Consider the following 141613-nt stretch of genomic DNA (forward strand, 5'->3'; position numbering starts at 1 on the left):
TGCTCGCGCCAAATGATAGAAGCCGAGGTCTCAGTGCAGCCTGCGACCCTCTCAGCGGTTCTCAACCTTCTGGCCCTTTAAATACAGTTCCTCATGTTCTGACCCCCAACCATTAAAATTATTTTTGTTGCTACTTCATAACTGTAATGTTGCTGCTGTGATGAATCCTAATGTAAATATCTGCTCTGCAGGATGGTCTTAGGCGAGCCCTGTGAAAGGGTCCTTCGGCCGCCAAAGGGGTCGCGACCCACAGGTTGAGAACCGCCGCGAGACAAACATGGGATGCCAGCAACCCCGTCTCAGACGCCTCGCTTGTGCGTCAAAACTTCAGCACCTGGGTCTGCACTTCCGTTTCCAGTGAAAATGGAACTTTTCCTGCATAGGGGTGTGCATAAGTGCATACGATAAGTCACATGCGTATATGAGACGTGTATCTGTGCACTTTTGAAAGACAGACATTCCTCCAAACTCCAAGGCCCCCCTGCCAAACCCGGCCTCTCACCTCATGGCGGCTTCAGAGTCCGCCCACGAAGGCCGGGTCGGACCCGTGGGTGCCGTCGGTGCGCGCGGCAGGGCAGCAACGGGGAGCCTTTTCCCCACGTCCCTTCCGCCGGCGACCAGGACCCGACGGCCAGGCGGCGAGCAGCACCCCGGCGCGCGCGAACCCCGAGGTGCGCACCGGCCGGGCGCCGCGGCCACTCCGGCACCAGGTGGCGCCGCGCGTCCCCACAGCCCGCGGCGTCCGTGCGCTGCGCCCTGGGCGCGCCGCGCCGCGCTGCGCTCTGATTGGCTGGGCACCTGCCCGCGCCCCGCCCCCCGCCAGGGACCTAAGTGCGGCTGCTCGCCAGCTCGGGGCGCAGTCTGCGGGCCTCCCGGGCGGCGGCGGCGGCGGGGCGGGAGCGGCGCATCGGAGGGGACAAGACCGGGACAGGAGGGGACAGGCCGGCCGGCTGGCAGCGCCCCGCACACCCGCAACGATGCTGTCCTGGCAGCTGCACACGGGCCCCGAGAAGGCCGAGCTGCAGGAGCTCAACGCCCGGCTCTACGACTACGTGTGCCGGGTGCGCGAGCTGGAGCGCGAGAACCTGCTCCTGGAAGAGGAGCTGCGCAGCCGGCACGGGCTGCAGGGCCCGGACGCCGAGGGCCAGGCCCGCTGGGCGGAGGAGGCGCGCGGCTTGCGGCAGCAGCTGGACGAGCTGAGCTGGGCCACGGCGCTGGCCGAGGGCGAGCGCGATGCCCTGCGGCGCGAGCTGCGGGAGGTGCAGCTGCTGGCGGAGGAGACGCGCGCCGCCCGCCGCAGCCTGGACGCCGAGCTGGGGGCGCAGCGGCGGGAGCTGCAGGAGGCCCTGGGCGCGCGCGCGGCCCTCGAGGCGCTGCTGGGCCGGCTGCAGGCCGAGCGCCGCGGCCTGGACGCGGCCCACGAGCGGGACCTGCGGGAACTGCGCGCGCTGGCGGCCGGCCTGACCCTGAGCTACAGCGCCCGCGCCCTCCGGCCCGCCGCGCCCCCGCCGCCGCGCCTGCGGGAGGTGCACGACAGCTACTCGCTGCTGGTGGCCGAGTCGTGGCGGGAGACGGTGCAGGTGTACGAGGACCAAGTGCGCGAGCTGGAGGCGGCCCTGAGGCGCGGCCAGGAGAGCCGGCACCAGGCCGAGGAGGAGAGCCGGCTGTGCGCGCAGGAGGCCGAAGCCTTGCAGCGCCAGGCGCTGGAGCTGGAGCAGCTGCGCGCGCTGTTGGAAGAGGAGCTGCTGCGGATGCGCGAGGCCTACGAGCTGCAGGCCCAGGAGCGGCAGGTCCGTTCACAGGGACCAGTCCCATCCCGGCCCAGGAGCGCCCTGCAGGGGATGGGGGAGCGGCGGGTCTCCCCGGACCCACGGCGCCTTCACTGGGCGTCACCCTGGGTGGTGTTGGCCCCGAGGTTGCCTGAGCTGCCTGGGGCCAGGACACTGAAGGGGGGCTCCTTGCTCTGCCTCAGGACCTCAGGGTCCCAACATCTCTCCAGCCCCGGAAAATGGACCCCTGGCCCATGGACTCAGTGGGCGAGTGCCAAATGCCAGGTTCTGGTGGCTAGCTCTGTCCCTGTCATCTTTTAAAAAAATATATTTTTAAATTGATTTCAGAGAGGAAGGGAGAGGGAAAGAGAGATAGAAACATCCCTGATGAGAGAGAATCGTGGATCAGCTGCCTCCTGAACACCCCCTACTGGGGATCGAGCCCACAACCTGGGCATGTGCCCTTGACTGGAATCGAACTTGGGACCCTTCGGTCCGCAGGCCAATGCTCTATCCACTGAGCCAAACAGGCCAGGGCCAGAGATGTGGGGTGCGTGTTTTTTTCACAGTCCGAGCTGAAGCCAGGTCTCTGGGGAGTGTAAAAGCCGCGGAAACGCGGCCCGGTGGCAGGCTGTTATAACAAGTGCCGAGTAAGGTAAACAGTTGCTATTTCAGAGGAGCGCAGGCTCAAACCTCGGATACTGCCCGGGTTGACACCTGCTGTGATTTATTGTCTGTACGCCCTGCCCAGTCTCGGACAGAATTGGAAATAATCCCAAATCTTCCTATCAGTAGTTCCCAGGAGGACGGCTTAAAATAACACGCCCATAAACTCAGAAGTATTTTTTTAAGGGAACAGTTTGTGTAGCTCCGAGTTAAAAGATTCGCGATCGGATGATATCGCGGTGCAAGAGTGAGTGGGTTTGGAAGATGCTGCCTGGAGGCGTGTTGTGTGGGCTGAATCCTCACCATTCCTTTGCTGTCGCGGCCCCCTCGGCTCATCTCGGACCTGGAAGCTCTAGGGGTGGAAAGAACCCCCATCCCCCTAATTAAGTTTTTTAAAAATTGATTGAAGAGAGAGGGAGATAGACAGAAAGAAATAACACTGCTGAGAAACATCATGGATCGGCTGCCTCCTGCACGCCCCCTAATGGGGTTCGAGCCCGCAACCTGGGCATGTGCCCTGACCGGGTATCGAACTGGTTCGTAGGCCCACAGGTTCACGCTCAACCACTGAGCCCTGCCAGCCAGGCCCAAGTCTGAAGCTTTAGTCCATCAGTGGGATGGGTTACAATTTCCCTGGAGAATGTTGAGAGCCAATGAGTCTTTTTTTAAAAATATATTTTTATTGATTTCAGAGAGGAAGGGAGAGGGAGAGAGAGAGAGAGAAACATCATCAATGATGAGAGAGCATCATGGATCAGCGGCCACGCCCCACAGTGGGATCAAGCCCGCAACCTGGGCATGTGCCCTTGACTGGAATCGAACCTGGGACCCTTCAGTCCGCAGGCTGACGCTCTATCCACTGAGCCAAACCGGCTCGGGCGCCAATGAGTCTTAGGTCCCTGCTTCCAAAAGTCAAACTTCCCTTTGGCAGTTTCCGGAAAAGTTGACTCGCATGAAAATGTGGTTGGGACAATACTTCCTTTCACTCCAACACAGTTTGATTTTCCTCTGTGTTTTGGGGGGCGAAGGGGGGGTGCAGAACTCTTCCGTGCCTTCTGGGAAGAGAGATTCTTTGCCCGTACCCCTTCCGCATGGCTAGGAGACCTTAACCAGCTTAGGAGGTTTGTGGTTGGAGAATTGAGTGCATCTGGTTTTATTTTTTCTAAGCAGCTTGACAATACATGAACGTCTTTGAAAAGAATAAACTACAACAGAGTCTCAGGTTGGACTATTTAGGTTGAATTTTGTAGAGCAGAAGGAAGTAAAGTGTTTATGTTCTATACGCTAACCTTGTGGCTGAGTCTGGAGTCATCAGTGGGGTGCTGTGCAGCTGGCATTGTTCTAGAGGCAGGGACACACAAGCACATGGAGAGAGATGGACAGATGGGATTGACAAGCAGAAGGGCTGTAAGAGTCATGTGAGCACGTGCCCTGTTATTGATGTCCTACAAGTACAGTCAAAAAAGATTTCGCCCGGCCAGCATGGCTCGGTGGTTGAGCACCGACCTATGAAACAGGAGGTCACAGTTCGATTCCCGGTCAGGGCACATGTCGGGGTTGTGGGCTTGATCCCCAGTAGGGGGCATGCAGGAGGCAGCCGATCTATGATTCTCTCTCATCATTGATGTTTCTATCTCTGTCTCCCTTCCTCTCTGAAATCAATAAAAATATTTAAAAAATTTTAAAAATTCCTTCATTTTATAAAAGGGACACATACCTCAGTTGCAGGCTCAATCTCCAGCCGGGTTGGAGACAATCAATTGGTGTGTCTCTTTAACATCAATGTCTCTCTCTCTCTCTCCCCCCTCCTCCCTTCCATTCTCTCTAAAAAAAAAAAAAAAAAAAAATGGAAAAATATCCTCAGGTGAGGATTAAAAAACACACAAAACTTCCATATGTAATAAAAAAACACACAACTGCTATGTGGAACAAATGCACCACTTGAAACCATCCTTGCGATGACTGCCCCTTTAACCTGGACGGTTTTCATCTCTCTGTGTCCTGGACTATTGGTACCGCCAGTTGGACCCAGCACAGCTCCGGGCCTTGATCTAAACACCCTCTGATCTTTCTAGAGTGCGATTGACCGCCTGGAGGATGAGAAGGCTGCCCTCACCTTGGCCATGGCCGACCACCTGCGGGACTATCAGGAGCTGGTGCAGGTGAAGACGAGCCTCAGCCTGGAGGTGGCAACCTATCGGTAAGGATGGGCTCCAGGCAGCTCCGGGCTGTGGTCCTGGTAATGGAGGAGAGGCTGTTGTCTTAGCAACGGTGGAGGAGCTGTTTCCTGGCAACTGAGGAGGGGCCGTTGTCCTGGCAACATAGGAGGGGATGTTTCCCAGCCATCCCCATGGAACTCCAGGCCCAGCTCTCAGGCTCTCCTGAGTCATGCATCCATCTCTGGCCAGGGGACAAAGTGCCTCATGAGTCACATGGATGGAGGCTGGGGTGGGAGGTGCCCCAAACCTGGCACCACTCTAGAGCCGATGCCGGGCCGGCCCGGAAACCCACCGCTGAGCCAGTGTTAGGTAACACCGGATGCCAGGCCGGTCTCTTCCTGGCAGGAATCTTCCTGTTTCCTCTCCGGGTTGCAATAAGGAGACTCTGATTTGATGCTTTGTATGTGGGATTGTTTTTCTTTTTACATATATTTTTATGGATTTCGGAGAGGAAGGGAGAGGGAGAGAGAGATAGGAACATCAATGATGAGAGAGAATCATGGATTGGCTGCCTCCTGCACACCCCCTACTAGGGATGGAGCCCGCCAGCCGGGCATGTGCCCTGACCGGGAATCGAACCGTGACCTCCTGGCTCATAGCTCGACGCTCAACCACTGAGCCATGGCTGGCCGGGCTTGTCCCGACTCCTTAATGAGGCCGGAGACGTGGTTTTCTCACATGCGTCCACTTATTTTTCTGCTGAGGAGGCTGCCGACCTGGGGAGCCACATGAAACGGCCACAAATAGGCGGTGAGTCAGGAGGTTGGCATCTCACAGTTACCAAGGCCTGGAGGCCGGTTTCCTCGCCTCAAAATAACCAGAGAAGCTCTACCCACTTCTTAAAGCCATACGAGTCTCTTCCTTAAATATCGTCCTTTGATTCCAGCCTGCGTGGCTCCGTGGTTGAGTGTCGACCTATGAACCAGGAGGTCACGGTTCCATTCCTGGTCAGGGCACATGCCCGGGTTGCGGGCTCCATCCCCAGGAGGGGGTGTGCAGGAGGCAGCCGGTCCATGATTCTCTCTTACCATTGATGTTTCTATCTCTCCCTCTCCCTCTCCCTTCCTCTCTCTGGAATCAACAAAAATATATTTTAAAAAAATGGTCCTTGGAGAGGTTTTGAGGAAATCGTGGGTTTCTGGCCTCTATGCTAGTGGGTTTGTGGATGCTTCTGCCCTTCGTCTGGTGGAGGGCAGGGCTCGGTGTGTGTTGTGAAGGGTGTGTGTTAATTAAGGCACCAATCATATGGCCAGTGCCTGCCTGTCCGTGCCTGGGAAGGCCCCAGATGGGTGCCCAGGTGCAGAAGGTGACACCTGCCCGTGCCAGCCATCGAGAGGGGGATGCAGATGTGGGCCTGAGCCCGTCCCCAGGAGGGGAACCCTGTGGGGGCGTTTTGGGGAAAAGCTCCAGAAGATGGTGAATAGGCTTTCGTCAGTGTGGTCTGGAGCGGGCTGTCTGCAGGATTTGTTCTTTCTTTTTAAAAAATATCTTTATTGATTTTAGAGAGGAAGGGAGAGGGAGAGAGAGAGAGAGAGAGAGAAACATCCATCCATGATGAGAGAGAATCATGGATCGGCTGCCTCCTGCACGCCCCCTACTGGGGATCGAGCCGGCAAGCCAAGCATGTGCCCTGACTAGGAACCAAACCATGACCTCCTGGTTCATAGGTCGATGCCCAACCCTTGAGCCACTGTGGCCAGGTGAGAGATTTTTTTTTAAATATGTTTTTATTGATTTTAAAGAGAGAGGGAGAGGTAGAAACATCAGTGAGAGAGAAACACTGATCATCAATCAGCTGCCTCCTGCACGCCCCCTTCTGGGGCCTGAGCCCACAACCCGGGCAGGTGCCCTGACCGGGAATAGAACAGATGACCTCTTGGTGTGTGGGACGATGCTCAATCCACTGAGCCACACTGGCAGCCGGGCCTGAGCGATCTTCTTTCCCCTGAACATCTCTCCACATACACCTGTCATGGACGTATCCGCTGACCTGTGCTCCCCAACACTTTCTGTCCTGACTTGGGCCGCTCCAGCGACAAGCCCTGTGGTACCTGAGGCTTCCCACCGGGTCTGAACCAGCACGTGGCCTTCTCACCAAGCCCCACCCTGGCCCCTTCGCTGTCGGTGGCATCCTCGGGCACCCACCCTCAGAGTCGCCCTTTTACCCAGAACATTCCTCCGATCCGGCACAGGCCTCAGAATTTTCTCTGCTTCGGAAGCTATTTGTGTTTCTGGGACGTGAGGCGCCTGGTCAGGAGGATGTGGGATTAATGGGCTGGTGTCCTGCTTCCTGGCTATTTTCCCGAGTGGAAGGGCTGGGCTCCGGGCCCTGCCCCTCGTCTGTTTTCTGGCATCTGCACACGTGTATGTGTCCGGCCCTGCGTCCATGGCAAACCTGTCCACACACACCTTGCGTAGAATCCATCTCGCCATCATCTTTGCTGTTTTCATGAGAAAGGGCTCCCCGCCCAGCAGCCGACATGGCTCAGTGGTTGAGCATCGACCTAGGAACCAGGACATCACAGTTCGATTCCTGGTCAGGGCACATGCCCGGGTTGGGGGCTCGATCCCCAGTGCAGGGCCTGCAGGAGGCAGCTGATCCATGATTGTCTCTCATCATTGATGTTTCTCTCTCTCTCCCTCTCCCTTCCTCTCTGACATCAATAAAAATATATTAAGAAAAAAAAAGAAGGGGTTCCCCTTGGCTGGCTCCCCCCCCTTCTGCCCACGGGGTTCCTGTATCCGTGGGAATCACCAGCCTTGGAATCAGTGGGCATGGAACTTGGTTCCCGTTTGCCTGAGGCGCCAGACCCCTGCCCGGCCCTGGCGTCCCACCTCTGTTTCTGTGCCCGGCTCTCAGCAGTAATCAGCAGCGTTTCCAAGTGGCCCCTGCTGCTGCCTGCCCGTTTCCATCCACAGCTTGTTACTTCTTGGCAGGGAAGTTAGCGACGTCCCGCGTTGCTCCGGCAATGCGACAATTGTTGTGCCCGCAGCAGCCGGCCTCCTAGGGTCTCCTCGCGCAAGGGACATCCCGGGCCGACCCAGCCCCAGCCCCAGCACGCCCGGTCCGCGGGCCCAAAGCTGACCTGGCCACTGTGTCCTCGGGGCTCCCCGTTGTCGGCGGGAATCACAACCCGATGAAGACGCGGCAGTTTCTTAGACTTTTGGAGCTCGACGTGGCCAAAGAAATCACCTGATCGAATGCTTTTGTTGTCGTTGTTTTGTGTATTTGTTTGTTTTAGAGAGAGTGGAAGGGAGGGGGAACAACAGAGAGAGAGAAACATCGATGTGAGAGAGAGAGAGAGACATCGATTGATTGCCTCCCGCACGCGTCCCAAACGGGACCAGGGTTTGAGCCTGCAACTGGAGCACATGCCCTTGACCAGAATCGAACCCAGGACCCTTCATTTCCCAGGCTGATGCTCTAACCACTGAGCAAACCAGCCAAGGCTAGACCCTCATTTTGTTCATTCGGTCGGATGAATGCTCTACCCCCCGGGTCCGCGTTCAGACACGAGTCCTCAAGCTCAGAGCCTGTGACGTTGTGGTCATCGACCCAGGACTCCACAGTGCGGCCCTCAGAGCCCATCTTGTGCTCTGTTTCCTAATGAGTTGTTATTATTATTATTATTACTTCCACAGAGCCTTATTGGAAGGAGAAAGTAATCCAGAGATACGGATCCTGGCTGAGCGCATGGAACACCTGCCGCGAGGTAAAGACCAGAAAAGCTAATTCTTTTTTTTTTTTTTTTGAAATATATTTTATTGATTTTTTACAGAGAGGAAGGGAGAGAGATAGAGAGTTAGAAACATCGATGAGAGAAACATCGATCAGCTGCCTCCTGCACATCTCCTACTGGGGATATGCCCACAACCCAGGTACATGCCCTTGGCCGGAATCGAACCTGGGACCTTTCAGTCTGCAGGCCGACGCACTATCCACTGAGTCAAACCGGTTTCGGCTGGAAAAGCTAATTCTTGAACTTCAAGGTGCTTCCCATCTGGACAGCTTCCGCCCGAGGATAAACAGCAAAGCCACGTTCACCTGGAGGCATTGGGGTTTAGATGTGATTTTGTCGCATGACCGTTGTTCACCCCTCTCTTACGTACAGAATAGATTTTATCCAACGGGCCACCATTCTCAGGGGCGGGGCATCTTTTTTCCTGCCAAGGGTCATTTGCATATTTATGACATCACTCTCAGGCCATACAGAATGACCCACTTAGAAACCAGCCTGCTCTGTTTGGTCCAACAGTTCGTTAACTCAGAGCCAGGCCAAGTGACTTCCAGGGCCTTATACAGCCCCTGGGCCGGACAGTTTATAAGCTGATAATTTTGTAGGGCCTGTGAATGATGTGATAAGTATCCAGATGGCCCTTGACAGAAAAAAGGTTCCCCGCCCGTGACTTAGAAAGAAGCGGGGGGTGGGGTGGAGAGCAAATGGGCCAGGACAGACTCCGAGGAGGACCCCGGTTAGGTCCGGGGCTCCCTAATCTTTTACTGGCTCTGATTTTCAATCCTGGGAAGAGCTCAGGACGAGGGCCTTCGGATGTCTGCTACCTTGTTTCAGGCACTCATTGTTCTCCAAGCTTCTTCAAGGGTCCAGAGACAGTATTCGTAAACTAACACGTATTGTAGCAATTGTGTATCCTGGCCAAAGGAAGGAAGGATTAGACTAAAGCGTGTTGTTTCGGAACTCTGTGCCCAGGAGGATGGGTGCCCTTGAAGCTGTTCCCCGAATAAGTGTTCGGATGCGTTCCCAGACAGCGGGTCGGTCACGCCTGTGAGCGGCTGTATGCTCCTGTGGCCACAGCGCGTCAGATAATGCGGGGCCCCTGACCACAAGGTGATGGGTCTAAAACTAGCCCGGGATCTTGCAGATCTCTCGATGAGCCTGCATTAGACAACCAGGCAGTTCCCTCATTTTCTGGGATATGTCAGTGGAGAACCAGTATATTGACCCCAAAAGAGGAATCTTTGTAGAAATTGTCCTGTCTTGATCTCCCTCCTGTATAAGAGGCCTCTGGCCTTTGCTGCCATGGAGACGAATGGGGAGAGAAGGCAGGATGGGGTGTGGGTAGCACCAGGGTGGGAGGGGGTGCTCTCAGGGTGGATGGTGAGAAAGAGAGAATGAGAGAGAGAGAGAGATACAGATACATCAATGTGAGAGACCCATCGATGGGTTGCCTCCTACATGTGCCCCAACTTGGGGGGATGATCAAACCTGCAACTGAGGTATGGGCCCTTGACCGGGAATCGAACCCAAGACCCTTCAGTGTGCAGGCTAACACTCTATATCAGCGGTTCTCAACCTGTGGGTCATGACCCCTTTGGCGGTCGAACGACCCTTTCACAGGGGTCACCTAAGACCATCCTGCCTATCAGATATTTACATGACGATTCATCACAGTAGCAACATGACAGTGATGAAGTAGCCACGAAAATAATGTTATGGTTGGGTCACAACATGAGGAACTGTATTTAAAGGGCCAGAAGGTTGAGAACCACTGCTCTATAACCACTGAGAACAGCAGCCAGGGCTACAGTGCCATGTTTTATAGTAAATTTGGAGATTTGAAACCATCTTATTGATGACGACCGTTCCGTGGTAATAGTGTGTGTTTATTGGATGGGATAGACCTGGGGGGGGGGGTGCTTTTATGATAGAAAGAGGTACCCATGATGCTCGTTTTAATGAACCGTTCGCTTCCTACAGAGCTCAGAACCACGGCCTACCAGCACACGCACGCGGCGTTACAGAGGGAAATGAGGGAAAACGAGAGAAACCTGTTTCTGAGGCACAAGCCGCCCCCCGGGAGTGTCCGTCGCAGCTGGACCCGGCCCGCGCCCCGCACAGCCACGGGGCCCGCCGCCAGGGGACGCCTCTCGGGCCCGGGATCTCCTGTCCTGCCCGCCGCCCGGCGGGAGACCGCCTACGAGAAAACCGCCAACGGTCAGGCCCGTTTCAGGACTCTCTCTCCCATGTCCGGGCTTTCGAGGAAAGCCGAGGTGCCCGCGCAGACATTCCCTGGGAGGCCGAGAACCGAGGGTCCCAAGGCGCGTCTGGCCAGAGAGGCCAGCCCCGCCCGCGAGGCCCACCGCGACCGCAGCGACCGAGTGGCGGTGGGTGCCGCCGAGAGCGCCTGGTCCGGGGAGAGGATCGTCGTTTTGGGAAAGAAAACGGAAGCTCCGGCCGCGAGGGAGCGGGAGAGAAGCCGGCCGGTGACCATCCACGTGAAGCGAGAAGAGAAGATGTTTGACTCGAAGGAGAAGGCCTCGGAGGAGAGGAACCTGCGATGGGAGGAGCTGACCAAGCTGGATAAAGAAGCGAGGAAGAGGGAGAGCGAGCTCATGAGGGACAAGGCGAAAGGGAGGGAGCCCCCCCAAGAGACCGGTGTGCGGGCGAGAGAGATACCGATCCGCCTGGAAGTGTCCCGGGACAGCCGGGCAGAGGAGGGGGCCGCCCGAGGCGCCCGGACGCCCCCACAAAAGGATGCAGGTGGTGGTCCGGGGGGAGGGATGGACACGAGGAGAGAGACGAGGTTCGGGCTGGACGCCAGGGAGGCCGCGGGCTCGCCGAGCGGCGACGCCGCGACGGAAACCATCGCGGAGAGCATCGTGTCCAGCGTGCTGAAGCGGTTCACCCAGTCGCCCGAGACCGAGGCCTTTCCGGACACGAAGGTCACGTACGTGGGCCGGAGGGAGCTGCCCGGGGACAAGGGAACCAAGACGGAGATCGTGGTGGAGTCGAGACGGACGGAGGAGATGGACGTGCGGGACGGAGCCGGCCTGGACTCCCTTCTGGGCCAGGGCGGGAAGGCCGAGGTGGAGCTGAAGGCCAAGTCCACGGAGCGGATGATCGGGGACCTCATCAGTCTCGGTCTGAAGGGGAGGGAGGGCAGGGCCAAGGTGGTCAACGTGGAGATCGTGGAAGAGCCCGTGAGCTACATGGCGGGCGGGAGGACGGAGGAGTTTTCCACCCCCTTCCGAGTGGAGGAGGCGGACGACGCGTCCCCGGGGTTCGGGGAGGAGAAGGAGGTCGCGTTCTCAGCGGCCCGACGTCAGGAATCCACGCTGCCCCCGGGGAACGCCACACGGGTGGAAGAAGTGACGGAGGCAGGTGACTTGGAGGAGGAGCAGAGGTACTTCGTGTCCACCCCGGAGGAGGCCCCCGAGGGGCGTGACTTCGGGCAGGACGGGGACGAGGGCTCGGTGTACGGGCAGATCCACATCGAAGAGGAGTCCACCATCCGGTACTCCTGGCAGGACGAGATCGTGCCGGCGTCCCGGAGGACGGTCTCCCGGGGAGAGACGGCGGGGAAGTCCCCGGGGGCCCCGGCGTCGTCTCCGGAGGCGGAGGTGGGCTCCCCGCACTGGATCGAGGAGACGACCAGCGGCGAGTTTCGCGCCGAAGCCACGGTCATCGACAAGGAGATTAAAATCCCGCACCAGTTCCACACGTCCATCAAAAGAGACTTCAGGGAGCCCAGGCACCAGCTGGTGGAGGTGATGGAGCAGTTGGAGGAGAGCCTCCCGGAGCGGGTGAGGGAGGAGCTGTCTGCCCTCACCACCCAGGACCAGGGCGGGCTGGGCGGCCGCCTCTCGGTGGACGTGAGGAAAGTCCAGCCCTCAGGCGGCGGGGCCATGACCCTGGTGGCCGAAGTCAACCTCTCCCAGACCGTGGACACCGACCAGCTAGACCTGGAGGAGCTGAGCAGAGACGACGCGGGTGAGATAGAGCGAGCCGTGGAGGCCGTGGTGCGAGGCAGCCTGGCCCAGCGACGCAGCCCGGGACCCGGGAGCCCAGACGGGGACGCTGGAGCGTCGCCACCGGCGACCGGCTTGGGCTTCAAGCGCTGGGCCACCCAGGAGCTGTACAGCGCCTCCGCCGAGGACGATGACGCCGGCTGGGCCTCTCGCAGCTCGGAGACGGTCACCGCCATGCAGGGGCCGGTGTCGGCCACCGTGGAGGTCATCAGCCCGCGGGGCTTTGCCCGCTCGCATGTGCTGGAGGACGTCAGCTCGTCTGTGAGACACATTAAGATCGGCCCCTCTGGAGTTTGGAGGACCGAGCAGGTCCCCCCCGAAGGACCGGCTGCAGGACAGGTGAGTGGGGAAGGTGGCTGGGGCCGGGCAGCCAGTTCCGAGGGAGCCCGCTGTTTTTTGAGGCGCTTTCCAGTAGGTCCCGGTCCAAGTCGAGTGTCCAAAGAAATCGTCTCCCAAGTGCCTGACCCTGCCTGACAGCAGGCAGGGGGTGCAGAAGAACTTGGCCTCCACTCTCCACTCCCCCCCCCGCCCCCCCCCCCCCCCCCAGAACTCGACACAGGTCAGGGAGCCACCGGGCATGTGGCTCCAAACAGTTTCATGCTCAAAGGGAAGGGAGTTTACAAGGCCCTGTTTCTGGGGCAGGGGAGGTTGGTGATGATTATTATTACTTTTTTAAAAAAAATATTTTATTGATTTTCCACAGAGAAGAAGGGAGAGGGATAGAGAGCTAGAAACATCGCTGAGAGAGATTGATCAGCTGCCTCCTGCACGCCCCCCCACTGGGGATGTGCCCACAACCAAGGTACATGCCCTTGACCAGAATCGAACCTGGGACCCTTCAGTCCGCAGGCCAACGCTCTATCCACTGAGCCAAACCGGTTCGGCTATTATTACTTTTTAAAAATATATTTTTACCAATTTCAGAGAGGAAGGGAGAGGGAGGGAGAGAGAGAAACATCCATAATGAGAGAGAACCATGGATCGGCTGCTTCCTGCACTCCCCCCACTGAGAATCGAGCCCGCAACCCGGGCATGCGCCCTGACCGGGAATCGAACCGCGACCTCCTGGTTCACAGGTCGACGCTCACCCACTGAGCCACCGCCGGCTGGGCACGAGCAGACCCTTTAGGCACCGAAGTCTTGCAGAAACCCAAACCTCTGAGCATGCTGCCTTCTGTGGGCCCATTTCCAAAACATGGGCCCTGGCTGGCTCTGTGGGCTTCCCGGAGCGGCTAGGCGAGCCCGCAGGCAGCAGGACGCCAAGGCAGGCGGTTCCGGGGCCCAAAGGAACTGTGTTTACCTTTCAGATGGACGCGAGTCCCACGGAGGCGGCCCCCCGCCGGGCCCGAGAGGCCACGGTCCTCTTCGCCACAGGGACGGAAGGGGATGCTCACAGCAGTACCTGGAGGGAGGCCGGCCGTGAGGAGGACCAGGCCGCCCGCGTGGCCTCCCGGGAGCAGGCTGTGTTCGACAGGACGGTGCAGCTGCAGAGGATGGTGGACCAGAGGTCGGTGGTCTCGGACGAGAAGAAAGTGGCCGTCCTCTATCTAGACAGCCAGGGGGACGAGGATGACGGACACTGGTTTTGATGAAGTCTTTGTGTTCGAGGGTATTTGGTTTCGTAATGTACCAACCTGCAGAGGCCTTGGCTCATTGTCAGCGGGTATGTGTGTGTGTGTGTGTGTGTGTGTGTGTGAAGTTCCCACTCTTTACTAAACCCTCCCCCATCTTTTTAATTTCTCCAAAGAGGGCGCCAGGTAATGTCAACTTCCTTTGCAGCCTGGAAAGGTGTCGAATGAATGAATGTGTGTGTTAAAAGGCGCTGGAGTTTTATCTGAGTTGGGGCTTTTCAAAAATACCGTTGATCTTTGTGGTCTTAAAAGTTTTTTTTTGTTTTGTTTTTTAAATAACATTTTTATTGATTTCAGAGAGGGAGTGGGAGAGAAACATCCATGATGGGAGAGAATCATGGATCGGCTGCCTCCTGCACGCCCCCTACTGGGGATCGAGCCCGCAACGTGGGCGTTGAACACGTTCTGGTTCATAGGTTGACACTCAACCACTGAGCCACGCTGGCTGGGCTTAAAAGTTCCTTTTTTTTTTTTTTTTTTTTCCCCCTGGGAGTTTTCGCTCCTGGGGACGGTTTGCACCAATTTGCACCTGGTCACAGACATGCCTCGCACCTGTTTGCAACTCTACCTTTAGGTAAGCTGCCGCACCGGCAACCAGATAAAAGTTACATATTACAGAGGACATTTTCTTTGCATGTGCTACTAATAGTCAACTAACCTTATAAGGGGAAAAAAAAAAGAAAACAATGCACTTTTCTCTTTCTGAAGTCTTTTCAGAAAGAAATCATAGGAGATAAGCAGATGGCTCACTTGAAATCTACATGATTTCACCTTTAGGAAAAAGTGACACGTCATAGAGTTAAACCCACTGTAAGACTTGAATGAATAGCTTTCTCTGTACAGAAGTTTAGAAAATAGAGCATCTTATTTATGGAGACGGTAGCTCCAGGCTATTGCGGCATTTCAGTTTTTAAAAATATATTTTTATTGATTTCAGAGTGGGAGAGAGAGAGAGAGAGAGAGAAACATCGATGGGAGAGAATCATTGTTTGATGGGAGAGAATCATGGATCGGCTGCCTCCTGCACGCCCCCTACTGGGGATGGAGCTCACAATCCAGGCATGAGTCCTGTCTGGGAATCGAACTGTGACCTCCAGGTTCACAGGTCGCCGCTCAACCACTGAGCTGTGCAGGCCGGGCTGAAAGCTTCGATCTTTAAAGGTGTAACGTCACGTTAAAACTAGTATCTCACACACCCCAGCATATTGTAATCCAAGCTGGTTTCTTTCCCACGATGTATCCTAGACTACGCCTTTTCTAACAGTATCATAGAGCTGCCCGTTGTGCACAGAGGAGCAGTGAGCCAGATGGCATCACCCTCAGGTAGGTCATGGCCTCAGGGGTGAGGGTGGCATTGAAAGTTCTCCCCTCTGGGTTTCACACGACGGCCCTCAGGCCCCCGAGACCGCATCTCCCCGGCTTCAAGGAACGTTTAGGGAGAGTTGGTCTTCGTCACCGATAACTGGAGGAGAAATAAGTGAGCATAGCTTTGGGGTGAGGATGCGGTCTTTTCCTATTTACTGTTGTTTCGCCTTAATGGTATTCATGGACTGCTTCTCACCTTCCGGCGGGCTGCTTCGATGTTGTTTGTTTACAATGTGTATTGAGGATGGCCTCGTCTAAAAGGCTTCCCTTGCTAACCTCCCTGCGAAGGGAAATGTCACAAAACGTGTAAAAATAAAAATCTAAGAAAACAACAAAAACCCTGGCATTGCCACTCGAGAGAATGTCTCCATGGCGGGTGGGGGTGGGGTGAGGTGTTCGTGTTTCCTTTTTACACGCTAATGAAAACATGTGTTCACATGTGTGCTTTTCATGATGGCCTGGATCCACTGGGGAACCCATGTGAAAAGCTCGTTCTTGAATTCATCCAGGACTTGACACGGTTAGCACAGAGCGAGAACGCGTGGCGGACGGAGCGCAGGCCGGCCCCGTGGCTGGTGTTCACATAGGACTGGACGGTGTGTGGTGAGAACCTCACCGTCACCGCCAGGGAGCCTGGTGGTGGTAGATGGGACATTCTCGCCCCTTCTTCCCATGCGGCCTTCATTCCACAGGCCTGTCTGGGGGGAGCAGGGGAGGAGAGGGGTAGGGGGGGTATGAGAGGGTTGTGTGGTCGCTGTCACCCGCCTGAGGAGGACAAGGGACCCTGCCTCCCTCCGCCCTGTCACTCGGATCTTTTTGGTTGGTTTCCCATGGATTCCGGAGGTGGCCTCTCTCACAGATGAAACCAGTGGTTTGGGGCGAGGGCAGCCTTGTGATCCTGGCACCAGCCTGCAGCCTGGGGAAGAGGGGCGGTCGGGGGGAGGAAGCACCGCCCACACACTGACTCCAGCACCTTCAAGCCTCCTTTTATCAGCCTTTTATTCTCCATCCCTATTACCTTCCCGTCAGAGGGGGCTTTTCCCAGAATTGAACTCCAAACCGGACTCCCGACCTGGGCGGAGGGCTGTGTACGCGCAGTGAGATGTCGACATTTCCCCACGTGGGGAGCCTTGACCTTTTCGAGAGGAGCTCTCGGGCCACAGTCGTGCCGGTGGGTAAAGGCATTTGTTGGCACGAAGAACCACTTAGGAGGTAAAACGGAAACTGCTTATGGGAGCACCAGAGGCCAGGAAAGGCCACGCACCATCACAGGGGCCCGGAGGCGTGTGAGGGGGCGCCCTGCCCACCTGAGGGCTCGCGAGGTGCCTGCTGATGCCACCTCCCGGTTGGGGAGGCGTGTCGCCAGCGCCCGGGCCTGCCCGAGCTGTCCTGGGGTGCGGTGGGTCTCAGTCCGCTACGTGGGGCCTGGCCCTCCTGGGCGCCGCGTGCTGGGCCACGCCGGTGCAGAAGGTCGGTCTGGCCCTCGGGGCCGACCTCAGCTTCACGGTGGCCATCTCTGGGGCCCTGCGAGCAAGCGGAGGGTGGTGAGTGGGGTGCCCCTCGGACCCCCCCCCCCCCCCCCGTGCTGTGGGACAGCCCAGCAGCTGCCCGGTTCCATTTCATGGAGGAGCCTCGGGAGGGGATGCGGGTGGGAGGAGAACCGTGGCTCAGGGACCTAGAAGGCAAGGTGTTTTCTGGAGCTTTCTCATGCCTGCGACCCTTCCCTCGAGCTGAGAGTCAACCTGAGGGAGCCGAGCAGGAGCAGGAAGGTTGGGCTGGAGGCCTCAGTGCAGGCGTGGGGACCTTCTCTCTGCCCGGGGCCACCTGGATGTTTATAGCATCCTTCGTGGGCCGTACAAATGATCCACTTGGACGTGAGCCTGCCATATTGGGTCCAGCATTTAATTAACTCACCCCTAATGCCTTGGCAGGGCCAGACCAAAGGATTTCCTGGGCCTTATATGGCCTGCGGGCCGGACGTTCCCCACCCCTGCCTTAGTGGCTCATCTTCCCTGGGGTAAGGGCCTGGAGCGCAGAGCAGCGCCCCCTGCTGGCTGTGTCCGCATCGGGAGCTCCCATGAGTGCGGATTTGGCGGCCGGTCCAGGGGCCCTCTGGGAACACAGGATCTTCGAGGTGGAGAGCCGCCACAGCAGAATTGGGGCCTCCTAAGAAGGATGTGGGGGGCCCGGCTGGCTTTGCTCAGGGTTGAGCGTCAACCTGTGAACCGGGAGGTCACAGTTCGACCCCGGTCAGGGCACAGGCCCGGGTTGTGGACTTGATCCCCCGTGTGGGGCCGTGCAGGAGGCAGCCAATCAATGATTCTCTCTCATCATTGATGTTTCTTTCTTTCTCTCTTCCTTCCTCTCTGAAATAAAAAACACATTAAAAAATAAAATACCAGAATTTCAATCTTAAAGAAAAGAAAGATCTGGGTGAAGTCAGAGGGCTCTCGGGCTCCCATTGCGACGGGCACCCCAAGAGCGCAGGGGAGCCCCGGCAGGTTCCAGCGGAAGGCATTTTACAGCTGGGCTTCCGAGGAGCTGGTCTTGCCTGGTGTCTGAGTAACAGGAAGTCGGTACAGCTCTCCACGCACAGACAGTCCCCCAGAACCCCAGACCCGGCTTCCTGGGGGGTTCCGGACAACCGAGGAGTGAGGTGCCCAGGGGAACAGCGAGGGAACACCAACTCACTTGGACAGGACGTCCAGGGCCTGCTGGGTGGCCAGCGTCCGCCTGTCCTGCGGTCCATACAGGAGGGTCTGAATCTGGAGACACTGCAGAACACCAAGCAGTCATCGTGAGGGTATGAAATGTCACGGGGAGCATGCAGCAGGAGGACAAGGCTCCCAAGAATGGGAGAAAGAATGCTTCAGTCACAGACCCCTGTCTGACCTTCACTACGAATGCTAGGGGCAGTCTGACCTTCACCATGAATGCTAGGGACAGTCTGACCTTCACCGAGTGCTAGGGACAGTCTGACCTTCACCGAGTGCTAGGGACAGTCTGACCTTCACCGTGAATGCTAGGGACAGTCTGACCTTCACCGTGAATGCTAGCGACAGTCTGACCTTCACCGTGAATGCTAGGGACAGTCTGACCTTCACTGAATGCTAGGGGCAGTCTGACCTTCACTGAATGCTAGGGGCAGTCTGACCTTCACTATGAATGCTAGGGACAGTCTGACCTTCACCGTGAATGCTAGGGGCAGTCTGACCTTCACTGAATGCTAGGGACAGTCTGACCTTCACTGAATGCTAGGGACAGTCTGACCTTCACTGAATGCTAGGGGCAGTCTGACCTTCACTGAATGCTAGGGACAGTCTGACCTTCACTGTGAATGCTAGGGGCAGTCTGACCTTCACTGAATGCTAGGGACAGTCTGACCTTCACCGTGAATGCTAGGGACAGTCTGACCTTCACCGTGAATGCTAGGGACAGTCTGACCTTCACCATGAATGCTAGGGGCAGTCTGGCCTTCACTGAATGCTAGGGACAGTCTGACCTTCACTGTGAATGCTAGGGACAGTCTGACCTTCAACTTGGATGTTCCGAGGGATCTTGGAAACAAGTGTACAGCTCTAGCACTGTTTTACAGAACCCTCTGTGACAACCTGTATGCAAAAATATGTTTAAAAAGTAATATTTTTAAAAATAAAGGCAAGAGAATTGGTATTCAGGAGAGGATGGTGTGCAGTTTCTATTTTTAAATGACCCTTGCTACAGCCCAGACACGTTAAAAAAAAAAAAAAAAGTTCTGTGCCCTGCCCAGTGTGGCTCAGCTGGTTGGGCATCATCCTGTGCACCCAGAAGTGGCAGGTTCGATTCCCAGGTCAGGACACGTACCCGGGTGGTGGGCTGGATCCCCAGTAGGGGTGAGGGGGTGTGCAGGAGGCAGCCGATCCATGTTACACTCTCTCACGGCGATGATTCTCTCTTCTCCCTTCCTCTCTCTCTCAAAATCAAACTATTGTTTCATTTTCCATGGGCTCTCTGTAATCGTTACTACACAGCAATTTCCTAGGGAGTCATTGATTGAGGAGTTAAAGATTCAGCTTTATTCTGCTTATGATCCTGCCACTTGACTGCTTGTACCTGGCCAGGGAAAACTCAGGGGGAAGATAAAGATTCAATTTGTGCCCCCAAACGGGCCAAGTAATGTTGAAGAAGAAGGAGGTGGAAGAAACTGCTTTACCGTCACCATCTTTATAAAACGACTAGAGGCCCGATGCACGAAGTTCATGCAAGAGTAGGCCTTCCTTCCCCCGGCTGCCAGCACTAGCTTCCCTCGAAGCCCCGGCTTTGTACGGAAGGTCATCCAGAAGGACGTCCAGTCTAATTAGCATAGTACGCTTTCATTTTTATAGGTAGATAGTAACGAAGGCAGTGCAGTTCTCATCCAGGGGCAGAAAGGGAGACCAACGGGACATGGCAGAGAGCCCAACACATGACAGATGACAGGAGAGAAGTGACCCTGAGGGGTCGGCGAGGGAGAGCTGGACTCGTCAATGAATGGAACCGAAGGAAATGGACCCCTGCCCCACGCCCAGCCCAGCAGTGAATCCCGGGCTGACTGAGGAGCTAAATACGAAACGTAAAACGTGGAACGTTTAGGTGAAAATACTGGAGACGACCTTTATGCAGAAGTAGTTCTTGGACAAGATCTGGACGAACCCAAAGATTTGATTTATAAAATTTACATTAAAACTCAAAATACCTGTGCACCGAAATTCAGCTTAAGCCAAGGATACAGACTGGGGAAACATTGCACAAAGCAGAGAAAGGATTAGCATTCAGAATAGATCAAGAACTCCCACCAGGCGATGAGAGAAATGAACACAACCTCCGTACGGAAAAGTGAGCACAAGATGTAAGAGGATGATTCAAAGACCTGGAAAACCAGGACAGCGGACAAGCATGCCCAGCCTCACCAATAACCAGACACCCAACCTAAAACTTCTCTGAGGTTGCCCTTCACCTGCCAGATTGCAAAACGAATCGTCTGATCACGGGAAACCTAGGTCTGTCAAAGAACACGCATGAGCAAGCACGCTTTCAGATAGAGTGACAGAGCCATTTGGCGATTCGGCCAATGGATGAGCAACCTGTAACATGCGCATGGACTGTACATGCGTGATATCATGCACATTTCTGGTGTGTGTGTGTCCGTGTAGATGAATCTCAGGGTTATAGGCAGAAAAGCGCAAATTGCAGGTGAATGCAAATTATAGATAATATAGGCACATTTTATATATATTTTATGTGAAGCTTAAAAAAAACACGTAAAAGAAAACCACAGTAAAATACAGTGTGGGGATGATGTCAAATGCGGGGGAGCAGTCATCCGGTATGGGGCGGGCAGGGCAGAAGTGGGCACTTCCTGGGGGTCATGTTTTATGTCTTCTATCAGGCAGTGAGCTCAGGCGCCCACCCCCCAGGAGAAGGCAGCTGATGGTATCCTACCAGTTGTCCCTCTACCCTTGACCTTGGGCGCTCATTGTTTTCCCTGTGGGCACTGCGTTAGGAGGGAGAGTGGATCGTGGTTGGATAAAACGGCCCTTTCCAAGAATCAGCCCAGAGAGAGGTGAGCCCCGGCTCCCTCCCATCTCCTCGACGCCAATCCGGACTCCTGTCTTCCTGGAATGAATCGATTTCTTTTTTAAAAAGGGCTACTTATCCTCACGAAGCAGATTTGCTCAAAGTTCTAGCTGACGGGAGAGAGGTGCTCAGGGATGCCAGCCGGGAGAGAGAGGAACACCCCGGCCCCGGGTCATCCCTGTGTGATGACAGCGCCCACGGAGGCCGCCGTACCAGGTGCCAAGACGGGAAACACGGTCCATCCGGGAACGGAAATGGTTTTCCTTCTAAAGCGACATAACCCCTTCCTGGCTTTTCCCGGAAGGTGTTTTCCGAAGCTGGGCAACTGAGTCCGAAGCTGAGTAGCCACGTGACTCTAAGAACCGGAAGTTGGATTTTTCGATGTTCTGCTGCTCTTAGCGAAATGTGCTTTAAAGCACTGGGCGCGAAGGATGCACTTGGATTCTTCTGATAAAGAAAGACCTTGACACTGACATTGACTCGGAGACAAAGCCAGCAGGTGTTAACGGGACCGACTGGGAGCCAGGCGCTGCGATCAGCTCACTGAGCGAAATAAAAGACGCCCCAGACGCCTGCGGGAGAACAGCTCCCGCCCCGGGAGGCTTTCTGGGAGGTTTCCTGGGCTTTCTCCATTCCTCCAGGGAAGCCCCTGCTGGAAACCAGCCGCGAGGGGGCGTTCCTCACTTTTCTGTAAGTGGACAAAACCCTGACCTGAGTATCCAGATGAATCTTTAAAAAATAAATTAATTTTTTTAAAAAAAGAACATGGGCTGTGAAAGAATAAAATGAGGGGAGGTCGGTGGTGGTAGAGGTACCTGGGCCGGTGAGGCCTCACATTCAAATGGAGACCCACAGGATGGGAGGGGGGTCAGCCAGGTGAGGAGCACCTGGTGGGAGGTGATGGCGGGGGTGGGGTCTCAGGCAGGTGCCTTTCTCTCTCTCTCTCTCTTCCTCTCTCACATGCACACCCCACCCCCCTGCAGCTCCCTTACCTGGAGGAGCACTAATTCTGAGCTGTGCACAGGAGGAAGGAAGGTCCCCGTGAGGGGAAAACAGGTGAGGCGGGAACGAGGAGGGATGTGGAGATGAGCGAGAAGGGGGGGGTGGGGGGCACAGGCGCTGCCACTCACTCCACTGCTCTCCCCGAGCCTGGCCGCACCCTCACTCCTCACCTCTGCGTTGCCAAGTGCCGTGAGCTCTCTATCCTTATCGACACCCCTCGACTCCCCCACGACTCTGCTCCATCCCCTGGCCACTGTCATGGAGCAAGCTACCATCATCTTCCTCCAGGACAACTGCAACACAAACGTTCAGAGGACAGACAGATGCGCCATGGGGGCACGGCAGGATCCCTCTCCAGCCGGCCGGGCGGTAGGAACCATTGTAAACTTCTGGGCCAGCCCGGCCGGTGTGGCTCAGTGGTTGAGTGTAGGCCTAGGAACCAGGAGGTCATGGCTGATTCCCGGTCAGGGCACATCCCCGGGTTGCGGGCCCAACTCCAAGTGGGGGCATGTAGAAGGCAGCCGATCCATGATTCTCTCTCATCATTGATGTTTCTCTCTTGCTCTCCCTCTCCCTTCCTCTTTGAAATCAATAAAAATATATATAAAAAAGAAATAAAAATAAAGAGCAAACTCATGGGCCATACGAGGGAGTGGGCTGGATTTGGCCTCAGAGCCCACGGTCGGGACAGTCACCTAAAGGATCAATCTCAGCCCCTTGACCTAGGAACTCCGCCCAGAGCCTTGCGCACGTCTTCCGGGTGCTCCCCGACAGACAGTCCTCCCCAGTCACTCTCTGCTTCTTAAATGGGTTGTACCCTCCAGCCCCCCAGACTCCTCTTCACCCCATTTCCAACCTGGGGATGCTGGCCTCCCCCAGGCTACACTCTTTCAGGACTACTTATTACACACCTTCCCTAAACCTCTCCCTACTCCCCCTCCCTCCCAACCCAGTCCGGAAAAAAAAAAAAAGGAGAAATCCAAATGTAAAACTGAGATGTTACAATGGGAATGCAACTATTTAAAAAGTAAAAATTTTAAAAATTCATGAGACTATGTTGCAAATCCCTATGCAAATCAATATGTAAATGTAAACGAGATAATTACCTAGAAAAATACACCAAAATGACCCCATTAAAGATCAAAAACTTCAACAAATCAATTTTTTGTATAATAGAGAAAACTGTCAAGGAATTTCCCCCTAAAAAGACCTAAAGAGTTTTACAGGAAGTGCAAAACTTCAAGCACTCGATAGTTTTAATGCTGCATAAATTCCTTCAGGGCATAGAAAATAAAGGTAAGGAAGGAGACCTGAGGTGGGGTGGTGAGCGCACAATACAATATAGATGATGCATTAGAGAACCGCACCCCTGAAACCTACATAATCTTACTAACCAACGTCACCCCAATACATTCCATAAAAAAGTTAAAAAAAAAGAAAAGAAAGGTAAGCTTCCAAATTATTTTTATGAAGCAAATATAACATTGATACTTAAATATCACTTGTAAATATTGGTGCAAAAATTGTAAAATAAACATTAGCAGGCAGAACCAACCTCATATTAAGACTATAATTCAGTATAACCAAGCACATTTATTCCAGGAATGCAAGGTTGGTTTAATACTAGAATAAAATATACCATATGAAGTGATCTAAGTAGAGTCATCTGATTATCTCCACCAATGCTAAAAAAACATTTGATAAAATCCAACACTTATTTCTAATTAAAAACAAACACAAAAAACCATGCGATGTCTACTTCCTTAACATGATAAAAATACATAAACCTTAGTCCCAAAGCCAGCATCTACTGAATGAAGACTCACGAGAGCAGTGATGGCGAACCTATGACACGCGTGTCAGAGGTGACACGCGAACTCATTTTTTTGGTTGATTTCTCTTTGTTAAATGGCATTTAAGTATATAAAATAAATATCAAAAATATAAGTCTTTGTTTTACTATGGTTGCAAAGATCAAAAAATTTCTATATGTGACACGGCACCAGAGTTAAGTTAGGGTTTTTCAAAATGCTGACACGCCGAGCTCAAAAGGTTCGCCGTCACTGACCTAGAGGCATGTCCACTAAGATCAGGAGCAAGACAAGGGCGCCCGCTACCTCCACTACCATCCACTATTGTCCTGGAGGTAGGAACCGACGCGATGAGACAAGAGAAATCACGCAGAGCCACCAGAGCTGAAAAACAAAAAGTCAAACCATTTGCCGATGAAGTAATAGGCTATACCCTGGAAACCTGAGAGAATGCTCCAATTAACTCAGGCAGGAAAAGCATTAAGCAAGCAGCAGCACATAAAATTCACACAGAGAAACCAGTCGTCTTCACATACACAAAAGTGACCAGTCGGAAGACATAACAGTGGATACAACTCCACAGACAACAGCATTAAAGGAGATAAAATGCTTAGAAATCAACCGGGTAAGAATTGTGCAAAACCCAGGATAAAGGGGCACTTTAGAAACGGGCCTAAATGAGACAAAAGCGGACACCAACAAGTATAACGACATCCCTGCTCTGGAATAAAATGACTCCACACCATAAAGCTGTCAGCGCTCCTTAAGTTCACTTATAAGTAACACCATCCTCCAGAAAATACCACCAAACTTTGTATTTGGCGAGACAAGCTGTTCACATTAAAATTCATGTGGAAAAACAAACACACACACACAGGCTAGAAGACCTGGAAACCAGATATTCTAGAGTCAGAGAAACCACGAGTGGTGTCTAGTCCTCCCAGCTACTGAGCCCTGCTATGAGATCTCTAAATTTAAAACCAACGAGGAACCGGCATTTACACAAACAAAGCCATCAGTGGAGTAGAAGAGAAATCCAGAAACAGACTCAAGTTCATGTGGAAATGTGGTCTATGGTGAAGGTGTTATCTCAGACCACTGGGCTCTTTAATAAAATGGTGCTGGACAACTGGGTAGCCATTTAGAAAACAAAAAACGTTATATCTGTACCTCACACCGTCCACGCAAATGAACTCCAAATTCAAGAAGAAACTGGTGATGGAAAGAGACTTGACTTGGGGTGACCATACAATACAATGTACAGATGATGTATTATAGAATTGTACCCCTGAAACCTACATAATTTTATTAACCGATGTCACCCCAATACATTCAAATAAAAAAGAACTAAATATATAAGTACTATAAGAACACAAAAAAATTCCTCTATAAACTGTGTGCACAGAGAGTACAATAAAAGACAGATAAATTACACTCCATAAAAATTAAAAATGTACATAGTAAAAATAATTGATAGTTCATTAAAAGATATATATATATATATATATATATATATATATATATATATATTTGTATAAGAGGATTACTGTATCTTTTACCAAAAAAGTGTTAGTTTAGATCAACTGTGAAAGTGAAATAATCTTTCCTAAATAAACCACTTAGAAAGGTCCATTTAAAAAGAGCATGGTGGCCTGACCAGTGTGGCTCAGTGGTTGAGCCTCGACCTATGAACCAGGAGGTCACAGTTCAAGTCCCGGTCAGGGCACAGGCCCGGGTTGTAGGCTCGCTCCCCAGTGTGGGGCATGCAGGAGGCAGCTGATCCATGGTTCTCTCTCATCATGGATGTTTCTATCTCTCTCTCCCCCTCCCATTCTCTCAGAAATCAAAGTATATTTTTAAAAATATAAAAGTAAAAGGAGCATGGGGAGGGAGAGAAGACGACCCGTGGGAGGGAGGAGAGGAGGAGGGCTTCTCTCTGCCTTGGTGTCGGCTCCAGGTTTACCTTGTTCAGTTTCTTGTGGGCCCCGCCGTGGTTCCCCTGCGCCAGGTCGGCGCCGCTCAGGAGCCGGTAGGTCTCCGCCACCTCAGGACTGAGATCACCAAACGCCCCCACTTTGGCCTCCAGGGACTCTCTCAGGATCGAGGTCGCTCTCTGCGAAAGGGACACAAAGCTGTCTGGTTAAATGCGTTCCAAAGCTAACGAAGATCAGGGCCCATTAAGAAAACGAGGTAGCCCAGCTGGTGTGGCGCAGTGGTCGAGCCTGGACCTGGGAACCAGGAGATCATGGCTTGATTCCCTGTCAGGACACATGTCCCGTTGTGGGCTCGATCCCCAGTAGGGGGCGTGCAGGAGGCAGCTGATCCACGATTCTCATCATGGATGTTTCCGTCTCTCTCTCCCCCTCTTCATTCTTCTCTGAAATAAAAAATATATATATTAAAAAAGAAAGAAAATGATGTAGCTCACTGCCCGACAGTGGCCACATGGCTTTCCTCATCCACGCCTCGCACAAAGTAGACGCCTACTGGATGCTCGCAGAGCGAGGGAGTTGCGTGGCCCTGTGGGTATCAACTGGGTCGCCCGTGCAGATAACCGGCCAGCTGTGGCCCCAACTCACTCACCTCCTCTTGCCCAGCGCCTTGCAGAAAATGGCAATATTCGTCTTGAACCGAGAGAAACTTGGCTTTCCCCATCCCTTCCGCATCCTTCAGGTGAGCCAGGCTCTCTCGGAAGTACCGCTCGGCCACATCTGAAGCAAAGCACCGCGACAACAACTGTGAAAACGGCTCGCGGATTTGAATGGGAACCACAGAGATGCTTGTAGCGCGGCGAACTGTTTGAAAATCATAAGCACTCGGGTAAGAGGACCCTGCTGGGGAGGCTGCCGTCTGCCCGCTCAGCTGCCTGTTTCATCAGAAAAGATGCGGATCTCAGAAGGACACGGCCATTTACTTTCCTCGCTTTTTCCAGAAAGCTTAGCTCTCCCAGGGAGGCGGTCATGCAAGGTATCGGCAAGTTTGCAGGCGGCTCAAAGAGACTCCTCTTTCTTTTCTTTTCTGTTCATCCTCACCCGAGGATATTTTTCCACTGAATTTTATAGAGAGTGGAAGGGAAGGAGAGAGACAGAGAAACATCGATGTGAGAGAGACACATCAATTAGTTGCCTTCTGCATGTGCCCCGACCCAGGCCGGGGATCGAGCCTGCAACCGAGGTACGTGCACTTGACCGGGAATCGAACCTGGAACCCTTCAGTCCGATGACTGACGCTCTATCCACTGAGCCAATGGCGGTGGGGGTGGTGGTGGTGGTGTCTGTACATTTCTACATTTCTAGAGTATTACTCCACTTTTTAATTTTCTCTTGGTAGGAGAAAATTCTACTGCCTGGAAAGTATTCCTTCCTTCCCTTTTACTTGCAGCTGACTCATCGCAATTTAATGCTCAAACTCTGCGTTCACTTTGCCTGCGTCGATGATCGGATGACAGCGACCGGGGCATGACGTGGCATTTGTTCTGTTGGCTCTGAAGGCATTACCGACATCAACATTCCACGTCTCAACACCAGCGAGTGGAGTACGCCGGAGAGTTCTGTTTTCTGTCTAATTGGAAATGACCCGAAGAACGGAACCAAGCCCTCCCTGAAGAGCAAGGATCTTTCCCGGCTGGTGTGGCTCAGCGGTTGATTCCAAGAGGTCAGAGGTTGATTCCAAGAGGTCACCGGTTGGATTCCCAGTTGTGGGCTCGAGGCCCAGCAGGGGGCGTGCAGGAGGCAGCTGATCCATGATTCTCTCTCATCACGGATGTTTCCATCTCTCTCTCCCTTTCCCTTCCTCTTTGAAATCAATAAAGATATATTTTTAAAATATTTTAAACAAACACAACCCTCAATAAAAAAAAAACACCACCACCACCGAAACACCTCTTCTAGAATCCTCAGCAACCCGAGGCCCTGGCCTGGGCAGCGGATGAGTCACTCTCCTAAGCAGGGGAACATGACTTAGCTGTAAACCTGAGCCCTCGGGGCACAGGTCAAGGCCATCAATCTTCTCCCCTTTTCACTCCCGTAGACTGGCCAGGCTGTCTGCACGTCAGGGCGAGGGAGGAAGTGCGGCCCCGTGGTGTCCGGTCCCCTCACAGCCCCGTCAGGCTCTGTTCCGTCTGTGTGACTTCACTCAGAGAGCATGAGGAATACAGGGTCACGACTCAGCACACGGCGGGGCAGGAGGCTTTAATTAAAACCAATCCCTGTAGCCGGCAGGCGTGGATCAGTGGTTGAGAGTCAACCTGGGAACCAGGGGGTCAGGGTTTGACTCCCAATCAGGGCACATGCCCGGGATGTGAGCTCGATCCCCAAGTAGGGGACGGGCAGGAGGCAGCAGATCCATGATTCTCTCTCATCATGAATGTTTCTCTCTCTCTCCCTTCCTCTCTAAAATCAATTAAAATATATTTTAAAAATAGATTAAGCCACCAACAATTCCTGTAACTCTCTGGGCAGCTTTCACTGAAAGGGAGGCCTGTGTGTAGCGGCAACAATGGTCTTTTGTGATGGTCTTGGGAAAGACTCTGCACTCTGTGCTAAAGCATTAAGGACCCCAGGGAATTTGAAAACGGAAAGTCTTAGAGCCCAGCTTGGCATGAACCCCGAGGAGCACATCACCCAGCAAGCAGACTGAACCCATTCAGATCCTGCTAGGCGTGCCCTGAGGGCATCGCAGGGCTGGGCTGGGGCGTGGCTCAGTCCCCACCCAGTGTGGGGCGTGCCGGAGGCAGCTGATCCATGATTCTCTCTCATCATTGACGTTTCTCTCTCCCTCTCCCTTCCTCTCTGAAGTCAATAAAAATACACCTAGTGGCCAGATTACTATGACCAGCCAGATTATGATGACCACCCCATCAGTACAATGAAGTGAATTAGTTATGCAAATAATAATAACACCTGGAGAGTATTTGCTTAGGAAGTTTTCAGTATTCAGTATTTTTGGAAGTGTCAATGAAGTACTGATGGGGTGGTCAATATAATCTGGCCACTCAGTGTATATTTTAATAAAACATATGGATGCTGACATCTGCTTGGGGAGCACAGAGGCAGGCCAGGCTCGGGCTGGCTGGACATTTCGTAATGAGAGACGGGCCCTGAGGAGGACCTGAGGCAGGCCCTCTCGGAGCACAGGGCGGTCAAGAGGGTGGGGAGGCCAGGGAGGGAGGAAGGAGGAGGAGGGGAGAGAGGTGGGGTGTGGTGTCTAGCAGCAGGGGCAGCTAAGGAGGGCCATGGGAAGAGGTGAAGGACCCCTGTCAGGAGCCCATCGGAGCGGAGTGCACGAGGACGCCAGGGGCTGCCTGACTTCCGGTGTCTCTAGGGCACACGGGACGCAAGGAGCATCAGTAACCCAGACAACAGGGAGCCGGGCCCAGCCTGGAGCAGGCGGAGAAGGCAGGGAACAGGAGGAAGAGTGGAGAAAAGGGAGGCGGGTGTAGGGTGAAAAAGAGGAGACTTCATCAAGATCCAGGGCCTCGGTTCTGATACTTTCATATTTCCCGTCTACTGTGCAAAATGTGGGGAGAGGCTAGGCCACGTGGGGGCCGGGAACATATTGGTGCACAGGGAGCTATACCTCAAGAATGCACCCCAGCCCTGGCCGGTGTGGCTCAGTGGACCGAGCGCTGGCCTGTGGACCGAAGGGTCCCGGGTTCGATTCCGGTCAAGGGCACGTACCTCGGTTGCAGGCCCTCCGCTGCCCCTCCCTGGCCCGGGCTCTGGTCGGGGCACGTGCAGGAGGCAACCAATCGATGAGTTTCTCTCACATCGACGTTTCTGTCTTTCCCTCTCTCTTACACTCTCTCTAAAAAATCAATGGGAAAATATCCTCGGGTGAGGGTTTAAAAAAAACAAAAAAGAATGCACCCCACGCTCATGAGTCTGGTTCACGGAGCCAGGGACCCACCCCCGCCCCGGAGGCTCCGATGGGACAGAGCCCGTTCCGTTCGGAGGTGCCTGGCGCTGCCCGGCCCCCTGGAGCCCGGAGGCAGATGGGGCCACTTCCAAACAAGGCCGCCGTGCTCGGCCTCTGGAAGGTTTACACTGACATGAACTTGGCTTCCACCCACTTCATCCTCACATCCTTCGTGAGGAGAGTTAAGAGCCCTGACCCCCTGGCAGGCGGGGCTGGGAGAGCTGTTGATACCAAGTTTGTCGACGGCGGCCCTGGGAAGCCGGCCTGGCCCCGGTCCGGGGGCTGCTGGGGGAGGCCTGATGCAATCCGGGTCCCGCCTGACTTCTAGGCAGAGCTGTCCGCATAAGGAATGCGGGGCAGGCTCGGGGCGAAGGGATTAGCGTGATGCGCGCTGGCTGCTGGGCCAGCGACATTTTTTCATCGGAGGGCAATGCCTTGCATGGGCAATCAGCAGGCAGGCTAGGGAAGATGCCCCAAAGGAGATTTTTTCCCCCCTCATTAATTAGTCTTTTTTATTTTTGCCTTGTATTTATTGGCCTTAACTTTTTTGCTGTTGTTAAGACTTGCCCGAGGATATTTTTTTCCACTGAATTTTAGAGACAGGGCGGGAGGGAGAGAGAAACATCGATGTGAGAGCCAATAATGTTACTATCACTGTCTCATCATGGATGTTACTATCTCTCTCTCTCTCTCTCCATCTCTGAAATCGATAAACATATTTAAAAATAAAAACTGATCACCTTTGAAAGCAGAGCGGACCTCCCTGGGCGCCCAGCCCGGGTTCCCGCGGCTCTTTACCACCTACATTCGGGTGCAGACCCGCTGTATTGGAAACCAGAGCTGGGAGGAAGGCCGCACAGGGAGACACCAAGGACCTGGTGACGCTAAGATGCTTGGCTAACGCCTCGGCCGCTCCCCGAAGGGCCTGCGTCACAGCTCCGTCCACCTGCTGGCCCATCCCCAAGGCCCCGACGTGTGCAGGCCAGGCGGGCAGCAGGCAGCGCCCACCGCTCACCCCCCCACCCAGCCACGGAAGGCGGCTCTCACCGTGGTGCTCGGGCCTCCCGGAAGCCACAGCGGCGCGGGCGACACAGCGCGCGGACTCCGCTGCCTCCTCTCCGGACGGCTCTGCGCTCAGGACGATGAGATGCGCCTGTCGCCGTGGGAAGAAGGAACAGGCTGGTTTCCATGCCTGGCAGCAGTGCCAGGGGACTCACTGTTCTCATGGCGATAAGGACGCCAAGGAACATTCTAGCCCGCTGGACAATGGGATGGATGTGGAGGCAACGATGTGCTCTGGGAGAGGTGGACCTTAACAGCACTGCGTGGAGGGAGTGGGAAAGCACTGGGCACTGAGTCCCCAAGGGCTCGAGGCTGCGGCCAGAGGCCAGGGCCCATCGCTAAGCAAATTACTTCACAGGCTCTGCCCCTGGGAGAGGGGTGTGGGCAGAGGAGGTGGGAGGGCCTCCAGGAGGAAAGAGATGGATTTAAAAGGGCCACTGCGGCCCTGAAGGGTTTGGCTCAATGGTTAGAGCATCAACCCTGGGATGAAAGGGTAATGGGTTCGATTCCTGGTTAAGGGCACATATCTGGGTTGCGGGTCCCCCAGCCCCAGCAGGGGCAAGTGCAGAGGCAACCAATCAATGTCTCTCTCATGTCGGTGTTTCTCTCTCTCTCTCTCTCTCTCTCTCTCTCTCTCTCTCTCTCCCCCCACTCCTCCCCTCCTTCCATCTCTCTTTCCTCCTTCCCTCCCACGCTCTAGTAATCAATGGAAAAAATATCCTGAGGTGAGGATTTAAAAAGAAAAAAAAGGGGGGGGGCAGTGCTGTGCAGAGGAAGTGGGCCAGCCCCGACCCTCCACCTACTGGTCAGCTCAGCATGGGGTCTCCCCCCCCCACCGCCCCCGCCTTAAAAATAAAGCCGATTTTTCAATTCCTTCAGGAAAAAACACAACCCTATGATCTGGGGGACATGAAATAATAATGGATCCTTGCAAGTAAAATACAAAGTGCATTGCTTCAAGTAAAAAGATGTAAAATACATGCGCGGATGAAAGGGTAAAGTCACTTCTCACCTGCCTATCAGCAGGGGGAGTTTTACAAATGCCTATAAGTAACGTGTGTCCATTGATCCGCTACACAGGTACTTACAGATCGCCCGCTACAGGACACGCGTGGGCCAGAAAGTAGGGCGGTAGAGGAAGAAACAGACAGAAACACCAAGTCACACAAGGCACTACTGCGAGAGGGCAGGGAGCTCTCCACAAATTGCCCAAAACAGAAAGACCAAAATACCACGCGTTTCAAGGACAGAAACACTAGGCCAAACATAGGAATCACAACTGATATTTAAGCTGCACACTTTATATATATATATATATATCTATCTATCTATATATATATATATATATCTATATATATATCTATATCTATATATATATATATATATATATATCTATATCTATCTATCTATATATATATATATATATATATATATATTTTTTTTTTTTTAACATGTTTTTACCGATTTCAGAGAGGAAGGGAGAGGGAGAGAGAGAGAAACATCCATGATGAGAGAGAATCATGGACCGGCTGCCTCCTGCACGCCCCACACTGGGGACCGAGCCCACAACCCGGGCATGTGCCCTGACCGGGAATCGAACCCTGACCTCCTGGCTCTGGCTCATGGGTCAATATTCAGCCACTGAGCCACACCGGCCGGGCAGTGGGCGGTAGCTCTAGACTTGTTACGATAGGGGCTACTCCACACCAAGGTTGCTGGTCATAACTCTCATGGCTGTGTTAGGACCATCAGAATTTCATATTCTTAAATGCTAATAATATCCCTTGTTTGGCCACTACTTTTGTTATTAAAGCGTAGAAACAAATGGGAGAAAGTGGTCTTGGCAATGCCCCAATTAGTCATTTCCCTCCCATCCCCTCCCTCCCCCACCTCTCCGATCTGGCCTGAAGGGCCTACTGGAGATGCTTTTCAAATAGCAGGCGCCCCGGAAAGCCACGCCCTGTGAGTGAAGACAGCGGGAGCCACGGGGATGGCGTCAAGGGGCCTCGTGGTCAGTGTCTGGGGAGAGGAAGAAAGAGATGTGAGCCTGCCCCGCTCCACATGCCAACGGAATCATGGTTATGATTCTGCTCTGGGCTCGCTATAGGGAAGCTCTTCAGGGCCGCACACACCACAGGGGCGTGGGGGCAGTGGGGGGACCTCAGCTAAGAGTGAGACGGAGCTGGGACTCCCCGGGGCAGTAGCTGGAAGGGACGTCGCTGGGTGCCCGTGGCCGTAGAAAACCCAGTTCTCGGGGCCCCGGCCTGAGCCAGTTTCTTTTAATAGTCGGAGAGAGTCCTCCGTGGCAGCTCTCCAGCGGTCAATTTTAGCTCCTCCAAAGGGCTGGCGATAAAAGGCCCTGCCCGCCACCCCGGTGAGGGCTAGCACCAAAATAGATGTGTCGGGGGCTTGCATTTTCGTCCAGTTTTGGTTGCAAGTAGGTGTTCTCTTCACACTTAAGTAGGCTTTTAGATAGGAACGCGAACACCTGCCTGTCCCTTTAAAAACCCTAAGTCAGTGGTTCTCAAGCTTCCTAAGGCCGCGACCCTTTAATACAGTTCCTCATGTTGTGGTGACTCCCAACCATAAAATTATTTTCGTGGCTACTTCATAACTGTAATTTTGCTACTGTTATGAATCATAATGTAATATCTGATATGCAGGATGTATTTTCAGTGTTATAAATTGGACATAATTAAAGCATAGTGATTCATCACAAAAACAATATGTAATTATCTATGTGTTTTCTGATGGCCTTAGGCGACCCCTGTGAAAGGGTCGTTCGGCCCCCAAAGGGGTCGCGACCCACAGGTTGAGAACCGCTGGTCTAAGTGGTAGGAAAGAATGAATAACAACTTCAATGCCCCCTCCCTTCTGTCCCTAGCCGTACTCTCTCTTCTCCCCACGCCCAGTCTGATTCCGGATAGCTCCCTGATGCCCACTGTTCCCCGTGTATCCTCTCGGAAATACTGATGTGCGCCCACCGGCGTGGCTCGGTGGCTGAGCGCTGACCTATGAACCAGGAGGTCAGGGTCCGATTCCACCGGCGGTGGCCTCGTGGGGCTGGCTCCACTTGCATGGGTTCACTCCTGAAAGACTTTGGACTGTTGTACATTCTGCAGAAAACGAAAGGTCTTTCTCTCTGGTGCTTGTCCCCGAGAAGGAATACAGAGTGACAAACAAGACAGGAAGTAATAAGCCCCTTTTCTTTGTGTGGATCGAATAAATGGCTCTGAGGCATGAGTTCCCCCCGAGAGCTGTGGCCACACTGGGCCTTTCTGTGTCTTAGGGGACGTCCCTAGAGAAAAGGGGGGCCTTGATAAACGTCTAATGGCGGCTGCTGACACATAAAAGGAGCTTGTGCAGGGGACACGCCCACCGGCTCACAAAGTACCGTCCGTCTTGACCCTGTGAGCGGGTCTGTGAAGTGGGTGAGGGTCTTCTTCCCTTTCCTTTTCTTTTCTCGAGGGGTTAAGTGACTTCTTTAATCAGATCTTCCCATTCCAAATCCAATGCTATTTAGATTTCACCAAGGGACCTCTTGAGCAAGAATCGGCAAGTCTTAACAGAAACTCTCTAATCTTTCTGAACCTCAAGAATAAACAAGAAGAAAAGTCGCCTGTCACACTTGACAAGTATGCCCTGGCCGGTTTTCTCAGCGGTGAGAGCGTAGGCCCACAGACTGAAGGGTCCCGGGTTCAACTCCCGGTCGGGGCACATGCCCGGGTTGTGGGCTCGATCCCCAGTAGGGGGCGTGCAGGGGGCAGCCGATCCATGATTCTCTCTCATCATTGATGTTTCTCTCTCTCTCCCTCCGTCTCCCTTCCTCTCTGAGATCAATGAAAATATATTAAAAAGAAAAAGAACAGCGTTGGGCCTGGAACAGCTCTGGCGGCCAGCGTGCTGCAGCTCACCTGCAGGAAGTGGTTGATGGACGCGTCGTGGAGTCTCAGGGCCCGTTCTGCGCCCGCCAGTTCCCTCAGCACCGGCACACATTCGAGACTCTTTTCCCCTTTGCTGCTCTCCGTGTGTTCTAAAGCCTCTTGGTAGTAAGGCAGAGCTTCTTTCGATTTCCTCCAGCCCCGATACATCCTAAAACACCAAAGTGACAGTTTTTAGACTAAATGCAATGGAAAATGCTGGAAATACGGGTGGTCTGGGTGGTGAGGATTTGGCTCTCCGATCCCTGCTGTCCAGGTTCGTTTCTGAGCCAGCTATGACTTTTTAAAAAATGTATATTTTTTAATGGATTTCAGAGAGGAAGGAAGAGGGAGAGAGAGAGAAACATCAATGATGAGAGATGAGAGCGAATCATGGATCGGCTGCCTCCTGCACGCCCCCCATTGGGGATTGAGCCCGCAACCCAGGCATATGGCTTGACTGGGAATAGAACTGTGACCTCCTGATTCACAGGTCGACACTCAACCACTGAGCCACACTGGCCTGGGGGGGCCCATAGTAGTTTATCTTGAAGAGATACTCTGGCAAGACAAGAAGATCTGCATGTAAGAATGTTTATCTAAGCATTCTTTGTAATAGCGGAAAAGAACAAAGCACTTAAAGTGCACCAATAGGCAACCGTCCAAGCGGGTTCCAGGAAGTACATCCATGCACCGCGGAACGCCACTTAGCCATTAAAGTTAATGTCGATCCATACTTATCCATGCAGAAGTGCATCCACTACATTTTCTAAGCGAAAAAGCAAATTACAAAAATAACTTTGTATGCTATACAAAACCTTTACATCTAATCTATAGGTACACAAATGCATCAAGAAATATTTAGCCCTGGCGGGTGTGGCTCAGTTGGTTGGGCGTCGCCATTTCAATTCCTGGTCAGGGCACATGCCCGGGTTGTGGGCTCGATCCCCAGTGTGGGGTGTGCAGGACGCAGCTGATCCATGATTCTCGCTCATCATTGATGTTTCTCTCTCTCTCTCCCTCTTCCTTCCTCTCTGAAATCAATAAAAATATTTTTTTTAAAAAGAAGCTGAGAATATAATAATTGGGCTTTGAAAGCATCGTATTTTATTTCTGAAGAGAAAACCTGCTAGCATCTCTGGTGACAGAAAGAGGCTTTGAAACCAGGGTTGGTAACAGATCACTCAGCCAAAGAATACGGTTCCTGGGAGACAAAGATCACATAACTGAACACAGAAGTCAGCAAAGTATGGCCTTTGGGTCAAATGTACTGTTTTTATACATAAAGTTTTATTGGCACATAGCCACGCCCACTTGCTTACACACTGTCCAGGGCTGCTTTTGCATATGGCCTAGGAAGCATAAATACTGACTGCCTGGGCCTTTACAGCAGGGCTGGGTTGGAACGTCCCTATATGGCCCCTGAAATCATTAGGTCTGGCCCTAGGGGCATTAGGGGTGAGTTGATTACATGTTTGACCAAACAGAGCAGGCTCATTTTTAAGCTGATCATTTTGCATGGCCCACGGATGATGTGATAAATATCCACATGGCCCCGGGCAGAAAATAACGCCCCACCCCTACTTTACAGAAAAAGCTTGCCAACCTCTGGTCTAGAATCTGGGGCAAGTGGCATAGTTTCAAAATGACTGCAGATTTTTTCCACCGAACTGCACCTCGGGAACTCAGACAATACCACAGATATTTGAGTAAAGGGAAAAAAAATCACCTTGTTCCTCTCATGCTCATAAAGGATGAAGCATGTGCCCAGGGAGTCAGGAATCGGCCTCTCGTTTCCAAGGCTCCTTAAATGGCGTGCGTGTCCTGGGCACCGGGCTTGCTCATCTTAGTCCTGGCTCTGGTCTGAGGTCCTAGACCAGTGGTTCTCAACCTTCCTAATGCTGCGACCCTTTAATACAGTTCCTCGTGCTGTGGGGACCCCCAATTTCATTCTTACAAATTGAACATAATTAAAGCATAGTGATTCATCACAAAAACAATATGTAATTATCTATGTGTTTTCCGATGGTCTTAGGCGACCCCTGTGAAAGGGTCGTTTGACCCCCAAGGGGTCGCGACCCACAGGTTGAGAACCGCTGTCCTAGACTGAGTGGGGTGACGCTGTGATCACTTCACTGTGCTTCCCCAGAACTGGGAACCCCTCTGCTCAGAAAACATCTCTCATACTCTATTTTTGGGTTATCTTTTTTTATTGATTTCAGAGAGGAATGGAGAGGGAGAGAGAATCAATGATGAGAGAGAATCATCAATTGGCTGCCTCCTGCACGCCCCCAACTGGGGGTTGAGCCCACTACCCGGGCATGTGCCCCGACTGCGAATCGAACTGTGACCTCCTGGTTCCTAGGTCGACGCTCAAACCACTGAGCCACGTGGGTCAGGCTCTCATACCTCGGTCCCACTCTGGGAACACGCCTCAGAGATAATGTTGTGCGAGTGCCCAAAGAGACATGCGGAAGAGGGATCAGGGAAATGGCATTTCCAGGAGGGAAAGTGTGAAGGCAATTTACAAGTTTTACTCTCATGTTCATGAGAATGGATCATTAAATCCATTTCGTCTCTCCACCTCCCTTCAACTCTCTCTGAAAATCAATGGAAAAATATCCTTGGGTGAGGATTAACAAAACACACAACAACAACAATAACAACAACAAAAAGCTGTGGGAATCGGAACACAGGTTGGATTCGCTCTCCAAAGTGAGTAAGAATGACTGGGTGGAATGGTGCTGGGACAGCGGCGGACAGGTAGGAGGGACAGAGCTGCAGGCCCCAGGGAGGGATGGGAGGCTGGGAGCATGAGTCACTCTGCAGCACTCATCTGCCTGCCCGAGGAGGAAAGAGCTGGCCTGGCCGACGGGCACCATAAAAGGCGAGGCCGATGGAGGAGGTGGATGCACCTAAAAGATACCCTTTTAAGAGAAACACAAATCCCGTGAGAGCTGCCTGAGGGCTTATCCGGGCCTTCCACCTCCAGGACCTGGCCGTTGTGCTTGGGACTGTAGCTACAGAAACGCACAAACCAAAGCCTCCTTTGCTTTCTTCCTTGTTTTAGCCTCACCCCGGGATATTTTTTCCATTGATGTTTAGAGAGAGTGGAAGACTAGGGGGTTGGGGAGAGCATAGAGACACAGAGAGAAACACCGATGTGAGAGAGACACATTGATTGGCTGGCTGCCGCCCGCACGGGGATCAAACCTGCAACCATCAAGGCATGTGCCCTTGATGGGAATGGAACCCATGACCCTTTGGTGCACGGGCCAACACTCTAACCGCTGAGCTACACCGGCCGGCCAGGGCAAAGCCTCACTGCTTTCTAGAGCAGATCAGTGTGGGCAAAACAGTCACACTTCAGTCCGGAAACAAAGCCGAGGGATTGCATGAAAACCATCAGTTGAAACATGCGAGTCTCAGTAACTGGGTCAAGGTGAAGGTTCAGGATGGAAAAGGAAGTAGCGAAGTTTAAAACAACTCCCCTAAAGACAAGGTAACTAACTGTAGGGCAGCTGAGAAAGGGGACTCACAGGCATTCAGGACAGATGCGTACAGGGCCCGCCACCTGCTGGCGAGATTTGGTACCGCTAGTCTGGAGAGCACTCTGGAGAGGAGGTGCCGGATTCTGGGTGGAGGAAGGCATTTATACTCGACTTTGCAGCAAGGTTGTTCAACATGAAGCACAAGTAACATTAGTCAGATCTCAACAGATGGCGACAAACATCAGATCCGGGGCCTCTGACTTGCATACTTCCTGTCTTACAGGGCACGAGAGAATGCCTACTTCTGGGCAGGGAGCAATTTTGGGCTAGCAGCCTTTTGCAACCACTACCATCTCCTGTTACAAACATGGGATCAGACGGTATGATGAATTCTTTGGGGGTCTGGCTTCTTACACAACCACTGCTTGTGAGAGTCACTCATGACGTTAAGCATAGGAACGCTCTGATCATTTTCTTTGGATGAACATATCACCATTTGATCTATTCTACCTTCTTGCCAGAGGCAACCATCAGCTTATTTTTTAAGTATTTTTTTTTGGTTAGTGTTTCAAATTTACCTTTATTGTTGAAAATATTACAGATGTCCGCCCCTTTTTACCCCCACTGACCTCCCCATTCATCCCGGCCCCGCCCCTCCCAGGCCTTCACCACACTATTGTCTGTGTCCATGGGTTATGCATATATGCATATAAGTTCCCCGACAGTCTCTCCCCACCCACCCACCTTCCCTCTGAAATTCACCAATCTCTCTCCCTCAAGTCAATAAAAATAATAAATAAGATATGCTGCTGTTTTAACCTCCCACCCAACAGAACATATCAGACTGCATAAAACAATGACTGGCAGAACCATGGACAGCGCTAAACAGCCCAATAATTGTGCGTCAAAATTCAAGCGCGCTTACCTTCAAAACTAATACATCAAAGTCGCAAAAGATAAAACAAAAATGTGAATTTGAGTCACCCCTAAGGCAGACTTATTGCAACCTTACACACGGCAATTAAAGAACACAATTTCCCTTGTAGCTCCCTGGCAACCTTCCCGAAACTTGGCCCTGGACTAGATCCCAAAGAAAGCTTCAGTAAATTGCAGAGTCCATACCCATACCATACAAATATGTTTCTGTCCATAATACCATAAATTAGACAGGAATAGCACCCAAACACCCAGGGAAAAAAAAATCTCACGTATCTTCAAACTAAAACACAGATCACGTGAATAATCATTGGCTTAAAGGGTAATTTATACATTAAGTTATAGATGCTAAAATAAAAACTGGATCCCCAGGAGGGGGCATGTAGGAGGCAGCCGATCAATGAATCTCTCTCATCATTGATGTTTCTCTCTCTCTCACTCACTCTCCCTTCCTCTCTGAAGTCAATAAAGGCAGATTTTAAAAATAAGAAACTTCCTGTCTGGAGACAGAGTCCTCCGGCAAAGAACCGCCAGCCGTCATGCTTACGAAAAGTCCTGCCCTGGAAACCTACCGCGCGAATGACAGCTTGATCCGAGCTTGGGTTTCTATCCACTCTTCCTTCACGATCCTTCCACATCGCAGCAGCTCCTCTGAAAGCGTCTCTGCTTTCGCCAAGTTCTCTGTGGCCTCCTTAAATCTGAGCTGTGTTCAGGAAACATGACCCTTGGTTCTGGATTCCAGGACCCTAGTTCCTGGACATCCTGGACTCTCTACACTTCCCATCACCCTTCCCGGGTCACCTGTCAGCTTTGAGAATCCTATATAATAAAAGCCTAATATGCAAATTGTCCCCTCGACCAGGAGTTCGACCAGGGGCGGGGCCGGCCGGCCAACTGCGGAAAGGGAGGCCCTGGCCAGTGGTGGTGGCAGCAGGCAGCTGGGGAAAGAGAGGTCCCAGCCGGCAGCTGGCACCCAGCAACCGCTAGGGACCCTACCTGTGCATGAATTTCGTGCACTGGGCTTCTAGTTATATATAAGGAACATAAATAGTATGTCTCTTTGTAAGTAGAGGCCAAAGAATACTTTTTTTATTTTTGTTAATCCTCAAACTAGGATATTTTCCACTGATTTTTTTTTTTTTTTTTTTGAGAGAGAGTGAAAGGGATGGGGAGAGACACAGAGAGAGAGAAACATTGATGTAAGAGAAACACACTGATTGGTTGCCTCCTGCACAAGCTCCAACTGCGGCCTGGGATCGAGCCTGCAACCGAGGTACATGGCCTTGACCAGAAGCCAACCCGAGACCCTTCAGTCCGCAGGCCAACGCTCTACCCACAGAGCCACACTGAAAAGGGCCAAAAGGATACTTTTGAAGGGAGAGTAGGGCTCTCCCCAGGGTATGGAATAGCTCAACGGAACACCTGAAAACAGCTGTGTTGTCATCACAGGAAGGCACGATGGAGTTGGTGAGGATTTCTCTGGCTTTCTCTGCATGGTGTTTGGCCTGCAGGGACGTTCCTAGGGACAAAGAAGAGGAAGTCTCAATTTCTCTATCATCTCAGTGGGCAATGTGCCCCGACTGGGAATCGAACTGTGACCTCCTGGCTCCTAGGACGACGTTCAAACCACTGTGCCACGCTGGTCAGGCTCTCATACCTCAGTCCCACTCTGGGAACACATCTTAGAGGTAACATTGTGCGAGTGCCCAAAGAGACATGCGGAAGAGGGATCATGGAAATGGTGTTTCATCAGTCTCTTACGGTCAGGGAATCCAATGAGGTCTCCTTGACCTACTTACTGTCAAGGGGCGAGGTACCGGGACAGCGGGAAATACTGTCATAACTGTAGCAACCAAACAGTGTTTTATACCTAGTACAGTAGATGAAATTTCCACACACCCCACCCCTTGTAGTCAAGATAAGATCTTTTCTCCCCGAAAATGGTCTTTTTATTTATCTATTTTTCTAAGATATATTTTTATTGATTTCAGAGAGGAAGAGAGAGGCAGAGAGAGAGAGGGAAACATCACTAATGACAAGAGAGAATCAGTGATGGGCTGCCTCCTGCACACCCACACTGGGGATCGAGCCTGCCACCGGGGCATGTGCCCTGGACCGGGAATCAAACTGTGACCTCCTGGTTCATAGGTCGATGCTCAACCACTGAGCCATGCCAGCTGGGCCCAAGAACCCCACTTTGAAGACCCTAAAAAACAAAACTCCAAGGGTGCAAATCTTCCTGCTCTTTTTTTATACATTATATATAAAAAATCTTATTGACTCTTTGTGAAGGGAGATGGCTTCCCCATGTGTGCAGAGGAGAATGATCAGGGTAGTTTAATCCTTGCGGTTACATGTTAGTCCAATTTGGGGGGAAAAAGCAGAATCCAACCAACTGAGCCTCCTGGGTCTGAGCTGAGCTCACCTTTCAGCTGGAGGTAGCCTTGAGCCAGATTAACATACGCCTCTGCTAGTTTCCAATGGCAGCTGCCATAGCAGATCCTGGTCAACGCCACGCAGCGCACGAGCTCCTGGATCGCCTGCTTATACTGTAAGGAAAAGAAAACAGGCTTACTATTAAAAATTTTTTTTTAAATATATTTTTATGGATTTCAGAGAGGAAAGAAGAGGGAGAGAGAAATAGAAACATCAATCTATAATAATAAAAGCGTGATATGCTAATTAGACCAGACAGCCCAACGACCTTCCGGACGACCTTCTGATGAAGCCGGGGCTGCGAGGGCCGAGCCCCTTGCACAAATTTCGTGCATCGGGCCTCTAGTAAGAGATAATCATCAGTCGGCTGCCTCCTGCACACCCCCTCCTGGGGATCGAGCCCGCAACGGGGGCATGTGCCCTGACGGCGAATCAAACAGTGGCCCTCTGGCTCATAGGTCGACGTCCAACTACTGAGCCACACGGGCCAGGGCAGAATCTCCTTCTTTTTATGGCTGAATGATATTCCATCGTGCATGTACATACATACACATTTTCTTGGGAACGTCACCTAAGCCACTGCCCTTCTCAATGGCCCGGGCACAGGGATGGAGAAGGAAGGCTCCTCACCTCGCGCCGGCTGGAGTAGAACTTTGCTTTCTCTTCGCAGAGCTGGAGTTGCTCTCGCGGAGGCTGGAAGAGGACCGAATGAGGCAGCCTGCTGGCGAACTTCTTTCTCGGCGTGACGCTGACAGCCGCCACAATTTCGTCTAAGTACTTGGATATGTGGGTTTCCTGTGATTCTTGCATAGCTTTATAGGCATTATCCTCTGGTTTTTAAATGGGGAAAAAAAAAGAGAGAGGTGTTAGGTGATCTTTTTCATATCGACTTTTTCCCTAGAAACTGAGGGTAGGCTCCAGGAAGATTTCAACACTATATTCAGGACTTCTTTGAAAACAGGAGCATTCTCGCCCAGCCTGCGTGGCTCGGTGGTTGAGCCTCGACCTGTGAACCAGGTCACGGCTGGATTCCCGATCAGGGTCCCTGCCAGGGCTGCGGACTCCATCCCCAGGTGTGGGGCGTGCAAGAGGCAGCCAATCCATGATTCCCTCTCATCATTGATGTTCCTCTCTCTCTCCTCCCCTCTGAAAGCAATAAAAACATATTAAAAAATAAAATAAAAAAGGAAGTGGTCACGTTACCAAACAAGGTATTTAAAACATTTGTGTGTGTTTTTTTAAAGTTCCCTAACAATGCTTGGATTTTTTTTTTCTTTAACATAAAGCTCTCGTCCTTTGCTGTCTTTATTCCCTGATATAGACATTGAAGGAATATTTATGCACAGCCTATTCAGCCACGCTAGGAACCGCCTCAATATTTAAACGACTAAGCTGTCACTGTCTTTTCTAGCGATCCTTCCTCACAACAGGTGTTTCAGAGACCAGGTCACCGCCTCCTCTCTGGCAGGAACCTATCAGCGCGCACCGCCGGGCCCTGAAAACCCGGCGCCCAGGCTCACCGCTTGCTCCCTAACCTTGGCCATGGTGCCGAAACCCACCCGGCCTCCGTTTTTCACCCGTCAAAGGGGGTAGAATCATGGTACCTGTGCCATGGGATTGCTGTGAGGGTTAAAAGAGGTAAGCTACGCGCAGCTCTTAGCACGCCGCCTGGAACCCAACAAGCGCCCGGCATCAATCATTGTTGTAATCCCTCAACGTATACATTCAATGCGTGCACGGATGCCTGAATGGACGCACGAACGAGAGCGCAGAGTAGTTACCGGCGGCCTCTGAGGTTGGAGCCGGACAAATCACACCCTCACGCCGCAAAAGCAAAAAGCTACTCCTTCCTGACAGCAAGCCCGGAGCCGGAGCCGGAGCCGGAGCCGGAGCCGGAAGCGAGGGCCGGGGGTGGGCGGGGCCAGCAGGCCGGAAGCGATGCTCTCGACCAATGGCCACATGGCTTGGAAAACGAGCGTCTCGTCCCACCTATCGTGAGACCGCGAGAACAGGGGGACATTATCGCGAGATTCCGTCCTCCCGCGCCATTCCCGCTTTCCCAGCTCTCGGCAGGGAGGGCCCCGCCCCGCCCCTCACCGCCTGGCCCCGCCCCCTCCGCGGCGCCCCGCCCCGCCCGGCGCCCCACGGTTGCCGTCCCAGCTCAGCCTGCGCCCGGGAGCGCTCTCTCCGCCGGCGCCCAGGTGAGTGTGCGCCTCCGAGTCTCAGGTGACGGGAGCGGCGAGGCCCTCTGTCCCGGCCTCCGCCTCGCAGGCTGGGTCCGGCGACAGCGTCCGGGCCGCGGGGCGTGGGTCGCGGGGCGAGCGGGCCCGGCCGGGCCCTCCGCGTCCCTGGGGGCCGGGGACTGGGCCCGCAAAGCACCTGTCTGCACCTGGGGCTTGAGTCGGGGCGTCGGAGGAAAATGACCTTTGACAGATGCTTTGCATGTGCAATGTCCCGTGTTGGGGCGTCGGAGTGGCTTTTCCCAAGGAAGTAACGAAGCCAGTCTCAGGGGCTCCTGCCTTGCCTTGAAGGCACCCTGCCTCCAATGGGCGAAATATTCTTAAAATGGGAGGTTTTGTTTCTTTAAGAAAAAAGAAACAAAACAAAAACCCAGCACACGAACGTGGGGTGGTGTTTACCTGTCAAGAAAACTCGTGTGGAGGTGCAGTTGTATGCGGTGAATGCTGAGGCTGTCGTTTCCTTTTTATTTTCTTTTATTTTCTTTTTATTTGCTATACCAGTCTCTTTTTTTTAAATAAATATTTATTGTTGAAAGTATTACTTATGCCCCTTGTCGTTTACGTTGAACTGTCGGTCAGAGGTAGTGAAGGGACTTTGCGTAAAAAAAAAAATACCCAGGTAAGGGAGGTATGTGGCCGAGGAATGCACATTGGAAAACGGCATTATTATTTTTTAAATTTTTTAATTTAAGTTTTTATTTTTATATGCATTTTATTGATGTCAGAGAGGAAGGGAGAGAGAGAAACATCCACGATGAGAGAGAATCGTGGATCGGCTGCCTCCTGCACGCCCCGTACTGGGGACGGAGCCCGCAACCCGGGCATGTGCCCTTGACTGGGAATCGAACCCTGACCCCCTGGGTCATAGGTCGAAGCTCAAACTCTGAGCCTCAGCAGCCGGGCTGATGTAGCTATATTCTATATACATATTTAAATATTCTTGAAATACCTTAAGCTAGGTACAAAAATGAGGATTTGCCGTATCCGATTTTTAAAAAAAATATATTTTATTGATTTTTTACAGAGAGGAAGGGAGAGGGATAGAGAGTTGGAAACATCGATGAGAGAGAAACATGGATCAGCTGCCTCCTGCACACCCCCTACTGGGGATGGAGCCCGCAACCTACGTACATGCCCTTGACCGGAATCGAACCCGGGACCCTTCAGTCCGCAGGCTGACGCTGTATCCACTGAACCACACTGGCCCCGGCTGTATCCGATTTTTAGCTTGTTTCTTTGGTTGCCCGTTGTGAAACCAGTCTCTTGTCTTAGGGATTCCGATCTCAATTTCAAGACTCTGTGTGTTTTTTTCAATTAGGACTATTTCTACTGAGTAATAAATATTTCCTAAATAGGGGATGTATTTTTATGAAATGGTTATTAATCTTCTAAATACGCCTGACAAATTTAGTTGTTATGAGAACAAACTATGGGGATTCAATGCATGACTCTCTTTTTTAGTATCTGCAGTGGCTGCGTGTGCTTAACGGGCTTGCCTGGCAGTGCTGTCCGCGGTATTATAATCACTCGCTGGTCTTTCTCCTCCTCAGAGATGGACGGATTCTGACAGGATGTAGTGCTGCCGCGTGCCCGATGGGATCTGCTCAGCCATGGCGTCCGAGCTCGGCAAGACCATCTCGGTGGCAAGGCTGGAGAAGCACAAGAACTTGTTTTTAAACTACAGGAATCTCGACCACTTCCCGCTGGAGTTACTCAAAGGCGAAGGGCTCCAGTTCCTGGAGAGACTCTATATGAAAAGGAACTCGCTGACCACCTTGGTACAGTATTCTATTGCGTTCTTTAAAAAATAAAATAAAATAAAACCCTCTAGAACGTGTTCCTGACCAAGGTGCACTTTCCCTGTCTTAAGACCGTCAGACTGAAATGGGTGTCCTCTCTTATTATGTGAGCAGGTGCTATAAATCCACATCCAGAGGGTCCACGTGAGCTGAGAATGTGTTACTCAGGACCCCGCAGTTGTGTGGTGACAGGAGGAGCCGTGTAGGGAAGCAAAATATTCGCAAATGTTCCACTTACCAAACTGCCCCCATTCAAAACCCCTCTTTGCTTAGCCTGTGCCTGTGTCTTGGCCTGTGACTTTTTTTGTGTGCGTTAAGCTTCCTAGATGATCTTTTGGATGTTACAATATTGAATGGACCAATTAAAATGTAAAGAAGAGTCCAGCTGGTGTGGGTCAGTGGCTGAGCCTCCACCTAGGAACCAGGAGGTCACGGTTTGATTCCCCATCAGGGCACAGGCCCGGGTTGTGGGCTCCATCCCCAGTAGGGGGCGTGCAAGAGACAGCCGATCCATGATTCTCTCTCATCATTGATGTTTCTCTCTCTCTCCCTCTCCCTTCCTCTCTCTAAAATCAATAAAAATATATTTTTAAAAAAGTAAGGAAGAGAAAGACCAACAAGAATGATTTTTTAAAAAGAATGATTTGAAGATTAAAATATTAAGATGGGTGTTTGGGAAGCCTGATGTAGCCCTTTGAGTGTTTTGAAAAAACAAAAAACCTTTTTAATGATTGCACTGTGATCATTAATGATTTTGAATCCGGCTATCATCCTATTTGTCAGAAAAAGTTTTGCCCCAAAAGCAACATCTGATTCACTCTTTTTATGTTCTAGGAATAAGCACATAGTTATCATTATAACCTAAATTTTATGACATAGAAGATTTTAGAAAACTATTTGTAATTATTTTCAAGAGAATGTTCAAATCAGATTTTTCATTTTCACTATTAAGAAATTTGCTCTGCCGAAACCGGTTTGGCTCAGTGGATAGAGCGTCGGCTTGCGGACTGAAAGGTCCCAGGTTCGATTCCGGTCAAGGGCATGTACCTGGGTTGCGGGCACATCCCCAGTGGGAGATGTGCAGGAGGCAGCTGATCGATGTTTCTCTCTCATCGATGTTTCTAGCTCTCTATCTCTCTCCCGCTCTGTGAAAAATCAATAAAATATATTTTTTAAAAAAGTAAAATATTAAAAAAAGAAAGAAATTTGCTCTGTGTTTTAAATGGATTTGCTTTATATGAATTCGAGTTCTTATTCATTTTAGATCATTTATGGTGTCTTTTTTTGTGTGAATTGATCCATTCTTCATTCCTTTCTCTGTATTGGACTTTGCTAAATATCTGAACGTATATCTTATTGGCTTCATATAATGGACTGTTTTCCTCTAAAAGTTTTCTTGATCTATATAAAATACCTATAAAATTGGCTTGTGTTTGCTGTTTCTGGAAGTAAATCGATATGTATCTTTCATTTATAGCAGTTAGCGTATTGGTATGTATGTTATTTTGAGGGCATAGTTAGATTTTTAAAATAGGTTTTTTTAGTATAAATTCTATGGATCAAGATAAACTATTTTGTGTGGCATCCATAATCCAGCATCAGAGTTTAGCAACCCAAAGCATAACTACAGTTTTTTAAATTGATTTTCAGGGAGCAAGGCAGAGAGAGAGAGAGAGAGAGAGAGAGAGAGAGAGAGAGAGAGAGATTTGTTGCCTCCTGCATGCGCTCTTACTGGGACTTGAACCCGCCCACCACCCTTTGCTTTTTTAGTTATCAATTTATAGTTATCAAGTCTCTGACTTTATGTAAACCCCATGGACACGTAAGAATTAAAATGTATAACTTTCCCCTCATTCCTTGGCTCTATCGCTAACATGTGCCGGTAGGAAACAGAGAACGGTATTGGAGGACACCAGTAGGTGTCAGCCACAGCCTAGGCAAGAGACTGCTTGCTTACCAGGCTTTTGGGGCGGAGTCTAATTAGTGGAGTTTTTCCCCCCAAATCCCAGTGTTGTAATAAATTGCAATTTCCCGCGGTCACTGTGCTTATTTAAAGATAAAAGCCCAGCGTACTTACTTGTTAATAAAGACACAGCGATGCACAGATGGCAGCAGAAACTGTATTCAGTACTCAGTTGTGTAGCTTTGTGACTCAAAACAACAACAACCCGACTAGCTTGTCAAGGAAAGATTAGAATGGATGTGCAGGAGTCAGGTGGGCACCTGGAAAAAATAAGTGACCACCGGTCCTGTGAGTTAGCCAGGTAAGATGTTGCTATTACAGCAGGCAGACCTAGATGAGAGTCAGCATTGCCTGCTTTCTGGACAAGTTCTCTAATTTTTCTAGGAGTCTTTGTTGGGTGCCAATACATGGAGGTGTATATTCCTCTTCTTCGGGAAGATAACGGTGCTAATAGAAACATTTTGGGGGTTGGGGCAGACCCAGGAGACAAGACTTGTCAGGAAGGGCCTCATGGCAGACAGTGACAGCAGAACCTGAGGGACAGAATCACAGCTCTTGGCATTTGAAAGCTAAAGGTGGTTTTATCAAGAGCGGCTTCTCGGTAAATGCTTCACTGACTTCGGAACAGTGTTCACACGCAGCGCTGTTTGATCATCATGAAAGGGCGAGGATGGGTGGATGGAAACAGCTTGGGATACTGTGTTAAGTATTTGAATAGATCAGAATCCCAGTATGACATTAACAATGTCACTTCCTTTTTTGTGGTGATGGTTGCTAATCCTCACCCGAGAATATTTTTTCCATTGATTTTTTTTTTTTTTTTGAGAGAGTGGAAGGGGTGGAGGGCGGGGGAGAGAGAGGGAGAGAAACATCGATGTGAGAGAGATACATCAACGCCCACGTGCACCCTGATCAGGGCCCTCGAAAAGATACTGGTTTGTGCGTAAGCTATTTAGGAATGTTTATGCATTTTTCAAAAATAAAATTTAATTCTGAGTTTTTCATTTTCAGCCAGAAAACCTTGCTCAGAAGCTTCCAAACCTGGTGGAACTGTGAGTATGTTTATTCAAATTTTTTAAAAAAACAGGGATAAAAATAATTTTAAGTTACTTGAAATAGTAGGAAATATGATGTTCATGTATTAACTTATTAGTATCACGAGCATGGTAGACCTCTGGTTCCGCTAAGCCCAAAAGTCTTTTAAAGTATTTTAACCATTTAAATTTGTGTTTTCAATATCTCACTTCAAGGTGGTGAAGACGCTGAAAAGTTCAATTTTTCTGGTTGCAGAATCTTTGTCACAGAATCATTCCGGATAGTCCATGTAACTGGCAACATTTATTATTGTTACCACTACTCCATGTGATACTTGATATAAACAGTGAAATCTATAAAAGATTTAAAATGTATGGCAAAAGCCTCCTTACCTGCATCCTCCATGCTTTGTTTTATTTATTTTTTTAAAACATGTTTTTATTGATTTTGAGAGAGAGGGGAAGGGAGATGGGTAGAGTGATAGAAATGAGAGAGAAAATTCATCAAGTGGCTGCCTCCTGCACGCCTCCCACTGGGGATGGAGCCCACAACCCAGGCATGTGCCCCGACCAAGAATCGAACTGGTGCCCTCTTGGTTCATAGATAGATGCTCAACCACTGAGCCACGCCGGACGGGCCCACTATACCTTTCAACCAGTTTCTCCTATTGTTAACATCTCCCAATTCCATGGTACATGTGTCAGAACAAAAAAACTGACATGGGCATGTTACTGTTAAGTAAAGTCTATACTTAATTTTTATTAAACAAAACACACCCTGCCACACCATTTCCCAAAGTGGCCGTGCTAGCTTGCGCTCCCACCAGCAATGAATGAGGGTTCCTGTGTTATGAACATGATGAACACTTAGTCACATCAAAAACACCATTTCAACTTCTCTGGACTTTAAAGCTTATGATTACAAATGACTCATGATATAATAATAATTCTCACGACAATAACAATAGCATTCATTGAACTCCATTCAGAGAGCTTTGTATACGTTGATTCATTTATCTCTTACATCTCTATGTTCTAATTGGTGCTATTACCATCTGCTTCTGTAGACTGAGAAAGCGAGAGGTTAAGTCATTCTGATCACATGGCTCTAAAGGCGCAGAGCCTGCTCTCTGATCCACTCTAATAGCAATGATTCTTTTTTTTTTTTTAAATATATTTTTATTGATTTCAGAGAGGAAGGAAGGGAGAGAGAGAGAAACATCAATGATGCGGGCTGGATCCCCAGTAGGGGGTGTGTAGGAGGCAGCCCATCAGTGTTTCTCTCTCATTATTGTTATTTCTAGCTCTTTCTCCCTCCTCCTTCCTCTCTGAAATCAGTACAAATAAATTTTTAAGAAAAAATAAAATGTGAAATCATTTTATGTACACAAAACAAGGAACATGGAATCGTGTAATTATTATTTAAATTGTGTTAGACCCAGCAGGTTAATACCTACTTCAAAATTAATTTGGTCCAGCATAGAATAATCTTCTTAAGTTTATTTTCTATCTTTCTTATTCTGTGTCACACTTGAAATTAGACTTTAAAATGGAGAAGAATATTTTGAAATTCTATTTTTAAAGATTTTATGAAGATTGCATAGTGGGGTACAATAAATAAAAGGATAGGTTTGAAAATAAAGTTTTCAAAAGTCTAGTTTTCTTGTCTCAAAATCAATGCTATAAATTTATTTTAAAAATTATTACTGTATGATCTCCAGTGGTCCTTATTTTACTCTGATGTGAGTGGGCTGCTTCTGATTGTGCAAAATCTCCACCAGGGGGCGCTGCAGGCACTTCGCCTGGATTTGTCAGCCTGGAACTTTTTTTCTTTTTTATGAAAAGAATTTGATCCTTGTTTATGAAATTCGTTTTGCTGTAAAAGAAATTCTGTGCCTTGACAGTTGCGTATTTGTACAGATACTACAAATGATGAGTATGTAATCTCTCCAGAATTCTTGGTTATCAGTAAGCGTGCTTGCTGACTGGAAATATCTCTGGTTTGATTATTTTGTGCCGTTATCCTTTAGAAAGGAAAAGTTGCATTTTCTTGTACACATAAGTGCTGACTTTTCTTTACACCATAACTGTATCTCTGAAAACCTGAATAATTTAAAACGAAGTAGGAAACTAGTTTGTATTATGAGGTTGAAAAAATACCTCCAGTTTTTCTTTTGTGTATCTTTTATTTTAAAATAGCACTTAAAGCCCCAGCTGGTTTGGCTCAGTGGATAGAGCGTCAACCTGGGGACCAAAGGGTCCTGGGTTCGATTCCGGTCAAGGACTCATGCAGGAGTCAACCATTATCGATATGTTTCTCTCACACCGATATTTCTCTGTCTTCCACTCTCTCTAAAAATCAATTGAAAATTATCCTTGGGTGAGGATTAAAAAAAAAGATAAAAATCCCTGCTTATTACAGAAAATGTCAAAAATACAAAAAAAGCCCTAAAAAGAAAATAAAAATTCATATTTAAAAAAACCCAAAAATAAAATAGCAATTAAATCAATAGATAGTTTTAATATTTGCAATCCCAGCATAAAATATTTCAAAGTATTATTAGTTATCTGTGATGACAGTATATTTTGTGTTATGTACTTAGAATAGGGCGTTAAGGAAAGTTTGGTCCCTTTATATTTGATGTATTTCTAAGTGAGCATTTTACAAACGCATTCTGTAGCAGAAGTTCTGAATAACAACAGCTTTTTTTTTTTTTTGTATTTTCCCCAGGTACCTTCATTCAAATAACATAGTTGTGATTCCAGAAGGTAAGTAAGCGCACTTACAACTTTTAGTTAGGAGACACTATAGTTTATCTTTCCTTTAATAGTAGAACAGATAGTGTCTTTAAACCTATTGTGGTTGGTATATTGGTGAGTTTTAATTATAAACCATCTTTAATTTATTTGTTTCACAGATTCTTCCCCCAATTAGTAAATCCAGTTAAGAATTATGACTGAATGACATTAATAGAGTCCAAAATGGTTATAATGATTAGATAAATTATTTTAGATATATTGTTGTTGGGTAAATAACAAAATGACAAGTTCTAAATTCAGTAAATCCAGTTAAGAATTTTGGTTAGATTGAAAACATCCTTATATATTGTTTCATGAATTTATTTTTTTATTCAAGCGGTATTTTGCATTGTTTTAAAAATGTTGATTTGTGCTTTTTTTAAAGTCATATTTTATATAGAGGTAGAAGTCTTATCACCTCCATAAAATTTAGTTTCATGTATGTTTTTATTATTTAGGGAACAACTCTATTAGTACATTGTGAGATGGTGATACTAAGTATGCAAATATTTTAACTTGGAGTTCTTGCGTTAAAGATAGGGCATAACGCTTGGATCAAATTGATTTTGCCTTTCCCCTCCTTTTCTCTTTGAAGCCATTGGATCCCTTATAAAACTCCAGTGTTTGGATCTTAGCGACAATGCCTTAGAAATCGTTTGCCCAGAAATTGGTCGTCTGAGAGCTTTGCGTCATCTCCGATTAGCTAATAACCAACTGCAATTCCTACCTCCAGGTAATCGTAGTTGGGGGCACACGGTCTCTTTCTCTTACGGTCTGTTTTCATTCATGTTTCTCACTGTGTGTCTAGGCAGTGGGCTTTGCAAAGATTTGTAAGTATTTGATTGTCCATTTGTTTGACTGTGAAGCTAAGAAATGTGGGGGGAAATGTGACAGGTTTCCCGGATGCAAACATAAGAAGAAGGCATTTATGTTTTGGAGCTACACTTACCACAATTGAGCATTGGCCTTCAGATCACTGCTCTGGTGAAATATTTGTACAAAAAGCGACTTCACATCTGAAGTTCAGCTCTGAATTTCACATCAGGGAATTTAGGGGAAATTTGCACGGTGTGATCATTTTAGTATCAAAAAGGCAGATATATAGTGTTTTCTCTCATTCTCCAGTGAGATAACGGATGTACATTAATAAGATGTGATTTAATAAGAAACCATACAAGAATTTAGCAGCACCATTTAAGTTTGATCTTAGGCTTACTGGTCAGTTTTGCCTACTGAACATTCTATTAGATTGTGACATACCTTTAGACCAGGGGTGGGAAATCATTTTTCTGCCAAGCCATGTGGGTATTTATAACATCCTTCGCAGGCCATACACAATTATCAACTTAAAAATTAGCCTGCTATACTTGGTCATAATATTTCTTTATGATTTAAGGAATACTTTCTCCAAAGTTTTGCAAGTAGAGAAACTTCTTGATGAATACACAATACATGATTAGTTTTGTACTGGTCAGTAGTTGATGTACTGGCCTTCACATAGAGGTGCAATATTGCTTACAAAAATGGTACTGGTGTAGCAGTTAGTCTGTTTAAAAAATAATTTCTTAACCTCATATAATGTCTTTTCAAAACTTTCTATTCAAAATACATTACTATTACTGCATATAATTTTACTCCAAACATGCAAAGCTATAGTTAATACAAGAATTTTCAATATAATATAGGAATATGGTCTTTCCTTTAGATTTTATCGTTGGTAATTAGGCTCAGTGGTGTTTCATCACTCTACCTTTGTCAGGTTCACATATCCAGATATTTAGGAAATTAGATTCTCCTTTGTTGATTACCTCAAAAATGTATCATTAAAATGATACTTTAAATTTTCCTGTATGGGGCTTACAAAGATATATTGTAGAATCAAAATGCATGGATGGATATAACACTGTTTGTAAGCCCTTTGGATGTATGTTTAAGTAACATGAGACTAGAATTCCCTGTTAAGCCATTGTTCTTTGTATTCTATTATTCTCTTTTCCTGTAACGTAAGACGTTTTGCAGTAGAATGTGGCCATTTCCTTCCATTATATACTCTCGGAGGTTAAGGATGTGCGGCCAATAGCGTTGCCTGCTTCCTACTCACCAGTGAAGGACATAGGTTTCCTGACGCCTTTCATGTAATTTTTTATTTATATCACACCTGTTGCTTAATAGATTGGAGGCATTTATCCCTGATTTTATCTCTTAGCTTATTTCTGGTGTCTGTGTTTGTGTTTGCTTGTCTTGAGTAAAATTATATGCAGCAATAGCAATGTATTTTGAGCCACGTATAGACTTTTTTTCTTCTTTCTAGGCTATCATGAATAGCAATGGACTAGGTCTTACTATCTGATTCACTTGATATCTCTCTGTATGAGGTAGTTTCAATGTTATCATTTGAATGGGTGAGGGGCTAGGGACACCTCTGCAAATGTTTGATTATGTTTGCGCACATACTACGAAAATGTATTTTAATTATAGTTTTTAAAAATGGGAGGATGCCATGTTGTCTCCATTTGATGACAATAGACATGTGGCTGTGTGATTGATCTCCCTTCTACCTAGTCCATGCTAGTACATGTAGACTTCCTTTTAAAAAAAATTATTTTTATTTCAGAGAGGAAGGGAGAATGAGAGAGAGATAGACACATCAATGATGAGAGAGAATCATTGATTGGCTGCCTCCTGCACGCCCCACACTGGGGATGGAGCCTGCAACGCAGGCATGTGCCCTGACTGGGTATTGAACCGTGACCTCATGGTTCATAGGGCGACGCTCAACCACTGAGCCACACCGGCCGGGCCGTTTAGACTTCTTACATGTTATATTCCCTCGAAAGACTTAACATTTTACTATGTGTATTCGTTGTGGTTGAATACGCTTGGAATATAAGATCGTAGTCAGTATTTATAATTTTAGAGCATATTTGAAATATCTACTGGATATAGAGAGTTTTAAGATTAGGATCTCAGAATGCATTACAAGGGTTTCATGAGCGCCCTCAGTGGTATGCATTTTGCAGGAGAGTACACAACTTGTAATTAGTTATTGTGACATGTGCTCAGAGCCTTCATGAGGAAAGTGAAGACCCAAAGAGCATTTGGAGCCAAATACTCACATGTTGGATTAGACAGAGAGTAGTCCATTGTGAGAACTTGGTAGGGCGGCGGGGCTTGGGCTAGGACAGTGCATTGTGGGGAAATGGCCGGGAGGATCAAGGTCAGCGTAACAAGGTTTGTTTGTACCGATTTCCCTTGGCCTTGAGTCCCCGCCTCTGGAAATAAGAATGTCTCCTGATACAGGGAGTGCACCTTTTGCACGGGGCTTTCCAGACCCCAGGGGCAGAGCCAAGCCGCTCAGGGCGTCCCCGAGGGCCACCCCCAGGCCCAAAGAGCGGAGCCCTGGTCCACAGGCCCTTGCGCTCTGTTAAGGATGCGTTACCTCATTTGATTACTTAAAGGAGTAGAGGGGTCGGCTCGACTCTTCCGGGCGAGGCTCAGGCCTACGGGGGATGGAGCCTGCAACCCGGGCATGTGCCCTGACTGGGATTCAGACCATGACCTCCTGGTTGCTGCTCAGCCACTGAGCCACACCCACTGGGCATGATGATGCTTAAAAAAAAAAAAAAAAGGCAAAAGGAGAAAAGTTAGCCTTTCAGACTTGGAAATCCTCTCCTACCACTCATACCACTGCTGAAGGCCTGGGCTGTTCCTCTGTTGAAAAGATTGAAAAGCAGCTAACATCCTAACAGTAGAGATCCAGTTTGAAATCTTAAGGGATGATTATCCAAGTTCGCCTCACACACAGTGCCTTTTCTCTTTCCGTTCTGCATATAATTAATTTTCTTCACCTGATCTAGTAGAGGCGTGGTGCTCTATGGGAACTATAAAGAGAGTACTGCCCGGCCAGTGTGGCTCAGTGGTTAAGCATCAACCTATGAACCAGGAGGCCACGGTTCGATTTCTCGGTCAGGGCACATGCCTGGGTTGCATGTTTTTAAGACACAGCCTATTATTGGCAATTCAGAAATTTAATTTTATTTTTGGGTCTAAATCAACTTGCAGTATTTTAGAGGTGTTGTTTATGACATCAGAAAATTCTAGCTTCATGTCAAACTATGTAATTGTGAAGAAAAATGAACAGGTAGGATATAGGGTATGTGCTGAAATAAGTATTAGTTTAAAAGTGTCTTCAATATGTAAAAAAGTTATTTTTTTAATGTGTTATGGGAACATGCGTGGTGCTTACTTCATCTATAAATTATGGTTTAATCTGTTCAAGGTTTTAATTTAAATCAGATTGTCTATTCTGCAAGTAATTTGGAAGTTAATGACTGTTTTAGTGAATGAAAAGCTGTATGATTTGCCAAGGGTTGATGTAATAGAAGTAATTAAAGAAAATTCAGTTTGATATGGGTTGTTACCAAGTTCTCCGCCACACTCCACACATAATTGACATCACAGTTCTTTGTTTAATACTTTTTATTATCCCTTTTAAAAAATTAACATTATGTAATATACACAGTATGTAAACCCTCATGCCCTGTTATGTCATGCCTTTTAGAAACAGAACGCGGATTTCCAAGGCTGTCATTATGCCCTTCATAAAATCAAAGCCATCAGAGTTACCATAAACTCTGATGTTGGATGTTAGTGGTAGAAGGACTATCACAACCCATCAAGTTAAAATTCAGCTACCACAGTGGATAAGCAGATGGAGGCCTAGGGACCGAGTGACATTAATTTTATAGGCTTTTGCTTTATTGAACATTCACAACTCTTAAAGCTCCATGGAATTCTCAGTGTGGGAAACTGAAATATCTATCATTTGAAGAGCAGAAATTCTAAAAATTGAGGACGCCCAATTTACCTGTATTTTTTATTTGCTGGAGTATGCTATTGACGTCACATTTAAGAACTATTCACCAAATCTAGGGTCACAAAAATTTTTCAATTATTGTATGCGATGTGAAGAAAGGGTCCAGATATTTTTAGATTGGGGATATTCAGTTTTTCCAGCACAGTCTGTTGAAAGACTAGTTTTTCTTTGTTGAAAATCAGTTGACTGACCATGAACATATGGGTTTATTTCAAATGTTCTGTTCCCATTAGTCTTTATGTCTGTCCTTATGGCAATACCATATTGGCTCGATTACTGTAGCTTTATAGGCAGTTTTGAAGTGAGCTTGTGTAATTCCTTCAACTTTGTTCTTTTCCAAATTTCTTTAGAAAAAAAATCAAATTTCATTGATTTTTTTTTTTTTTACCACCAAAAATAGTTTATTTTTCTTCCTTTTGGGGCATTCCAGCTGTGTGTATATGTTTATGCATATATGGTAGCAATAAGAAGGTAAAGATGGAATGGAGGACTTTGTATCCATGGAGATCATTATACTAGCCAGTATAAGTTCTAATCACTCAACCTAGTTCTCCTTTTTAAATATGTTTTTATTCATTTCAGAGAGAGGAAGGGAGAAGGGGATAGAAATATCAGTGATGAGAGAGAATCATGGATCGGCTGCCTCCTGCACGCCCCCTACTGGGGATCCAGCCCGCAACCTGGGCATGTGCCCTGACCGGGAATCAAACCGTGACCTCCTGGTTCATAGGTCGGTGCTCAACCACTGAGCCACACCGGCCAGACTCAATCAATTTCTTGCCTTTATTTATGTAACTTAGAACTTTAAGCTTGGGTCTCTCATTCTGTTGTGCCTTCCACAACATTGTGCCTCTTGTCAGTAACACAGGGACAGTGAAGGGCCAGACCAGGAGCCAGATGACACGCTCTGCATTGTACTCGGAGGCGGGAGACTTGAAGGATGGACAGACTTGAGAAGAGGGAAGCTGTGTCTGTTTGTCCCCCCCCCCCCCCCCCCCCCCGTGTACCTGCTGCTGCTATTTACTGATGGCCAGCTCCTGGCCGGGGGCGTTGAGCAAGAAGAAGATAAAGGCTCTGGGTTTTGACTCACAGATCACCTCAATGCATTTCAGTGTCCTATAGAGATCATGCAAATATACATATTAGATGAAAGGACACCAGACAATTAGGATGCGTGCTGGAAAGGGCCTTCTCTCTGTGGCCTTTATTACTTATTTATTTACTTATTTACTTATTTATTTACTTATTTGTTGTTGTTGTTACATGGATACACTGTAGCTTGTTCTTGTCTCTGTGGCTTTTTTATAAACAAGAATTAATTTCTGTACTGCTAAAGTAGTGTGAACATCTTTTTTTTTTTTTAATCATCTTTGATAAGTCTTTCAGTGCCTGTTATGTGCTCAAACTTTGTTATTTAATTTTCTGTGATTTACATATCCTGGCATTAAATACATTTCACCCACATAAAAATATAGCTTTTGTAGCAAATATTCATTTAATTTTTTAATTCTTTCATAAAACTAAAATCAATATTACTTTGAAATGTATCAATATTTAACAAAATGTTTATAAGAATAATATTATTCAGCTATTGCTAGAACTAAAATTCTCCCAATATCTTTAAGATTCTTTAGGTTTTGATAAAGGATTGGGATACGTTCACAAATACTTCCAGGAATGTTAATTAACAACCACTGCCTTTTTAAACCTCTTGGACATGCTAACTAGGGGCAAGTAAAATTTGGAAAGTGGAAAATTCATATTTATCCTTCTATATGTTTATGTCATTTTAAAAATGACTTTGAACTTCAGCACAGTGATTTTGTTCTCTTGAAACCCTTTTAGTGTTTCTCCACTCGAGTCTCTTGGAATGTTCTACCCAGTTTCTCTAACCCAGGAGGAGGGAACCTTTTATCTGCCAAGGGCCACGTGGATATATATAACAACTTTCTCAGGCCATACAAACTGATCCACTTAAAAATTAGCCTGCTGCATTTGGTCAGATGTTTAATTAACTCACCCCTAACGCCTGGGCAGGGCCAGACGAAATGATTCCATGGACCAGACGTTCCCCACCCCTGGCTCGAAACCAGCGGTCGCCAACCTTTCGGACCTCACGGACCACCGCTTGGCGACTGCTGCTCTAACCAGTGCTCTACGTAAAGCCTGTTAGCAAATCTTAGTCAAAATGGTAATGGACAACTGCCCATTTCTTCCTCAGGAAAGAGCTGGCAGGATTTCAGTCCCAGTCACTGAGACGTTAAGTCTCACGTGGTGGTAGTTCATTTCCTTTCAACAGGATGATTCAGGCTATGTAGAAGGCTACTTTTGTGAAATGTCTTGATTTCTCCCTTTGTCTTCATTTAATTAGCTCTTAGTATTGCTTCTTATTAGGCTAAATTACTTGGGTGTTTCTAATTAAAACTTAAATCTCTTACAATGATCTTGCTTTGGAGAAGCCGTGTGGACTAATGCTGCCGAACCTTTTCTCTTCGCTCTTGGCCTTGACATTGCCGGCTCTGGTTTCCTAATTTAGTAACAGAAATACAAGTATGCACTACTGGGCAGGTTGGGCATGCTGGCACCCAACCAGAAAGCATGGGCTTCTCAAGTAAGTGGACCCGTGGGGATCTGTGGAAAACACAGATTACATTACGTGACGTTACATGAGCTTCGCACTTTACAAATCCCTAACTATTTAAAGGGACTCAGCTACCCCACGCCATCTAAATAAAAGTCAGTTTTGTTGAAACACGCATTCACACTAAATGATAGATTGTTTCCTTTTCCAAAATCACCCTTCTTTTTTGTAGCTTTAATTTTGTATTTGTGTAAACATATTTTGCCCATTGACTTTTAGAGGGAGTGGAAGGGAGGGAGAGGGAGAGAGAGAGAAACATCTATGTGAGTGGGTTACATCGATTGGTTGCCTCCTGCATGTGCCCCATCCACCCCGACCGGGCCCAGGGGTGGAACCTGAGCCACCCCGGCCAGGGCATTGTGTAAACTTGTAAAAAGCACTTTCTCTTTCAGTGAACAAATAAATGCATCAAATTTACTTCACTCTATTCAATTATCGTATGTGTGTGTAATACCATTCAAATTAGCCTGATATAACAGAGTTGATAAGATACAAATGTAATGTGCTTTTGTGTGAGGAAATGAAAGAAAGCGCTGACAGAGATAAACTTCATAAAAGAAGAACACGCCTGGTTTTATAAGGCTGCCCCTGCCCCCGCGCGGCTGGTGGCGGTTGCGTCTCCTGCACTGTGGGCATCCTTAGGGTTCGAGTCCTCCCTGTGCTCCGGGGGGGTTGGCCCCGGTTGCTTCCTTGAATGTTGGAGCGCTGGCTGCTTTCCTGTCTGCTCCCACTTGACCTTCCTGTTGGTGCTTCTTGCCTGGCATAGCCTTGGTCTTCAGGCTCATTGCCTCTGAATTTGGAGTAGAGTCTTGAGGTCCCTTCTTGGCTCCCGCAAACCTTGATGTATTTCATTGTCAAATGAGGGCCCGCTGGATTAATCTACAGATCCAAGAAGTTCAATGAATTCCAAGTAGGAGAAACACAAAGAAATCCATATCTAGACACATAATAGTCAAATTGCTGAAAGGTAAACAAAAATAGAAAAGATTCCATGAGAGCTGTAGCTGGTTTGGCTCAGGGGATGGAGCGTCGGCCTGCGGACTGAAGGGTCCCGGATTTGATCCCAGTCAGGGCACAGGCCCGGGTTGCAAACTCGATCCCCAATGGAGGGGCGTGCAGGAGGCAGCCGATCAATGATTCTCTCTCATCAGTGATCCTGATCATCGTTGAACAATGAATTCTACCACTTGGACGCTCTGAGTCACACTAGAGCAGTATGAGTCACAAAATGCAACAAAAGGGATTTAATGTAAACTCAGGAGTCAAATTATATCGACTTTAGGATTCAGATTTTTGTGTTGTATAAATGCCATCCAGAAGTTTTAGGAAGAAAGAATACTGACCATCGTGGATTTCTTGACCAAAAGTGGTCAGGTTTTAATCCTTAAAAATAGTCCGTTCTTAAGATGGTCTGCTCCTCACCTTTTGGGCAGATGTCCAGTCCTCGTCAGGCCTCCTCCCTCTTCCCTCCCTCCCTTATCTCAGGCCTCTGCCTCCCAGTGTGCTCAGTGCTCTCAAACTCCACCATCCCACGGAAACTGACTCAGAGCTCCTCTGCTACTGGCCTTCCCTTTGCGTTCCTGAGAGAGGGCACTGACCTAACAAGGTTTTGGCTGCCAAAGAGATGGGCCGAGGGGAGGTCTCTGTTGTCAGAGACTCAAAATGGTATCCACTGGTTACTAGGCAACGCAAAACATTTGGAAAGAACTAGAATACAGATATTTTGGCAGCCTCAGTAAATTTAATTTCTTAAATGCACTCTATTCATGTTGCTGTTTTTGCTAGTAATAAAAAATTTAAAACAATACCTTAACAGTTACTTTTTTACAAAATATATTTTTTAATTGATTTCAGAGAGGAAGGGAGAGGGAGCGAGAGATAGAAACATCACTGATGAGAGAGAATCATTGATCGGCTGCCTCCTGCACACCCCTCCATTGGGGATCGAGTTCGCAACCCGGGCCTGTGCCCTGACTGGGATCAAATCCGGGACCCTTCAGTCCGCAGGCCGACGCTCCATCCCCTGAGCCAAACCAGCTACGGCTCTCATAGAATCTTTTCTATTTTTGTTTACCTTTCAGCAATTTGACTATTATGTGTCTAGATATGGATTTCTTTGTGTTTCTCCTACTTGGAATTCATTGAACTTCTTGGATCTGTAGATTAATGCTTGTCATCAAATGTAGAACATTTTCAGCCATTGTCTTTTAACATATTTTTTTCTCCCACTTTCTCGTTTTCCTCTCCTTCTGGAACTCCCATTACAGATATGATGGTATCCTACAGGTCTCTGGGGCGCTGATCATTTTCTGTTGATTTTTTTTTCTATTCTCCAAACTTAATAATTCCTATTGACATGTCTTTGAGTTTACTGTTCTTTCCTCCACCATGTCAACTCTGATCCTGAGACCATCTAATGACTATTTTACTTCAATTATTGTATTTTCCACTTTAGAATTTCTCCTCGGCTCTTTTTATGGCTCTTTTTTTTTTCTTCTATTTAGATTCTCTATTGATTGAGTCATTGTCATCATAGTTTTCTTTAGTTTTTGACATAGTTTCCTTTGCTTCTTTAAACACATTTGTAACAGCTGCTTTGAAATCTCTGCCAAGTTCAACATCTGGACCCATTCAGAGTTAGTTTCTGTTGACTGCTTCTCCCCACGTCCCCCCCTCCCCCATGCACCCCTGGTTATGGGTCACACTTTGCTATCTTGTATTTTTGTTGTTGTGGAAAACTGGAAAATCTAGTTAACATATTGGGACAACTTTGGATTTTGATTTATTTTTCTGGAAGTTGTTTTATTTTTTAAATTCTTGTTCCTTTCTGTGGTTTAAATTTCAGACTCTTTCCCCCTCTGTGGTATGTAGCTGCTCAGAGTTTAGTCTTGTGTTTTTTAACCTGGCTCCGTAGGGGCAGCCCCTGTGTATAGCTGAGGAGCAGCCATTGATTTGGAAAGAAGCTCGCTCAAACACTTCCAGCCCGCGAGGCTCCTGTCTTACGCGACTTGAAACGTGTGTGGATTGTCAAGTGCCTTCAGATGGTGTCAGCTGTCGCATCTGCTCTGCTGGTGACTTTGTGCAGACTCTCGGGTCTTCCCTACACGGACACACGGTTCCTCGGTTGTGGAAGGATTTGTGGAGAGCGTATCTAGCACTTCATCTGCTCTCTCCTTTCCAGAATCGCCCAATTAAATTTATGGCTGTTCAACCACTCATTCCAGCGGGGTCTGCAATCCCAGGCTAGCAAAGCACATGCTTTCCTCTTCTTTTTCTATACCATTTGCCACTTTTAGCTAAAAAAAAAAAAAAAAAAAGCTGTGAGATTTTCCCCCAACCCCCAAGTCAAGGATGCGCTCTGACTGCAGGCTGCTGGCTGTCCTAGCCGTTCCTCAGCAGCCCTGCCTTGGTAAGCTCACATTTTTGAGATTGAGCTCGGGCCCTGGATGGGAGAGGAGCCACCCCAAGCAATAAAAGGCTGCAGACTCCCACTGTTCTTGAATGAAGCTTTAACAGGTTCCCAAGAATAGACACTTACAAATTTGTCTGCCTTTGGGTGGTTTCCAGAGTCCTGAAATAGTTGGTTCTTTACAGTTTTGTCCAGTGTTCTGCTTGTTTTTGGTGGAGAGACTTCACCCAGCTCTTCACACCGCCTTGAGCCCCACTCTTTTGAAATATTCTTAAGCCATTTATGTAATATATTTTTATTGATTTCAGAGAGGAAGGGAGAGGGGGAGAGAGAGAGAAACATCGATGAGAGAGAAACATCAATCGGCTGCCTCCTGCACACCCCCTACTGGGGTTCGAGCCCGAAACCCGGGCATGTGCCCTGACTGGGAATCGAACCCTTGACCTCTTGGTTCATAGGTCAATGCTCAACCACTGAGCAACACCAGCCGGACTCCCTATACTAATTTGAGTTTAGAAAGTGAAATGAAAGCAATCATTATAATGATATTTTATTCAGATAGTGTAAAACGGATTATTTGTATTTATTCTCTTCAAAGTAATAAAATAAAAAATAAGCTTTTATGCTGGACTGTGATGCTGTGATATTTCTTGAGGCAGCGGTTATAATAGTTTTATGCCAACAATGGCCACCTGGTGATCTCAGTCAGGTCAGAAACTCCATTGTGCTACCTCGGTGAAGAGGAAAAATAGCCTACCTGGAAGAAATCTGGGAAGCAGACAGTCACTAAAATATAACATAGAAATGAAAATCGGCGTATGTGGTCTCCATTAATCTTGCTGAATAAAGACAATAAAGGGTTTTTCTAAGTAGCAATTCGTGTATTGACACAAAGCAGTGCGACAGATGCTAAGTTTTAGAATAAATGCTTTTCCATTTCAAAGACAGGCTGTATCTAAAGAAGAGATAGAGGCCACGTCAGTCTAGCGGTGGGTTAGATTATAGTTGGCCCTCAGGGAGAGCACTTTCAAGAAACGTTTTCTTATCTTCTATAGTAGTCTCAGGGCATTTTACTAGGGTCAAATCAACCATTTGGTTAGATAACCAATAAACACCTGGTAAGTAACTTATTTTGAATGACATTGAAAGAAACTTTAGGGCATAATTTAATTGCACACAAAGCACCAGGTAAAATGTCAAAACTGTGATTTTTTTTTTTGAAGTATGTCTTTCACATTTTAAAATTTCTATTGGGAATTAGTTGCCAACTCTGACACCCAGACATAACTATTTAAGTCCTATCAGTGTCCGTTGTGTTTCTCCCATGTCGAGTGTTTCAGAGCATTTTATTTGAAAACCCCAAATAATATGTAATCGTCTTTCCTAATTAAGAGGCCTTCTTAATTGCTTGTTTGCTGTTACTTCTATTAGACAAATGCATAGTTAATAGATTTTTTTTCAGTGAGCTTTCTGGTATTGTTAATTTTATTCTTTCTTGTGATTGTTTGTTATTAAACATAACCTGCCACACATTCTTATGAATATATAGCAAGCTCCGTACGATTGGTTTTCATTTTTTTTTTATTTCACCAAGGTAGTCCTACCCATTTTCTGAAAGATCATCTACTTTCTAAGAGCTCCTTTCTCTAGGTTAGACATAACAAACATGAACATACTGTGTTCATAATTGATTCTGTGATAAAACTGCATAATTAAAAAGGCACTTATATTTAGAATTTACATTTAGAATATTGTGTAGTTTAATGAGCTGAAAAATAATTGTTTTCTGCCATGTCTTGTTGAATCTATGGATATTTCATTTAATCACTTTATGTACATGTTATTCTGGTGTTTTTATAGATGATTTCTTATTTTATTTTAAATATATATATATTTTTTATTTCAGAGAGGAACAGAGAGGGAGAGAGAGATAAACATCAATGATGAGAGAGAATCATTCATCCATCGGCTGCCTCCTGCACGCCCCCTACTGGGGGTAGAGTCCGCAACTTGGGCATGTGCCCTGACTGAATTGAACCATGACCTCCTGGTTCATAGGTCGATACTCAAGCACTGAGCCATACCAGCCGGGCTGTAGATGATTTTTGAAACATCAAACCACCAGATCTAAATATTTGAGTCAATCACCCAAGTGGCACGGCTGATGAGTGACAGGGTTATGGCTTGAATGTATTGCTACGTGTCAGTATGAGCCTTCCACCGCCAATCTAGAGCGAGCGAATGAGCATAGAGAGGGACACGCCGTTACGCAGAACGGAACCTGGCCCTGAAACATTGTCCTCTTGTCTCTGTGTGCTCTCCCCTACCTGCTGTGGTTGGCAGCTTCCATTAGAGCTGTCTTCGTGGCACCGGAAAAAGCCAGTGCTTGAAAAATACCATCCTTGTTATTGACTCTGTGGTCACTGCCCTGGCCTGGAATGGGTGGCTTCCTTCCCATTCCCATTTAAATTTCAGATGAGGTCAGTGTGCATCAGCAGAGAATGATGGTCGAGGGAGCCGACTGCTTTCTCTGTAGAAATGGCACTCCCGTGTTATTTTTATGCTTCGTGTAAGTCATTACTGCGTTGGCAACAGGGAAGTCATTTTCGGGATATTCTATAAGTAGCTGCCAAGTTGTAAGGTATTGTAGGTGTAGCATAAAAGGAAACCATACAGGCAGCCGTGAAGTTAGGGTTATTCTAGGCACACGGAGGAAATACAGTCTGCAAACGGATGTTTACTCCTTGGGGAGTGGGGTGCTGACAGGGAGACCAGCTGGGAAGAGTAAGATCCCACTAATATGCTAAAAAGAATGCATTGAAACTCTCTATCAGTAATACCACACTAATACCAAGATGACTTATCAATGAATATTTTTGAAGGTGTCAGTAATGTTAAATCTATTAAGGATAAAATTAATTATAGACAATTTTATTAAAAAGAAACATAATACTTGCCCAGCCAGTGTGGCTCAGTAGTTGAGCGTCGGCCTATGAACCAGGAGGTCATGGTTCAATTCCTGGTCAGGGCACATGCCCGGGGTTGTGGGCTCCATCCCCAGTAGGGGTTGTGCAGGAGGCAGCCAATCCATGATTCTCTCTCATCACTGATGTTTCTTTCTATCTGTCTCTTTCCCTCCCCCTGCCTCTCTGAAATCAATAAAAAACATATTTAAAAAAACAATTCTGGCAGGCTCCTTTAAAGACACCTGCCCAGGTTGGGTCATTTGCATACTAGACCTCAACCCCGTGCCTCCGCATTCATATCTATGGGAATAGCTGCAGCTACTGGTGTTATTTGGTTGAACTGTTGCGGTATTGACTCATTTTATTTGCTCAACCTAACCCATGTAACCAGGATGCGATTTATCTTAATTTTGGTTTTGGTTGTAGAGGTTGGCGATTTGAAGGAGCTGCAGACACTAGACATTTCTACCAATCGTTTGCTAGCTTTGCCCGAGAGGCTTCACCTGTGCCTTTCTCTGCAGTACCTCACCGTGGACCGAAACCGGCTGTGGTGTGTGCCGCGCCACCTCTGCCAGCTGCCCAGCCTCAATGAGCTCTCCATGGCTGGAAACCGGCTTGCATTTTTGCCGCTGGGTAAGTGAGCGCGTGGATACGAGAAAGCAAAGAGGCCAGGGAGTAAGACAGAACACCTTTGGCTCCTCGACTGGGAAGGAGGAGTTAGATTTCTTCATTCTGTTTGTCTTGAAGATTCCTCTCTCAGTCCATCTTTGCCATGAAGAAGGCAGGATTGCCCAGGGAGCAAAGTTCATTTCAGGGTTTGAGATTAAAAGAAAAAAAAAATCTGTGCAAAAAACGTGATTAGGGACAAAACATGTGACATATGAGGTGATTTACTCTGAGAAAGGATTGACATCTATAGGGTATCCCCCAAAATGCCTGCACACTTTGAATAATTGTAAAGGCAGTGTTTATCAAAATACATTTCATGTTCAAAATTGAGCCATCAGCGGTTAAAGTGTGTGTGCATTTTTGGGACACCCTGTATGCATATGTACACATATGTAGTATATTTTATATGTAGATAACCATGCAACTAACAGGGGTTATCGAGCAACATGAAAGGGTGGCCTCTAGTACAGATATATCTGTTAGATATGGCTTCTATGTGGAAACATTTGTATCGGGTGTTCTAATGATTAGCTTTGCCAGGTAAGCAGACTAGACATTTTTAAAGACTGAGCTAGAAATGTCATTCTGAACCTAGCCGGTTTGGCTCAGTGGATAGCGCATCGGCCCATGGACTGAAGGGTCCCGGGTTCAATACCAGTCAAGGGCATGTAACTTGGTTGTAGGCTTGATCCCAGGCCAGGGAGCCTGCGGGAGACAACCAGTTAATGTGTCTCTCTCACATCAATGTTTCTCTTTCTCTGTCTCCCCCCTCCCCTCCACACTCTCTCAAAATCAATGGGAAAATGTCCTCAGGTGAAAAACAAATGAACAAACACAAGAGATGTCACTCTGGCCAGTAACATTCTCCACTGCAGACTTATGTAGTTGGCCCATTCTGACATCATATACTAGTATGTAAACAAACATTGGCCATTAATGAAACAATACATTTATTTTCACTGAGAATTGAATTCTTTTAACAAAAGTGCCACTTAAAAAAATTTCAGTGTGAAGCCCGCCAGTCTGTGCTGGACAGTCAGCACGAGCCTCCTTCCCTAGGATCTTCCCTGAAGGAATTCCTGGGATTTATTGAAATCCCTGCCCTAATCCGGAAGACAGAACCAGCTCACAGTGATCGGGGCTTTTAAAGGAAGCTGGACACTTTGTTCATCACTCAGCTCTCTGGCAATGCCTCCTGACGTCTCACCTGGATGCTGGGCACAGTGCCAGTCCTCGGGCATCCACAGCACCCATGCAGCCTGCTCGGTAGTACCATTTCCTGGTTATAGGGGAGCGCCCTGCTTCTGTGGAATGATCTGTTGACGGAGGTTGTCTAACTCACAGTGAAACAGGCCACCCCACCTTTCAATTCCAGCTCTGCCGCTGAATAGCTGTGTGAGCTTGGGCTTTGAAAGGCTTTTTCGTTTGTATAAGGCTCAGTAACAGGGCAATATTAATACCTACTTCATACTGCTCTTGAGAATTAAATAAGATTCTTTTAAAACACCATCACTCGTAAATACTGCATAAGCACGCAGTCAGTATGAACTACCTTTATTGTTTCCCAAGACTGTAAGCAAGGCTTGGAGCTGTGTGTCTTCACTTTTGTGCCCCAAGAACCTAGCACAGTGTCGAGCCCATTGCTTGTAATAATGTCTTTGTTACCTGAACTGTGGGACAGAATTCGATTTAGAGATACTGACACCTGCATATTTAAACCAGCAACAAAGGCACACTTCAGTCATTCAAATTCATTAAAATCCACTTATTGTAATTTAACAGTTGTTGATTCACTCTGTATAAAGCATCTGATTAAATTACAATTCACTGTGAAATCTTACTGTGCAAAAGTTGAATAGATCGGAAAGAATATGATTATGTAAAAGATTTTGTGGAGCGTGTGAGTATTTGAAGAAGCTAGCACTTAAAAAATTCATTATTCTGAAAAAGTGGCTGAGAAGTTCTCTTTGTAAAAGGCCTCATGTAGGTAATTTATTTTTTAGCTTTTAATATGTTTTTATTGATTTCAGAGAGAGGAGAGGAGAAGGAGAGAAACATCAATGATGAGAGAATATTAATTGGCTGCCTCCTGCACACCCCACACTGGGGATGGAGCCCACAACCTGGGTGTGGGCACTGGACCGCCCGGTTCATGGGTCGACGCTCAACCATGGAGCCACACTGACTGGGCTCATGTAGGTAATTTATATTACCTTTGAAGTATTTTCCGAATAGACTATAAATTACTCTAAATTCATTACGAAGATACCCACATTTTATAGGCATTAGAAATGTAATTATGACTAATTATATATCCAATTGATCAAACTCTGATTATTGGTATAATATCGATAGAGCATTCTGAACAACCTATTTTGGTCTATTGCTTTCATGGTGCCGTCCCTCTTGGCCTGTCATTTTCTTGAAGAGAATCCATCATTCATCTTTGATAAAAGAAATGAGTTTCGCCCTGGTCAGGCCTCGGTAAACAGAGCCTGTTGGTCCTGGCCCGGGCTGCGGTGCCGTGCTTGCTTTTACACGGCAGCTCAACAGCAAGCACCCCCACACACAAGACCTTTTTGTTCCCTCGGCCGCCATGTGGGCCGCATATGCCGGAGCCTTGAAGTTCAAGGAAAAAGAGTTGGAGTCTGTGCAAGACCGCTAGCTTTTGCTAATTTGCAAGTCACAATACTTTGATCTGGGCGTCTGGAAGGAAAAAAGGAAAACACTTTAGACACTTTAAAAAGCCACATGAAGAAGTTCTTTGTGGCTTTTCGCATCTGTGCAGATGTTCACTTCCTCGCTTTATGAAGTTCACGTCCTGAGCATTTTCACGCAGGAACTAGGAAGGGTATTATTGCATGACATATTTTATTGCAAGATATTGGTCCATTAAAACTAATAGAAGGAAGAAAACACACCATCTCATTAGCTAGTGGGTCACTGGTACCTTCCAAAGGTAATTATTGCCCGGCCTGTGCGGCTCAGTGATTGACCTGTGAACCAGGAGGTCACAGTTTGATTCCCAGTCAGGACCCATGCCTGGCTTGTGGGCTCGATCCCCAGTGATTCTCTCTCATCATCGATGTTTCTCTCTCTCTCTCCCTCTTCCTTCCTCTCTGAAATCATTTCTTAAAAAAAAGATTCACAAAGTTAGTTACTGAGTGGAAATTTTCTCTTTTCAGAATAGAAGAAATAGCTCAAAGCTTTTCCCTGCAGAAAGCACTTACACGTCAGCCTCACTATGATTAGAAAGGCCACTCCGTGAGCCTGAGGCTCTGCCGGCGGACAGCTCTCCGGCTGCGCGCTCCTGAGGTTGTCACAGCGCTGCTCCACAGCCCGTGACCTTGCTGGGTGTTAGGTGTCGCTGCCTCGCCAGCAGGCCGTGCTGTGTCAGCTAACGCAGGAGCGGCCTGGCTCTCTGTAATTCCGCACTCTCTTGTGATTTTTCTCTTTATATCCAGAAGAGAGAGGTAAAAGAAACGAAGATGCATTGAGCGCCCATTAGTATGCAAGGGATCGAGTTGGCATTGTGTGCACTGTTGAACCTTCATAACGAGCCTGCGGCCTGGGTCCTATTCTCTCCATTTCACAGAGGAGGTGACAGGCACGGAGCCTGGCATTTCCCCCAGCAGCGCGAAGCAGGCAGAAGGTGGAAAGCCAGGGTTCAGACCCAGTTCTGACTCCAAAGCCCACTTCATCGCTTTTTCATCCTCTATATGAGATTGTGTTACTTGGAAAATTTAAATATTTGTATTAAAAACTCACAGCCATGTGGTATACTGGCCAACATGTAATAGACTTTAGCACCGTCGATTCCTGTTTTCTTTCAGCTTCAATAGAAAATAGTTCAGCTCTGGCCAGTGGTGTTCAGTGGTTAGAGTGTCAGGCTATGCCAGCCAGGGATGGCGAACATTTTGAGCTCGGCGTGTCAGCATTTTGAAAAACCCTAACTTAACTCTGGTGCCGTGTCACATATAGAAGTTTTTTGATATTTGAAACCATAGTAAAACAAATTTATACTTTTGATATTTATTTTATATATTTAAATGCCATTTAACAAAGAAAAATCAACCAAAAAAATGAGTTCGTGTGTCACCTCTGACACGCGTGTCATAGGTTTGCCATAGCTGGGCTATGCACTGAAGGGTCTTGGGTTTGATTCCTGATCAAGGGCACATAGCTGGGTGGCAGGTTTGCTCCCGCCCTTGATTGGGGTGGGTGGGGGAGGCAGCCAGTCATGTCTCTCACATCGATGTCTCTCTCTCTCTCTCTTTTTCCCTCCCTTCGTCCCTCCCTCTCTTCTCTCTCTAAAAATGGATGGAAAAAATATCCCTGAGTGAGGATTAACAACAGCAGGAAAAAAAAAAAAACATTAAAAAAAGAAAATAGTTCATTCCATCACGAGCCTACTGTATAAAATAACACCCCCAGCCGAAGAGGCGCAGAGAGAACTCTCTGGAACTGAAAGCCTACGATAAGATCTCAGCCAGCTTGCGTTTTAAACCATCGACTCCTCATTGTTTCCTCTACACCCAGGATAGGAACGAAGGCTCAGGGTATCGGGAGCAGCCAGTGCCAGCTTTTAGGTAGCTTTGTGCTGGGGTCTTTGCACGCAGCCTCCTCTAATTGCACGCGCTCTCCCTTTCGTGTAGCTCAGAGGAGAGAGGCGCCTCCTCTGCCACGTCCCATTTTGTGTCCTTGGCTCAAGTGGATGAATCACCATCTCCCAAGGCCGTTGCCTCCAACCCTCTTCTGTGCAGTTCAAGTCCAGAAGAGCACCAGTACCTTTTGCTGATGCCAAAGAGAATTCTCTCTCTCTCTCTTCCTCTCTCTCTCTCTCAAATGTATTTTTATTGACTTCAGAGAGGAAGGGAGAGGGAGGGAGGAAGATAGAAACATCAGTGATGAGAAAGAGACATCGATTGGTGCCTCTTGCAGGTGCCCTGACCAGGGCCGGGGATTGAGCCTGCAACCGAGGTACGTGCCCTTGACTGGAATCGAACCCGGGACCCTTGAGTCTGAAGGCCTACGCTCGGTCCACTGAGCCAGTCCAGCTAGGATGAGAATTCTCTCGTAATTGACCCTCTCCCGGAGGGCACACCTCCAAATATGTCCCTCACTAATAACCACGAGAATAATAATAACTGCCAGGTATTGGAGGAGGCTGTGTGCCAAGAATTCTGCTTGACAATTTAGAAACTCTGTTAGTAAAGCCCACTGAATTTAAGAGGCAGCATTATCCCCCCTTTGTACAGATGGGGACACTGAGGACACGCATTTTGTAAATAGAAGGAGAATTCAAACCCTGGGCGTCTGACTCCAAGACGGTGCTCCCGTGATGAGCATCCTACACGCCTCACCGCTGGTCAGCTCAAGCGGAGACTCTTTCCTTAGCCCCGTAGGGTCTCTAAAAGCCACATCTGAGCCGAGAGCGTATTTGGATTGTGTCAGAGTCGTTTCATTCAACTTTCCGTTTCATGTTGTATTGGTGCGTGGTTACAGGAGTGATGGTGCTTTGCTTTCTGGTCCAGATTTAGGTCGATCGCGAGAACTGCAGTACGTGTACGTGGATAACAACGCCCACCTGAAAGGCTTGCCGTCCTACCTGTACAACAAGGTCGTCGGGTGCAATGGGTGAGCGGACGTCCCGTTTCAGCCTGTGGCCCAGCTCTTTGCTGCCGTGGTTTCTGTTTCATTATTTGGTCTTGATCTCACTTAGGGAGAGATGAACTGTTTTGATAATCCTGCTCAATTTTATCTTTGGCCTGAATATGCTAAACCCCATACCTTTAGGAGCTAAGCATTTGGGGCAAGCAGGTTAGAGCGTTGTCATTCAAGTTCAGCCAGTCAGCTGGTGGTTCAGACAGGACACAAGTAAAAAATGAATCTCTGCATCTCATTCTAAGCTCAGGATCAGTCACAGAACGGGCGTGTCAGCAGTGACGTAAACGCTGTCCTCCTCAGCCCTCCACTGCAGTGCCCCCCTCGGATCTGGAACGGTACCACTTGGACTATTCAGAACTCAACGTCTCCAATAGCCCCTCATGCAGATGTTTCATTGAATGGGGAATGAGAGGCACTTGTTTTCAGAACCTCAATAACCTTTTCTTCTCAGTCGGGCTTTTAGAAAGACGGCTTCAGCCCTCTTGGCATGGCTCAGTGGGTTGAGCAGTGTCCCATGAACCAAGAGGTCACTGGTTGCGTTCCCAGTCAGGGCACGTGCCCGGGTTGCAGGCTCCATCCCCAGTAGGAGGTGTGCAGGAGGCAGCCGATCGATGTGTCTCACATTGATGCCTCTCTCTCTCTCTCTCTCTCTCTCTCTCTCTCTCTCTCTCTCTCTCTCTCTCTCTCCCCTCCCTCTCTCTCTAAAAAATCAATGAAAACATATTAAAAAAAAAAAGGCGGCTTTAGCTCCTCCCACAATAGTGGGACAGACCCACCTTAAAGTGCTTCCCAGAGGGGTTTGGGGTTAATATAGGACAACCCAGCTTCCAGAACCTGCTTTTGACTGGCCTCGCTTCCCTCACTTAAGCAGCCAAAGGACGCTTGGAACACCTCTGAGGCCACTTAGCACGGTTGACTCTGCTCTCGTAATCCCCAACACCCTGCCTAACCTCTCACCATCGGCAGTTCTGGCCAGAGGGGGGATGGCCATCAGCTTGTGCACAGCCGTCCCCCTGCCGGCATGGCTCCGGGGGATGGACGCCGAGCAGCGTGGCCTCCCCTGGGAGAAATCACAGGGCTGTGATCTTAGGAGAGCCCTGGGTGAGATCAGCGCCTGTGCAGGCTGATGAAATACCAGCGGAACGGTGACTGCAGGGCCCCTGCGAAGTCAGTGGAGTTGTGTAGCTCAGCGGTTTCTACAGCTGGTGTGACAGCTGTGACTCCACTCAGTCAGCCACTGATCCTGACGCGGTCCTCCAGGATCCGCACGATGGCCCACTTCTCCCGGGGGAGGGCGATGCCTCCATCACCGAGATCCAGGGCCTGATGCAGGCCAGCCCCGAGGATGAGGCCGTGTTATCGCACCAGGCCAGGCCTGCAGACGGCGCTGCGAGGGACTTAGGCTGCGCCACGATTGAGGGAGCGGCCCTTCTGCTCCCGTGTTGGATGTGGATGTTGTCGATGGCCAGAACATTCTGTTTGTTCTGAGCAGGAAGAGATGTCTTAATCCTTGACTTGGTATCTGGTGGCAGACAAAGTGAATTTTCTGGGGGCTCTAAATCTTTGAGAAACATAAATGGTAGTGCAAACTATGCAGATTTTTAGCTAGTAGCCCACATTTTATTGTTGTTATTAATAGTGTGGTAACATTTTCCTTGCATACTAGTAACAAGAAGATAAAATTATTATTAGAAGGAGAGCACCACACAATCAGCTTTCTAACATTGGTCGTTTGGGAGTGTAGGCAATCCCACTTAGAAAGGCCCAAAGGCATTCTTAGTCTGTTGGCTTAACTCAGCCTGCATTTGTCACAGGTGCAATGCTGGTGCTTCTATTCCAGAATTGCTCTTTAAAAGGTCTGGCTGGTGTGGCTCAGTAGTTAGCACCAACCTAAGAACCAGGAGGTCATGGTTCGATTCCTGGTCAAGGGCACATGCCTGGGTTGTGGGCTCGATCCCCAGTGTGGGGCATGCAGGAGGCGGCAATCAATGATTCTCATCATTGATGTTTCTAGCTCTCTCCCTCTCCCTTCCTCTCTGAAATCAATAAAATATACTAAAAAGAAAAAGAAAAGACCTTTTTCTGCCTTGCATCATTTTGTGGGTGTTATTTAGTCTCTGATGGGGTCAAGGGAGGTTGGCCATGGCCAACAGAAAGGTCCCTAACCCCTGTGATTGCCTCCCTTGCAGCCTGCAGCCTGTAGACCTGCTGCTCTTCTCTCGTCTTAGCAGAGAAGGCGTTTCATAGATGGATCCTAAAATGGATTTAATTAGCTCTTTCCATCCAGTCACGAAGAGTAGGAACTTCTGCTAAGAAAATTGTCAAAGGGAAATGAGACCTTATGCAAAACGAGGATCCGCTCACTTGCTAGTGAGCCTTGGTAGTAGTTTCAGTCAGATCCCTGTCTTTCTCATTATTGGAGACCAGGAGAGCATGAGGGGAAATCTGGTTTTGAGTTTTCTAAACCTTTATTTGTTCCTCTGTGTTATTAAATTCTTCAGGCGGTTCCATGTAGAGTCCGTCTGCAGTTGGGTTAAGAACAGCAGCTGCCAAGGCAATAACAGTATGAAGTAAATACTCACGAAGGATTGGCTTGTCTCATTGTTTTATGGCTTTGCTCAGGGTTCTCATACTACAGTGTGGCTATAAAGTTTGGGAACAAATACTCTTTTACCATGTGTTCTCCATAGCAACAGCACCAATAGAATGAGGTGAGGGGGTGGGGGGGGAGGGGGATATTAATTTATTTTAAGAAATTGGCTCTCCCTCGCTGGTTTGGCTCAGTGGATAGAGTGTCGGCCTGTGGACTGAAGGGTCCCGGGTTCGATTGCGGTCAAGGACACTTGCTCAGATTTTGGGCTCGATCCCCAGTAGGGGGAGTGCAGGAGGCAGCCGATCCATGATTCTCTCGTCATTGATATTTCTACCTCTCTTTCTCCCTCTCCATGGCTCTCTGAAATCAATAAAAATATGTTAAAAAAAAAAAAAAGATAAAAAATGAAAAAGAAATGGGCTCATCTGATTGTGAAGGCTTGGAAGTGTGAAATCTGTAGGCAGCCTGGAGCTGCAGCCCGGGGAAGAGCTGATGAGGCAGCTTGAGGCTGAAGACCCTGGAGGCAGAGCTCCCTCTTCCTCAAGGGACCACATTCCTTCTCTCTAAGGCAGGGCTCCTCAAACTACGGCCCGCGGGCCACATGCAAATACAAATACTGTATTTGTTCCCGTTTTGTTTTTTTACTTCAAAATAAGATATGCGCAGTGTGCATAGGAATTTGTTCATAGTTTTTTTTTAAACTATAGTCCGGCCCTCCAACGGTCTGAGGGACAGTGAACTGCCCCCCTGTTTAAAAAGTGTGAGGACCCCTGCCCTAAAGTCTTCAACTGATAGCATGAGGCTCCCTCACGTCACAGAGATGAATCAGCTTTAGTCAAAGTCTACTGATTTATGCCCGGCTGGCGTGGCTCAGTGGTCGGGTGTCGACCTATGAACCAGGTGGTCATGGTTCAATTCCTGGTCAGGGCACATGCCCGGGTTGCAGTCTTGATCCCCAGGAGGTAGCCGATCAATGATTCTCTCTCATCATTGATGGTCCTATCTCCTTCTCCCTTCCTCTGAAATCAATAAATAATATATATTTAAAAAAACAACAACAGACAAAGTCTACTGATTTAAGTGTTAATCTCATTTCAAGAAATACCTTCACAGCAACATCTAGACTGGTGTTTGACCAAATATCAGGGTACCGTGTGCCTAGCCAAGCTGATAGAGGAATCTACTCACACCGCTTGTTGTAGTATATCATCAAAAGAACCTTTTATTGTGTTTTTGCCTGTTTCCAGACTTAATGGCCACACGGTGTAATAACATTTTGGAGATGATCCTCCCATCTTCATTTTTCTCCATATTAGGAAAGAAACAAGAATTATAAAGGAAAACTTAGAATCATTTCCTCATCTTCACAAGTGGTTCATAAGGGTAATAGCTTGAGAACCAACAGAAATACTAACACATTGTCTCCTAAGATTTGTAAGGGTTTAGGTTTGCATGTAGGTCTCGGATTTATTTTCAGTTAGTTTTTGTATGATACAAGCTCCAGTTGAAGTTTCTTTTCTTTCTTTCTTTTTTTTTTTTTTGCATATGGGTATACCGTTGTTCCGACACCCTTTGTTTAACACCCTGTTCTTTCTCCACTGTATTGCCTTTGTACCTTTGTTGAAAATTAGTTGTCCATATAGGTGTGGGCCTATTTCTTGTTACTCTGTCTGCCCCATTCATCTCTTTGTCCGTTTTGACACCAGTAACACATTGTCTTGATTACCAGGGTTTTACAGTAAGTCTTAAAATCGGGTGGTATTTGTCCTCCAGTTTTTTGGGTTTTTTTTGAAGTGTCTGACTATTCCAGTTGCTTTGCTGTTTAGAAAAAATCTATTCTGTAGTGAATTTCATTGAACTCACAGGAGACATTCCTTTATGAAAACTAAACTATAACGTTAGCATTTAGAGTAGCCGTTCCCTTTGGAATGTGAGTTTTGCCTGTTAAAGGGTCCCCGAGTGGCCTTCTGAGCTCTCTTTCTTGAGCTGAGTGGAGAAATCGGATGGGTGAAATCAGCTGATTCTAGGTCACATGTTCTCGCCTCTGAAAAATCTCAAAATCTTCCTTCATTCCCTGGACAGGGTCAGTCACTCCGTCTTCTCTAACATCAGAATAATTGTAATCATTTCATTTTCCAAGGAAAGGGATTTCATCTTGTTAGTTTGTTCTCTTTTTTAAAAATACATTTTTATTGATTTCAGAGAGGAAAGAAGAGGGAGAGAGAAACATCAATGATGAGAGAGAATTATGGATCGGCTGCCTCCTGCACGCCCCCTACTGGGGATCGAGCCTGCAACCCAGGCATGTGTCCTGACCGGGAATCGAACCATGACCTCCTGGTTCATAGGTCGATGCTCAACCACTGAGCCGCACCAGCCGGGCTGTTTGTTTCTTTAAGTATATATATATATATATTTTAAAATATATTTTATTGATTTTTTTACAGAGAGGAAGGGAGAGGGATAGAGAGTTAGAAACATCGATGAGAGAGAAACATCGATCAGCTGCCTCCTGCACACCCCGTACTGGGGATGTGCCCGCAACCCAGGTACATGCCCTTGACCGGAATCGAACCTGGGACCCTTCAGTCCCCAGGCTGACGCTCTATCCACTGAGCCAAACCGGTTTTGGCTGTTTCTTTAAGTATATTGATTAACTGGCGGAGAGTATGTTCTCTGGGAACCTTTTCTAGTGGAAGGAATGAGCAAACGAGGGGCCTTCCTAATGAACCAGCGAGCCAAGGGCTTCTTGCCATCCCTCTGTGCGCTCCTTCCTGGCCCGTTTCCTGTGGAGGTTGGAGAGGTTGTCCCAGGTGATGTCGGGAGAACCAAGGTCTGTCCCTTCATTAGAGGAGGAACGTGTGAGGACTTTCAGGTAACCCAGCGGTCGCAGGCAGGAGGTGGAATGAGGTCAGACTCCGGAGTTTGGGTAACCCTGCAGGAACAAGGCCTTCTGTGCCTCCAGGTTATGAGTGGCTACAGGGAGGAGGGTGTGGCTTGGCTTAGTCAGTAGGTTTGGCCAAGAATATTTTCACTGCAAGTTTATGAAAGGCTCCAATAAAGGTATCTTCTACTACTAAAAATCTATTTGCTCTGCAGGGTATTTTTCCACGCCAAAAAGTTCTACTAAACCTCGGTACTAGAACCTAACAGCGCGTCCTTTTTTTCCTTTTAATTTTGAAAATTTCAATAAACATAAACGTGAAGAGGGTCATAAAATGAGGATAAATAGAGCTCACAAAACATACCGTGTGGGTCCTGGGAAGGAAAGTTCCTTCAAAGTCTGTCCTCCCTGGAAGTGACTGGACCTCGGCAATGGTTTAGCTGAGTTCCAACTGGCGAATGTAGATTTCTGCGCCAGGTTTTATTTATTTTATTTTTAATTTTTGTTATTATTTTTTAAATACATTTTTATTGATTTCAGAGAGAAAGGAAGAGAGAGAAACATCAATGATGAGAGAGAATCGTTGATGGGCTGCTTCCTGCACGCCCCATACTGGGGATCGAGCCCACAACCCGGGAATGTGCCCCAATTGGGAATCGAACCGTGACCTCCTGGTTCCTGGATTGATGCTCACCACTGAGCCACACCGGCCGGGCTGTGCCAGGTTTATGAAGGAACCCGGGAGAGCATCTGCTCACTTTGCGGGGCATCCTGGCAGTTCAGCGGCGTCTTCAGATGTTCAATGTATATTTTGACGAACACATTTTTATTGGCACGTGTCCCCCTGTCCTCGTTGCTCACCCGGCCGTGAATGCCTGTCTCTCCACAGCTGTGGGGCTCCCGTCCAAGTTTCCGAGGGGAAGCTGCTGTCCTTTTCATCCGGGCCCCTCACCGTCTTCCTCCCCGCCGAGGTGAAGGCCATCGGGACGGAGCAGGACCACATCCTGCCGCTGCAAGAGCTGGCCATGCGGAGCCTGCATCACATCTACCACCGTTTTCTCAAAGGTATGGGGTCCTCCCTTCCTGCTCCACCCCCATCCAGTGAACTGAGGAATTGTGTTTCATGCCTCCTGTTTCGGTGTTCTTTTATTTATTGTGGAAAAATACACCCAAGTAAAATTTTCCATGTAATCCAGTTTTTTAATTTTTATTTTATTTTAATATATTTTTGTTGATGTCAGAGAGGAAGGGAGAGGGAGAGAGAGAAACATCAATGATGAGAGAGAATCATGGATCTGCTGTCTCCTGCACGCCTCCACACGGGATCAAGCCTGCAACCCAGACATGTGCCCGTGAACAGAATCGAACCCGGGACCCTTCAGTCCGCAGGCCGACACTCTATCCACTGAGCCAAACAGCTAGGGGCAGTTTTTTTAAAATACAACCTTGGTTTCAGTACTTTTCATTCCCTTTACATTTTTTGTTTCCCCTTTTTTCTTATTTTCAGTAAATATGATTTAAATTGATTGATTCTAAATGCCCAGTAGATTTAGGAAGAACTTAATGAAAGTCCATTTTCATCTCCAATCCAGTCCCTTTTTTATTCTCTGTCTCTTATAGAAGTTTCCAAACCCTCTCTGGTAAAATCACGCCTTTCTGATCTTCGCTCTTAAAGAATACTCGCTCTTATTCTCTTCCTCAGTACAGGTTCTGGTTGCTCTTAAAAGAGTAGATGTGGGTTCCATCTTAGTATCAAAAATGTAAAAGCATCTTCATTTCTAAATAATGTTCCATTTTTATTCCATGCCTGACTGATAAAAGAATTTCCAACAGGCAGTACTTTTAACTAACTGAACTGACTTGGTAACAAAGAGAACTATATTTAAAAGCCTGGTACTATAAAGAACTCTGATTTTTTTTTTTATTCATGCATGATTTCCTCTTATGTTCCAGATCTGAACTTCCTGTCTCCCGTCTCGTTACCCAGAAGTCTCCTGGAGCTGCTGCACTGCCCGCTGGGGCACTGCCACCGGTGTAGCGAGCCCATGTTTACAATCGTCTACCCCAAGCTCTTTCCCTTGAGAGAGACGCCGATGGCGGGGCTGCACCAGGGGTAATCATGCCCACGTGGGCGCCAGGGTGTATACCTGGGCGCGGGTGGGTGACTAGGGAGGGGTGGATGCCTCGCATGAAGGTCTTGTGAGGTCATCAGCTATATAGGGGCATAGATTCTGCTAAATGAAACCTGCACATTTTTAGCATCACAAGAAAACAGTTTTGCTCATATACAGGACAGCTTTATTGCACATATTATTTAGAGGAGCTCATGCTTCGTAGGCATGTTTTTCTGCTATTCCCCTGTTCAAAATAGTCTTCAGGCAATAAGGAATTGCGAGAAACAGATAGTTATTATATAATGGAACCAGCCCAGCCCTTCTATTTAATGGGTGTTGCTAGCTGAAAGTGTGTGGCTGATCAGTGTGTGTGCGTGTGTGTGTGAGAGAGAGTGTTTTGAATTTCTAACCCTTCCAAATGGCATTCTCTTGCCACTCTCTGTTTCTTGGCACAATGCCTTGAATTTGCTAAAAATGTTCACTAAGTAAAAAACGCCATACTGGTAGTTTAAAAAAGAATACCAGACAATTAAAAATAGAACAGCAAATAAAAAATTCCCCCATTAGCACAACCATAGCATATAGATTTTCTAAATTTAAGATTTTCTAAGTTTGCATTTTTCAAAGTTTAAAAAAAAAAAGTGCTATAATACCTTACTTATTTATCCAGTGTGGTGTTTTAGGTTAGTAAATTTTCCAGATCACTTGTTACCTCTATTCCACGTCAAGAGGTGTTTCCTTTGTAATCATTTCTTTTTTATTTTATTTGTTACTGATTTCAGAGAGGAAGGGAAAGGGAGAGGAAGAGAGAAACATCAATGATGAGAGAGAATCATTGATCAGCTGCCTCCTGCACGCCCCCTGCTGGGGATTGAGCCTGCAACCTGGGCATGCCCCCAACTGGGGATCGAGCCTGCAACCTGACCTCTCCACTGGGAGCCCTTGGGCAAATTACTTAACTTCCCTGAGCTTCAGCTTTTCATTAGTAAAATGAGCATCATCATAATAACTGTTTAATAAGGTCTTTTTGAGGTTTAAGTGAGATGATTCATGTCAACAGCCCAGGATGGTGCCTGATATGTAATCAAGACTAAGTAAATGTTAACTATTTATTTCTGTAGCTCAGAGACTTTTTCAGAATTAAATTTATTGGGGTGACATTGGTTAATAAGATTATGTAAGTTTCAAGTGTACAGCTCTATCATATACCATCAGTATATTGCATTGTGTGCTCACCACTCAAAATCTAGTCTGAGACTTCTAAAAAATTGTGTGTATAAGCAAATATTAATATCAGCATCTTTAAATGAGTAAGATCATACTAGGAAAATCAACTAATTCATTCAACTGTAGTAAAATTCTAATGCATTGTTATTGCAGTTTTCTATAGATGGTATTTTCTTACCAAAAATATGAAAATGAAAACAATTCAGTATGGTCAGGATGCACTGTTAGCTGATAAAATCCTAAATACTTATTTTTTTAAAAAGATAGACTTTCTTTTGCCATGCTAATTAATTGGTGAAAGTAACGAAGCCCTTCAAATGAAGTCATTTTTGTGTTGTCTTTACATGAAATTGGGAAACTTATTCAGTATTTGCAATTTACTTCTGCTTATTCTAGAAATTCAGTATGAATAATCTTACATTGTTTCAGAACATAAATTTAATAGTGTTCATGTAATGAAATGTGTGTTATCAAGTACATAGGACTCAGACAATGCCCTCTGGTTGAGCAAAGCCATAGTGCCTGTGTTTACAGCAGAGATAATACGCCAAGCTATAAACATGGCTTTCTGTGGCGAGCTAATGCTGGGTCTGAAATCGAGCGTTTGTGGTTTTCATTCGGTCCACCAAGTTTTGCTCCTTCCCATGTTGCTATGGAGATTGTATTAAAAGCATTGACTTCGGTTTCCACCATAGCCTTTAAAGTACTTTTTTGGTAACTGAAAACCAAATACTTGAATCTCAGGACCTTATTGCTCAAAGTAAAATCAATATTTTTAATGTCATAAACTCTAAAAGGTCTTGGTAATCTTATTTTTTCAGTTTTCTCATATATTTAGGCCTGTTTGCATTGCTTGTCCTAAAACCATGTATTGTTTTAGCCAAAGTCTACATTAATATGGACATCTGGCATTATTGTGAAAGAACATATTGAATATTCTTCTAAAATACCACGTCCCTTACAAGTGTTAGTTCTAACCTAAATTAGTGCAGCGTGAAATAAAAAGAAATGACTGTAATTTCACATACCCAAACCTTTAAATATCTATAGCAGAGAAGAATGAGTAGTATATTGATAACTTTTGATCCTTATAGAGATAGCAGATTTTCATTCCCAAAACTTACTGTTCATTTAGTAAAATGAAAGACATCAACTTAGAGGATTCTTGATCAACATAACAACGTATATCTGGCTTTTCCCAGGCATGTATGATTCTCACAAGTTCTGTATTTCCCAATCTGAAATCAGGCTTCCGAAAGTTTTTCAAGGGTCGTGTATTAGTTTGCTAGAGATACCGCAACAAAATACCACATAATGGTGACCGAAACAACAGAAATCTGTAGTCTCACAGCTCTGAAGGCTGGAGGTCAGAAATCAAGGTGTTGGCAGGATGGGTTCCTTCTGGGGGCTGTGAGGGAAGGACCTGCACACGGAATCTTCCCATGAGAGCCAGTTAACATACATGTAACGAGCAGATACAATATGTTGTTAGAGGGTTCTCCCCTAAGTTAGCAGTCCAAGGGCTGGCGGTTTTATCTGACCAACTCCGTCTAATAAAGATTAATTTTCTTTTGGCTTGAATTCCTGTCTGAGTCAAAGATTGGCTTTTTGTGTCTAACGAGGAAGCACATTTGCAATGAAAATACCACGATTTTCGTGGGCTCCGGTATGCGCCACCAGCATTGCGATTTGTTTTGTTTATGTGTTCGTTGTTAGAACGGTGGCATTCCTGGATTCAGAAGTGAGCTGATATGCTCTTTCTCTGCCTTCCTATAAATATGCTCAGATTCTGTAGCAACAAATGCCATGTCTGATGTTCTTTGTAGGGTTTTCCAGCATCTCCCTCCTCGCTGTACAGTTGATCGCTTAGCTCCAAGGGCCTCCCCTAAAACAGCCACATCTCCAGGGCCAGGGTGTTGGCATTTTGAAGGACCACCCAACACACATCCCTCCTTAAGGCAGTAGACCTGCTGGTACACTGGTGACCGCCTAGAGCCGTGGTCGGCAAACTCATTAGTCAACAGAGCCAAATATCAATAGTACAACGATTGAAATTTCTTTTTTGAGAGCCACATTTTTTAAACTTAAACTATATAGATAGGTACATTGTTATTAACTTAATTAGGGTACTCCTAAGGCTTAGGAAGAGCCGTACTCAAGGGGCCAAAAAGCCGCATGTGGCTCGCGAGCCGCAGTTTGCCGACCACGGACCTAGAGCATGAATGTAGCAGGCACATACAGGGTGCTATTAGGTGAGTCTCCCAATAGTAAATAGCACACAGACTTGGGGTTTCTTTGTAGCACAAACACGACTCCTCCAGGTGGCCCGCCCTCCCCCCTTGAGCGTGCATCGTAAGGAGTTAATTATGATCCAAAGGGCGCCAGCCTCAGTGAGTAAAACCCACATCTCTGTAAGTTTGGATTCTTTTGCTTAGGACTTTTATTTTAAGCAGGTCCTTAAATGTTAAGTCGATACCCAAATATTTCACTTTCTTTGTGTGATTGTAAATTATCTTACAGTTTTTAATTTCAACTTCTGTGCGTTCATTGTTAGTATATGAAAATATGGTTGATTTTTTATTTTTAATTTTGATCTTACATGTTTGAAACCATGCTGAATTTGCTGGAGAGGCTAGGAGTGTTTTTGTAGATTCCTTGGCATTTTCTGTGTAGACGGTCATGTCATGCCATCTGAAATTAGGAATAGTTTTATTTCTTCCTCTTTCATCGGTTGCGCTTTTATTTTTCTTGCTTTATTGCAGTGGTTAGGTCTTCCAGTACTATGTTGACTAAGGTGGTGAACGTAGACATCGCTACAAAGCACGATATTAGCAAGTCCTTTTTGTAGATTATGTTTATGAAATTGAAAAAGGTCCCCTCTATTTCTAGTTTGCTGGGTTTTTAGCGTGAGTCGATGTTGTAGTCTTTTCCAAATGCTTTTCTCTGAGTCCGTTGATACCATACAAATTCTTCTTTCTCAACCTGTTGACACGGTGGATCACATTGGCTTTCAAATATTGAACCCGCCTTACAGCCCCGGCATAATTCCCACTTGATGTCAGATGTTTTTGATTTGCTGAAGTTTCCGTTCCCATTGAGTTCGTGTGAGGCTTTCTCCTGTGAGACGGCCTCTTTCACCCCCGGGAACGTGCTCCTTTGACCGGCGGGTTAGGAAAGGGCAGAGAACTGCGGTGTTCGATTGTCACGTGCGGAGTCTCTCCGCTGGTCTTTGTGTTACTGATTTCTAGTGTGATTCCACAACAGACAGAACATACGCTGCGATTTTTTACTTGCTTTAGACTTAAATGGCTCTTTATTCTCCAACTTCCTGGTGAAAACTCAGGTTACTGGCTTTAGAGCTTTTTTTTTTTTCCTAATAAGTGTGTTTAGTGTTAGAAATTTCCCTTTAGCACTGCCTTTGCTGGGAAAAGGACCCTCAAACTCTATTATTCAAATTCTTAAATTCCCTCTATAGCCAATCTCTGTGACTACATTTATAGGGTAAATTCTTTAATATTATGTGTTTCAGGCTCTCTGATGTGTGTGTGTGTGTGTGTGTGTGTGTGTGTGTGTTCTAGCTAAATTGATGAGGTTTTCTGTTACATGATTAAAAAAAAATTTTTTTTTATTGATTTCAGAAAGGGAGGGCGAGGGAGAAAGAGATAGAAACATCAGTGAGGAGAGAAAATCATTGATCAGCTGCCTCCTCCTCGCCCCTTCCTGGGGATGGAGCCCACAACCCGGGCATGTGCCCAGACCAGGAATTCAACCTGGTTCATAGGTCGATGCTCAACCACTGAGCCACGCCAGCTGGGCTGGGCTTCATGATTTTTATAACACATTTGAAATTCCGTCCTCCCACATTAGTAAGCAGACTTCAGACCGTAGCATGAAGAACGCTTGCTTTTCATTTGCTGTTCACGGGGGGATGTGATGTCATCTGAACGCTGCTAATAGGAGGAGCACAGACACGCCCCACCTGATGCCGGGGCTCAGTGTTAAAAGGAAATGGACATTTCTGCTGCAGGCTGTGCGGACCGTACCTAATCCTTTATTTTAACAAAGAAAGACATCGTCTGTAACGGAAAGAATCCGCACTTTCATCTCGAACTCACCGTGTCCCTCTCTCCCTTCTTTCCGCCTCCAGGAGGACCACTGTTAGCTTTGTGGCTTACTGCTGCTCCACCCAGTGTCTGCAGACTTTTGACCTACTCAGTTGATAAACACTCAAGAGCCTCAGGAGGCTTGCCAGCCCGACAGCGCAGCTGCCTGCGTGTCACACGCTGTCTGAGCGGCGGAGGGACAGGGGCGCCAGCCAGGCCACACAGGCCCTCACATCCTGGCACGTCCGGTGCGGGGGGACCGCAGAACTCTCTGGAAGTGTTGTGATCGAGCTTCGGAGCTGAAAGGCCTTCCCCCTTCCCCCACGTTGGAATATATCCTGCCCCCAAATTAAGGACCCTTTGTCTCGTGTGTTTTTCTTGGTATGCAAGTGTCTCAGACAAAAACGGTTTGGTTTGATGTGCTTCCCCAAATCTAATTGAAAGCAACCTTCAGCTCCCTGAAGAGCTGTGACTTGATAATATTGTCAAGTGAACTCTTGAACACATTCTAACTCAGTGATCCTCTTAATGTTCTCTTTCTTCCCCCCAGAGAGTAATTTCCCCCAGAGGTTATTCTCCGTGTTCATAACAAATTTCAGCGAACTCCACCGCCTCAGTGGTACGAATAGTGAGGGGTGTTGGGGGGCCCCCGAGTTGGCAGAGAAGTTAAACCCAGTGGAGATTCCGCAGGGTGCCCGTATGCACCCTTTGCAAAGTTATAACCTAGTTTATCAGTTCTGCAACATGTTAAGGGACTTTTCTGAGGGATTTTAAAAATAAAAATGTAGACTATAAATAAAAATACACTTATTTTGAAAGACTATTTACTGGAAAATAATCATTGAAATGGTTGCTTTCCTGATAAGATCTTTTTAAAATATATTTTTTATTGATTTCAGAGTGGAAGGGAGAGGGAGAGAAACAGCAATGATGAGAGAGAGGCATCAGTTGGCCACCTCCTGCCTGCCTCCTACTGGGGATGGAGCCCTCAATCCGGGCATGTGTCCTGACCGGGAATCGAACCATGACCTGGTTCATAGGTTAACGCTCAACCATTGAGGCCACACCAGTCAGGCATATATCTTTAAATATTTTAACTCTATAGTGTTTTCTCTAAGTTGGGATGGAAAGGGGGGACCAAGAAGGTTTACTTGGTAGGAAAAGTATTTTCAAAAAAATGTCAGACTTGTCTAAAATTCCGTTTCTGGAACTTTGTTCGCTGCCCTAAATCTGTCTGGCTCGGCGCTAACAGTGCTAAAAATCCTACCTAGTTACTGACAACCGTGTGATCTTTTCACAGTCACACCCCCCGCTGCCCGGAAAGCAGACTCTCCACGCAGAACGCTGAAGGCAGAGCATTATATATGTCCCAGCTGCGCTTCCACTGTTCTCACCTCCCCTTGTCCCTTTCATGACTTGGCCTGTTCCGCCTTCAAAGGCGTAGAGTATAATAGATCCTGAAGGGCGACATCAAAACATAGCACTTCTTTCATCCTGCAGAATAATTGACGTGTTAGCGGGACCTCTCCGTGCCTATAGGGTGGCAGGTGAAAAATGTGGCATGAACCCTCACGGGGTGATTCCGGCCTACGTGGTGCTGCCTGTCACTTACATGACAGTAACTGTATCGCAGCATCTTTCTCTTTCACCCTCCTGCAGTCATGTCTTAAAATGCCATGTGCTAACCTGATACTCAGGATGCTCACTGGGATGAGGATATGTGGTACTTTCATTTTTTTAAAATGTAATTTTATTAATTTCAGAGAGGAAGGGAGAAAGAAAGAGAAGCATCCATGATAAGAATCACGGATCAGCTGCCTCCTGCACACCCCACACTGGGGATGGAGCCCACAACCCGGGCATGTGCCCTGACCGGGAATCGAACTATGACCTCCTAGTTCATAGGTTGATAATCACTGAGCCACTCAGGCCGGGCAATACTTTCAGCTGGTTTGAAAGTTTACAAAGACAGAATCCAAGTGTCCTCTCTGTACCTATTATAAACCACTAGAGGCCGGATGCACAAAATTCATGCAAGGGGCTCTGCCCTTGCAGCCCCGGCTTCTCTGGAAGGTGGTCCAGAAGGACGTCCGGAAGGTCGTTCGGCTGTCCGGTCTAATTAGCATATTACGCTTTTATTATTATGGATGTGCATTGAGCACCAGCAGTGGGCAACCTTTGGGCAGACTCAACCTCGACCCTGGTGCAGCACCCAGCTTGATTGATGGAAATGCAATTTATCATTTGGCTTCCCTGGTGCTGTTTATTATATATATATAAAAAAAGTTATACTAGATTCACTGATGTCATTCTTAAACTTTTGATATTATGTGAGAGCATTGGAGACTGGAGAAAGTTTGCCTGCGTGCTATATATATATATTTGAGTTGTGTGCAGTACTTTGCAGGAAATTCTAAAGTTGTTATATCATGTCTTCTTGATTAACAGTTATGCTACGTAGAGAAATATTTCGTGCAGTCATAATAGTGCAAAAAAAAAAAAGCGAGTCACTTGGGAAATAGTCTCTTCAGGTAAGTTTATATCAATAATCTGATGTGGTTCGTGGTAAATTTATAATCCAGAATCCCCTGTTTGGCGGGGGCCTTCTTATAACAGAGTGTGAAAGGCAATCCATTTGAACTGGATTGCCCTGTCCGTGCCATTCAAGATGCCTACTTGTTATCATACCAAATTCCCGGATGACAGAACATGGTGTGGATGAAATGTTGCCTCTTCCATGAATAAAAAGATATATTTTGAGCACACGTAACATTTTTTTAAAAAATGATCAAGAAGCAAGAGAGCTCTATCTCATGGAGGATCCGCTCTGCTTAGCAGAGAAGAGCGATAAACTCCATCACCTGGCCCTCCTCTTCCGTGAAGCGAGGCGCACTATCAACATTTTTTGGTCGACATGCTCAACACTCAACGCACAGCTTTCACACACTGGCGTGTCCGCCTAGTTGAGCATACATCTCGCTTTTCTTCCACATTTTGCATTATGAATTAAAATGTCTACGTCTAAGGATAAAGGCTTCCACGCCAATGGGCTTCTGAAGCTGTTCCCTAAAATATATATATTTTTAATGTGTGTGTGTATATATATATATATATATATATATATATATATATATATATTTATAATGTTTATATATATATGTGTATATATATGTATATATATTTATAATATGTATATATATATGTGTATATATATATGTATTTTGGAATCACCGGGGTCTCTCAAAGCTGATTTTCAAAAGTATTAATAGTAAGATTAGGTTTCTGTGTCCTGGATTTAAAAAATCAGACATTTTTGTCTGTACTATGAAAATATAGTCGCTTCAGAAATCAAAATATTTGTATTCAGATGATTTATGGACATGGATCACTAATGGGGTCAACAGTAATACAACCTGATGTAATGAAATGTTAATATATAAATTTATTCCACACACTTGTAAATGCACTCTCTTTAGGAACCTTATTTTAAAATGTATTCTTACATCACTGGAGATTATATATATATATATATATATATATATAATTGATTTCAGGGAGAGGAGGAGAGAGAGAAAAACATCCTACTGGCAACCCAGGCATGTGTCCTGACCAGGAATCAAACCATGACCTCCTGGTTCATGGGTTGATGCTCAACCATTGAGCCACACTGGCCAGGCAAGGTTTGTTTCTTATAGCAATTTGGAGACTATAATAATTCAAGGTTAATTAATTTCTCCTTTTTTTGTATACTGAAAGGATTTTTCTAAAACTCAGAGTCTACATACTGAACAATGATGGCAACATTTATTGGAAGTGTGGATGTTTTCTAAAGCTCATACTGTATCCAATTTGGTTGTCTATAGCTGCTGCTATTTATAGCACAGTTGAGCTTGAACCATGTGAATGCTTAGAAATGTCGATGGTGGTAGCTTTATTCTTTTAACCAGATGCATTTGGTTAAGAAAAATAAGAGGATGTTAAGTAGGTAAAGCCAGAAAAGAAAAAAAGAATGGTGAAGTGAAAACATTAAAAATGCTCCCTTTCACACCGCAAGGAGAAAATTGGCAAAAATTGGCAGAACCAACTTTTTTCAGAACGGTGGAAATTAACCAGAGGCCCGCGGCAATCCAAGGGCTACTTGAGAAATTGCTGAATCTCCGAACAGTAAGCTTGGTGGCATTTCAACTTGCCCTGTTTCCATTCCCTCCCACCCCTTTCCAGCTCTGTTGCACCCTGCAAACAGCCCACAATCGAGGTAGAAGCCACAGGGTAGAAGCCACTGGAGGGGTGAATGGGGTTGGAGCTTTCTCAAATTCTGATTCCCAGAGAATCATCATTATTTGACTTGACTGGTGGCACCCTGGAAGACCTCACTTGCAAGTCTGTCTTTATTTTGCCTGATCAGAGTTTGTCAGATGTGAAAAGCCTTTTTCATAGGGACATTGATTGAAGAAGGAAAAATCAGAGGCAGTTGTGGCTGCCCGAAGCAGTGAATAAACATCGCAGCAAACAATAGGCTAACCAAAAACTTGAAAGGAAATGCTGAGGAATGAGATATTTGTAGGGGCTTGGTACAGCCCTGACATCCCTGGGATTTGCATGTGCAGGCATATGCATAGGGCTTGTCGCAAGCCAAGGGTGGCATGTCTGATGAGGAAAGGCCTGTGAGCATCATAATTTCTCACCTGACATTGACCTTGAGGATTTGCACAAGCAGAGAGTAGAGCATAAGGCAGAGCAGCCAACTTCCTGGCCGAGTGTTGAAGAGTGTTCCAACAGGCACGAAGACTGGGGGAGTTACTGGATTCAGGTGATTAAGGAAATCCCTGTCCAATTATTAATTCACCACAGAACTATCCGAGTAAGACGTCGGTGTCTGTATATCACAAAGAATGCAGGCTTTCCAGAATGACTTCAGATGAGTCACTCAACAGACAAAAACCAGCAACTACATGGAACCCTTGGCAAAGGGGGGAAGTCAATCTAATTTTCAGAGTTCCCCCTTTTTATTTGAAATACCCAGTTTAAGTTATTTTAAAATACAGAAATTCCATAGTTGAAATACAATAACTGAAATAAAAATTCCTGAGAGGTGCTCAGCCTCAGATTTGAGCCAGCAGAAGAAAGAATTCGCAAACTGGAATGTGGGTCAATTGACATTCTTTCATTGGAGGAACAGAAAGGAAAATGAAAAGAGCCTCAGACCTACGGGACACCATCAAGTGTACCAACATACGTATAATGGGAGCCCCATACGAGCAGAAGAGAAAGAGGCAGAAAGAATATTTTTAAAAATAATGGCGAGCCCTGGCTGGTGGTGTTCAGTGGTTAGAGTGTCAGCCCCCACACAAAGGGTCTGGGGTTCAACTCCTGCTCAAGGGTTGCAAGCTCACTTTGTGATATACTCCATCCCTAGACAGGATGTGTGCAGGAGGCAACCAGTCGATGAGTCTCTCCCATGGATGTTTCTCTCTCCTCCCTCCCACTGTTTTTGAAAAGCAATGGAAAAAAAATATCCTCAGGTGAGGATTAACAACAATAAAAATGACTTTAAAACTTGATGAAAAACTAATTTACATACCCACGAAATGATGCTCAAGATCCTGTCATCAGGGAAGTGCAAGTCAAAATGACAATGAATTCCGCTTTACACTCACTGGAAAGAAAATGGTGGACAGTAACAAGTGTTGACAAGGACATGAAGAATCCCAATTTCTGGTGGGACATATGAGCTATAAATACCAAGGCTGTCTCAACTGTTTTTTGAAAAACAGATGGGCAGTGTCTCAAAAGCTTAACCCTAGAGTTACCATACGACCCAGCAATTCCCCTTCTAGGTATCTGAGGGAATTGAAAACATGTCCATGCAAAAACAACAAACAAACAAACCCCCACAAAAGTTCATAATAGCCAAAAAGTAGAAACGACTCAAATACCCATCCCTGGATGAATGGTTGAATACAATGTGGTATAACCATGATGGACAATTATCAGCCATGAAAGGAAGGAAGTACTCACACATGCTACAACATGGAAGACCCTTGAAACATGATGATGGAAGCCAGACACAAAAGACCTCATATTGTATGACTCCATTTACATGAACTATCAAGAATAAGCAAATCTCTAGAAACAGAAAGTAGATTAACGGTTGATAAGGGCTGGGGGAGATGGGTAGAGAAAATGGGTAGTGACTGCTGATGGGTATGGAGTTCCTTTTTCGGGTGATAAGAATGATCATGAGTTCGATATTGGTGATAGTTGTCCATCCTGGTGAATATACTAACCACTGAATTGCACTCTTAAAGAGGTGAATTTTATAGCATGTGAATTATATCTCAATTTTAAACAGTGGTGCACCTTATTTTATGTATCTGTTAATAAACTATTTGGGGCCCTGTCTCCGAGGCTCAGAGGTTGAGCGTCGGCCTAGGAACCAGAAGGTCACGGTTTTATTCCCAGTCGGGGCATGTGCCTGGGTTGCAGGCTCGATCCCCAGTAGGGGGCGTGCAGGAGGCAGACGATCCATGATTCTCTCTCATCATGGATGTTTCTCTCTTCCTCTCCCTTCCTCTCTGAAATCAATAAAAACGTAAACTTTTAAAAAATAAATTATTTTGGGGTAGACCAACAACCCTTGCAGAAACTATGAATGAAACTGCTCCCACTGACTGGGAAATAGATGGAAATTCAGTGTGAACAGCTCACCGGCTTTCAGAGTTTGTCCTCGCTGGTTAACACCAGCGTCAGGCCAATATGCAGTAATTTAAAGATCCCAGATGTGAGGCTTCCAACTCATTTCACCCATCGAATGAAGTCCCCAAGGACCAAGGCCCCCTGACGGTAAAACATCGTGAAATGAATGAATTTGCAAATATAATCAAGTGGAAAATTCTGGAAGGAACTAGGAGGTCGTGTTAGCTTTGTTCCTAGTGCGTAGCGCTGTTTGGTACCACTCTTTCCCTAGAATAAAAATGTAAAGGGAGGTTATTATTTACTAAAGGTCCTATCTTTCCAGCATGATTATTAAATACTTGTGTTATTTTTATCAGGGATTCCAAACATACCTCAATTCAAGGCTTTTCATAATTTTCTGAAACTGATCAAAGTAACTATTACAATATATTGGCCAAACAATTACACCCTCTTTGTAGGTGTGCAGACAAATTTGGTCAGTAGACCAAAAAACGACAGCTTGATTTTAAATAAAATGCAGGGACTTAAGAATTGTATAGTAGTTATATCTTGCTCTCTTCAGGTATTATGTTCTTTATTTTCAGTTCTTTGGGCTGGTAAAAAAAATTTTAAGAGAAAAATATAAAAACTAGTTGTAATATTATTAGTATGACCTTCTATTCAAAATAACCCAGCTAAAACATTATTATTTTTTATTGCTTTCAGAGAAGAAGGGAGAGAGATATAGAAACATCAAAGATGAGAGAGAATCATTGATTGGCTGCCTCCTGCATGCCCCCTACTGGATATTGAACCCACAACCAGGCATGTGCCCTGACCAGGAATCGAACCCATGACCCTTTGGTCCTAACCACTGAGCCCCAGCCAGGGCAGTATAGCATATATTTTTAAATCAACAACAAAAAAATGAGCTGGGATTTGATTAATTAAGTTTCTGTTTAATATTAAATTCACAACATTGATTTACAGATTCACAGCCAAAATATGTATAGTTAACATAGTCGTCTGGGGTCCCTACAAAAATAAGATATGGGAGCGAGCTTTGAAATAAGAAGTGTTCGTGCCAAGGAGAAAATGGCAAGGACAGGGGGTGGGGAGCCGAGGAGAGGCCCGAGTCAGCAGCTCAAGAGCAAGCCGCACCCTTTGGGGGAGTTTTCGTGGCTCACATCCAAGTGGCCAGCCAACTCTGCAGACTTAAGCAGTGTGGAGAGTAAGGAGGTTAGAGCAAGAAGAAAAGACGAGGGGGTGGGCGATGAAAAGCACCCCCTTACCGAAACAAAAACGAACCTACTTTTACCAGGACCTGTGCCCGCTTTAGCGATGTGCACCCCGCTCAGGGCAAGAGAACCTGAATGTGAGGAAGGAAATGTGTGACCTTGACAGTACTGTCAGTGTGCTCTGCCTCTAGCCATCCAGAGTCCTCCTAGGTCATCCCAGTGCCCTGATTGTGCTGGTACCAGGCGCCCTCCTCCAGGCAGGCAGCCGAGATTGCTTATAGGCGAGAGGGTGGGAGCCCTGGAGGAGGATGTCTTGATGACGATGGCGGCTGCGGTTCTTCTGAAGAAGACTTTAAGTGCAGTATTTAGGAAACCTGGACTGATCGTGAGCACGTCTCTGTTTACCTCTTAGGAGGCTACGCTGGGTACCTGAGGATGAAGAGAGGCCCTCGGTGAGTAAGTTTCGGAAGAAATGGGGGCATGAGCCTCTACCCAAGGCCCCCGGATCTGCTGCGTTTGGCAGAGGACACGCCGTGGGGAAAGACGGCAGCTCGCTCTAAAGGTAAACACGGTAAGGAGAGATTAAGGAGCAGAATCATCTGATACCACGCGTATCAAAAAAGAAAGCAAGAAATGACTTGATTTTTTGCCCGTGCCTGTGGCCACCCCGAGGAGCTGCCTTCGCACGCCACCTTCCTTTGGGACAGTCCTCCCCAGTCCGTATCTTTGCGTGGATCTCACTCAGGTATCTGAGTTGGCAAACTCATCTGGGGGGGGGGGGGGGCGGGGATGGGGAAATTCCTTAAATAGAATTCATCAAGCCCTGCCCCGCCTCGCCCGCGGGTTTCTCACAGGCTCCTTCCCAGCCCCTTTGCCAAAGTGTAAATTGGCGCAGACGTGGCTCATTTCTACTTCAGGTGGTTAACTCTGGTTTTTTATTTTTATTTTATTAGATGATGTCCATTATGCGTATGTAAACGTGTTAGTGGTCTTACCCAGGAGTTGTAGTTTCTATACTATTCAAACAACATTTTCCACATTATTACAATCATCTTGGTTCTGCGTGTGTATAAAGAACTGTCTAGAAAAATCTGAAGGTTTCATTTGGTTCATGTTTTCCCCTGGAGTCTGAAGGAGCCAGTCTAACTAAGAGCCTTCATTTGAAAACATGCCATCTCGTACTTGGTCACCACGAGGTGCTGACACACCACCCGTCCTCTTCCCAGCTTTAGTTCAATGGTTACTATCTTTTTCTGGTTAATCCTCACCCAAAAGAGTGATAATATCCTCCCCCCCACCCATAGATTTTTAGAGAGAGTGGAAGGGAGGAGGGAGAGGAGGAGAGAGAAAAAGAGAGAGAGAGAAAGAGAGAGAGAGGGAGAGAGAAACATCAATCTGAGAGAGACACATCGATTGGTTGCCTCCCACACGCGTCCCAGGGCAGGTCTCGAACCTGCAACCCAGGTACGTGCCCTTGACCAGAATCAAACCCAGGACCCTCCCATACTCAGGCTGACACTCTAACTACTGAGCCACACTGACCAAGGGCAACTGCCATCTTTTTTAGCACGCAGCTTCCTCATAACAAAACTTTTTCATGTGAGTTTTACTATTTGAAGTGACATACAAGCCACTGACCTCAAAGTGATAATCCGGGTTCCTCTCAATAAAAAAAAAAAATTCCAAATGAAACGGCAATTCAGGAGGGGAGCTCACCCAGACCAGCAAAACCAGAGGGAGTTGGAAACGACATTCAGTGCTGCCAAGTGTGCAAAGTGTCATTAAAATGGTCCTCCCAGCCCTAGCCACTGTTGCTCAGTGGACAGAAATTCAGCCTGGGACTGAAGGGTCCTGGGTTCGATTCTGGTCAAGGGCACAGGCCCAGGTTGCAGGCTCCAACCCCAGTAGGGGGCGTGCAGGAGGCAGCCGATCCATGATTCTCTCTCATCATTGATGTTTCTCTCTCTCTCTCCCTCTCCCTTCCTCTCTGAAATCAATAAAAATTTTTAAAAAGCTCATTAAAAAAAAAAACTATCCTCCCAACCCTACCCCATCTTGTCCTTAGAAAGAAAAAACTCAGGGTGTAAGTAACGAATGAATAGAATAAATACACATAAATATGATAGTTAACGATGTGTGTAAAAACAACGGGTCATACTTTATTTTTTTTTTTAATATTTTTATTGAATTCAGAAAGGAAGAGAGAGGGAGAGGGAGATAGAAACATCAATAATGAGAATCATTGATTGGCTGCCTCTTGCACGCCCCCTATTGGGGATCCAGCCCACAACCCGGGCATGTGCCCTCAACTGGAATTCAACCCGGGACCCTTCAGTCTGCAGGCCGATGCTCTATCCACTGAGCCAAACCGGCTAGGGCAACGGGTCATACTTTTAGACTTGGGGAGTCCATTCTTTAGCTCCCTTGTTTTTTGGTTGCAGTTGTTTTTTTTAAAATAAATATATATATTTTTTTACTTCAGAGAGGCAGGGAGAGGGAGAGAGAGAGAAACATCAATGATGAGAGAGAATCATCGATTGGCGCACACCCTCACTGAGGATGGAGCCCGCAACCCGGGCATGTGCCCTGACCGGGAACGGAACTGTGACCTCCTGGTTCATAGGTTGATGCTCAACCCACTGAGCCACGCCGGCCGGGCTCTTTTGTTCCATTTTGCCCCGTGGAGCCGTTTAAGAATCTGCAGACATGTATCCGTTACATGGAATCGCCACTTCAATTCTAAAAATACTCTCTTGCTACTAAACTCAATTAAAAAGAAGTGCAGTTGGAAAGCTTAATTAAGCTTTCTAGGTTGTTAAAACTCTGCTTCCAGAAAAAGAAAAAAAAAAAACCACCACGCTATTCTCAGAGTCCCACAGTCCGATTGCGAGAAACAACCAACGTGTTATCCGTCAGGAAAGGTTGGTTTCTCTCCCTTGCTTAGGACGAGGCCATCAGATGGGGTTTCCATGGAGCCAACCCAAGGCTGCTGGGCCGCTGGTGAGAACATTCTGGCAGCGACATCGGCTCCAGGAGAGGGGAGTTGACGGGAGGCCAGATTCCCTCAGGAAATTTGGGGCGAGTTGAAACCTCCCTTCCCCACCTCGCTTTGATGATGGCGACTGATAATGTCTTCATTTTTCAGCACCTGGTGCTAACAGCGCCCCAACAGCAACAGAGCGTGTACTGAAGCGTCACCCGCAGACCGGCCGCGTGCCCCGGAGCCCACGGGGGGAGCAGGCGGCAGCAGGGTGAGGAGACACATTTGACCTCCATTTCCAGATATCAGACATGGGGGAACCCACCCCGGGAGAAGCCACGCAAGACAGGGAGGCAGCGTGGAGTTTGGGGTTCTGGGCAGAGACCCCGAGGCAGGGCCTGGGTGGCTTTGGGTCCATTGTAATGTCACACCCCCCGGGTGACATGAGTTTTATTGCATGGAAGTTACACTTCAGTTCAGAAAGCAAGCAAAGGGGGAAAAGGCAGAAGCCCTTCTGTCTGTCCCGCCCCGGCCCTGACCTCCCACCCCTGCCCTCATCACCAGCACAGTGGCCTCGAGCACGGGTCACGCCTGACTCTTCCCTCTGGCTACCTTCCCAAGTCCACACGTGACCGCACAATCAGTGGGTCCGGGCTGCTGTCACTCCCTGAGCCCATTCAGCAGAGACAGGGTGGAATCCTACCTGAGCGTTGATTCCAATCCTGCTGGCAGTGTGGGGGAGCCGCAGGGCACCCACAAACATCTGCTCTGCCCCCACCATAAGCCAGCTGCTGGTAGTGGGTGGAAGGACAAAGATTGCATGGGAAGTCGGCCAAAGGGTGATGCCAAATGGGCAGCTTACGGGTGAGCAGGCTGGAGATTTGCAAAGGCCTGTGGGTGTGCAAAGGCTGGGGGCCTTCAATGGGCTGGCGGCTCTGGTTTCTGCAACAAGGTTGTCAATCTTTCCACGATCATAGGCAGCCCCCTGATGGGGAGGAAGGGCCCCATTTCCAGGGGAGCTCCCAGGTCCCACGTGCAGCGCCCAGCCAGGTGAGCAGGTGCCTTCTTTCATCAGAACAGCACAGCCGCGGTCACAGAGCGGGATTCATATTCCTTACAGTGACAGCTGGCCCGCAGCATTGTATTTCCGCCCCATCATTGGGAGGGCTGTCACATGGGTCTAAGGCACGCACATTAGCGGGTGGGGGCAAGGGGCTCCCCACCACAGTGCCCCCCGCCCGCCAGGCCTTCAGGACGTCTCACCACTCCCCCTCTGCAGACGGCTTGCCTGCTGTGACCTAGCCCAATGCTCAGCCTTTCGTGCCCCAGCCTGTGCCGGCTCTTTGTTTCTCTGAATGTCTTTTGCCTTCTGATCCTCTTATTTTCTGACATTCACACTTACTCATTCCATCGGGTTGTCAGCCCCTAATTGCCTCCCTATGGCTCCAGTGTGCCGGAGCACGGCCAGCTGCGAGCCCGGGGATCATTCGGGTCGCGGGGACATTGAGCCAGCTGGGGCCTGGGCCGCCTTCTTCCGACGAGAGGGGCTGTGCCCAGTCCCCAGGCCCGGCCTCCCGGGGACAGGTGGTTTCTTTGCCACTTTCTGGGCCCAGGGCTCCAGTAGCCAGGCCGCTGGAGTTGCCAGCCAACTAACTCCTACAAGCAGCTGACATCACCAACCAGACTTCCTGGCACCATGCGGCCTGGGCATTCCCCCGGTGACGGGGCTGCCTTCTCCTGTGGGCCCTAGAGAAAGGGAGAATAACAGAGGCCAGAGCCTTCCCTGGAACATCCATCCGCCGGCCAGGCCTACCCCGCCCACTCTCCACGGGATGCAGGAGGATGGGGGCCGGCCACCCCCTCTAGCTGACCCTGTACGGTCTGTCCCTCACCCGTGACAGGGACAGTGGGAAGCCCCACCCTCGGTTACTCTGTGCTCTCTGGACCTTTGCCTTTGACCTCCTCACTCCCCTCTCCTCAGGGCAGGCGTCCCTGCTCATCAGCGCTGGTCTGCAGCAAGCTCTCCCCTCCCGGCCTTTAGGAAGTCCTGTTCGTAGTTCTCACGAGAGAGATCACGGCCTTCTTGGTGGGTAAGTGAGCCGTCTTCCCAGGCAGTCCATGATGAGTGCCTCTCTGAGCCAAGTTCAGGTCCTGTCGTTCCAGAAACATTACTGAGTATCTGTGATATTTAAGATATTATTCTAGCCCTGGCCGTTGTAGCTAAGTGGTTAGACCAGCCGTGGGCAAACTACGGCCCGCGGGCCGGATCTGGCCCGTTTGAAATGAATAAAACTAAAAAAAAAAAAAAAAAAAAGACCGTACCCTTTTATGTAATGATGTTTACTTTGAATTGATATTAGTTCACACAAACACTCCATCCCTGCTTTTGTTCCGGCCCTCCGGTCCAGTTTAAGAACCCATTGTGGCCCTCGAGTCAAAACGTTTGCCCACCCCTGGGTTAGACTCTAACCGTTAGAGTGTCTGTCCTTGTACCAAAAGGTTATGGGTTCGATTCCTGGTCAAGGGCAAGTACCTGGGTTGCAGGTTCGATCCCCGGACCCAGTTGGGGTGCATGCAGGAGGTAACCAATTGATGTGTCTCTCTCACATCGATGTTTCTCTCTCTCTGTCTCTCCCCCTCCCTTCCACTCTCTCTAAGAATCAATGGGGAAAATATCCTCGGGTGAGGATTAACAACAACAACAAAAAGATATTATTCTAGACTCTGCAGATGTACATACATAGAGAACGTGGCCGTGGACCATGCCTTTGCGAAGTTTATAATATCTTCATTTATTGTTCTTGGAGTAAAAAGAACAATATTAGAAGAAAAGGGAAACGGAGAGAGAGAAAAGTGACCGTATTGATCATCAAACAAGGACAACCATCACTCCATTCAGCTTGTTCTAGGAAGGGGTGTGGTGACATGGTGACGAGTCCAGGAGGCTGGGTGCTGGCCATTGCAGTCCTCCCCAGGACCTGCCCCAGGCTCCGCAAAGACAACGCCCCACCCTTTCAGGTCTGCTTGGTCCCATGTGACGGTCCCTCAGATCTTCCTCTGCTGCTGGATTGGAGAAAGCGGTTCGCTGGGGGAGGAAGGGGTGGGTCCATGAGAGTCTGTGGTCTTCACTTCCTACTTTTTAAAACGGGCCGCTTCTGGCCATGAGAAAAGGGAGACCCAATTGCCACTTCTCCGGCGTCCCTTAGGGTCCCACCATAGTGGGGAGAAGAAAAAGGTTCTTCCAGGAAACAGCCTTGGGAAAGAGGAAACCTCGTGAGGAGACCACACTCCTAAGCAGACAAGTCTCCTCTAACCTGGATGGATGGATGGATGGATGGATGGATGGATGGATGGATGGATGAAAGAATGGATGGATGGATGGTTGGGTGGATGACTGAATGAATGAGCAGATGGATGGATGGATGAGTGAGTGAATGAATGGGTGAGTGAATGAATGAGTGAGTGGGTGAATGAATGAATGGGGCAGTAAGTGAAGTGCTGCCTGCCATGCAGTGCAGGGGCTTGGGCTTGTGGCTCTCCACCCTCTCCCTGTGCACAAGGTCACTTCCTCATGGAGGAAACGGATGGCCAGGGCCAGGAGGAGCGGGGAGGTTCCCAGGAGCCTCATTCTCGGTTCTCCTTTGGCAAACCGCCATTTCCCACTGAGGGGCCTTGGGCAGGCTGTGGCTGGAGTAAGTGGTCACCGCATGGTCAGGGGGCAAAGGGCACCTGTGCTCATTACTGGGAAGTGAGAAAGCGTAGCTCCGATGTCAGAAGGAGGCAGGGCCGGTACCTCCCGGTGCTTCCCAGGGAGGTCTCAGTTCAGCGCCCCTGGGAACCTGAGCCTGCAGGGGGCGCCGAAGCGGAGGGGACCGAGGGCATCGGGGTTCTGCAGTTTGCCAGGGTTCAGTACAGTCACAGGCAGCGTCTCAGCTGTCACCCGCCAGGGGAGGGACGTTTGTCTTGCTACCAGCTATAGGAAATAACCTATGTAATCTTGGCCGCCTGACACTATAAGAGCACTGGTGTGTGGCTTGTCACATCAGAGAAAGTAGGCCTGGAATGAAGGGTGCTATGGACTCCATGTTTGTGCCCCGCCGCGCCCCCCAAACTCATATGTTAAAACCTAACCCCCAGTGTGATGCTATTTGGAGGTGGAGCCTTTGGAAGGTGATTAAGAGCCCTCGTGAGTGGAATCGGGGCCCTCGTGACCGGGTTTAGGACCCAGAAATGCCTCACCCCTTTGCCAAGTGAGGACAGTTTCTGCCCCCAGCTAGACCCTGAGCCCTGCAGAGCAGCCTGCGCCTGGGGCCTGCCCGCACTCTAATCTCATCTCACGATCCTCTCACAGGCTCTCAGGGCAGCCTGGTGACCCACAGGATGAATGTACTATCTCACCCAAGGTCACACAGCTGCAAGGTCACCCACGGCCGTCACCTCCACTGCACACGTTCCCTGCCCGAAGGAGGAAGTGGCGACGGAGGACTCCAGGGTTGAGTGGCTCCCACATTGGCAAGCATTTTTCAATCTGGGAGGACAGGGAGCTGGAAACTATTTAAAGGGGGAGCCGAGGCCTGAAAGTCTTGGCTGGAAGGGAGGAAGGGAGAGAAATGTATCCTGTGCCATCAGGACCCTCCCTGAGGGGGAGGCAAGGGCGTGTCCAGGACAGCGCAGCCCGTGCACCCTGCACACCGGCCTGAATGGCTGCTCCCGCCCTGGCCCCCAGCTCAGCCGTCCAAGGACACAGGCGAGCAGCCAGGCCAAAGCCAGGAGCCCGCGGCACCGTGGGCAGGACACCGCAGGACACCCAGCTCGTTGGAGAAGGCCCCAGAACACTCTTCCGCTCAAATCCGCTCCTCCAATTAGCATGTTTACTCATGTAATACGGCTAGGTTCTGTTGACACTCAGTGAAACCACAGCCCGTGGTTCCCGTCCCCAGAAAGGTCGTGAGAGGATCGGCTGTTTCTGAGCTTTTCCGTGAGGGTGACTTCGCTGCCTGCCATGGCTTTTGCCACCGCCTGGCCTTTGCTCGCAGCCGGTGAAGGCTGATGGGACACTCAGCCCGGGGAGACTCGAGTGGAGGACGAAGTTCTCGTGCCTTCCATCGCAAGCACCCAGGCTGTCTTCACGGTCGCCCGGTCCTCTCTCTTGGCCCCCAGGATGAGCCCCCAGGAGCGATGCTCTCTGGACACTGTCTGGCGTGGATGTGTGGCCAGAACTGTCATAACGATCGGCTACATTTCCAGGGGGGAGGGGGCCACTCGGAGGAGCCACAGGAACCAGAGCAGGAGCCGTGGGCAAACCCACCTGCAGCCCCTCACCGGGACTCCAGTGGCACCAGCCTAGACCACTCTCAGCGGGACTTCCGGTTACTGAGCCCACAGCATCCTGAACACGACAGTTCCACGCACGTCTGTGCCCCCTTCGGCAGGTGGAAGGTCGTCCGTGTGCATTTCGGCGGCTTCCCTCGTTCCTGTCGGACTCTGGATTGGACCCTGGTGGTCTGAGCACCACCACCACCACCACCACCACCACCACCGTCCTAACGAGGCTGCCATTCCCCTGTCTGTCTTCCTGTGGGCGTCCCCAGAGCAGACCCTATGACCAGGGTTTGGTTGTGGGTAATCTGATTGTGAGGTGACTGGGAAGCACAGGGCAGGGGTGGAGAAGGAAGATGGGGGGGTGGGAAGGCCCTGAATAGGGCTGACATGGGGTTCCCGCTGCCAGCGATGGGCTCAAGCGGCTGGGCCCTGGAGAGATGAGGGAGCCAGGCTTCCAGTGAGGATGTACCCCCTGGCTCCCATGCCTGGGGGCTGCGAGGCCCCTGGGGGCACGAACTCCCCTGGCACTTCTGGGCTGTGCCCGCAGGGGAGGGAGCAGCTTCCCCAGGTGGCAGGAGAGGTGGACGGGCATCGCAGCCTGTTCTCCGCACAGTCATGGAAGCCTGTTTCCTGACCTGTAAGATGGGGCCAGTGGTACTCACACGGCAGAGCTCATGCAAAGAGTAACAGCAAATGCACTTCCTGGCAGAAGAGGGGCTCTGCTAGTGCTGGCTTTGTCAGTGTGGCTCCTTAAGCGAGGAACGTCCTCTCGCCCAGCGCGGCGACTGGGGGTCCGCCTTCCCTCCTGCCGCCTGGGCTCCACTCCCCCTTCCCGCATCTGTATCTGCGGGCAGCCCGGGGCTCGGGGCAAGTCTGACTGGAACACCCTGAATGGCCGCTGGCCGAGGGCCCGGGGCAGTGGTGGGGCCACGCCAGTCAGCCAGGCCAGGCTGGGTGCGTCCGCTCGGTGTCAGAGCGAGGGCCCAGGCTGATCTGTGGGTCACCGCCGCTCACCTGTGCCCGCAGGCCATGCCACGTGGCCCTCTGGCCCAGCAGCCACCTGCTCAGGGCCGCAGGAGGCCCGGCACTTGACCTTTCCCTCTCAGCATCATTTTCCGTTCGGCTGCGTCCTGGCCAGGCTGGCGATGGGGGAGCCTTGTTCCAAGGCCTGTCATTGTTTCAGGATCAGGTCGCCTGAGTCTCAAGAATCTCACAGAAACCAGAACTTCCTGAGTCACCGGCACCCACCGTGGGGCCTTGGGTGGAGGACGGGTGGCAGGGCGGGGTGGAGGCAGTGGCTCCCGTGCCCCCATGAGGCCCGGAATGCCTTAGCAGCGCCCTCTCTGCCCGCGGGAGCTGGGGTTTTGTAGCTCAGGCCGAGTGCCAAGTTGGCCTGAGGGTCTGGCCCCTCGCCTGGGCCTTGCTCTGCCTGAGCCAAGTCCGAGGGGAAGGTGGCGGCCCCCCAGGAAGGCACAGTGCGAAGCGGGGAGCTGAGAGGTGTGTGCGTCGCCCTGCAGGCCCAGCCCTGCCTCCCCCTGGTCTGTCCGAACCCCACACACTTGGTGGGGACAGCCCTCAGCGCCCTCAGGCTGGGCAGGCCACGGAACCAGCATCCCTCGGCTCCTGGCCAGCGGCAGGTTCGATGGGGAGGTGGTTTTTAACAGCCTCCTGCGGATCGATTCCTGGGTGGTGCGGTCGACGTCAGCCCACTCCCCTGGAGGGAGGCTGGAAACCAATGCCGCTCCGTCCCACCTATTTCCTGCAGGCTTGCTGGAGTGGGACCAGCTCCCCGCTGGCTACGCGACCTTGGGCAAGTCACCTCCCTGTGGGCTCAGTGGCTCCGAATCCGTGTCATCGGGCGATGCCATGTACCGGAAGGGCCACTTTCCTCAGCGGCCTCCCTACACAGGTATGACCCAGCCTTTCCCTTTGTCAGATAAGGATATTGAGGCTGTGGCAGCCGGTGGCAAGACATGGGCGAGAAGGCAGTCGGCCCACCCGCGGGAGCCCGGGGACCAGGTTAATGCGGCATCAAAAGGCAGGACCGGCCCTAGCGGGTTTGACTTAGTGGAGAGAGCATCTGCCTACAGATTAAAGGGTCCCGGGTTCGATTCGGGTCAAGGGCATGTAACTTGGTTGCTGGCTCCTCCCCGGCCCAGGCCCTGGTAGGGGCTCATGCAGGAGGCAACCCATTGATGTGTTTCTCTCACATCGATGTTTCTCTCTGTCTCTCCCTCTCTCTTCCACTCTCCCTAAAAATCAATGGGAAAATATCCTCGGGTGAAGATTAACAACAACAAAGGGCAGGATCAGAGTTTTCTCCAACAACCTACCCTGTACCCCACACTGAACCCCTAGAACCCATTTGACCCCAAACAGCAGCTCCCTGGGAGGGTAGTGAGTGCCCGCTAGGTGCCAGCCCTCCAGCCAGTGCTAGGAAGCCGGTTGCCAGCCCTCCCGTGGTCTGGGTCAAGCAGGGGGACACACTGAGGCTGGGTCACCCTCCTGGGAAAGGTTAGGGAGGGGCCTGAGATCTCCCAGACATGAGGAGGAGGGGCCCCATGGGGGGCCCTGGATTCATCCTCAGGACCCAGCTAGGTGGGTATCACCCTCCTCCGGACAGTGTGCGTGGCAAGGGGGGCCCCGCCCGGCTCTCTGGGGTCCTTCTCTCTTTCCCCTAAGCCACCACATGGGCTAATAATAGAACCTTCTGGCCAGTTCCACCTTCTCAGGCGGCACCCCAGCAGGACGCTGCTGCCCCTCCCCGCGTGAGGTGGAGAACAGTGAGAGGAAACAGGCTGAGATGGGGTGGGGACCTCCCTGCGCCCAGGCCCGCGTCTGAGAAATCCCCTTGGCCTGGGAGGACGGAGCAGCAACGCCCAGCCCAGCGTGGGTGTGCGGCCTTCAGTGGCACCACGCCCTCCGCCCCCTGAGAGCTATTTCTGCTGCTTCCTGGCTCGGTTTCTCTCCCTCCGCCCCCACCTCTGTCTGGGTTAGACCGAGAGGCCACCCGCAGGGCAGGCCCTGGCAAGGAGGGGGAGGCCAGCCTGGCCCCTGTGCCAGGTGAAGGGCAGCTTTAACCCCTGGGACGCCAGTGGAAATGGAAAATTTGGAAAATGAGAACAGTCGTGGCTCAGTCCACCGGTCCCTGCCGAGCAGAACCTGCTGGTGCCCCCCGCCAGGCTTGGGGGGCTTCTGGTAACTTCCCACGGCAGGGACCCCGTGAGCTGGGGGGTCGACAGCCACGAGTCATCACTTTCTCTGATTGGAGGGGTCAGGAGCCTGTGACCTGTAACAACCTCCATCTTCCTTCCCTAGAACAGGGCGGGGGGCCAGGAAGGTACCCCGTTGCCAAGGGGCTAGGCCGCAGCAGAGCCCTGTGGGCGCACTAGATGACACAGCTGGTTCAGAGCTCCCAGCCCAGAGTGTGTCTCCTGTCTGCCACTGCCACTGCCCCCGCTGTGCCCCAATGCCGAGCAAGGGAAGAGCAAGACCCGTCACAGAGGGGCTCTGATTCTGGTCACACGTTCGGTTATGACCTCTTTCCCTTTCTTAATAAAGAGTTTCTTTGTGGATCATAAATAAGCCACCTTCTCAAAGTCCCCCTGGAGCCCTCGGATAGATAGGCTCAGGGCCACTGTGTTCAAAGTCACACCCCCTCGCCCGGCCGCTGTGGCTCAGTGATTGAGCATCGCCCTCTGAACCTGGAGGTCACGGTTCGATTCCCGGGCAGGGCACACGCCCGGGTTGCAGGCTCAATTCCCAGTAGGGGGCGTGCAGGAGGCAGCCGATCCATGATTCTCTCTCATCATGGATGTTTCTCTCTCTCTCCCTCTCCCTTCCTCTCTGAAATCAATAAAAAAATATTTTTTTTTTTTTATAAAATCACACCCCTCCTCACCTGTCTGGATTCGCTGCCTACCTCTCCTGCTCTATCTTTCTCCACAGCATTTATTGCCAGAACTGCACTCTGTGTTTTACTGATTTGTCTTGCTTTGCGTCTCTTCCCACCGCACCCCCAGCAGAAAGGAAGCTCCATGAGGGAGTGACCAGGTCTGTTCTGTTTACTCTATATCAGTGGTTCTCAACCTTCCTAATGCCGCAACCCTTTCATACAGTTCCTCATGTTGTGGGGACCCCCAACCATAAAATTATTTTCGTTGCTACTTCATCACTGTAATGTTGCTACTGTGATGAATCGTCATGTAAATATCTGATATGCAGGATGTATTTTCATTGTTACAAATTGAACGTAATTAAAGCATAGTGATTAATCACAAAGACAATATGTAATTATATATCCAATATGTTTTCCGATGGTCTTAGGCGACCTCTGTGAAAGGGTCATTCGACCCCCAAAGGGGTCGCGACCCACAGGTTGAGAACCGCTGCTCTATATCCTCACAGCCTACACACTGTGCCTGGCAGGCCGTAGGCACTCGGTCAGTATTTCTGAATGAACCGAGAGGAACCTTCCCTCAGAAGAGAGGGACCCTGTCTCAGCAGGTTGGGAAGCGAGGACCCCAGGGTCCCCATCGCTCCTGGGAGCCTCCTGGTGGAGCTTCCTGGTGTAGAATCACGCCCACCCCCTTTCCCGTCCTCACCGCAGCCAGGAAGGCCTTGATCCAAGTGGACCAGCAAGTCCTGGCTTCCCAGCGTCCACCGTGCTCTTCCCACGCCCCTCATCCTCACACTGAGGCCCGCAGACCGTCACCAGCAGCCGGTCAGACCCCAACCCGGGGGCCCGTGGACCAGAGGCTGTGCTCTTATTGTTACTTTTTGTTGTTGTTAATCCTCCCCCAAGGATATTTTTCCATTGAGTTTTAGAGAGAGTGGGAGGGAGGGGGAGAGACAGAGAGAAACATCGATGTGAGAGAGAAACATTGATTAGTTGCCTCCTGCACACGCCCAGACCGGGGCTGGGGATCGAGCCTGCAACCGAGGTACGTGCCCTTGACCAGAATCGAACCCAGGACCCTTCAGTCCGAGGGCTCACGCTCTATCCACTGAACCACACCAGCGAGGGCGCAGAGTCTGGAATTTAACAAAACCCCGGGTCCTAAAGTAAGTGTGGGTGGCCAGCCCACAAATGATCCCTTCTCCCAGGCTCAGGGAAATGCTTTGCTGAAACCATCTTGGTTTCTTTCTTTCTTCCTTTCCTCTGCAGCTCCTGAAGCAGCCAGCGCGGGCTGGGGCCGGGCCTTCATGTTCCTGCGAGAACGGGAAACGGTGAAGGGTGAACCCAGCAATTAGCCTGGGAGAGCGGGGAGGCGAGGCCAGGGAAACAGCAGCCCTAATTGTGGGGTGTGCCAGCCTGGGGCCTAGTGTGCGCGGGGGAGGGGCATTGACACAGAAGCCACCTCTGTGTGAGTGTCTGTCAGGCTGGGGTGGGGGCTGGGGGGGGGTGCGGGGGGGGGGAGCAGCAGGGAGGAGCCGGGTGGCGGGGATGCAGATAACTGAAAACCCAGCTGCCAGGGTGCCTCTGCAGGCCTGTACCCCCCTCCCCAGGCCTGCACCCACCCTCCCTGGGTCTGCAAGTCGGCCAGGCTGTTGTCTCCCCTAGGAGCACCCTCTGTGATGCTGCCCCAGGGTCTGCAGGGGCCTGTACCAGGCTCCTTGGCACCTGGAGGGCCGGGCTTCCTGCTGACAGCTCCATTCACCACTTCGGAATGAGGTCTAGAGAGGTGTAGGCCTTCGAAATGATGCTCAAACTGGGGTTCCCAGAACCCTGGGGCACCATGGAGGGGCGAGAGGAGGAATCAGGCAGGCTTCCTGCCCCTCACCCCAACCCCATCCGTGCACCCCAACTGCCACCAGGCGACTCGGCTCCTGTCTGCTTTATATATTAGAACTCCGAATGAGACGTCACTTCAGAAATGAGCTTTTGCTACTTTTTTGAAAAAAGGGAAGGGAAAGAAAATGTTTTCATCAGACATAACCATGATTTTTCTGGGCTTATCTTACCCCGTGCTCCCCGGATAAAAGCAGACCCTTCCTTATCTCCCAAACCCCCAAGACCAAGTGTCCCCACACCCAGGCCATAGCTCCCCCCCTGTGGTGGGTGGGCGACTTCTGTCCTCCCCCGGCCTGTGAGATCTGAAATGAAGAGAGGAGGTACCGGGGAGAGGCACCCAAAATAAAGGCCGCGGAGGATGAAAGCCCGAGTCCAGTCTCCCCCCCGAAAAAGGACGACCGTTCTCAGGGAGAGTTGAAAGAAGAGTGAGCATTGTCCTCATGAAACGGTTTCATGTGAAGCCTTTGCTTTGGGGTTTGTGCTGGTTCTGGGCCTCCTCTCCTCCGTGGCCACTGCACATGAAAGGCGGGGTCAGGCCAGGCGTGTGGGGGGAGCGCGGGCCGGTTTCGCTTTGATTTTCCCCAGAGCAGCAGCGGGGAGCTCTGTCCACCTGGGTGTCTGGCTGTCTCCTTCGGGCCAGTCCCGGACCCAGACCGGGCTGAGAATAATTCCTCCTCAAAAACACACATAACAATTCCCGTTAAATGTTCCCAATGCTCCACGCCTCCCTCAAAGCTCAGAGAGGTGCCTTTGAGGGTTTTTCACGGAACAGAAATAAAACCTCCACAGAGGCTGGGGAAACGGGCTGAAATCCCCCCAGGTGTGTGCCCTGCGGCTGACATGTGAGGGGCAGAAAAAGAGCCTGGGGCTCAAGGTGAGGAAGGTTTGACAAACAAAGGGGAGGACAAGAGGCTGTTTCGGGGAGATTTCAGTCATTTTTGTTGTTTTTTAAAAAATATTTTTACTGATTTCAGAGAGGAAGGGAGAGGGAGAGAGAGAGAAACATCAATGATGAGAGAATCACGGATCGGCTGCCTCCTGCACGCCCCTCACTGGGGATCGAGCCCACAACCCAGGCTTGTGCCTTGAACAGGAATTGAACCGTGACCTCCTGGTTCATAGGTCGACGCTCAACCATTGAGCCACACCGGCTGGGCTATTTCAGGCGTTTTTATGATGTGAGCCAACACTGGGCCAATGTGACCACTGCTAGTTACTTCTACTAAGGAGGGCAGTGAATAATCCCAAACCATGGGTAATCCCCACGCCAGAGGCACCTTTCGCTCCCTCCCCACCTTCCAGCTCTGAGCCTGGAACCTAACTAAATCAGAGGGACCCAGATTCATTCATTCATTCGTCCATTCATTCATTCATTCGTCCATTCATTCATTCGTCCATCCAGTCATTCACTCAGTAAACACTAGACTCCCGTCCCTGTTCTAGATGCTAGATATTCAGCAGGAAACAAAAGGGTTCCAGCCAGCCTTGCTCCCGCAAGTCAGCTGCCCGGACCAAGAAACCCAGATAGAACATCAGCAGTTCTCCGGGGCTCCCGTCTCAAAGCAGATCGAGATGGTGAGTCACCTGGGACCTTGTTAGAAGTCGAAGGGGAACCTGAGCAGGAGTCAGGGGGGGCCTGAGGCTCTGCATTTTTAACAAGCTCCCAGGGGTGTCAGCGCCACGGGCCCCAGGTAAGAGCGCCCAGCCGTCTGGTTCCCTCCCAGCTCCGTCACCGGCCCTGTGAGCCTGGGCAAGCGTTCCAACCACATTCTGCCTCAATTTTCTCATCTATAAAAGAGAGGTTCAAGTGGTTCCCACCACACAGAAATGTATGAGGGAAATGATTATTTTTTTTTTTTTGGCCTAGGTCTGTTTGAAGTGAGGTTTTCCATCCCTTGCACAGAGTCTCAGCGATACATTTTTAAAATATAAATTTTTTAAATTGATTTCAGAGAGGAAGGGAGAGGGAGAGAGAGAGAAACATCAATGATGAGAGAGAATCATGGATCAGCTGCCTCCTGCACGCCCCCTACTGGGGATCAAACCCGCAACCTGGGCATGTGCCCTTGACCAGGAATCAAACCGTGACCTCCTGGTTCATGGGTTGATGCTCAACCACTGAGCCACACCGGCCGGGCCATCATGGATTTTTTTTTTAAAGCACACTGCCTGTTTCTTGTTTTGTTTTTTTTTTTATTCTCTCGAACTTTCCTTCTCCTGAAAGCAATGAGGGTGCGGCTGCCTCTGGCTGACCACCAGGAAAAGGTGGGGTGTGAGGACTTGAGGAAAGGAACAGTTCCGGGCAGAGTCCTTCGAGACACCTTCCCTCTGCACAACCAACCCAGGAAGGGAGGGAGCTGTCACTGCCGTGGGTGTGGGGGGTGGGGTGGGGGGAGAGGGAGTCACGCTGGGGACCAGAGAGGGTGGATGAGGTTTAATGCCCTAAGTTCTAAGGGTCTCTTGTTTGGACTTGGGCTGTGTGCATGAGTGAAGTTCATTTCAGTATTTATAATAATCAGTACATTCATTTTTTGGAGCAGGAAATGCAGGTCCTTTTTTCCAAGACAAAGTGGCATTGAGTGACACTTCACTCCTTCCCCACCTCCAAGCCCTTCGTTCACTCCCCAGAGGCCAGCGTGGGGACGGGCGTTGTCCAGCCAGACACAGAAGCTCATCCCCGGGCGTGCCTGCCCTTTCCCGGGTGCCCGGGAGTGTTTGTGTACAGGCTGCGGCGTACAGTGGGCACTGCTCTGCTTTCCGCCCTCACCTCCTATCTTCTTCTTTTTGTTTGTTTGAATCCTCACCCCAGGATATTTTTTCTATTGATCTTTAGAGAGTAGAAGGGAGGGAGAAGGGGGAGAGACAGAGAGAGAAACATTGATGAGAGGGAGAGAGAGAGAGAGAGAGAGAGAGAGAGACCTGTTGACTGGTTGCCTCCCGCACACGCCCCGACCAGGTCCGGGGATCGAACCTGCCACCGAAGTATACGTGCCCTTGACTGGAAACCGAACCCGAGCCTCTTTAGTTGGAGGGCCGGCGCTCTAACCATTGAACAACCGGCCGGGGCTCACCCTCCTGTCTTAGAGAAGGTTCCAAACCCACCCCTCAGAGGTCGCCAAGGCAGCGGGAAAGGTGGCCCAGTGTCTGTCGCAGGAGGGGGCCTGGCACCAGACGCTGGTGAAACACTCGGCTGGTCCCTGGGAATGCCGCCTCCTCCAGGAGCTGTTGGTCCAGATCGCCGATTAACATTCCCAAGAACAATTTAACCCCTAGCTTAGCACTCGGAGGAGAGGCCCCCTCCCCGGTGCCGTGGCTTTGGGGTGGCACCTGATCCTTGTTGCCGCACTCAGCGTCGTTCCCCCCACACCCCCCACCTCTCATTCATGGACACGTGCCACCTTTTGTCTTGCCCCCCTTGACTGTCACGGCTCCCAAGCATCTCCCTGGACCAACAGAAGATCTTATCTGTGACTTGCAGTGGAAAATCTGTGTCACTATTTTTTCCCGTCGCTCAAGCATCTATAGAGTCGATCTTTTTTTGCCAGGAGTTCTCTCACTGGAGCTTGACTACAAAAAGGAATGTGAAAACTGCTGATTAACTATTCAAATGATCCTGCTGTCATTTGCTCTACATGTGAAGATCAAAAGCAGTAACAGCCGCCCTGGCCCGTTTGGCTCAGTGGCTAGAGCGTCGGCCCGAGGACCGAAGGGTCCCCGGTTTGATTCTGGTCAAGGGATCTTACCACAGTTGCAGGCTCGATCCCCAGCGCTGGTCGGGTGTGTGCGGAAGGCAACCAATCGATGTGTCTCTCTTCACATCCATGTTTCTCTCTCTCTCTGTCTCTCCCCCTCCTTTCCACTCTCTCTAAAAATCAATGGAAAAATATCCTCCGGTGAGGGTTAGCAACAACAACAAAAAAGGAACAATAACCATGTATCCCCCTCTTCTGCTTCTGAAAAAGGCAACCGGAGGAAGACACCCCCTCCCAGCCATCTTCGTCACGCATGCCCTTCCTCGCCGGCTCTTGGCATGGAAAAGATGAGTAACCGATGTCAGAGCCTAGGAGCCAAAACTCATGCCCGGCCCTGGCCAGGAAAACAGTCCCTCCCCTAGCCGTGACCTCTTCCCACCAGCTCCCACAGCCTGGGCGCCGGGCATGAAATCGCTGAGCAGGACAGTGGGTGCCTCGGTGGCCAACTGCCCCCTTCAGGACATTCCCTTAAATACTCACTGGGCCAGGTAAGAGTGTCCATGGCTTCCCCTTGGAGGATGATGAGGCTGTGCCTTCTTCAAGACAGATGGCCTTCGGAAATCTGACTGGGGATGGAGCCCACAACCCGGGCCTGTGCCCTGACCGGGAATCCAACCGTGACCTCCTGGCTCACAGGTCAACGCTCAACCACCGAGCCACACCGGCCGGGCTCTCCAATATTTCTAAAAGGAAAGAAGTGAGCTGTATTCAGAAGACCATTTGCCCAAAAAACGAGTGTTTTCCGTACAAGTCAAGCCAGGCGACATTTAACCCTTTCTTTTCCATGATGGACCTTGTTGAGAATTTTTCATCAGCGGGCTGTTGACAGTCACCTTTTGATTGACATGAAAATTGACGGCAAGCAGCTCACAGGACAATTATTAAACTTCTGTGGTTCATCAGAGGCTGTATCCGAGCTGGCTGCAGGATTGCCGATCGCCCAAGCAGCCTGATTTGGGGCCATACCAGATGTTTGCATCTGCATGAGAATAAGACACAGGAGGCTGGGGGCGTGCATGCCTGCTTGATCCGCGTTTCTCCAAGGTCAGATCATCTCTTGTTCCCTTCCCGACCTGCATATTCATAAAGACCTTTGCACAGTTAATGAGACGGAAGATGAAGTGGTTACAGATTGAGAACAAACCCTACCACTGTAATTAGAGTAGAAGTTACCTAGTCAGTCAGATGAGCATCCCCAATTCACACCAGCTAACACAGAGGCATGGCGATGAAAACACACACAGCCGCCCGAGCCTGGGCGGGAAAGCCAGGGGCCTCGTGACGACTTCTACCTGAGATGACCCTTCCCCTGGGAGAGCCCCTGGTGGTGGCATCATGGAGGAGAGCCTGTGGAACCCCATCCCATCGCAAGGCAGCCATTGCTTGACCCCATCGGTGGCAGAAGAAGAAATAGCATCTTCCCTACATCAATTTGGTTGGATATTTCCCAGACTCCTCCTTGGGAAAACTTATGTAGTTTTTTTAAAAAAGACTTTTTATTGACTTTAGAGAGAGACTTAGGGAGAAAGAGAAAGGGATAGAAACATCAATGATGAGAGAGAATCATGGATCGGCTGCCTCCTGCACGCCCCCTACTGGGGATGGAGCCCACAACCCAGGCATGGGCCCTGACCGGGAATCGAACTGTGACCTCCTGGTTCATGGGTCAACGCTCAACCACTGAGCCACGCCAGCCGGGCTGGACATCTGTCTTTTTGACAAGCCCCAGATGATGCTGATGGACACCAGGGAAGCCATGGACGATCCCTGGATGGCCTGCAGAGAACCCATGGACTCTTGATATTGAAAACATTTTATTGGCACAGATATTTTTCTGGGGAGCAGCTCCCACCAGGATCTCCAAAACAGGTTACTAACCCTTGGGATGGATGAAAGAGGCGAGGAGACTAGAATTGGGCCCCGCAGCAGGCACTGGCCACCGTCTAGCCCAGGCTCAACTATGGAACCTGTAGCTCAGAGGCCTCCCTGTGCTATGAGGTGTTGGCAGTTCTTTCCTCCAACCCTGGGGGTGCAGGTGACAGAAGGACGGGAGCTCAGAGAGAAGAGAGAGGGGGACAGGAGGGCCTGGACCAGAGCTCTTCCCAGCAGAAGGGGGCTCGCTCATCTGGCCCCCGTAGGAGGGGGCGTAGCCTGAGCTCCAGCATGTGGGTGGACGTAGCATGGCCTGGGAGGAGCCAGGCCCGGGCCTCCCAGCCCAGGGAGCACTGCCCACGTGTCCATCTTCTCTGCCAAGATGCCCAGTCTCTGTGCCTACCCCTCCACACTCAGAGTTTGGTCCCATCTGTACCTGGAGCAGATGGCGGCCCCTCCCTGGCTTTGAGCACCTCCCCCACCCGAGGGAGCAGGGAGACCTCCCCTGACCTCCTTCCTGTGTGATCGCTAATGAGATCACGTCTGCCTGCCGGGAAGGGGCGATTATGCTGCCGCACCGGGTTATTACCCTTTACAAGTGGCGCTCGGCCTGCCCAGCTGTCTGCCCGCCCCGGGCCGTACACACCTGGCCGGGCCGGGGCAGCTGCTGGGAGCCACTCCTTGGCAACTGGCTCATTAGCAGACGTGGCCTCCACAGCGGGCAGAGCTGGGCGGACGGCACCCAGGCCTGTCTGGGCCTCGGGGCCAAATCCCAGGAGTGGTGCGCCCCACCGCGCCACGCCCAGCCCAGCTCAGCCCTGGGGCGGCAGGCGGGAAATCGGGAGGCACTGAAGGCGAGGGGAGGGTTCCTGCCCCTGCAGAGGCCTGGGAGTCTCAGAGGGGAGCCCCCTGAGGCCCCCGCCCTGCGTGGAGCCCCTTCATCAGGACCCGAGCGAATAGCAAAGGAAGGCACCAACTGTCCCATGAAGGGTTGCCCTGGCGGTGCCTCCTCCAGCACGCTGCCATCCTGCACCCTGAGGAAAGCCTCAGTCTCAACCGACACCCGCCTTCCAGATTTCCCAGCCCGTCCTGTCGTTTCCATTGGCTCGATCCCTCCCAGCTTGGTGTCAGGGCCACCAGCTTGCAGAGAACAGGGGAGGGGCTCCCAGGAGTGCCGAGCGGGGTGTGGAGGGAGGTGGTCCTATTTGTGTGAAAATGTCAATCAAGAAAGATCCCCTGCCCGGCTGGTGTGGCTCAGTGGTTGAGCATCGACCCAGGAACCAGGAGGTCAGGGTTGGATCCCCAGTCAAGGGCACATGCCCAGGTTGCAGGCTCCATCCCCAGTAGGGGGCGTGCAGGAGGCAGCCGGTCCATGATTCTCTCTCATCATTGATGTTTCTATTTCTCCCTTCCTGTCTCTGGTCAATAAAAAATATTTTTTAAAAAAAATAAAGAGCCCTGACCGGTTTGGCTCAGTGGATAGAGTGTCAGCCTGTGGAATGAAAGGTCCCAGGTTCGATTCCGGTCAGGGGCATGTGCCTCGGTTGTGGGCACATCCCCTGTGGGGGGTGTGCAGGAGGCAGCTGATGGATGTTTCTCTCTCATCGATGTTTCTAGCTCTCTGTCCCTCTCCCTTCCTCTCTGTGGAGAATCAATGGAATATATTAAAAAAAAAAAAAAAGAAAGAAAGAAAGAAAGATTCCCTCAGGGGCAGAGCCCTGGGAGGGAGACGCTTACCTGCCATGGCCTCCTTCCTTCTCTGAGTCTGAAGGTGCGGCAGGGTCCCCTGGAGTAGTGGTTCTCAACCTTCTGGCCCTTTAAATACAGTCCCTCATGTTGTGATCCAACCATAAAATTATTTTCGTTGCTACTTCCTAACTGTAATGTTGCTACTGTGATGAATCGTCATGTCAATATCTGATATGCAGGATGGTCTTAGGCAACCCCTGTGAAAGGGTCGTTCGACCGCCAAAGGGGTCGCGACCCACAGGTTAAGAACCGCTTCCCCGAAGGGTCTCATTCCCCACAGCGGGCGCTGGGCGTGTCCCCAGTGGCTGATTGACAGGCGGAGGGAGGGCTGCGAATCATCCGGGACCAGTGGACTTGGCCACTCACCCTCAGCCAGCAGTGCCCTCAGATGCACCTCCCAGCCCCCTGCTAAGTAAGTGCCTGTGGGAAAGGCCCCGCTCTCCCTCGTCCTCTCTGCACCCCGCCCCCTCAGCTGTGACCGCGTTGCCCTCTCTCGGTCCTCTCCATCCTCCCTCCATTTCTGCTTTCAAAAGGGGGAAAAAGCGTTTTGATTACGAAGCATTTCCAGGGCTGTTTAGGTTGGCCAAGCGCTGGGACTTTTGTTTGCCTTCCCTCCCGGCCCTGCCTGAGTGGAGGTAACGTTATTATCTCCTCTTGACAGGTAAGAAAGTGCTGACCGAGAAAGGCCCACAGGCGGCCAAGGTCAGACGCCACGCAGCCCAGGACACGGTGGGGGGCCCCTGTCACCGCCAAGCGTGGAGGCTGGGCCGGCGTGCAGGGCAGAGGCTTGGGGACAGAGACCCCAGCCCAGAGGGCCCAGGAACTGCTCGAGGGGGACACCAGCACCCACTGGGAGCAACAGAAGTGAGGAGGACGAGGCTGCAGATCCTGGGTGCAGGGGGAGGAGGCCTGAATTGAGTGAGTATGAGAAACATGGAGAAAGCAAGTCCGGGTTAAGCGCCTGCCACGTCTGCCAGACTTTACGCCTTCCATTCTTCCCACAGTCCTGTCCTCTTTTTTATTTTAAGTTGTTTAATTTTGATTGATTTCAGAGAGGAAGGGAGAGGGAGAGAGAGAGAAACATCAATGATGAGAGACAATCGTGGATCGGCTGCCTCCTGCACGCCCTACACTGGGGATGAAGTCCGCAACCTGGGCCTGTGCCCTGACCGGGGATCAAACCGTGACCTCCTGGTTCATAGGTCGACGCTCAACCACTGAGCCACACCGGCCGGGCCTCATTGGATTCTTAAAAGCACCAGTGGGTGGTCAGGGAATGTCACAGACACCAAGGCTCTGGGCACAGGGATGTGTCCCTCGGGGCCTCTCTCTTAATGGCGCGGCCTCTTGGGAGGTGTCCTGGGCTCTATGGGCCAGGGCATGGGGCAGGGAGGACCAGGAGGCCCGGTAGTGACCTGTGAAGCCCTTGGTGGTGTGAGTCACCCCAAGGAGAAGTGGGGGGCAGGTACCAGCCTGGGAGCCAGCCCTGCACTCCTCCCTCCGCCTCCCCATCTGGACTTGGTTGCAGGCCGCCCCACTTCCCAGCCTTCCCAGCAGCTGGCCCCTCACGTGATCGAGGTCACCAGTGAGTGGCACGTGGCAGGGTGCCGGCTCCAGGGGAAGGACCGGCTCCAGACACGGTCACCACCCTGTCTCCTGCTCTTCCTGCTCCTCCTTCCTCCGTGCAGAAGTGAGGCCCGGCCAGGGGTGGCCGTGGGGTGCCTGAGGATGGCAGAGCCCGCAGCTCCAAGGAGCCTGGCTCCCCCGTGCCCCTCCCACGGCCACCCAGCCCTGTGTGCTCCAGCCTGGTTCCGTGAGGAACCGAAACCTCTATGAGAGGCTGTGGTCAGCTGTGGTCAGGGGCAACTGAGCCCAATCCCAAGTCCCAACGGTCTAGGAGCCGTCTAGAGGGGCCTCCTGACCTTGAGGTCTCTCAGTCTCAGACCTGGCTTCCAGGTCCTGGGGACCAGCCCTTACCCAGCACACACTCAGCCCACAGCCCCTCCCCGGGGCCTCCCTCCAGGAGCTGTGCGTGACGCCCACCCACTCTGAGCCTGGTGTTCCCACCACGGCTGTCTTCACCCTGCCAGGCTTAACTGTGAGGCAACCCAGCAATTTCCCTTTTTTAAGAAATATATATTTTTTTATTGATTTCAGAGAGGAAAGGAGAGGGAGAGAGAGAGAGAAACATCAATGATGAGAGAGAATCATGGACTGGCTGCCTCCTGGAATCGAACCTTAACCTCCTGGTTCCTGGGGTCGATGCTCCACCGCTGAGCCACGGCGGCCGGGCTGGTCCCATTTTCTTAAGCGTTTCACGAGGTTCTCCCAGAGGCCAGTGCGGAGAGTGGGAACCCATCTCTTGTGACATAATTACCGCCACAGATGGAGAGCTGGGGCTGGCATCAGGGCCCTGGATGGCTGGGCGGGCTGTGCACTAGACACCTCCCGGGGCCACCAAGCCCCACCCTGGGGGTCCAGCCTGCAACCGGGGCACGTGCCAAGCCCCCCAGGCTTCCCGCTGAACGCCCAGCTCAGCGTCACCATGGAGATTTTCACACAGCGCCCCGGAAATCCCGCGCCTATGTCTGCGGTAACTTGTCTACCCCTCCCCATTCCTGCAGGAGCGCCACCTCCCCCGTGGCCACCAACCCCAGGGCAACGCGGGCTGGGACTGATCTGGCATCAGGGGGTGGGGGCCTCGCCCCTGCAGGGCCCCCCCGAAAGCCTCCATCCTGGGAGCGGGTGCCCCCGGTCCCCTGTCTGCCATGCCCAGCTGACCCTGGCCCCGGCAGGAGCGCATGGCCTCCCTCCTCTGCCACCTCTCGCTGCTGACTGGCCTCCTCCGGGAGGAGATAAACCGCTGGGGGACTTTGTTTTCTGTGACAGCACGTGGGGGCTGCGCCCAACAGAAGTGCAGGGTGAGTCACCAGGACCGGTTTCCTCCGCACCCACCCCTCCCCCGCCCGCCCCACCCCCATCCCCACCGGCCTGTTTGGGCTTCTCCCTCTCAGGAGGCGCTTCCCAGCCTCACATACGTGTCCTGGGTGTTTCTGTCTTGTGACTCGGGCCCAGCTGCCACCGCATTCCTGCTGCGACACTTGGCCGGTGTGGGTGGGCAGCCCCGAGTGGGCTGGGGGCGGGGGGCGGGGTGTTATCAGAGTTCTGCTTGGGGCCAAATCCAGAGAGAGCTCGCCAGCCCAGGGGCCCGGCCACACCTGCTTGTCTGTGAAGGAGAGAGGGCAGGTGGGCCGGAGACCCAGGGGAGCAAGCACCTGCCCCCCCCCCCCCCCGGGGCAGCGGGGCCTCTGCCAGGTATGAAGTCGCTGGGGAAAGAATGTCCCGGCCAGCTGATGCCTCCCACTTTCTATCTCCAGCCTGGCCCTCCGCCCTGGACTCCGGGCCCATAAATCCAGCTGCCTCCTCCCCAGACCATCATTCCCGATTTCCACCCTCAAAGGCTACTCCTCCTGCTACCTTGGCGCCTCCATCCTTTCTTAGCTCAGGCCCAAAGCCATGTGACATCCTTTTATTTTATTTTATTTTTAAAATATATTTTTATTTATTTCGGAGAGGAAGGGAGAGGGAGAGGGAGAGATAGAAACATCAATGATGAAAGAGAATCATGGCTCGGCTGCCTCCTGCAGGGCCCTATCGGGCCCACAACCCGGGCCTGTGCTCTGACCGGGAATGGAGCCCCACATTTTGCTTGGTCCCCAAATGCTAGGTGGGGAGGCGCACAGAACAGGTTCCCGGCACCAGCTGAACCGTGGAAGCGGCCACCAGCTGCCATCACTGGCTGCCACCTTCAATGCCAGGTCGCGAAGCCACGGGGGATGGAAAGAGAAATCGTCCCCATGGGCAGAACGGCTTCTCTGATACACATTCATTAGCAGGGCAGCCGAAGGTGTCGGGAGCCGAACAGAGGCAGCTGCCTCTGGAAGCTAGGCCGCCGGGCAGAGAGGGGGTGGGGGTGGGAGGCCAGGAGGAGGGACGCTGGGGAACAGCTTCTGCTGGCAGGAGAACTGTCTTTGAAAGTTCTGAACATTTTTGCAGCTTTCCTCCCCGCGGGAACCTCCTGACCTGTCCCTCTCCCTCCTCGGAAACCCATCAGTCATCTCCCAGGCCCCACCCAAGCAGATGCTCGTCTCCAAACGGCCAGCCGGGGAATTTCGGTGCCGAGGCCCCTCGCCCGCCATGACTGAGGTGCGTCTAAAGAAGTCCGAGTTAACGAGCTCTGTTATAAACCCGAGGCTGATCCCCCAGCCCATGTGGCTCAGTGGTTGAATGTCAACCGATGAACCAGGTCATGGTTCCATTCCCGCTCAAGGCATATGCCCGGGTTATGGGCTTGATCGCCAGTAGGGGGCGAGCAGGAGGCAGCCGATCCATGATCCTCTCTCATTATGGATGTTTCTCTCTCTCTCCCTCTCCCTCTCCCTTCCTCCCTCTGAAATGAATAAAAACAGATTTAAAACAGGTTTACATAAGGTTCTTCATGGGAAGAGATTGGTTGAAAGACAGTTTCCCTTTCCACAAACCTGTACTCAACACGAAAACCCTGTATTTTACAGATTAAGACACCGAGGCTGAGCCGAGGCGAACGCCACGGCCAAGGTCACCGAGCTGAGAAGAGCTCCAAAGCTTGGCTCCAAACTCAGATCTTCTGACTCGAATCCAGCGCGGCCGAGGCAGGAAACCGGCAGGATGGCCCCCGCGGGCCGGCTGCTATGCGCTGGCCCGTCCTCAGATAAGGAGCTCCCGGGAGAGGAAGGATCTGGGACAAAGATCTGAGCGGAGCGGGCGGACAGGAAATTCTGCCGGCTGGGATTTTCCCTGCCACCGGGACCCAGGCAGAGGGGCAGGAGGGGCCAGCGAGCCAGGGTTCCCGGAGACGCCCAGTCACGGTGCCAGGCTCCCCAGCGGGCCCCTGGTAGGTAGAGTCCCTGCCCTCTAGGATCTCACCATCCAGGCAGTCCGATCCCCAGGGTGCAAGGAGATCCTGCCAATCACAGCTGCCGGGGGCAGGGGGGACGGGGGCTGCTCAGAGAGGAAAACACATTTGGCTGGGGCCCTGGGAAAGGGTGCGGAAGAGGGGGCTGGGTAGAGCAAGAACAGGTGATTTTCTTTTTAATATTTTTATTGATTCCAGAGAGGAAAGGAAAGGGAGAGAGAGAGATAGAAACATCTATGATGAGAATGATGGATCGGCTGCCTCCGGCACGCCCCACACTGGGGATGGAGCCTGCAACCCGGGCATGTGCCCTGACCGGGAATCGAACCGTGACCTCCTGGTTCACCGGTTGACGCTCTACCACTGAGCCACGCCGGCCGGGCAAGATCAGGTGGTTTTCCAAGTGAAAGAATCAGCATGGGCCATGGCATGGAGGCAGGTGGGAACCTGAATTTGAAACCAGAAGTGGGGGTGTGGGGCCAGGCAGCAAGCTCGGGCCCCATGTTGACATGCTCTCGCTCTGCAGGTGGCCGGGAGCCGTCGGAGGTCTGTGCACGGGACAGTCCCAAGGTCAGTGTGTGTTTCTGGCAGTGAGTCCTGGGCGGAGGGGAAGGGGAAGGGGAAGGGGAGGGGATGGAGGAAATGTGGAGGCCCGCTGCTGTGGCAGCTAAGATGCCACGGGATGAGGTAGAGGCCAGGGAACCAGAAAGGCAGGACTGGTTTTAAGAAATATATTTAAACTATATCTGGCCCAGGTGTGTATGTGTGTATAAGTGTGTGTGTGTGTGAGTGTGTGTGTGTGTGTGAGTGTGTGTGTGTGTGAGTGTGTGAGTGTGTGTGAGTGTGTGAGTGTGTGTGTGTGTGAGTGTGTGAGTGTGTGTGTGTGTGAGTGTGTGTGTGTGTGTGAGTGTGTGTGAGTGTGTGTGTGAGTGTGTATGTGAGTGTGTGTGTGTATTTTGTAGGCAGCATGACCAGGACTTGGAGTGGGGCAGATTGGTGGATTTTTGGTTACCAATAGCCAGGGCCCCATTTCCTCCTAGCAATTGCACAGGCTTATTGGCGTGAGTGTCTGTCAGGTATGACCAAAAGTGTCCTGACAGTCCCAGGGGAGGACGGTGATCCCTTTGAAACACTGGACTTCTGCTCCCCAAGGGTCCTCCCCCAGGACCCCAGAGGGCTGGGGAGAGAAGGGACCAGTCCACTCACACCCGGTTGAGGTTGGAATCCTCATTCTGACACCAGCTGAAACGCAAGAGTTAAACTCTGAGGACGATTATCACCATAATGAAGCCCTCTTGGAATTAAGCGGGCGTTCCTCTCCTCCTGCGGTAACTGAACCTTCCAATGTCAAGCTCAAGGACACACACACACGCGCACACACGCGCACACACACACACGCACACACGTACACACACGCGCACACACGGCTTCTGGGTGTAATTCATCTGTCGAGACGCCTCTGCATTAACCCATTCATCTGCGTGTGGCTAAGGACTCTCAAGGCCACATCTTGACCTTGACCTCAGTCGACATCATGGGGCCTCCCCCCCTCCCCAATCAAAGGGTAAAGATCGCAGGTGCCTGGCCTGTCACATACTCCCTGCCCCCTCTCCCCAACAACTTGACTCGAATATGTGAAGCATTCTGTTTTCTACGTTGCCCAGGATTCCACACTCCTCCCTCAATCTTGCCCCCAACTCAGGGAACCCGTTATCTCTGGTACCGGCTCCACGGGTCCTCTTCCTTCTGGGGTCACCGCCTCCCCAGAGCCCCACCACTTCTGGGACCACGTGCCCAGCATGGGGACAGGCAAACCGACCTTCCCCTGGCTTCCTGGGGCTGGGGCCCTGCCAAGATCCCCGACTCCCCAGTACTGAGGGAAGTCCTGGGGACGCCCGTGGTGGCAAAATGGCGTGGGGAACGGAGGGTGAGGGCGGGGCAAGGCTGTTCTGCCCTCTTTTCCAGACGAGTGACCAAGGGGGCATGTCCACTGCTGGCTGTGGCAAGGAGCTGTCCCTCTTCCGGGCAGGCCCCAGGGGTGGCCAGGGACAGGCGGCCCCAGCAGCTGCCGTGTCAGGGTGGCAGCTTAAGGCCCCAGCGCTGTTCGTACGGTGGCCCAAGGCCCAAGGACCACCCCGTGTTCAGTGTGTGTAACTTCAAAGCAAACATTGCCTTTTTTTTAAATATTTTTTTTATTGATTTCAGAGAGGAAGGAGGGTGGGGGGAGAGAAAGAGAGGAACATCTATGATGAGAGAGACTCATGGGTCGGCTGCCTCCTGCACGCCCCCCACTGGGGATCCAGCCTGCAACCCAGGCATGTGCCCTGACCGGGAATAGAACCGTGACCGCCTGGTTCATGGGTCCGCACTCAGACACTGAGCCACGCCGGCGGGGTGAGACATTGCCTTGTATTAGGATCCCGCGCAAATCCCAAGCCCCAGAGGCATCCATTAGGTGCCCGCTGCTTCTCTGTCTCCTTGGCCGCCAGGTCAGAGAGCTGCGCTGGAAAACGCCTCTCACTGGTTCCATCCCCTGCCCATTTCCAAACGGACGACAATAACACCGCAGGGACAGCGTGGCCGGGATCACGTTCCCATGACAAAGGAGGGAACAAAGGCAGAGAGCTCTGCCCAGGCTCAGCCCCTCGGGAAGGTCAAGTCTGAGCTTTCATTCCCTACGTGTCTGTAAACTTCCCTCAGATACCAGGGCGACTGCCATTTGCTCCTGTAAAGCTCCGACGCCCATCAGAAAAGCAGCCCCCGCCACGTGGCTGCCCGCTGAGGTCTGGTCCCACCTGGAGGGCCTGCCTGGAGCAGGCTGGCCGGCCACACAGCGGAGGCCGAGGCCGGGGTGCCGCCGCCGCCCTCCTGGCCACGCGGCCGCCGAAAGCCGGGGCACAGTCAGGCTGGCAGGTCCTCCACGCGGGGCCCTGGCCTGGTTTGCGGTGCATTTTATTTCCCTGATGGAAATAAAGGTGGCAAATGAGAAGGAACCCTGCTCCCCATCCCAACACACACACACACACACACACACACACTCACACTCGATGGCAGCTCGCTATGCCCGGCGCCCTGGGACGCAGACTGAGCACGCGTCCCCGGGGGAGGCAGACGCAGACCCAAGGAGCGCCCTCCCGAAGTGAAAGAGGAAGGAGAAGGCGGCGGGAGGTGCTGAGTGTGGGCTCCCGGGGTTCCTGCGGGAGCCCGGGGCCCGGCCACGCGGGGGCCAGGGTCACGGTGCGGGCAGCGCAGGCGTGGGCAGGGAGGCCAGAGGGGGCCTTGCTTAACCTGCACCTCCTTCTGTCGGCTCTCTTTCAGCCTTAAAAACAGGACACACACACTTCCTCTTGTTCCTCTGGGCGGAGCGTGATGAAATCTGGGAGCAGAAGAGGGGCCCCGCCAGCGCCAGGGCCAGGGCCGTGTCCGCTGGCTGCCTGGCCGTCCCCTGAAGGTACACAGGACTCAGCCTGAACGTCTGTTCTGTCCTCTGCTATTGGACCTCCCTGAGTCCTGTGTGTGGTGTGTGTGTGTGTGTTTAATCTATTCTGATATAATTATTTTTACTTTTTAAAAAATATGTATTTTTATTGATTTCAGAGAGGAAGCAAGAGGGGGAGAGAGAGAGAAACATCCGTGATGAGAGAGAATCATGGGTCGGCTGCCTCCTGCAACTCCCCCACTGGAGATCGAGCCCACAACCCGGGCATGTGCCCTTGACCAGAATCGAACCTGGGACCTTTCAGTTCGCAGGCCGACACTCTATCCACTGGGCCAAACCAGCTAGGGCATTTTTACTTTTTATAACCACAAAAGGAATATATGTCCATTGTAGAGGGTTTAGAAAATAGATTTACTACAAAATTGTTTTTTCTTTTATCCTCACCTGAGGGTATTTTTTCCTTTGATCTTTAGAGAGAGTGGAAGGAAGGGAACAGGGGAGAGAGGGGGAGCGAGAGAAGCATCGATGTGAGAGAGACACATCGACTGGTTGCCTCCCACAGGCGCCCGGACAGGGACCAGGGATTGAACCTGCAACCGAGGTACATGCCCTTGACTGGGAATCTAACCTGTGACCCTTTGGTCCACGGGCCGACACTCGAACCACTGAGCCAAACAGGCCAGGGCTCCCTGAGTCTTGTTTTTATCTTACTCATAAAATGGGGACAGACAACAGCCCCTGCCATAATTCGGGAAAGTCAAGCGAAATAGAATAACAAACACGTAACGGCAGTAAATCCCACGTGTGTGTGTTATGTGCATTCATATCCATTAAAACATATATACACACTCTGTGTCCCCTCCGAGCGGAGCCTGGGGTGCCCCTGCCCTTGGCTCAGGTTCTCCTGGGAGGACAGCTGCCTGGGGCCGGCCCCTCTCCTCCCGCGCCCGCCCCGCCCCTGCCTGGCAGCCGCTGAGGCCAACTGGGATGGGCAGCTGGTCCTAGACGGGAACTTGGAGGCCTGACCACGGGCAGGTCGCTCCCTGTGCGGGCCCCACGCCTGGAATGCCCGCTCGTGAAACTCTAGCTGGCCGACCTTTTGGGTGAAGTGCCGCCCGCCTGCGCCTTGGGGGCCCGGGATGGAGGGAGGGCGGCCTGGCGGGAAGTGACGGGATGCCCGTCGCGCTGTGGCTGTGTGCCCTTCACCCTGGCTCTGAGGCCACCTCCCTCCCAGCTTCTCTTCACTCTGCCCTTCAGCATCTTCTCGGCCACGCACATTGCTGGGGTCAAATAATAGTGACAGCAGCACGGACACCAGGCCACCCTCCCCAGGTGGTCCCTCCCGCCACGCTGCCTGCCCCTGTGCACCTTCTCCATCTCCCAGGCAGAGCCGCTCATCCTCCCAGCCTCAGCCAGCCCCACACCGCGCCCTGTGGCTCTCAGCCCCACACCATCTTACGTGTTATGCACACGTGTGGTTGTGTTTATTTGTGTAGCGTCTAGAACAGCCGTGGGCAAACTACGGCCCGCGGGCCGGATCCGGCCCGTTTGAAATGAATAAAACTAAAAAAAAAAAAGACCGTACCCTTTTATGGAATGATGTTTACTTTGAATTGATATTAGTTCACACAAACACTCCATCCATGCTTTTGTTCCGGCCCTCCGGTCCAGTTTAAGAACCCATTGTGGCCCTCGAGTCAAAAAGTTTGCCCACCCCTGGTCTAGAATGTAGGTGCCAAGGGGGTGGGCTGGGCCTGACATAGAAGAGGTGCTCAGATAATAGGCATGGAGCCCGGCCGGTGTGGCTCAGTGGTTGAGCGTCGACCTATGAACCAGGAGGTCATGGTTTGATTCCTGCTCAGGGCACATGCCCACGTTTCCGGCTTGATCCCCAGTAGGCGGCGTGCAGGAGGCAGCCGATCCATGATCCTCTCTCATCATTGATGTTTCTCTTTCTCTCTCTCCCTCTCCCTTCCTCTCTGAAATCAATTGTGTGTGTGTGTGTGTGTGTGTGTGTGTGTAACAGGCATAAAATGAATGAGTGGATGAGGTAAGAGGCTCAGAGAGGGCAAGTTGCTTGTCCAAGGCCACACAGCTGGCAAATGGTGGAAAGAGGCTTGGGATTCCATCGACTTCGACTCCTGGAGACCTGGTGCCTGAGCTGCCATCTCCACCCCTCCCTGCCCCTGAGAGGCCCCCTTCCCTTGCCCCACACACCTGCACAGGGAGGACCTTAGCTCTGCTGTCAATCATACCCCTCCCTTACTCCCTACCCAGGTAGCATCACCCAGGGACACAAGGTGGGGGTAGGAGTTGGGCTCAGGGGCCCAGCTCGCAGCCTTTCTCAAGCAGACAAACCTCAGAAAGAGAAGAGGTTGGGTCCAAGCACGAACCGTGGAGAGCTCCTCCCGCGGGCTCCTTCCCATCCCGCTCTCCTGCGCCCGGCAGCGTTTGAAGACGGGCCAGCCGGCTCTACCTGTCTTGCACATTTGGAATCTAGGTCATTCTGCTGCCCCCTCCCTCCCTCTGAATGACAAGCAGGCTTTCTCCTAGGGTCTCAGAGCCAGAGAGAGGGAATGGGGGGGGGGCGGGGCGAGGAGGGAATGTTTCAGTGGCACCCACACCCTGCCTGCTGCTGTCAGGCACACTTCATTTTGGAGCCACTATAATTTATGAGATGCAAATGGATTTAGCATCAAAAAAAAAAAAAAACCTTGGAAAAGGTACAAAGTGCACCTCACACCCTTGCGCTCTCAGGCGTGTGAGGGGCTCCATTAATCATCTCAGACAAAAGAGATTTCATCTGAGGCTGGTGGCTGGGGAGCGCCCTGAGCCCGGGAGGCCGGCGGGGGGAGCAGGGGGCGCTGGCTGCGGGCCTGGCCTCCGGGGCGCGCGCTCCGCACTTGCGCTTAGGTCCCCTCCTCTGAGGCAGGCAGCAGATGAAATTACAGAGGTGCCTGCACAGGATGAATCAGAAAGCGGGATCAAGCCAAATATTTAGACAAGCCTTGCCCCGCGTGCCAGCAGCCAGCCCGGAGATGGTTGGGGTTTTTTTGTGTGTGTGTGTTTTTTTCTTGACAAAGTGCCTCCTCGCACAAGGCAGGCTGCCGTGTAGAGAGAATCCGCTCCCATCCACAAGGCACCCTGCGGTCTGATCTCTGTGCCAGCGCCTGGGAAGGGGGCTCACAAGCACCCCAGGGTCCTGAGCAGGGATTCCGTCTGGCCCCCAGACGAAGGAGCATGTCAGGGTGCAGCTCGCAGGGTGGGGGGCGGGGAGGGGGGAGGAGATGGTTCCCTTTGAGTCACCCCATCTGCCTTCCCTTTCTGGGAGTCATCAGGGCGGCGGGCGAGGAGGGGATCACGCAGTCCGCCCACCACTCCTGCCTGGGCCCCGGTCTGTCCAGACGGGTGCAGACACCAGACCCGGCGGCCACAAAATGGGGAAGGAGGTGCAGCCCTGTGCCCCGTGGCAAGGCTTACAGCTGCCATGCCGTTCACGAGGGGCCTAATTGCTACCCTCCACAGCTTCAAAGCCAAGGGCTTTCAAGGCCGCTCGGAACAATAAAACCGGTAATGACAAGGCCACTTTAGGTTTGTCTGGAATCTCGCTTTTTTTTTTTTTTTTTCTTCAACGAACTTTTGAAAGGGCTCAGCATTCTGGGGGTTATTTTAAGCCACCTTTCCCCCTCTGCAGGGATGCTCTCAGGAACCAAGTGAGGCGGCCTTGAAGAAAACAGACAGATCCCTGCAAGTAAGCCGTGGACACTGGTGCATAACCGCAGTGGCTCACAGACGCTGTGGGCTGACTCCGTGCGGCCCCGGGAATGTCCTGCCTGAGCCTCCTGAGAGCCCGTGCAAGGCGGGTACTGTCACTTTCTCACTCTGCAGATGAAGAGGCAGGATGGGAGAGGTTATACGGCTTTTCCAGGACCGTACAGCTAGTAGGTTGCACATCTGGAAATTTACATATATATATTTATTGATTTCAGATATGAAGACAGAGAGAGAGAGAGCGAGAGAAACATCAATGATGAGAGGGAATCATGGATCTGCTGCCTCCTGCATACCCTACACTAGGGATCGAACCCGCAACCCAGTCATGTGCCCCTGACTGGGAATCGAACCGTGACCTCCTGGTTCATAGGTCATTGCTCAACCTCTGAGCCACGCTGCCCGGGCTGCACAGCCAGAATTTAAACCCAGGACCCGTGCTCCTCCCCCCGCCCCGATTATATTCTGCCTCTCAGCAGCACCCTTGGTGCACAAAGCCAGTAGCCAAATGACCACGGGAACAAGTAAGTTCAGAGCCCTCTGCGAAGTGATCAGACCGGGCGCTGCCTCTGGGAGCCTGGCCGGCCCTAGAAGCCGGAAGAAAAGTCTGAGTGAGGGTGGCTGGCTTCCTCAGAGGCCAGACAGTCCTCCTCATGGGCTAGCCAGGGTCCGGCCACGTGGGCCAGCCCTGCTTGCTCGGAGACAAGACTCAGCAAAGATCCTCCCGGCCAGACACCCCCGGTGACACCAAGGCTGCTGAGCTTGCACGCGGAGCAGACCTGCCTTCGGAGGCACGGAGCCCCCTCACCGGCCCGCACGGCCGGGACACCGTGCCCAGAGCACTGCTGCGTGGAGCCGCAGAGCTTGTGTGAGGAACCTTGCTGATCATGCGCCCAGACTCCGTGTGCCGGCAGTTCACACAGGGTACAGAGGGATCCATTGCTCCGTGACGTCTGGGGACACTGAGAGACGCGGCTGGTCTGTGGCTGGTGGCTGGGCTCCTCTGGAGATGTCCTCCTCACATGGCTGGTGGCTGATGCTGGCTGTCAGTGGGGACTCAGCAGGGACTGTCACCAGAATATGTCTATGTGGCTTTGGTGATCTTACAGCATGGAGGCCTCAGCGTAGTGAGACTTCTTATATAACAACTGTATGTCTTCTGGGGTTGCCATACCAAAGTACTACGCACTGAGTGGCTTAGAACCCAACGGAACTGCCCAGCCAGTTCTCAATTGGTTGGGTGTCACCCCATGCCTCCAAAGATCCCTGGTTCGATTCCCGGTCAGGCCACATGCTTGGGTTGTAGGGCTGATTCCCAGTAGGGGCCGTGCAGGAGGCAGCCAATCGATGTTCCTATCTCTCTCCCTGCCCCTCTTTCTAAAATCAATAAAAAACATTTAAACAAAAACAAACACACAAACAAACCACAACAGGACTGTATCGTCTCACAGTTCTGGAGGGTAAAAGTCCAAAGTCAAGATATAAGCACAGACGGTTTCTTCTGAGGGTGTGATCTGGGCCAGGCCTCTCTCCTTGGCTTGCAGATGCCCTTTTCTCCCTGGGTCTCCACGTCGTCCTCCCTCTGTGTGTCGGTGTCTACATTTTCCCCACCCTCTTCTTAAGAATAGATTTTTATTTACTTCAGAGAGGAAGGGAGAGGGAGAGAGAGAAAGAAGCATCCATGATGAGAGAGGATCGCGGATCGGCTGCCTCCCGCACGCCCCGTGCTAGGGATCGAGCCCGCACCCCGAGCCTGGCTTTGGTTATTGACGTGGAACAAGATGCTTTTGGAGTTGAGAAGACCCTTTTTCTCGGAAGTGCCTGGCTCTTGCGGCCGGACACCTCCCTGTCTTTTGTGGCATGGACCTCAGGGGCCTGTCCTGGATGTCAAGACATGGACATGGTCTCTTCTGTTTGGAATCCAACTATAAACAGCCGCACGTCTCCCTATGCTGGGCCAGGAGATCGCTGTTGAGGACGTGTGAAGAGAGAAAAACGCATTAACGAACGTTAGGTGCTCTCTCATGTTCTCATTCACCATGTGTTAGAAGTGCTGGGGCTGATGGAGAGATTTGAACTGAGTCTGTCTCTAAGACTGGCTGAGGTATCAGCGTTTGCACCGGAGGGTCTGCCTGTGGCGAGATGCTGGGACCCCTGAGCGTTAAGGTTGCAGAGAGGGGGGTAAGGGGCCTGGTGACCCAACTGGCAGTTCATTGATTCATTGAGTTTTTATAGCACCTTTGCCCTTCATCTCCTCCAGGGCAGGAAAGATGCCATTCCATAGTCTGCCGACTCCTAGAGTGTATTAGTTTCCTTTTGCCGCTATAACAAATGACCGCAGGCTCAGTGGCTTTAAAAGAACACACACGTTTTACATTTCAATTCCGGAGGTCAGACATCTGCTGTGGGTCTCCCTGTGCTGAAATCAAGGTGTCGGCAGGACCGGTTCCTTCCAGGGGCCCAGGGAAGAACATTTCCCTGCAGGAAGGATGCCAAGCGCCCAGCCTCCAGCCCCAAGTAGGCCCAGTCTCACCGAGGCCACCAGCAGAGTTGGGTGATGGGGACAGGGCCAGCATTGAGAGAGAGAAAGGGCGGGGGGGGGGGAGGGGAGATAGAAACTTCAGTGATAAGAGAGCATCATCGATGGCCTGCCTCCTGCACACCCCCTGCTGAAGATTGAGTCCGCAACCTGGGCATGTGCCCTGACCGGGAATCGAACCAGCAACCTCTTGGTTCAAGGTTCAGTGCTCAGCCGCTCAGCCACATCGGCCGGGCTTGGCTCTATGGACATCCAGTTTTTCTAGCTGGGGCGGGGAGCAGCCCTCGGGTCTGACTGGTGCCAAGTGGCAAATATTTGGAGCGTGTGAGCCTTAGGATCCCTGCAGGAAAGTAGGCAGGGACTCAGAGCCATTGAGATTTGGACGCTGACGTCACCACTTCCATCCCCTGGGGCTGGTGACATGGAGCGCGGGATCCTGTGGAAAAGGCTGCTGCCCGGGAACCGTGGGCACCAGGGCACCTCCCACACAGGCCCGCAGGCAGCAGGGAGAGAGCAGGGCAGCCACGTCGGCTTTGGGCAGAGAGAGGCAGCAGGACCAAGGGGGGCTTTAAAGCGACCGAGCCCAGGACACAGCCTGCTGCGCGGAGGGCCAGGGCGGCCCTTCCTCCAGGGCCGGGGGAGGGTGGCCGCTGGCTGGACTGGAGGAACAAGGACGCAACCCCAGAGGGTCCTTCCCAACGAGGAGAGATCCGCGTTTATAATGGAGACGAGAGCGGGAGCTGCATTATTTATGAAGCAGCTCGGCCGGCCCGGAGCTAGCAAGGAAGGAGGAGGCCTTTAGAGGGGAAAGTGGTTTCGAAAACATCCGTATTTTGCTGAAAAACACACACACAAACTATGATTTATGGTGCGCTGAGGTTTAGAACCGGAGATGACTCGAGTGCAGTTAGAGACCACTGGGGAGGGGGTGGCAGTGGGGGGATCCGGCAGGCTCCTGGTGAGAGAGGGCGCACTGTGGGGTCACTGCCTGGGTATAGAGGAGTGTGTGTGTGTGTGTGTGAGTGTGTGTGTGTATGTGTGTGTCAGTGTGTGTGTGAGTGCGTGTGTCAGTGTGTGTGTGTGTGTGTGTGTGTGTGTGAGAGTGTGTGTGTGTGTGAGTGTGTGGGTGTGTGTGTGAGTGTGTGAGTGTGAGTGTGTGTGTGTGTGTGTGTGAGTGTGTGTGTATGAGAGTGTGTATGAGAGTGTGTATGAGAGTGTGTGTCTGTGAGTGTGTGTGTGTGAGTGTGTGTGAGTGTGTGGGTGTGTGTGTGAGAGTGTGTGTGAATGTGTGTGTGTATGTGTGTGTGTGTGAGTGTGTGTGAGTGTGTGGGTGTGTGAGTGAGTGTGTGTGTATGTGTGTGTGTATGTGTGTGTGAGTGTGTGTGTGTGTGTGGGTGTGTGTGTGTGTGTGAGTGTATGAGAGTGTGTGTGCGTGTGAGTGTGTGTATGAGTGTGTGTGAGTGTGTGTGTGAGAGTGTGTGTGTGTGAAGGTGCAGAGCCTCTGGGACTTGGGTGTTAATTCTGTTTGCTGTGCTAATCTGTTTTATTTTTTTAAATGTATTTTTGTGATTTCAGAGAGGAAGGGAGAGGAAGAGGGAGAGAGAGAGAGAGAGAGAATCATCAATGATGAGAGAGAATCATGGATCGGCTGCCTCCTGCACACCCCGCACTAGGGATGGAGCCTACAACCCGGGCATGTGCCCTGACCGGGAATCAAACCATAGCCAGGCAGGCTAATCTGTTTTAGACCAAAACTGAAAAAAGAGTATGTTTAGTATTCTTTCTTTTTAAAATTAAGGTATAAGGTGGTCAGGTTGATGAGGGTTGATCATTGTATATGCCCCTGTAACCGCTGAAAACATCTCCAATCTCTCCCCACCCACAGCCCGGTGGGATGGGGACTCCTCTGAGGCCTTGTTGCCCGTCCATCCCCACTTGCTGTAGGACAGTAACACTTCCATGCGCCTCCTTCTTGAGTTCGAATTGAGGAAAACCTCTCCTCTCTCCACGGCCTGATCTCTCCCTTGGACACTTGGCTCCAGCCCTATGGTTTCTGAGCTGGTGGATGTCTGAAGCTGGGCCGTCTTCATTCCACTGTCTCCTCTCTCCTTCTTCCCAGCTACCACCCCTGAAAGTGGCGGAAACCGAGGCTAAATAAGGGAAAGACCCCGAGAAGGATGAGAAAAGCAAGCACATGCATAGTTTCAAGGTATTCATCTTTTTTTGGTATGTGTTTATTGATTTCTAGAGGAAGGGAGAGGGATAGAGAGACAGGAACTTTGATGAGAGGAACATCATCGATCGGCTACCTCCTGTACCTCCCCTACTGGGGATTGAGCCCACAGCCCAGGCATGGGCCCTGGCCTGGAATCGAACCGGTGACCTCTTGGTTAGCCTAACCAACTTGGGACTGGGAATAACATGACAGGCAGCCTCCAAGATGGCCATCGGTGATCGCCACCCACCTCTGATATCCATGCTCTTGTGTAGTTCCCTCCCACCGTGTATTGGTCGGTGTGACCGATAAAATAAGGCACAGTGCCCCTCTCTCGAGTCGCTCGCTCTGGGGGAAGCCAACTGCCATGCTGTGAGTCTCCACAACGAGAAACCGAGGCCTCCTTTCAAAAGCCACTGAGTGAGCCACCTGGCAGCAAGCCCAGAATCACAGTGGCAGACAGGGCTCCTGCAGACAGCCCCAGCAGCTCCTAAAAGAGGAAGTAGAGGCCTAGAGCGGTCAGATGACCCATAACCTCACACATCTGGTCAGCCCCCAAGCCGCAGCACTCACAGTCTGATTTTATTTCTTAAATATATTTCTGTTGATTTCAGAGAGGCAGAGAAGAGAGAGAGATACAAGCATCAATGATGAGAGAGAATCATGGGTCAGCTGCCTCCTGCATGATCCACGCTAGGGATCGAGCCCTGACCGGGAATCGAACCGTAACTTCCTGCTTCACAGGTCAACGCTCAACCACTGAGCCACACCAGCCAGGCAAGACTTGGCTTTTTAAAGAGATTGTTACCGTCAAAAAAAAAAAAAAAGCCACTTGAAATTCAAATGCTTTTCCCTTCATTTTTGCGAAGAGGCTGCAGGCCAACCAAGACAATAGTTTAAAGAAAAGAAATCTCAGGGACAGGGGTTGTGATATCCCTTCAGGTGGACGGAAACGGATGCAAACAACAGAAACCAACTCCGCTCAATTACGAGAAAAGGGGTCTCTTCAAAGAATACCGGGCAACCGACAGAATCACGTGGAGGTCTCAAGGGCAGGTTCAAAGCCCATCTTTGAGGAGCGGCAAGTCAAACCACACCAGATCCGGGCTGTCGGGGCAGCCCCCCAACTGCCCTGCGCTGAGCACCACCACCTTCTGAGGGGAGGGAAGGGTGGCGCTCGGCCGCCAGCGCTGCTGTGGTCACCACAGCCCTTGCCTCGCGTCACCGAGCTGGTGCACGGGCCTGGCAGAGGCGAGGCCCTGCTCGGAGCCCCAGCTGCAAGGCAGTCTGGGAAAGGAGGTCTCTGACCATCACAGCGCCGATGGAGGAGGTCGCTTTTGCTCCTCGCAGACTCATGCAATGGCCAGTTCCCCAAAGCGAGATGCCGGGGAACCAAAGCAAGTGGCCAGGCTCCTCCTCGCACACAGGAAACACACCAGGGCTGGGCCCAGAACGCTCTCCATCCTCTCAGAAGCTCCGCCCAAGAATGGCAGCCAGCAGGCAGGCGGGAGGCCCAGGGGACAAAGATACTTGGCCTTGGGGAGGCGGAGCAGAGGTGTGACAGGTGTCAAGAGGCTGGGAGCAGCCCTGGCCGGTGTGGCTCAGTGGCTAGAGCGTCAGCCCGTGACTGAAGGGTCTCACGTTCGATTCCGGTCCAGGGCACGTACCTCGGTTGCAGGCTCGATCCCCAGCGCTGGTCTGGGTGTGCGTATGGAAGGCAACTAATCAGTGTGTCTCTCTCACATCAATGTTTCTCTCTGTGTGTCTCTCCCCCAGGTGAGGATTGAGAGAGAGAGAGAGAGAGAGAGGCCAGTTGCATTTACCACACAGTTGGGGCCAGAGCAAAGGCTGGGTAAGTGCCCAGGCTGTTCAGCTGGAAATCACATCCTGCTCAGAACATAAATGTCATGCTTCCAGGCCCCAGCACAGCGACCCGCCTCAGCGCCGTGCCCAGGACTCCACAGCTTATGACCCAGCCTGTCTGGGTCAGGAAGGCCAAGCCAACAGGAAGCGCAGGGACCCAGAAAATGCGTCACTGCAGAAACCCTATGGAGGACCTGCTCGGTGAATTCTTTCGAAGGCCGGTCACCTTAATCATTCAAACCGGACGAGGACAGGAATGCTCATCTGGGGCCGATTGCGGGTGCTATGGCTCGTGAAAATTAAGGCTCATGCTTCTCAGGATCCTCAATGCCAGAGCCGGGGGGATGCTTGCGGATTTGTCCTTTTGCGGGCACCGTAATCCTGGGTCTGCTACTAGAGGTGATCACTGGATAGCAGAGTGAGTAAGAGAGAGCACACACACAGCCCAGGAGAGATTTACAGATGAGCTGGGAAGATGTTTGATCTGTTTGCACAATAAATCAAGGCCAGAAACACAGCAATCTGAGAAAAGGCACCCGACATGAGGCACGGAGACGGGGTGTGGCCCTTTCTTCCAAGGAGGAAGGAATCCCACCGAGCTTGTCCTTGGCACCCTCAGCCTCCCCTTTCTGAGACTTTTCCATCTTGGGGTTCCCTTGGACCCCCTCCTTCCCACCACCATAGAATAGAGGGGCCCAAAGTTTGTCCTCAGAATAATTCAGGCTCAACTGTGAGTGACTGTTATCAGCCAAATCAGGAAACAGAACCAAGTCTGAAACTCTAAAGAGCAAACTTCCAGAAAGACTTGGGAGATTCTCACTGGGAATGTGGGGTGCTGCATGGGGAAGGGGTCCCATAAAGAGACAGAATGACCAGACTCCCTGGGTCTGGGTGGAAATGTCCAGCTCCAGTGTATGAAAACAAAAAAAAATCACTCCTCACAGCTGTGGTTTCATGGTACTATCCAAACATCGAAGTTAAAAGGAAGGTCAGTGTAAAGAAAAGTATTGACTCAATGACGAAACAGATGGCATGACAAGGCCCCCGACTGAAGTTTGCTGAAGGATGTCTGGGAGCCTGGCTCCTCAGAACCTGGTCCTCAGGCGGCATCCTGGGTATCTCCGGCCCCACCAGTTGGAATCCGCATCTTAACAAAGCCCCCGGGATTCGCATACGTGTCAGAGTTTGAGAAGCACCGACTAAGAAAACCTGGGGAGAGCATTCACGGTGCTGCGATTAGTAGATGGCTCACATACGTCTAGCTGAGCCGATGCGGCAAAATTGGGTCAACCTTTGCCCAGCGGAGAGAATCCTTCTGAACGTCCGTGGCTCCTTCCTTCACTCTCCCAGGAAGATGTTTGTGTTTTCACTGTGATCAGCGCCCAGGGCCTCCCCACGGACCTCCCTTCGCCTGCAGAGAATCATGGCCTCTGCTGGACCAGAGACTCAGCCCAGGGCAGTCTCCCCCATTCCATCCGCCCCCCCCCCCCCCCCAGAGGACAGCCTGGACGGCCCAGGCCCTGGCTGAGCCTAAACTCCAGTGCCTCAGGGACCTTCGGGGACGGCTGCCAGCTGCAGGGGCCCGAAGATAAAAGCGTTAATTTAGCTTGGCCGGCGTCCAGATTGCTGAGCAAAGCGAGGCCTCCCAGCGAAGGGTATAAAGATATAAATAAATAAATAAGACGGAAACAAGTTGGCAGATGTTTGCGCTTCCCTTTAAAGCGCGAGCTGCACGCACTCGGCCCGGCCTGCGTGCCAGGCGCGGGGCCAGACGCGTGAGGTGGTCATTCCCTGCGCCTCCCTGAGGCCCCGCAGGGCTGCCTCGCAGTGAAGTCGGTGCGGCCCGAGAGGGGGGGGGGGGGGTCTTGGCTGGGGTCACGTGACCCCCAGGGCTTTGTGCCGAGAGCCAGCTCTGGGCAGGAAATGGAAACAGGCTGGTGGTTTTCCCAGCGGACCCTGGATGGAAGGAACGCTCGGTATCCTAATAAGGTTTCAGAGCCGCAAGGAGTGTCTTCATCACGCTCAGCTCTGCCAGCGCCTTCTCATCCATCGTCTCTGCACTTGGACGCACACACGGCCGACTCTTAGCCACGCAGCGAACGTGGAGGCACCTTGGGCGCGGGTCCGAGCAAGTTGCCAAGATGCTCGCCTTCAGGAGGGTGGTGCATCTGTGACAAGGAGCCCGGGAGGCTGCCCCTGCCGGGGATGCCAGAGGGACGGAACGGGGCCACTGTGGGAGCGGCCTCCTGCACGCCCCCTATTGGGGATCGAGCCCGAAACGCGGGCATGTGCCCTGACCCGGAATCCAACCATGACCTCTTGGCTCATAGGTCAATGCTGCACCACACAGCCACGCCGGCGGTCCTGGCCATTTTAGATCAGACCTTCCATTCACCCCACAGAGAACGGGGGCCACTCAGCCTCTGTGCAAACAGGAGTAGATTCCACTGCTGCTGAGGCGGTTGGAGAAGCTCACGTTGAAATGTTATTTCTGAGATATTTCTAATCCGTGCCCCGTTTAGATCAATGTAAACCGTGTGTGCCCTTCTTCACTATTATTTGAAATTTCAAGTGCAATGAAACACGAAATCAAAGCAAGTCAAATGAATCACGTCATTTATGTACTTGATGCAAATGGCCTCCCCCTGCTGAGATCTTAAAATGCCGCTCAACAGGGGGGAACCTGGCTGCTCCCAGCTGAGTCCTGGTGGAGCGAGTCAGTGCCAGACCATGACAAAAAGATGTGAACAGCACAGCACACCTACGCTGCTCACACCTGCCCCGCACATCTGCCTGCCCCGCGCTGGGCAGAAGGCTCTGTCACGCCCCTTCTCCATAGATGGGAACGCGGCCAAAGCTGAGCCAATCATAGCGCCTCACCTGCCCCTGGCCGCAGGGATTGGCCAGGGGGGCGTGCACGTGACCAAATCCTGGCCAATCACAGCGCTTCATCGTCCTCTGGCTACAACGATGGGCCCAGGGGGTGAGCCCATGACAGAACCCGCACATGACTTTGCAAAGTGGAGGGGTGGCCACGAGGGGAGAGATGGGAGAACCCCCTCTCTGTTCTGGAAGCGGAAGGGCAGGGGAACCCTGAGGCCTGGCACCCCTTTGCTGCTGCCTGGAGGAGCGATCCCGTCAGAGAAGCCCACCACACAGCGGCCAAGGTAAAGAGCACAGGAGGGCCCCCCCCGCCCCCCCCAGTGTGGTTAGTGGTGGAACGCTGACCTACGAACCAGGAGGTCACGGTTCGATTCCCGGTCAGGGCACACGCCCGGCCAGGATGCAGGCTCCATCCCCAGTGTGGGGCTTGCAGGAGGCAGCCCATCAACGATTCTTTCTCTCATTGCATTTGGCACTCGCCCTATTTTTTTTTTTTTTTATCTTAACAAGAATGGTTAAAAGTTCCAGTTGTCTAAGTAGCCAGAAGTTTACACTAATTTTCCATTAAAAAATTTTTCTCCTAAGAGAACTGTAAATAGTAAGACAATTTTTTTTTTTCACTGTGGAGGAAAGGAAGGAAGGAAACCCTCACTTTACCACCTCCCCTTTGTAAATTTTCTACTTTTTTTGGGGGGGGGGGGGTTAAAAGGCTTTTTTCAAGCCCCGCAGCTCAAGGTTAGTGAATATACCCTTTTTAAAGAAATTGAATTTTGTGGTGAAATGACCAAATAGCTTAGACGGAGAAAAATAAGATCTGATGAAGAAAATACTAGACTTCGAATAACATCTCTCTAAGATCCATTCACACTGCCGCCTTTTTATTAGTTAGAGGCCGAAGTCTAACCCACCTAGGTACACCCAGGACTCTATAAATATACACACACCTCACGTCCCTCTCAACGCAGTGAACGCTGGGCTTGGGGAAATACTGGAGCCATACAGTTCCCGAGAGAAGCTTGTTTTTTCAAGTTATTAAAAGAAGGTGGCGAGCATTCATGAGGATATGAAAATTCAGCATCGTCTGGAGGAAACTCTTGAATCTGGTTAGCGCGGCTGCCAAACATCTCAGCTATGTTATGTCAGGATGTTCAGCTGCAAGCTCCACGCGAACGGATGGAAAGATGGAGTAAGAGCAGGAAGTTCCTGCAGGAACACAGAGCAACCTTGACCATGAACTCAACTGTCCAGAGGATACCCCGTGAGGTTCCAGTTAACAGTCAGGGGTGCCAGATGCCCGCGAGTGGGGAGCAGGGAAACGCAGAAGCAGCCCGCCTCTCTCCACCTTTTCTGAGACACCACGCAGGGGAAAGATAAATTCACGTTGCTCTTTCTGAAAAAGTGGATGTTTAAAAGAAATGCACACACAAAAACAACATTATGTCTGATCAGCGTGACTCAGTGGCTGAGCATCGACCTAGGAACCAAGAGGTCATGGCTCCATTCCCGGTCAGGGCACATGCCCGGGTTGCGGGCTCCATCCCCAGTAGGGGGCGTGCAGGAGGCAGCCCATCCATGATTCTCTCTCATCATGGATGTGTCTATCCCTCCCTCCCTCCCTCTCCCTTCTCCTCTGAAATCAATAAAAACATATTTTAAAAACAACCAACATAACACAGCTCTAGACTCAGAAAAAAGTAATCGCCTTAGGGTGGGGGTGGGGGTAGGGGCTGGGAGAAGGGGAGGAATGGGGGGAGGAAAATGGGAGACATCTGTAATACTATCAGCTATAAAATAATATTTAAAAAGGAAAAGATAAAAGAAGTCATTAAAAACTTGGTTCCCCGCTTTTCCATGCAGTTAGCTTGCAGGGTGAGGTTGCTATTTTTATCAGCTGTCTTCAACCCAGCTGTTGCTTCATGTTAACATGGCGAATGGTGTGAAAATCCCAGCAGAGGCGCGTGAATCCCAGAGGGATCTGTCTCCTGCCGTTTCTAGAACAGATAAAATGTCACGCGCTGCAGTGGGGGTGGGTCAGGGACGTTGCACCAGTGAAGGCAATGTGGCTATTTCTGACATTTTTTTTTTTAAATATATTTTTATTGATTTCAGAGAGGAAGGGAGAAGGAGAGAGAGAAACATCCATGAGAGAGAATCATGGATTGGCTGCCTCCTGCACGCCCCCTACCGGGGATCCTGGGCATGTGCCCTGACCTGGAATCAAACCGTGACCTCCTGGTTCATAGGTGGATGCTCAACCACTGAGCCACACCGGCCAGGCTATTTCTGACGTTCAAATGATATGGAGCCGAGGGCCAAACTTCCTCTCCATCAGCCCCAACCAAAGAGCCTGCCCTGGGAGAAACCAGAAGCAGGAGTCCTCGCGTTTCAGGGGCACCTGGCTGTCCCAGGTGCTGGCCGTTGTGGCGCCCTGAGGTTGGGACAGCTGCGTAGCCTGCAGCCCGGAGGTGGCCCCCGAGAACCCACTTCCTTTTTCTGACTTAGAATGTGACTTGTAATTTCAAACCCACTCTTTGGATTTCCTCTGTGTAAATAACAGCATTTTGGCGAGACTGTGCAATGGGGGCGGGGGGCGGGGGAGTGCCACATAAAACTTAGACCATTTAAAAATACAACTCTAATTGCAGGTTGGTTTGCCCAGGGTTTGGCAAATTAGGCGGGCAAATTGGAGGGGCAGTCGGAACTTGCCCCAGGCACAGAAACACGACTTTGTTACCCATCCGACAGTGCGGTCCACGAACTCTTATCAGAGCTTCCTTCTAGAACAGCGGTTCTCAACCTGTGGGTCGCGACCCCTTTGGCGGCCGAACGACCCTTTCACAGGGGTCGCCTCAGACCATCCTGCATAGCAGATATTTACATGACGATTCATCACAGGAGCAACATGACAGTGATGAAGTAGCCACGAAAATAATTTTATGGTTGGGTCACCACATGAGGAACTGTATTTAAAGGGCCAGAAGGTTGAGAACCGCTGGTATATACAAAGCCCAGCCCGGTATCTAGCATGTGGGAGGGTCTGTGATGCCTGTTGGATGAGGGAGATAATAAATAAATCATCAAGGATATTTATTGAGAATTTAGTGGAGTGCCTGGCACACAGTAGGTGGCGTTCACAAGGGGAGGCTTTGGATATGATGGTGGGGGCATCACTCTAATGGGAAGACATTACCGGCATTTAGAGGGCAAGGCCAAGGGCAAGGGCACTAGACAAGGCCTGGGGGGGAGGGGCAACCCTGCAAGGCAATGAGTTGCCCCACCGCCCACACAACCTCAAAAGATCCTGCCAGACATTGTTGTTAGGAGGAATCTGCGATGATCTGCATTCATAACACTGTGTTTTACATCTAATCAGAAAGAACTATTTGCACATTTCAGTGGGCACTGAATTTTCCAGGAATGCAATTAGCACACACACTTAGAAAACACTCCCTTGCATTTTGTTTGCAACAACTCCATGGGGAATGGTTCCCCTTTGCAACAACTCCATTAGCAACGCTGCTCGGGGGATTTGAACCCTCAACAGAACACGCTCAGATCAGGCCATGTATGAGAGTGTGATGGTATGTGTTGATGCAAAAAAACCCAAAAACAACAAACCACACGCTGATTTGTTCATGTATTATAATTTCATTTCTTCTTTTTTTAAAAAAAAATATTTTTATTGATCTCAGATAGGAAGAAAGAGGGATAGAGATAGCGACATCAATGATGAGAGAGAACCATGGTTTGGCTGCCTCCTGCACAACCGTACTGGGGATGGAGCCTGCAACCCGGGCCTGTGCCCTGACAGGGAATCGAACCGTGACCTCCTAGTTCATGGGTCGATGCTCAACCACTGAGCCACGCCAGCCAGGCTCTTCTTTCTTCTTTATGTTATATTTAAAGCATACTAACTTTTTTGAAATTACGTATATAGGTAGGTTATCTACGCATTTTTTACAAGATCGTAAAAAACCAAAATGTTTGTTTTAAAGGAAGGCAGTACTTGTAATAGGGATTAGAATCACTGTATTAGATGCTCTTTTCCTTTTAATAATAATAATAACAACAATACTAACTCCAGGGAAAACAACCTTTCTCGTAGAGGTGACCCTGGTTAAAACACATAGCGCTAAGGGGAGCAAACATATTAAGAACAGTATGCCATATAGGCCAGGTCCCTTGAAACATATGCTGTGCAGATGTTTCTTCCCTGCAGCGACTGTGTCAAGCAGCAAGGATGGACCGGCTTCCGGCAGATGAAGTTGTCTTGTCTAACAGGAAAGGCCCTCTCAGAGTGGGACCTACAGCTGCTGGTACCTGTCCTTCTGCATTCGCTTCATACTCTCTACAACATCCAGGCTTTGCTTCTGAAAACAACTGTCTGAAAGATGCATCTAAAACATCAATGCTGTTTTGCTGGCGTGGCTCAGTGCTTGAGCGACCAGGTCAGGGTATATGACCACGTTGCGGGCTCGATCCCCAGTGTGGGGCTTGCAGGAGGCAGCAATTCCTTGATTCTCTTTCTTCATTGATGTTTCTATGCCTCTCTTCCTCTCCCTTTCTCTCTAAAATAAAAATCAAATAAATAAAACATAAATGCTATCACAGCAGAGAGATGCTTAACAATATCTAAGATTCATTTACTAAGTTTATTGAGTTTTTGGTGAGTGCCAGCCATTTCTTAAAGTGATCCTCTGATCCACAGGTGGGGAATGTCCTGCCTGGGGTCCATATGAGGCCCCCAAAATCATGTGGTCTGGCCTTCCCAAAGCATAGGGGGCCATTTAAAGGTTTGACCAAATTGCAGCAGCCTAATTGTCAATAATTTCATTTCATTTTGTATGGCCCTCAAATGATGTTATAAATACCCAAATGGCCTTTGGCTTAAAAATGGTTCCTCGCCCCTGCAATCTGATGTATTTACACTTCAATATAGTCCCTGGAGTAGACCCACAGGAAACACTCCCTAAAAATCCAATTACTTCCCCTTTCCACCACTTAAAAGAAATCACAAATTATCCAATACTTGGGTACATTTATCAAATTGACAAAAATGTCATCCATCTCATGTGTAAAAAATGATTCTTGTGAGCCGAAACTGGTTTGGCTCAGTGGATAGAGCGTCGGCCTGCGGACTGAGAGGTCCCGGGTTCGATTCCGGTCAAGGGCATGTACCTGGGTTGCGGGCACATCCCCGGTGGGGGATGTGCAAGAGGCAGCTGATCGATGTTTCTCTCTCATCGATGTTTCTAGCTCTCTCTATCTCTCTCCCTTCCTCTCTGTGAAAAATCAATAAAATATATTTAAAAAAAAATGATTCTTGTGAACACAATTGCTTTCTTCCCATTGGTAATTAGAGTAGCATCTTTTCCTGTTTCTTGGCTCTTTAATTTTCTTTGCCATAAATAAGCTGTTCATAAAATTGTTCATATTTCTATTGCATAATCCATTCATTTTATTATCTGTAAGTATAGATTTTTCGTTGCATTCTAAAAACGAATTACTTTCAGACTAAAATGACAGGTATTACATGCGTATAGTAAATCCCCTTCATGTTCTATAATATAGCAGAAACAGTCTACGTACTAGCAAGTATTGAAACATTATTCTTGGCCAATAGGCAGAGCTCGGCGCCTTCCAGCCTCTGGTCATAGCTTGCCCATCCATCAGTTAGTACATCATCTTGTTTTATGTGTGTTTCTGTTAAAAGACATCTTAGTTGTGACTGGCTTTTTTTCACTTAGCATACATAATATTTTTAAAGTTTTATGTATGCTATATTCTAGTGTATGAGTATACCACATTTTGTTTACCCATTCATCAGTTGATGAGTATTTTGGTTGTTTCCGGTTTGAGGCTCTTATGAATAACGCCGCTGTGAACATTGTGTACAAGTTTTTTTGTGTGTGAACATGCTTCCATTTCTTTTGGGTATGGACCTAGAAGTGGAACTTCTGGGCCATCTGGTGAGCCTCGTTTTCCAAGGTGGCACC

General features: G+C 50.1%; 3 protein-coding genes and 1 long non-coding RNA gene across 9 annotated transcripts; 3 read left to right on the top strand and 1 right to left on the bottom strand.

Moving 5' to 3' along the window:
- Window positions 1–845: 845 nt before the first annotated feature.
- On the top strand, window positions 846–14319 carry SYNM (synemin). The gene is made up of 5 exons (XM_059678128.1): window positions 846–1790; window positions 4511–4635; window positions 8297–8367; window positions 10372–12761; window positions 13730–14319. Exons 1-5 carry the CDS (start codon window positions 978–980, stop codon window positions 14009–14011), a joined length of 3681 nt encoding a protein of 1226 aa, XP_059534111.1. The 5' UTR covers window positions 846–977; the 3' UTR covers window positions 14012–14319.
- Window positions 14320–14538: 219 nt separating this feature from the next.
- On the bottom strand, window positions 14539–43495 carry TTC23 (tetratricopeptide repeat domain 23). 5 transcript variants are annotated; one of them, XM_059678136.1, is made up of 12 exons: window positions 43369–43495; window positions 42218–42417; window positions 41577–41700; window positions 40520–40670; window positions 39724–39849; window positions 34719–34896; window positions 30790–30895; window positions 26410–26621; window positions 25790–25939; window positions 22186–22308; window positions 18110–18192; window positions 14539–16942 (listed from the first exon to the last, which is right to left on the bottom strand). In XM_059678136.1, the coding sequence occupies exons 2-12, from the start codon at window positions 42395–42397 to the stop codon at window positions 16825–16827; spliced, it is 1551 nt and encodes a 516-aa protein (XP_059534119.1). In that variant the 5' UTR covers window positions 42398–42417; window positions 43369–43495; the 3' UTR covers window positions 14539–16824. The 5 variants fall into 5 exon arrangements, with proteins under 5 accessions (XP_059534119.1, XP_059534118.1, XP_059534120.1 ...); XM_059678135.1 differs by having other exon boundaries at window positions 43192–43482; XM_059678137.1 differs by having other exon boundaries at window positions 26410–26537; window positions 43192–43481.
- A 183-nt stretch (window positions 43496–43678) lies between these two features.
- Window positions 43679–84924, top strand: LRRC28 (leucine rich repeat containing 28). Of its 2 annotated transcripts, XM_059678323.1 has the most exons (10): window positions 43679–43788; window positions 45378–45605; window positions 48601–48641; window positions 51355–51392; window positions 52018–52155; window positions 65741–65947; window positions 71518–71620; window positions 78017–78192; window positions 79081–79240; window positions 84616–84924. In XM_059678323.1, exons 2-10 carry the CDS (start codon window positions 45438–45440, stop codon window positions 84686–84688), a joined length of 1104 nt encoding a protein of 367 aa, XP_059534306.1. In that variant the 5' UTR covers window positions 43679–43788; window positions 45378–45437; the 3' UTR covers window positions 84689–84924. The 2 variants fall into 2 exon arrangements, with proteins under 2 accessions (XP_059534306.1, XP_059534307.1); XM_059678324.1 differs by lacking the exons at window positions 43679–43788; window positions 65741–65947.
- Window positions 84925–114620: 29696 nt separating this feature from the next.
- On the top strand, window positions 114621–127524 carry LOC132222727 (uncharacterized). Its single transcript, XR_009450292.1, has 5 exons — window positions 114621–114871; window positions 118528–119346; window positions 119434–119477; window positions 122226–122358; window positions 126041–127524. It is a non-coding gene; the product is annotated as an uncharacterized LOC132222727 (long non-coding RNA).
- Window positions 127525–141613: the final 14089 nt, after the last annotated feature.

This window comes from Myotis daubentonii, chromosome 21, assembly GCF_963259705.1.
Source record: "Myotis daubentonii chromosome 21, mMyoDau2.1, whole genome shotgun sequence".
Lineage (NCBI taxonomy): Eukaryota > Metazoa > Chordata > Mammalia > Chiroptera > Vespertilionidae > Myotis > Myotis daubentonii.

What these genes read in the sequence shown, in the direction of transcription:
- SYNM (XM_059678128.1), top strand. Translation starts at nt 978, where the DNA reads ATGCTGTCCTGGCAGCTGCACACGGGCCCCGAGAAGGCCGAGCTGCAG. An exon ending in TGCAGGCCCAGGAGCGGCAG is followed by an intron (nt 1,791 to 4,510) that starts GTCCGTTCACAG and finishes TGATCTTTCTAG; the next exon opens with AGTGCGATTGACCGCCTGGA. An exon ending in CATGGAACACCTGCCGCGAG is followed by an intron (nt 8,368 to 10,371) that starts GTAAAGACCAGA and finishes CGCTTCCTACAG; the next exon opens with AGCTCAGAACCACGGCCTAC.
- TTC23 (XM_059678136.1), bottom strand. Translation starts at nt 42,397, where the DNA reads ATGCAAGAATCACAGGAAACCCACATATCCAAGTACTTAGACGAAATT. An exon ending in GCCCTACTCTCCCTTCAAAA is followed by an intron (nt 39,850 to 40,519) that starts GTATCCTTTTGG and finishes AACACAGCTCAG; the next exon opens with ATTTAAGGAGGCCACAGAGA. An exon ending in ATCAAGCTGTCATTCGCGCG is followed by an intron (nt 34,897 to 39,723) that starts GTAGGTTTCCAG and finishes TTGGTGTTTTAG; the next exon opens with GATGTATCGGGGCTGGAGGA.
- LRRC28 (XM_059678323.1), top strand. Translation starts at nt 45,438, where the DNA reads ATGGCGTCCGAGCTCGGCAAGACCATCTCGGTGGCAAGGCTGGAGAAG. An exon ending in GGAACTCGCTGACCACCTTG is followed by an intron (nt 45,606 to 48,600) that starts GTACAGTATTCT and finishes TTTCATTTTCAG; the next exon opens with CCAGAAAACCTTGCTCAGAA. An exon ending in CTTCCAAACCTGGTGGAACT is followed by an intron (nt 48,642 to 51,354) that starts GTGAGTATGTTT and finishes TATTTTCCCCAG; the next exon opens with GTACCTTCATTCAAATAACA.